General features: G+C 32.6%; 4 protein-coding genes and 1 non-coding gene across 8 annotated transcripts; 1 reads left to right on the forward strand and 4 right to left on the reverse strand.

Annotated features, from left to right (window-relative positions):
- Positions 1-1,452: 1,452 nt before the first annotated feature.
- On the reverse strand, positions 1,453-23,442 carry LOC132733332 (uncharacterized; the record flags this gene model as incomplete). The annotated part of the gene is made up of 10 exons (XM_060719967.1): positions 23,303-23,442; positions 19,915-19,976; positions 17,432-17,487; positions 13,358-14,209; positions 12,745-12,940; positions 5,147-5,313; positions 3,644-3,664; positions 2,826-2,927; positions 2,129-2,300; positions 1,453-1,571 (listed from the first exon to the last, which is right to left on the reverse strand). Coding segments are annotated over exons 2-10 (1,722 nt in total), but the record flags the coding sequence as incomplete, so codon positions are not given.
- Positions 23,443-28,694: 5,252 nt separating this feature from the next.
- On the forward strand, positions 28,695-68,572 carry LOC132733334 (fibrinogen-like protein 1). 3 transcript variants are annotated; one of them, XM_060719971.1, is made up of 5 exons: positions 28,695-28,802; positions 36,348-37,109; positions 61,716-61,835; positions 62,970-63,107; positions 65,761-68,572. In XM_060719971.1, the coding sequence occupies exons 2-5, from the start codon at positions 36,557-36,559 to the stop codon at positions 66,186-66,188; spliced, it is 1,239 nt and encodes a 412-aa protein (XP_060575954.1). In that variant the 5' UTR covers positions 28,695-28,802; positions 36,348-36,556; the 3' UTR covers positions 66,189-68,572. The 3 variants fall into 3 exon arrangements, with proteins under 3 accessions (XP_060575954.1, XP_060575955.1, XP_060575953.1); XM_060719972.1 differs by lacking the exon at positions 28,695-28,802 and adding an exon at positions 31,336-31,356; XM_060719970.1 differs by lacking the exon at positions 28,695-28,802 and adding an exon at positions 31,397-31,797.
- Positions 61,995-62,078, reverse strand: Trnal-cag (transfer RNA leucine (anticodon CAG)). Its single transcript has one exon. It is a non-coding gene; the product is annotated as a tRNA-Leu (tRNA).
- On the reverse strand, positions 63,316-70,967 carry LOC132733335 (uncharacterized). The gene is made up of 3 exons (XM_060719974.1): positions 70,787-70,967; positions 63,822-64,614; positions 63,316-63,596 (listed from the first exon to the last, which is right to left on the reverse strand). The coding sequence occupies exons 2-3, from the start codon at positions 64,474-64,476 to the stop codon at positions 63,493-63,495; spliced, it is 759 nt and encodes a 252-aa protein (XP_060575957.1). The 5' UTR covers positions 64,477-64,614; positions 70,787-70,967; the 3' UTR covers positions 63,316-63,492.
- Positions 70,968-76,167: 5,200 nt separating this feature from the next.
- On the reverse strand, positions 76,168-94,020 carry LOC132733333 (paxillin-like). 2 transcript variants are annotated; one of them, XM_060719969.1, is made up of 10 exons: positions 93,915-94,020; positions 93,753-93,866; positions 91,172-91,313; positions 88,253-88,439; positions 87,144-87,290; positions 85,813-85,968; positions 83,787-83,960; positions 82,940-83,055; positions 81,483-81,597; positions 76,168-78,951 (listed from the first exon to the last, which is right to left on the reverse strand). In XM_060719969.1, the coding sequence occupies exons 2-10, from the start codon at positions 93,856-93,858 to the stop codon at positions 78,685-78,687; spliced, it is 1,410 nt and encodes a 469-aa protein (XP_060575952.1). In that variant the 5' UTR covers positions 93,859-93,866; positions 93,915-94,020; the 3' UTR covers positions 76,168-78,684. The 2 variants fall into 2 exon arrangements, with proteins under 2 accessions (XP_060575952.1, XP_060575951.1); XM_060719968.1 differs by having other exon boundaries at positions 93,753-94,012.
- Between the last annotated feature and the right edge of the window lie 27,903 nt (positions 94,021-121,923).

The following is a 121,923-nucleotide window of genomic DNA, read 5'->3' on the forward strand; positions in this document are numbered from 1 at the left end:
AAAGCGCAACGTTACTCGATACATTTTCATCTATTGACTAGTCGAACAAGGACGGTTGTTCCGTGAACACATTCATATTTCCTTACCTTTTTCATTATGTTATTAAGTAAGATTTAGTCAGACCTGTTAGCTTTTATTCTCATTTGAATCAAAACTGACTTTATCTTCAAAATGTCAATACGTATTTTTTACACATTTTTGGACTGTACATCAATTTTATTATAACAACATAACAGCTGTTTACCAATATAGCACTTGATTCTATTGTACTTTTAACAAAAGATTACAAGTACTCCAAGCAAATAAAATCCAAGTCATTCAATGTTCGCAAACTGTAAATGCGTTTGTCAAAGCCATGACTAGCAAATAACGCCAATAAGCATGTTAATTACTAATAATGATTTTTTTTCTTTTTCAGCGTGCAAACTAGTATCAATAACATACATAAATAAATTTTTACATATTTCTATAACACCTGTGTTTATATGTTGTTTTGTGTAAGTAGATTATAATAAATATTCTGCACTTTTTATGTTATATTTGGTTGAAGCTAGAAATGTTCGCGGATTTGTTATAAGTGACATATTCACGGCTATAAAGATTCGCGGAATCATGCCTACCACGAAAACCGCTAACTTAAAATGCGCGAAATCTTTTCTAGGAATACAGTTTACTTTCATCAGATCAGGGGTGTATTACATGTTTAATGTGCACACAATAGGGCACATATAGCACAATAGAGTATTTATACTTTAGCTCTGTATGAACGTTTATCTGCTATATTATGTATGTATTGTGTTCCAAGTAAAACAATATGAGTCACAGAAAAATTTCACCTCGTCCAAGAATGGAACTAGCTACAATATATTACAAAACCCAATGTAATACCTATCTACCTAAGCCGGAGGTTCTGAAGGCACACCAACACAATAAAGAACATATGGCGCCAAAATAGGAAAGATGATTTTGCGTAACGTCAGGTGTTACTAACTTCAAAGCAAACCAGGGGTCAAAACCACCTCACCTGCGGGAGCTAAGAGATGCATCAGACTCCAGTAATTCAAACTTATTTGAGCCGCGTCACGACAAAACCAACATAGTGGGTTTGCAACCAGCATGGATCCAGACCAGCCTGCGCATCCATGCAGTCTGATCAGCATCCATGCTGTTCGCTATCAGTTTCTCTACTTGTTATAGGGTTTGTAAGCGAACAGCATGGATCCTGATCAGACTGCGTGGATGCGCAGGCTGGTCTGGATCCATGTTTGTCGCAAACCCATTATGTTGGTTTTGTCGTGAAGTGGCTCATTTAGCCATTTCTTACAATCACACAGGGATAAACGGTGCAATGGTGATGCCTTAACCTTTAAAGACAACCCCTCAGACACAATGGGTGCAAGTCAATCAAAGCAAATAAATTCAGCAATAGGGTTAATTAGATGAATTAGTTACATTAAAATAGCATAAATTGTACATACTGGCTTCTTTATGTACAAGAGCAAGTTGTTGCCTGGCAGATTTATTCTCTTCTGCTAATCGTACAGCCTCTTTCCTTCTCAGATCCATGTCACCTAGTGGGTAATAACACAAAATATAAGTTCCACATGGACCAACTATGTTTCAATGCAGATGAAAAGCATATATAAGAAATGAAAGGAATTTTCAGTAGAAATATACATCATTTTAAAGATATACTATGCTCAAATTTGATGTTATATAATATTTATAATTGCTACACAGTCTCTTTGTAAATATAAAATAAACATGTTTTGACTTCACACAAAGTAGATATGTTCTGTTAAAATTCCTACCCACTATAGGTGGTCAACATGTGTCATAAAAAAAATAGTTTTTTTTAAAGAAACACCAACTTTATATGACCTGTAATAGGGAATCCATACATAGTTTGTACACTCTTTTATTCAAATTTTCCAAGCTCTTTGATCTCAGGTAATTGGTTGGTCAGAAACATGAAAAAAATATGCGCCAGCCAATGAAAATTTTGTGATTTGAGAAGACCATGAAGACAGAATTCGGAAGCCAGTTTCATAACCTTGAGGGTGGTGTACACGTCGTGAAATATATTATGATAATACACTGAAAACAATGTACATGACTTATCTGATACCTGCTAAAGCATTGAATTCATCTTTAAGGTTCTCATATCGTTGTTTCCACTCGTGTTTCTCTCTCAGTGCGTCCCTCTCACGATCCTGACACTCCTTACATTTAAGATCAAGCTGCTGTAGTCGTTCACTCAAATCTCTCATGTGACCCGTTGCCGAGGAAATATCCTTCTCCTGTCAAATATATAGAGGCTATTCAATTTTTTGCTACAAATACACAATTTATTTTCATCGAGTGGTATGAAAATAAATATTTCATGAGTGGCGGTAGCCATCTTCATCTGGGTTATTTTTCTATACTTTTTTCAGTAATCACCAACTTAGATATCGTCTAGAAAGCATTGAACAATCAGATGTCATTTGAAGTGACGCTGATTCAGTATACAGCTTCAACAGCCAACTAACTTGACTGAACTCCTAAATATCTTAGACAAGTGATTGTTTGTTGTTGTTGTTGTTCTTCTTGCAATAAAACAGGGATATTTCTACAATTTATGTTTGTGATCAAATACTGTGTAGGCAAGTTATTTCGTAAAAAGTTAAGTTACCAATGCTTTACAAATCCTCCAGAATTTAGTGTTCCTATACCTATTTAAATTACTGATGAAATAATTATAGAAGAACATATTCTATACATCTGATTCTATAATAATCAAGCATGGCTATATATATATCAACAAGATCAGTGAAGATATTTACCTTTAGTCTAAGACTAGCGGTCAGTTCTTCCTCCCTCGTCTCAAGCTTGCCCAATTTTGATGACAAATCATTGACATTTTCATGTAACGTCTCGTTCAATTCCTATAATTACAAATTTATTCATAGAAATATATATCAATATATTGAATATATATGAAATGTATATCAACTATAAATACATTCATGTATAATTACAAATCTGTGATCAATAATTGTTATTTAATGTTTAGAAAAAAATATTTCATTTATAATTTATTATTATATACATGTACTTATATTACAAAGGGAGGCAACAACAGCCTAGTGCTCACATGACTCATCAGTTTTGGTTTTGTTTGGTTTTACGGCACACCAACCAGTTTTGGTCATATGCCACCGAAACAGGTGAGATGATTTTGGCTAACGTGTGTGGATAAAAACCACCTCAACTGCTGGAGCTAAGAGATGCATAGTCTGCACTAGTTGACAACCAATTTAGTCACCTCTTAAGATTACTCAAGGTTGAACGGTGGCTTCAATGCTGATGCCTCAACCCGTAAAGGCAACCCCTCAACCACAAGGGGCGACCCCAGTTTTGCTCAGTATAACAAGAGCACAATTTTAATTATTTTGATATTCTACTTGCTTTATGTAACAATGAACACTTCCAGGTCTAAAGTGAGGCAAAACTTTAAAACAAACTTTTAAAGGGTCGAGAATAAAAAATTTGAAGCAACAAAACTGATTTTTCAAGAAGAACATAACAAATATAATTCAACACAAAAATTTAAAATTTTCAAAAATAGAGAATTAAACGACAATTCAACAGCATTTCTTACCACACTGATGTGACACACATCCTGTTACCAACATGAAATTAGTTATTTATAGATACAATGTATAGTACATATCACAAACATATTCCAAACCTTAAAGGAACTCCACTGAGGTTCAAAAGCCTATAAACATAAATGTTGAATTCCTTATATAGATCAACTGAGATTCTTAAATTTAGAGAGATATGCAAAAGATATTTAAGAAATTATACTCCAAATAAATTGAAAATCATATTTGTGCGCTACCTTAGCCCAATATGAGTGAAAAGCATTGCAATGCTTTACAATTTGGTATCATTTTTCACAATTAGAATAATTATTCTTGAAAAATGGAGTGAGAGAATGGTCTGAAATTTTGCACACAAGTTATTGGTCTGGACCTACATCTAACAGAACATTAATCTCGAAAAATTATTTCAAGTTACGTCACAAAAAAAAAAAAAACCTCAGTGGAGTCCCTTTAAATTAGTACCACAAATCTTTATACTCATAACACAACATTTTGCAACAGAGACAGCTTCTAAGATATTTTTTAAAGATAATCATGATGATTAACATAAACTTTGAGCTTAGTATTTAATACATAATTAAATCGAGATTTTAACTATGATTTTAATGATATTGTTAAATAAAAATGACATCATGCCCATCCGAATGTACATGGTTAGTGCACAGATAAATCTCAAAATAACTAAATTTTGCCATAATTGTGTTCAGTTTTATATTTAACTATCCCATGTGACCCACAGATATTTCTATAAATATTGTTCGGAATGTATTGGTAGCGTTCAATTTTAAAAGAAAAGAGTGGGACAGACTTTTTATAATTTAGGTAGTTTTTATTCTTTACCCTACAATTAATAGCCAATCTTTAAAAAAATATTACTTATTTAGCTGAACTTGACAGCAAAAGAATTAGCATAATGTCACTTTAAAATTACATAATGTACAGGATAGTGGATATGATTTTTTTTTTAAGTAAGTACAATGTATCAAATCAAGGTGTTACAAATTATTTTAGTATTCTAACAAATTAACAGTATTAGATTGAAAACTTCTCAGAATTCTGTCTTTACTTCTACTTAGTGTTTGAAATCATTTTTTTGTCCAATAGGATTGCAGTATTTCAAATGAATCGTAACACATTTACTTTGGTAAATCGGCAAACTGTTAATCAGTCAAGTAAATCGACTGTTAATAAAAATAATTTAAAACACTAAGCCGATTAAAATTTACCAGTACGTATTTACAAAATTAAATTGGTCAGGGGCCGCGCCTGACGAATTTAACTTTGTAAATACGTACTAATAAATTTTAACCTATACCATGGTCTAATCTGTAAATAGTTAGCCAAGACTTATGATTCAGTTTTTAAATCAACCTCTTACCTGTCAGCCAATGTCAATACATGTATTTTATTGTTCAAATCACTAAAACTAATGAAATTCCATGAAATAAATTCAAAATTTAGGGGGTGGGGGTGGACAAGGGTTAATTTAAATATACCTTAAGTTGAGAGATTTCTTCTTTATATTCAGTGTTTTCCAGAGATAACTGGCCGACAGTTGACCTCAATTCATCTAAGTCTCTCTTATTCTCGCCTTCCGTTGTCTTCATCACCTTCAAGTTACCAAGAGCATTTCTTAGTTGAGACGCCTTTACTCGTAGCTCCTCTGAAATAATATACCACATAACATAGTGCACACATTCTGAAATGTTACATTGTATAAACAAGTAAGTTTTCTTAGCAATGTTTTTCTTGCTTTACAAAATATAACGATGAAAACAGCCAGAAGAAAATTAGTTACACGAATAAATGCACCGGCTTGATACTGCTATTACAAGGTTAAAACGAGAGCACTGCATGCTTTAGAATAAAAAAAGTTAAAAAGAGCCACAACTCCAAAAATATAGCATTTCATAATTATGCCCCTTGTCTTAGTATTCCAAGTTTCATTTTCATTGATACGTGTACCTTTAAAATTGTTTGAGTAATGGGCTGCATTTTAAGTTTTTGCACTAGGACGACAACGACAATGACGCTGCATCAATCATAATAGCTTGACTTTTTCTTAAAAAAGATCAGCTTTAAACTTTTTCTTAAAAAAACCAGCTTTAAACTTTTTTCTTATTATTGAACACATAGGTACCCTCAAAGCAGGACATATGCTTTTATTTGCGTTAATCGTTAAATGTGTATGTAATACTTTTTACTTTTATGTAAATATTACATACTTAATGATTAACGCAAATAAAAGCATATGTCGTGCTTTGAGGGTACCTATGTGTGAAAAAATGAGAGGGTACCTGTGATATAAAAATTCAAATGAAGAGAGGTAGCCCGTGCCGCTGCAAAACCGAAAGTAGGGTGTTTTTATGAAATTTACATTTATTTTTGACATTATACTGCCATTTGTCCGAAGATTATATGTATATGAACATATTAAATATGTATGATGCATATATAATCAAGCCACTGGTTCATTTCAGCCAGAAAAAATATGTCGAGCTGATGGGCGAAGCAAGACTAGTCGATTTTTTGTAGCTTATTGTGAAGTTGCAGCACATGAAAATCGGGCACATGACAAATCAGCACATAAATAAAACATCCTAGTGTTCCGTGGTATACATCTTTTCTACGTGACATACCTCCTTTCCTTATTACAATGAAATTTTACTGGATTGGTATCTATCGCTGGTTAGTTTTTAGCAGAGAATGACCTGTGCATGTTCAGAGAGGGTACCGTTTGAGCAGATTTCGCAAAGAAGGTACCGATATGGATATGCACCGTGTTTAAAAAACAAACAATGTGCAACTTCAGTGATCTAACTCCATCGAAATGGGTCAATTCTTTGTTTGTCTGTTGAATTTCAAGTCACACTGACACTTTAAAGGTCATTACGACAACTTTCCAGCTTTACAGCTGGGTGAAGACCTCAGATGCCTTTGTGCATTATTTCAGGACTAAGCAGGCATCGGAGTAGAACAACTGACCTTCTGTAAGCTAGCTGGATAGCTTCATCACAGGAAAGAATCCCATGTTCCTGAAGGGATCAGAACCCACAACGGTAAAGGGCAAGTGATTTGAAGTTGGCCACCTTAACCATTCCGCCAAGGAGGCCAAGCAAGGTGCCCAAGATGAAATATCTGGTGAAATATTTATAAGAAACAGTATGTTACAATACGCTACCCTATCCTATAATTATCGCAGGAGCAAAATGTTAGTAATGTTTTATTGATAACATGATTTAGTACTGTACAACCTAGTTGCATATTTACAAGTTAAACAGGTTTGTCACCTTAGTGCAGTAATGTGATAAGTCTCTCTACATCTAATATTAGTTGACCAGTTATTGCACTAAAGTGACAGAAATTTGTCCTGACTTTTGCAATGTTCAAATCTGAGATAAAAACTTGAAAATAAAGTCTATGTAAAAATCTAAGTTACTGTTTACAAAAAATTAAATTAAATATAATCGCTCAACCATCTTTGTATAATGTAAAAAACGAACCACAGAAGAAAGAACCTGATAAAATCAAAGCTTTTCAATTGACAGACAATATAACTACATTACTTACAAAATATGTAAAACTGTAAAACAAATTGAGAAAAAAAAATGCAAGAAATTTCAAGCATATCTAAAAGTAAATAACATCTATAGCATGAGCAGATATTACAATACCCTGCCTATAGAGAGCTGTCTGAACATTTCTATATATAAGTTGATAAATCTTTAAATATCACTTAATTAATATAGATTCACAATTCACATAAAGATTTGAACATAATCATTGTTGATGTTGCTAGGTGGCGTAGATGGCAATTTGCAATTACCAATACTGTCCATGAACATGCTCAATCAAACCTGTACCATTTTCTGTTTTGCTGTTTTTCTTTAGTTATTAAGGGATACATTTTTCTATTTGATTGCACTAAAGTGTTACACTAAAATCATGCAGTTGTTTTGTTTTTCTATAATCTAAGATATTCAATATGGTAATCTACATTACAGAAACAAGAGAAAATTTGAGAGAAGTTAGCAGTAAAGTAATCCCCAGTGATTTTAAAGATTTTTTTATTACAAACTTTTCGGTGGTTCATAGAAATATAACAGTGAAATATACAACTGATATTTCACTGTTTGAAACAGTGAAATTATCAATTTGATATTTTTCACTGTCCATTTCATTGTTTCAGTGAATACCAGTGTGCATATTACTGGGCACAGTACTGGGAACCAACTTGATGATGTGACGTCGTAACTGACGTCACAATGTATTATTATTTGGCGCGCTTTTTATTTAATATTAGGATAAATGTCTTTTTAAACATTTCTTTGCATATAATATAAAGAAAATTTGTTTAGTTTAGTGTAAGATATAGAGGATATTTGTTTAGTTCAGTGTAAGATCGGAATATATCACAAGTGAAATATGAACATTTGGTGTTCACAAGGTGAAATATATTTCGATCTTACACTAAACTAAACAAATTTTCTTTTAATTACATTGTATATGCAAAGAAACATTTTAAAAAGACATTAAACCTAATACTGAATGAAAAGCGCTCCAAATAATAATACAACGACAAAATACGTGACGTCATTTACGACATCACGTCATTAAGTGCATGCTTGTATTTCACTGAAACAACGTAAGGGGCTTAAATTCAACAGTGAAATTATCGAAGTAGTAATTTCACTGTTTCAAACAGTGAAATCACCAGTTTTATATCACTGATATATTTCTATAAACCACCGAAAAGCATGAAATAAATAGAGGATATTTGTTTGTTTTGCATGTAAGATTGAAATATAATTTCACTGAGTGAACACCAGATGCAATATTTTCACGAGTGGCGTAGCCACGAGTGAAAATATTATAGCTGGTGTTCACGAATGAAATATATTTCAATCTTATATGTAAAACAAATAAATTTTCTTTTTATTTTATACTTTTTAAGTTATTTTAAGTATTTTTTTTTACTGATTTCTGCCTGTTATTCCATTTGGTTATGATTTTCTTTTCATCTGCATTCAGATATAGTCCCGCTACAGTGAAAATTATATTTTATAAATTTCACTAGTGGTTTATCAGAATTTATTACATGCTTTTCGGTGGTTTATAGAAATATATCAGTGATATAAAACTGGTAATTTCACTGTTTGAAACAGTGAAATTACCACTTTGATAATTTCACTGTTTTGAATTTAAGCCCCTTACGTTGTTTCAGTGTAATACCAGCGTGCACAGAACTGGGTACCAACTTAATGACGTGACGTCGTAAATGACGTCACGTTGTATTATTATATGGCGCGCTTTTCATTCATTATTAGGTTTAATGTCTTTTTAAAACGTTTCTTTGCATATAATAAAAAGAAAATTTGTTAAGTTTAGTGTAAGATCGAAATATATTTCACCGAGTGAGCACCAAAAGGTATATTTCACGAGTGGCGCAGCCACGTTTTAAAAAGACATTAAACCTAATACTGAATGAAAAGCGCGCCAAATAATAATACAACGTGACGTCATTTACGACGTCACGTCATTAAGTTGGTACCCAGTACTGTGCACGCTCTTTTTTCACTGAAACAACGTAAGGGGCTTAAATTCAAAACAGTGAAATTATCAAAGTGGTAATTTCACTGTTTCAAACACTAGTGGTTTATCAGAATATAATCATCTGATATATTGTAATAAAACAATAGAAAGCATGAAATAAAGAAATATATTTCACCTTGTGAACACCAAAAGTTATTATTTCATTCGTGGCTGAGCCACTAGTGAAATAAACCTTTTGGCGCTCACTCGATGAAATATATTCCGATCTTACACTGAACTAAACAAATTTTCTCTATTTATTTTATTTTCATCATATTTAGGCAAAAGAAGCTAGCAATCTTAAGTTTACAAGAGGTGATTTTTATGACTTAAAGAGAGCACTTCTAAGTAAACCAAATGATGTTCTATCATTGTTTTTTTGTTGTTGTTTTTTTTAGAATATATATTAATTATACAAAATTCAGACTAATATTTGACAAAGTTTATAAATGGACAGAACCGGTACTCTTAGTGTCTGAAAGGACAGATTGACACTCATTTTAAGCATGAAGAAACTAAAAACATGAAATACATGTTCCAGTAGATAAAGTATAAAGGCAGAAAAGGTTTGAAAAGAAGAAAGTCACATCTACAAGATTAAACATCTAATTGAAAAGAATTAAGATTTGTTTGCTATCTAAAATTTAAAAAAAGAGATAGAAAATTATTAAATCTATAACTACAAATTTACCATATCTGTCTGCAAACACAAATAGTATAAATCTATCATTCACTAATGACAATGAAAACACATCAAATACTATCTTCAAGCACTGAATCATCTTTATTCTAGTTTGTTTAAAGTTACAGAAATGATGAAGCTAAAGGCTTGAAATTAAAACCTTTTTAAAACTATGACATCAATAGTGCATCATTATCTTTTCTTGAACAACTTTAAGTTACATTATAAGGGTCAAATGACAATATGCAAGGTCAAATGACAACATGCAAGGTCAAATGACAACATGCAAGGCCAAATGACATCATTCATGGTCAAATGACAACATTCAAGGTCAAATGACAACATGCAAGGTCAAATGACAAAATGCAAGGTCAAATGACAACATGCAAGGTCAAATGACAACATGCAAGGTCAAATGACAACATGCCAGATTTTACTGATACGGTAATTATTTCAAGGGACTTGGGGGTAAGTGGGCAATTAAGTAGAGACCCTCATCTATCTACCTTAAATGCCAGCTGAATAGCACCCTCAAATTCAAAACCCCCTTCATTGCAAGATTCAAACCTAAAGCAGCTTACGGCAAGTGAAGGGTGACTGCAACGCAGCTCACATTATTTTAGCCATATACCAGACTTTCACCAAAAAACTACAACTATTAACATAATTATTTTTAATATATCTTATGATCCATAATAAAATCTTTATATTCAGCTGTGAAAGATAAGCTAATGTCTACCAAACACCAAAAACGTTTACTGTGAATCCACTTTATTTCAAGGATATGAAATTTTGTGGTTTTGTCACAAAGAACATTTTCATGGGTATTTATATTCATGGACTATTTATTTTTTCCGAAAAAGTAAAATGTAAATAATGTGATGCAACTTAATCTTACAGCAAATAAAATGAAATTTCATTGGATCTTAAATTTGTGGATTGACATATCTAAAAAACAAGAGCCCGGTTTGAGCCGGGTGATGCTCCCCGAATAGGTTTTGGACACAGGAAAGTACACCTCTTGTAGTTTCAGAGTTATGTCCGTGGAAAAAGTTCAAAGTGCAATAATTCCAAAATTAGGCAAGGCTGTTACAGTTTTTTGCACTGCACTTCTAATCAATGTGATCTATCAACTTACAAAGTTTCTTGATGATATCTCTTATGATGTCCTGGACAATTCAAAAAGTAAAAATAAACAAAGGGCAATAACTCCAGAATTAGGCAAGGTAGAGTTATGATTCTTTTGCACTGCACATCTACCCATTGAGATTTATCTACCTACAAAGTTTCATGTTGATATCTCTTATAGTTTTACAGCTATGTCCTGGACAAGATTTTTCTAAAAGGGGAGATTATTCAAAAATAAGGCTTAACAGAGTTATGGTTCTGTTGCACTGCACATCTATCCATTGAGATCTATTCACCTACAAAGTTTCATGTTGATATCTCTTATAGTTTTAGAGTTATGCCCCGGACAAGATTTTTCTACAAGGGGAGGTAATTCAAAAACTGGGTAAAATAGAGTTATGGTTCTTTGACACTGCATTCCCCCTCGATGCCCTCTACCACTGTATGAAGTTTCAACAAATTATCTCCAAGGGTTTTCAAGTTATGTTCCGGACAAAGTTCAAAGTATTAAAATTAACAAAGGGCAATAACTCCAAAATTAGGAAAAAAGAGTAATTGTTCTTATGCACTGCACATCTACCCATTGAGATCTATTCACCTACAAAGTTTCATGTTGATATCTCTTATAGTTTTAGAGTTATGCCCCGGACAAGATTTTTCTATAAGGGGAGATAATTCAAAAACCGGGCAAAATAGAGTTATGGTTCTTTGACACTGCACTCCCCCTCGATGCCCTCTACCACTGTATGAAGTTTCAACAAATTATCTCCAAGGGTTTTCAAGTTATGCTCCGGACAAGACAACGGACGGACAGACGGACGGACGTCCGGCCTAATTGGAATAAGGGGCCATTTCTATTGTTATTTTCTATTGTTTAACAGAGGGCCAATGGCCCCTTACTCTATTGTTACGGAATGAACTCTATTGTTCTCTTTTGTTCTGTTTACAGTTAGATGGCCCTCTAACCCTATTCGGTAGTGCGGACGGACAGATGGACAGACGGACAGACGGACAAGGCGCCGACTATATGCTCCCCCGAAATTTTTCGGGGAGCATAAAAACCATGAATGTTAGTGCCCCATGAACAATAATGATTTTATAGTTATATAATTTCAAAATAAGTGCTAATTTTGAACTTCATAAGCTATCTGTGAAATGCAGGGTGAAAAGTTTCAAACCTAAAAAAAACTACATGTATCAAATCTCAAAATCTACCAGGTTATATATATTATATATTTTATACATTATAAAAGTATGAGGGAAGGTTTTATATTAAAATATATATACAAAATGTATTTGAATATACAATATTTCATGAATAAAATATATGTTGACAGCCCAGAATAATAAAGCAGTACTGATTGATTGCAGTGAAATTCGCCATAACATTGATGCTTATAAAGATATGTTACAAAATGTACATAATTATAACTTTTTCCATAAAATACAGCACCTATCTCTGTGCTTAGTTTGAGGCATAAAAACATTTTTTTTAGATACTCTTCCACACATTACCTTCAAAGCAGGTAAAGAAAATGGCACACTTAACTCAATGCCAGTCTAAAATTGTAAAATATAACAAACAACAGTACTCTGTATTGGCCTTATAATTCTAAACTGTCTTAAATTTACCAAAATATATGTTCACGGTAATATATGTATACATTGGGTCCATCAAATTGAAACACATACCTTCATGCTGTATACATTTTCTCTCCAACATAACCAGTCTGTCCCTGTCTTGTTGCCAAGCAACCAGTTGTTGTTGATGTGATGTCATCATGTCACTAAGTTCACGGTCACGGTCCTTTAGTTCGCCCATCAACAACTTAATCTCTTGACGCTGTTTATTTAACGTCGTGTTCTCTAACTCTGATAAACTTGTGTTCTGTTAAATAAATATGTCGTGCATGGTTTATTTATAATGTCATGCATCGTGACTTTCTGAATGATTGTAAAAGGAAGAGCCTATGAGCCTTCAGTGCATTAAGCTAGGTACAAACAGGACCTTGGTAAAACCATCAATCCTCAGGCTCTGTGCCTCCACCACCTCATTTTAAGCGGGAATATCTCTCCTTCTATTTTGGTTGAACAAAATTGATTTTGTAGTCATAGGGACTAACAAAAGTTAAAACCTGGCTTTTTTCCCCTGCTATTTCCATAAGATGATGGGACGGAAGGGGTGCTGGGGTTGCAACTGAGTTTTACATAAAATATCAAGCATAAAATGTACTTTAAAGAATGGAAACAATCAAAAGTAAAGCTCGTATGAATGCTATGATTTAATAACATATCAATCTCTCACCTGAATACTGTTTAATAAAGAACGGCTGTAAGGTGTGGTGTTGTTCGTGTTCTGTCGTGCACCACTACTGACGGTAAATCTTTTCCTATCACTACTAGGATCTGTCCTTTCTACAAATCTATCACTACCTTCACTTCTCATTTCATCTTGTTTTGATGTTTGACCATTATCTCTTTTATCATTCTCCTTTCTTTCTGTTGTATATTCTTTCTTATGTCTGTACCCACTTTCCGCTGAATCCGTTTTGCTGTCCGGTGCATCCATGGATAAATATTTCGACCTATTTTTACTGCTTGAATACGCATTTGTGTTTCTGTCATCACCAGATGACCGGTCAGATCTAAATCTCGACTGTGAGCTTTTTATGTCACTCTGTTCTAATGTTTTATCATTATTTACCGGACTACTTCTCTTCCGTTCTTCAGCAGAATATCTGTACCTTGTTGGCACGTCTTTTAGCCTTTTGAATACATCTCCGAGTTCTGACGAGGCACTTAATTTATTGTGAGTTGGTGACCTTGACCTTTCAGGCTGAATCGCTCGAATGTCAGCATAATTTCTGGTTTTATGCCTCAAATTATCAATATCTGAAAGGTCCTGTGTGTTTCTGACAGAATTCCTGACTTCATTTCTGTAATCATTACTCTTTCTTACAAAATTTCGATCTTCAGTGAGTGCTCTATTTTGACCTTGACCTTTCTGTGCACTTGCTTGACCATTAGCTTGAAGGTGAATGTCAGAATGTCTGATGGACTGTAAGCTCTCAGCATCAGTGTATTCCTCGTACCTGCCTGGTCTATTTAGAAGCTGCTTCATGACATCTTTTGTGGAGGGAAGAGGAATCTTGGTACCCTATATATCGTATATAAATGAGGATATACAAGTGATATAGAAAATACATGGTTGATGTCAGAATGGAGAAGGTTTATCCGGTCAGCGAGAAAGTGTATCATGGCAAGCTTTAGCGAACCAAGATTTTCTTTCGCAGCAAACCAGATAAACCTTCTCAATCTTGGCAACAACAATTTAATTGATTTTTATCCTGCTACAGTCTATATTATTAGCTGGGTAAAATAGATTAAATCTCATTTAGAAGTAAAATTATTTATAAAGTGTGCTTTAAAAGTAAATTACTGAAATAATGCAGCCAATTATTGTATTAATACATGATTCTCTGTAGTGAAGCTTAATTTAAATACAAAAAAGTTATTTATATAAATCATAGATAAACAGACATCTTGTTGATGTCATTACATTTAATGAAGTTTCAATGTATGTAGTCTCAATATTTCGACTTCAAGACTGACCGATTTTTACAATCTGATATTTCAAAGATGTCTGTCTTTACATGAGGGCGACCATCGTCTATATAATAAAAAGCCCTAAAGCGAACAATTTGTTGGGCTATACTGTATGTAGGAGAGAATATGACATTGAATGACATAAATTTTAATAAAATACTAAGGAAATGGTTGTTAAGTTAAATCCATTACCTGATTAATGCTAACGCCAACACCAAATAAATATATTTCACTTTAATGTATGATCACAATGAACATAGTAACTTGATTATTCCAATACCCACGTTGCTAAGGAAGTTGATGACGTCATGACGTTATGACGTCATAATGACGTTATGACATCATAATGACGTTATATAAAGTTTACCAAATAACAAGAGCTGTCCGTAAGACAGCGCGCTCGACTTTTTTAGTGCTTGCCTATAATACAAAACATTGACAGTTTAGGGCCATAATTCAAATAAAATCTTTGACAGAATTACCTTCTCCTGGACATGTTTGGGAATCATGATTGTAAACAAGTATTCCAACTTTCAAATTAATATCTCAAACAGTTCAGTCAAAAAGTGGACTGGTACTAAAAACTTAACCAAGATTCTAAGTCGATAAAAGGCCTTAATTTTTTAAAACAAATCCTTGACAGAGTTACCTTCTCTTGCGTACAGATGGGGGTAATGATGTGAAAAAGCATTAAAAGTTTCAAAGCAATATCTCAAAGGGTTAAGGCAATAAGTGGATTTTACCCATATTCAATGTATTTTCTAAGTCAAAAAGGGGCATAATTCTGTCAAAAACCTTGACAGAGTTATGTCCTCTTGTCTGTTGATGAAGGTCGTGATGGTAAACAAGTATGGTCAGTTTCAAAGCAATACCTCCAATGGTTTTGAAATAAAGTGAGGTGGTACAAAAACTTAACCAAGATTCTAAGTCGATAAAAGGCCTTAATTTTTAAAACAAATCCTTGACAGAGTTACCTTCTCTTGCGTACAGATGGGGGTAATGATGTGAAATAGCATTAAAAGTTTCAAAGCAATATCTCAAAGGGTTAAGGCAATAAGTGGATTTTACCCATATTCAATGTATTTTCTAAGTCAAAAAGGGGCATAATTCTGTCAAAAACCTTGACAGAGTTATGTCCTCTTGTCTGTTGATGAAGGTCGTGATGGTAAACAAGTATGGTCAGTTTCAAAGCAATACCTCCAATGGTTTTGAAATAAAGTGAGGTGGTACAAAAAACTTAACCAAGATTCTAAGTCGATAAAAGGCCTTAATTTTTAAAACAAATCCTTGACAGAGTTACCTTCTCTTGCGTACAGATGGGGGTAATGATGTGAAATAGCATTAAAAGTTTCAAAAGCAATATCTCAAAGGGTTAAGGCAATAAGTGGATTTTACCCATATTCAATGTATTTTCTAAGTCAAAAAGGGCATAATTCTGTCAAAAACCTTGACAGAGTTATGTCCTCTTGTCTGTTGATGAAGGTCGTGATGGTAAACAAGTATGGTCAGTTTCAAAGCAATACCTCCAATGGTTTGAAATAAAGTGAGGTGGTACAAAAAACTTAACCAAGCTCAATACACTTTCTAAGTCAAAAAAGGGCCATAATTCTGTCAAAAACCTTGACAGAGTTATGTACTCTTGTCTGTAGATGGAGGTTATGATGGTGAACAAGTATGGTAAGTTTCAAAGCCATACTTGTAATACTTCTGAAATAAAGTGGGGTGGTACGAAAAACTTAACCAAGGTGTGACGCCAACGCTAACGCTAACGCTAACGCTAACGCCGACGCCGACGCCGGGGCGAGTAGGATAGCTCCCCTTTTCATAGAAAAGTCGAGCTAAAAATCAGATGGAATTTAACAATGGTCACAAAAACCTAGTTTTTACAAAATTTGGAACAATCCATGAATACTTGTAAAGGAATTTCATTAACAAAATACAAAAAACTTCAAGCATTTTCAACGGTACAGAGACTGGTCACACTGCATGGATATGTAGGCTGACCTGGCTGCATACTGGTGACAAATAGTTTAGAGTTTTGGTTTCAGCATTGAAACAGTTTTAACCAGTATAAATAGAGGATATTGAATGAGTGTTAGTTCAACAATGAATTTATTGAACAAGTTGAATAAAATTATATTATGTGAGTAATTATGGCGAGCATAATATTAATTTATTGAACAAGTTCAATAAATAGAGGATATTGAATGAGTGTAAGTTCAATACTGAATTTATTGCATGAGTTGAATAAAATTATATTATGCGAGCCTCTGGCAAGCATAATATAATTTTATTAAATTCAGTTAATGAACTTACACGAATTTAATATTTTATTGATCACAATTACCCAAAATAAAGACCGTTGAAAGTGAAAAAAGAGTCATTTTTCATTGACGCGCCTATAGAATAACGCAAACATTTAGCGCGTCTTAACACTATGTTTGTATAATGCTAATGACGTCACGTCAAAATATATGCACGGCCGTGCAATACCATATTTACGGAGTCGCAAAATCGGCACGGGTGTGTGATAAATTCAGTTATGAACCAACACAAGTATCTATTTAATACATACCAAAAATAAAGTGTTTAAATTTAAAAAGAATCATTTTTCAATGACACGCCTTTTGTGTAATGCTAACATTCAGAGCATCTTTACACTATATTCAATAACGCAAATGACATTACATCAAAAAATATGCACGGCAGTGCAATATTTTTTTTACAGAGTCGCAAAAGCGGCACAGGTATGTGTTGAAAATAAAATTCCTACCTTTATAGGGGTACTATGCACAGGTATATCATCTGTATTGGATAGAAACGGTATACCTGAAAATATAGGAATATTACATTATACAGTAAAATACATTGTATAAGAATGTAGTATGCTACAGTAAAATATAGCAATGTTATAATATACAAGTACAAGGCGACAAATCAACTAGTAGACAATGTGATAGCTTGGGTTATAAGTCACACCAACATTGTTAAGGTCATATGATGACTTTCCTGATGGATGAATACCACAGGTCTTTGAGCATCATTTCAGGTTTTGTGAACCTTCTACAAACAAATCAATTTATAACTTTATATCATGTGTAAATTTCTGTTTTAGAATGACTATTAAATGTCAAATACATTTCTTCTCTTTTTTTTTATTAAAAATATTTTTTTTCAAATAACTTTGAATTAACCTATACTAGGCCCAACTTGCTAGCCAAATAAGTTAAGGTTTTACATCTCTTGCATCTCATTTCATCCCGTTATATTTGTAAAGTTATTACTGTTAATGAATCTAAAATTAATTAACATTTTTTAAAATAAAAACATTTAAGAGCTATCAGTAGAGTATTGAACTGTTTATCTGACATCGTGACATATTTTGTCTTTACCACTATAAAAATCATCTTACTGTGCGCAATTAAATCAGTGATATTTTTCTCCACTCCTGCATTTTTTCATTACATAAATGACTCACTGAAGACCAATATTGACAATAAAATAATGACGAATATCTAAACAGATCTGGAATATCTGAACTGATCTTGTTTTAATCTATTACATAAAAGTGATTCACCTCATGACACTTGAATAAATTAGGTGACAAATTATATTGCAATCATGTTTCCATCTAAAGGTGAATATGTTATAGAGGTTTACAAGTGTTAATGTGTTTATGATGATATAATAAGTCTGTCACAGTATGACGCAATGAGTCTGTCTGACAAATAATGAGAATAAAAGTGAGGAAAAAATCAATTAGGTGATTAACCCTTTTATTGAATGTTAGCACAGATAACATCCCATCTATCTCAATAGTTTAAAGTCAGCCAGTTTATATGTCCATGTAGTCAGGCCAGCCTATATCTGTGTATTCAGGTAAGCCTATGTCTGCACAGTCAGGGCAGTTTGTATGTCCCTGCAGTCAGCCCAGCCTGTATGTCCATGCAGTCAGCCCAGCCTATATGTCCCTGCAGTCAGCCCAGCCTATATGTCCCTGCAGTCAGCCAAGCCTTTATGCCACTGCAGTCAGCCCAGTCAATATGTCCCTGCAGTCAGGCCAGCCAATATGTCCCTACAGTCAGGGCAGTTTGTATGTCCCTTGCAGTCAGGCCAGCCTGTATGTCCCTGCAGTCAGGTCAGTCTATATGTCTGCACAGTCAGGCCAGCCTGTATGTCCCTGCAGTAAGGCCAGCATGTATGTCCCTGCAGTCAGGCCAGCCTGTATGTCCCTGCAGTCAGGCCAGCATGTATGTCCCTGCAGTCAAGCCAACTTATATGTCACTGCAGTCAGGCAGCCTATATGTCCCTGCAGTCAGGCAAGCCTATATGTCCCTGTAGTCAGGCCAGCCTGTATGACCCTGCAGTCAGACTGGCCTATGTCCCTGCAGTCAGGCCAGCCTATATGTCCCTGCAGTCAGGCCAGCATGTATGTCCCTGCAGTCAGGCCAGCCTGTATGTCCCTGCAGTCAGGCACCCTATATATCCCTGCAGTCAGGCCAGCTTATATGTCCCTGCAGTCAGGCCAGCTTATATGTCACTGCTGTCAGGCCAGCCTTTATATCCCTGTTATCAGACCAGCCTATATGCCACTGTAGTCAGCCCAGCATATATGTCCCTGCTGTCAGGCCAGCCTTTATATCCCTGTTATCAGACCAGCCTATATGCCACTGTAGTCAGCCAGTCTATATGTCCCTGCAGTCAGGCGAGCCAATATGCCCCTGCAGTCAGGCCAGCCTATATGTCACTGCAGTCAGCCCAGCCTATATGTCCCTGCAGTTAGGCCAGTCTATATGTCCCTGCAGTCAGGTCAGCCTGTATGTCCCTGTAGTCAGGTCAGCCTGTATTGTATGTCCATGCAGTCAGGCCAACTTATATGTCCCTGCTGTCAGGCCAGCCTTTATGTCCCTGTTATCAGGCCAGCCTATATGCCACTGCAGTCAGACCAGCATGTATGTCCCTCCATTCAGGCCAGCATGTATGTCCATACATAATTATATCCCCTAAATAACAATGGACAGTACCTTATCAATGCAGGGAAAATCTACTACACAAATGGCAAAAAAAAATATTTCACCCCAACTCATATATCAATGATTTCTTTTCCACCTGTGTCGACTCTTTAATTTAATAAGCCTCAGGGCAATAAAATAAAATTCTACGAGTTGAATAATGGATTACAATAATTACCACCAGTCACAATATAATTTGAAAATACCTCAAACACCCACGGATAAATTATTTGAAATTACTTACCCGATTCATCGGCCAATGTGTCATCCATTACGTTCATCCTTCTTGTCCCAGTTAATCATCATCTAAAATACCAATTAATACAACAATGACACAATAAAAGAGACAGTCATCAACTAGAACATATTTTCAATCTGAGTAATGCTGACTAAACAATTAATGATTAAGTTAAATCCAACACCTGATTAATGCTAATGGCAACACCAAATAAATATATTTCACTTTAATGTGTGATCACAATCAACAAAGTAACTTGATTATAACAATACTGACGTTGCTAAGTAAGTTGATGACGTCATGACGTTATGACATCATAATGACGTTATATAAAGTTTACCAAACAAAAATTAGATGAAATTAACATGGATTGCATGCAGCCAAAGTGTTACCTCATGTTTTTGCAAGTCTCAAATCATAATAACATTTATAAAAAAATTTATTTCTTTTTCAATTACAAACAAATTAAGTAGCCAATAGTTAAGTACCAAATTAATGAAGTGACATCATAATTGTTTCGAAAATGACATCATCAATGTTCACATAATATTATAAACATAACAGACAGGGTAGACGATTTTCTAGAACTTGTAAATTTTAACTATGTTTCGCCAGATTATTATTGACAAGCAATTATCATAGTATTGCAAGCAATCCATAAGTCCCCTACTGGTTAGAACCCTATCAACATTCTGAAGGGCCATTGGCAATTCACTAATGTTTCAATTTTTCACTATTTTAAGTAACATTGTTGGAAAAGTTCTTTAAAAGTGATCAAAGGAAACAGTTTTTATGAACAGACGGACTGAAGGACACTCTAAAGTTAATATTTGAAACAACCCTGTTACCAAAATATAACATTTTTAAAAGCAAAACTCTCAAAGAGGAGATAACTCTTGAATTAAAGATGCAATTTCATAAAAATGTTCAGCTCTTTTTGACTAATCACAAATATTGTTATATTTGCCATGTTTTAAGCCTATTTGTAGCCAAGGCAACCAATATTTTTTCAAAATAGGAAGAAAAGATAAGACATGCATAATATCCAGACTGCCATCTACCCATATGTCAAGTTTCATAAAAATATTTCCAGTACTTTTTGAGTTATCACTGGATAAAAATTTGCCATATTTTCAGTCTATGTGTTGCCATAGCAACCAGAATTTTCAACATAGGAAGAAAAGAAAAAGATGTGCATAATCTCCAGACTGCCATCTACCCATATTACAAGTTTCATAAAAATATTTCTATTACTTTTTGCGTTAACACTGGATCCAGTTTATTTGTAAAATTTGCCATATTTTCAGTCTATTTGTTGCCATAGCAACCAGAATTTTCAACTAAGGAAGAAAAGAAAAAAACGTGCATAATCTCCATACTGCCATCTATCCATATATCAAGTTTCATAAAAATATTTGCAGTACTTTTCAAGTTATCGCGGGATCCAATTCTGCGGACGGACGGACTGACGGAAGGACAGACAGACGGACGGAGGGTAAACCTAAAGTCCCCTCCGGTAAACCGGTAGGGGACTAATAACTGAGAAAATCCTTTTGTGCAGAAAAAAAGACATTGTGCAAATTGTGATTTAATTGCAAATTTGACTAAATGCCAATGTCAAATTCAAGTGAACATGCCATATTGTAATTAGAGTACAAATAAGTGCACTGTGCACCAATTATTATCTTTAAGCGGTATGCCTTCAGATGAGTAAAATTAATCTACAAAAAATCAAGACAATGTTTAAAGCATACTGGTGGGGGACCATCAACTGTACACATTTTGAACATTTTTCCATGCATTTTTTTTACTTTAATAAAGCTAGAGATCTAAAAATTTGACACACTCTAGCTAGGTTATTCTCCCAACTAATGAACTAGTTTGTTTATTTCTGATTATGTTGACACATAATTTGAGTCCTGTCAATGACAGTTTAAGAATTACCTAATTTGTCCACACTACAGTACCATGTGTCTAGACAGATATTTCATGTCCAAATAAAAGCTGGGTTGTTTTAATTTCTTATTTTTAACATGATATACAATATTTCAGCAGCAAATGCTGAATAAGGATAAATTATTGTTTACTCTGCAGATGTTTATAGCTAGTATAAGAGGTCAGGTCATTCACTTTTGACGTCAAAATATTTGACATCAACATTCTTGAAATAGACATTAAAATATTACCATTTACGTCAGTTGAAATAAATTTAATTACTTAAGTATAGAACTTAAGATACATGCATTTATTGTTGATAACAAGGCCAATGACTGATTGACAACCATTGAACAAAGAAAAAAAAAATCAGGCATTTCCGGGGCTGTCCGGGTTTGATGGTTGTCTGGTTTTGGTGGTCCCTGACCAGTAGCTGTCAGCACAGAGCAATTATTTTAATGGAGTGGAATCTAGGCTTAAAATATGTGATCCGGCAAGTTCACATCTTTCGTGAGATTTTCCAAGGCCATGTTCCTCAGTTCTTTTGTATTTTCAAAAGGAGTAACAAAAAAGTTGTTGCAAAAATATAAAAAGCATCAAGCTTAAGATGTTTTAAACAGCTAAAATGACTAAGGTTACTGATAATATGATAAGTTGCGTGTTTTTTTTAAATAAAGTTTCAGAACAATTTGATGACTTTCAATTCTCAAATTTTCCAAAAAATATCAGTCATCAGAAAAAAATAAAGCCTATCTCATAAACAGTTTGAGAGATAACTCCAACACTAAATCATGAATTCGGGTCAGCTCGGCCCTAAAACATACTCGGCCCCCAATCAGCTTGGCCCTATTCCAACTTGGCATGGGTGAACTCGGCCCACTTTTAAAAATGTGTAAAAGACATCAAAGGACTCCTATTGTCACGGGCTATTATTATCAATCAATGTGATACCGATTAATTAGGTGATAATTATGATTGACTCATTCATTCAAATTTGATTAGTGACCACCTGCAATTAATTAGAAGCTTATTCTATTAAGTAAACAGGTTTTTGTTTCATATTTTTTTGAAAATAACTTTACAAACAAAGTGCATCGAAGGAAACACATTTTTATTATATATATTAATTTTATCGAATCTGCAAGACAAATAAATAACCTTTTTTTCTAACTATACTTTATCCTAGACCTGCTAAATGTCTAAAAAAATAAGAGTAAAGTATAAAATACAATCTTACATTGATAATTTTCATTAATACAGTGGAAGGTAATAAGAAATAAATATTATATCCATTAAATAGTAAGTAAAAAGAGTAAGTTTGTGTGCAATTGGTACGAAAATTCTTTGCACAAATCCTGGTACGATATGGCCTATGCTAATTTAACAATGAAAGCTAGATAAATATAAATCATATAAACATTGGTTAGACTAATTACTAGAAAATATTTTGAAACGTTACCAAAATGACAGTATGAGACAACCATGGACGACAAAATTACAATTTTTGTCATTCGCTAACCGTTGTTTATTTACATTTTCATGTCCAAGCACGCCGCGCATGCCCATTGGATATAATATTTTGTTAAAGTCTGCACATTGTGCCGTCATCATTGTTTACGGTATTTTATAATGACAAAGTATTAGTTGGCATTCTTGGGTCATTAACTGTATAATTTAGTCATTTCTATTCTTAAACGAAAGGTTCAGTGTTCTTAGATGTTATGAAATCAATATATAAATTATAAATTTTATTTATTATATTTTCTAAGCTAGAGACATAATTTTATATACGGAAATATAGCTATGTGATTTTCTTTACTTTTCATCTATATGTTGTTTATATAATATCTTTCATTCTGATATTTTTTCTGTACAAAATTGTTATTGTATTCTATCATTTTGTCATTAAAACTGTTATTCTCTTGCCAATGATATTATCATCCTCATTTGGAGAAGAATTCTATAAGACTTGTCTTTCATTCAAGATTATATCCTTTTATCTACTTAATGTTGGCTGATTGCTTAAGTATGTACATGAAAATGTATATTTGTAAAGTATTGAAAATAAATAATTATGTTTAAATTAAACTGATCAATTTTTAATTTATCGACTCATAAAAGTTTCATTAAATAAATGTACCAGGGTGTTGCAAAATCAGACGTCCGTGTAGTAGGCTGAATAATTATATGGTATCATTTAGGCGAATGTAAATTCTACAGCAGACACAACTCATGGCACACACGAAAATGTTTTAAAAAAATAAAGTGACAACATGGACTGGACAAACATATATGACATTCTCAGGGCAAAATAAAAATAAAAATCTTGCACTCACGTGATTACACAGCCCTCGGACTTGTTAATATTTGATGTGGCACATAGAAACAACGTTAACATATGGAAACACACACCAGAAGAAGAAAAAACGACAGAAACTTAATATCTAGAGAGACACAGGTTGACACACACACACACGCACGCACACACACATAGGAATCAACACAGGCGAACAACCCTGATATATACTAGATAACACACCCGGACGAACCATACATTGCATAAAAACAACGTAGACATTCATGGAACAAGTCAGACAGAAAACTTGCATGGAACAACGCATGTATGAACACACCAGACTTGCTCAGAACAGCAATTTATATAGACATGCGTGGGGCAACACATACTCGTATGTATAGGGTCTATTGATATAGAAAACACATACATACACGGGACAACATAAACAAACAAGAATATTGTAAACATTGGACAACAGGTAGAAACACCGCAGATCTACAGTGAAAAACGCATTTAGAAACGACACTGGACTAAATTTTACAAGCACGACATGTATGGGGCATAACATAACAAATTTAGCACATACACTATACATACCGGTACATAAATTAAAAAGAAATTTGTCCAAAAAACGAAGCCTTAGAAAGCAATGAAATTGATAACATAAATGATAATACTTGTGCCGGTGAAAACGGTATGTAAAATACATCATGTAAGCTTAAATACTAGTAAAAAGAATGATATTTTTAATTTAAGGCATTTTAAGAATCAGAAATTAGTACATATTTCAGCTAAGTCTCCAATTAGTAGATTTTGGAAACTAGAACAGGACACCAAAACTACAATGACACTTTGACATGACATAAACAGACAAACCACCACAGACATTTAGTTGTTGTTGGGTTTTTTTATGTTGTTTTTTTTACTTTGACATGACGTCATTTGCGTTATAAACAAACATATAGCGTTAAAGCGCGCTAAACTAAGCGTTACACTATTGGCGCGTCAACGAAAATTGACCCTTTTTAACTGTAAACCGTTCTTATTTTAGATATGTGATAAATAGAATATAAATCTAAAATCGTGTAGATTCAATACTAAAATTATTGAACTCGTTGAATAAATTATATTCAACTCTTTCAATAAATTTAGTACATGTATTAAATCTACAATCATTCAATATTATCCTCTATATACGCATGTAGAAATAATTAATTTTCGCAATGAAAAATATTTGCAACACGACATCTGTTAAATATTTCGGAAGAATTAAACTGTTATGTTGATCAAAATAAGGCTCGGTAATTAAAATATTTTTGGATAAATATTTTCAATTTTAGTTTAACACAAATATTTAAGGTTACTTCCTCTATTGTTCTATTGACATCTGGGATTTTAAAAATTAGCTCATTTCTTTAAAAACTACTTTTTATGAATATCGAATAACGGAATGATTTCACAGGGGTAGCCCAAGTTATTCAACAATAATTGCTTTAATTGGTGCATTACTTATGTACGGATACACCAGTTCAAGTCTGTATAAACAAGACAATGGGCAGCAATTAGAATTGTCAATCAATGGGCGGAAACAAGCATAGAGGTTATCAGTGTTGATCGCGAGGTGAAATATTTATGCTGCCTGGTAGAATGAGGTCCAAGTTTGCGATACTGTACAACATAATATTCGACGTTAACACGCTCCTAGAAAGTGTCATATTCGTTTCAGTGGTAAATTGCTTCATCCTATGCCTTGCTACCCTAACCTATCAAAATCCACGTGAAGTACAGGCAGCTAGTGTGATCCTTCCTTACAAAATTCACATAACGTAAAGACTGTGACTGTGATCCGTCCTTACAAAATTTACGACGCTACGTTCAAGGTGCGAGTGAAATGTTCTAACAAAATTAATGTGGCGTACAGGCTGCGAGTATGAATCGTCCTAGTAAAATTCATGTGACGTACAGGCTGCGAGTGTGATGTCCTAACAAAATCCATACTACGTAGAAGCTACGAGTGTGATCAGTGCTCGCAGAACTCGCAAAGTATAGACTGCCAGTTTGATCCGTTCTAACAAAATTCATGCGACGTACAGGTAGCGTAGCGCAGGTTTGATCAGTCCTAGCAAAATTCATGTGACGTACCTGCTGCCAGTTTGATACATCCTAACAAAATTCTTGCAAGTATGATACGTCCTAACAAAATTCATGCGCCGTACAGGCTGCCAGTTTGATATGCCCTAACAAAATTCGTACGACATACAGGCTGCAAGTATATATGATCCATCCTAACAAAATTCGTGAGAGGCACAGGCTGACAGTATGCTCTGTCCTAACAAAATTCGTGTTCCGCAAAGGTTGCGAGTACGATCCGTCCTAAAAAATTCGTGCGACTAACAGGTTGCCACTTTGATCCGTCCTAACAAAATTCGTGGGAGGTACAGTCTGCCAATTTGAAACGTTCTAACAAAATTCGTGCGACGTACAGCTGCCAGTTTCATCCGTCCTAACAAAATTCGTGCGACGTACAGGCTGCGAGTGTGATCTGTCCTAACAAAAATCGTGTTCCGCACAGGTTGCGAGTACGATCCGTCCTAAAAACATTCGTGCGACTTACAGGTTGCCAGTTTGATCCGTCCTAACAAAATTCGTGCGAGGTACAGGCTGTCAATTTGAAACGTTCAACAAAATTCGTGCGATGTACAGGCTACCAGTTTGATCCGTCCTAACAAAATTCGTGCGACGTACAGGCTGCCAGTTTGATCCGTCCTAACAAAATTCGTGCGACGTACAGGCTGCCAGTTTGATCCGCCCTAACAAAATTCGTGCGACGTACAGGCTGCGAGTTCGATTTGTCCTAACAAAATTCGTGCGACGTACAGGCTACCAGTTTGATCCGTCCTAACAAAATTCGTGCGAGGTACAGGCTGTCAATTTGAAACGTTCAACAAAATTCGTGCGATGTACAGGCTACCAGTTTGATCCGTCCTAACAAAATTCGTGCGACGTACAGGCTGCCAGTTTGATCCGTCCTAACAAAGTTCGTGCGACGTACAGGCTGCCAGTTTGATCCGCCCTAACAAAATTCGTGCGACGTACAGGCTGCGAGTTCGATTTGTCCTAACAAAATTCGTGCGACGTACAGGCTGCAAGTGGAATCCACGAGAGTCGGATACAGGTATCAACTTCTTTACATAAATTTTTTTTAAATACCTCGTTACATTTTAACTAGAATATCGAAAAGTAACGAAAATAACGAAAATAGGTCCACTAATCCGGATATCACTTACATTCACTTACAAAAAAGCGATGATTGTGTTTAAATCGAATAAAAACATATGTATCTGAGGGAGAAGTCAATATCAAAAGTGATGATTTTCTTTCAAGGACTAGTCTGATTGAGAAAATACAATTTTTCTACCTTTGAATTGAAGCAAAATTTACATGCTTGGAAATTATTAAGTTCCTTTAGAAAATTCTTGTTAATTATTGACAATCATATCATTTAGATAACGAGACTGTCTATTTATGTCTGTTACCAAGTCGATGTGAGGCTTACGTTCATCAGGGTGACCCCGTCTTTAAACATTTGGACTTTTGTTCTAAACATGGATACAATTAGATGAAGATAATTCTGATGCTCTAAATATATGACGCACTTATTATTTAAAGACACTGTTTCAGCTATCATTATGGCATTGTCGTTATTTTTAGTCTTAATTAGGAGTTGTACTTACAACGAGCGTTAAGTATCAATAGAAAACACACCGCCAATTACCCGACATCTCCGTGTACGACGTTCTGACATTCCTTCTGTTGACCCTAAAGTTCTTTAACAATACAATTAGATAAGTTTCTAAATAATTGGAATGCCAATCAGGCATTATCAGAAATACCTATATGATATACGAGTCCAAAATAAACTAAAATTTCAATAGTCTATATTTAAACATTGTACCGTATTTACCACAATTAACTGTTAAGAGTTGAAACCCGGTTGAATAAAAAAAGTTAACTAATCTGTTATTTCAAATAGGGAAATAATGGTTTTTATCGTTTATATGCTATTAGGAAACATGAGAATTATGCACGTGCACACGTGCATGAACTCAGAGTTATTGTGTGTGTGTGTATAAATGTGTTTATTTGCAAAGAATGACTGTCATATGAGATTGACTCATATTCCACCAAAATGTAATCCTCCTCTCTCACTAGAATTCGACATTGAAAAAAACTGTTCAACAAAAAAGGCCAGATTAGACGCCCCAAAAACTTCATATGAAGTCTAAATCGAATTCATAATATTGTCGGTATATCGTACGTGAATTTAATTGTAATTTAAGAAATACAAATAGGAATTATTGCTAGAATTATTCATCTGATGATAAGTAAATAGGTAAGTCTGTTACAATATTAGAATTTTGTGAAATTCTGCATGAAACAATGCGGTGGTGCATTAAAATAAATTTACGGTAGTGACAGAATTCCGATATGTATGACGTTATTGGTTTTTGCGAAGTTGTCAATTTTGTATGAATAGATTTTAACATAAATACGCTCATTAATTGGGAATTACTAAATTGTTGGATTTTTCATCATTGCGTATAGTATACCCAGAACGGTGTGCAGATTGTATGGAATAAATTATACAGAATATTGAAAAAAGGTAATGATAAAATAAAGCAAGAAATCTGACATGTTAACTAAGTAATTTATTCTTTAAATATTTTTTTCTTTATGCTAAGTATAGGTTAAAATTTATTAGTACGCATTTACAAAATATTGGTCAGGCACGACAAAAAAATAATTTCAAACACTAATATCTGATAGATAGAACATTAGGCATCACTTGTTAATACTATGTTAAAATTCTCACTATACATTTGGATTATTTCAGAAAAGTTGTAGGGGCATTTCTAGGATTACTGAGGTTCAATGAGTTATTTTTTCTATTTGTGTTTGACTGGTCCGTGAATCACTAAAAATATTATATTTTTTATAAAAAAAAAATTTCTTATCATTATTTTAATTTTTTGAAAGTAACACTAGCCGGGATAATTATGAATCTGTATCAATCCGAATTGTACATGTGCATATAAATGAAATGGCTAAGAAAATGTTATCGCGGGTAATAATTATCATTTTTAAACTATCATATTTCACTTGTTGCAAAAACGATGAAAAAAAAATAGATAATAATAATAATAATAATAATAATAATAATAATAATAATAATAATAATAATAATAATAATAATAATTAATAATAATAATAATAATAATAATAATAAAACAAAAAGCAACATCCGTAACAACATGAAATTCTTAAACTAGAAAAATATAGCTTTTCGAATCAAAACTTAACAATATAGACAATAAACTATTTATGTATTAAGAAATCATATAAAATAAATTAGTTTCTATAACAACCAAATCAAGTGAAGAATTAACGCTCTCTTTTATCTAACTTTGTTCTGTTCGGTTAAGTCTACTGTAAAACGGATATACCTTAGCCCGTTTAGTGGTCTGCTTTCGGACATTGAAGGTTGGCCGGACGCGTCACGCGTTATCTGACGGGGAACAAAAGTTCGTTCTGTGGATTGAATGTTCATTCATGATAAATGAGTTTTAAGTAACTGTAGTAAGTACTTGTGGAATTTTTGTAAGATTTACTACCAAGATTTTGGGATGGCTAGTAAGTTCATTCATGACGGTAAGCGAGAAAAATTTATTATTTAAGTTTTCACTTTCAGAATTGTCTGTCTATAGAATGATGCACTTTTTGTATTAAAAAATGTTTTTATTAAAATATGCTGTATGGATATGTAAATATGCATAAAAAACATGTATCACAGTATGTATGTGGTGAAAATAACGAGGAATTGTGTATTAATTAAGTGGATAATCGAGAAGCTTAAATAGTTTTTTTTTTGTTTAAATATATTAGTAATAAAGGTTAGTGTTTGTAAGGAAGCATTTACAAAATTAAATTGGTCAAGAATGGCGCAGCAATTATGAAATAATTGATTTACCAGGTTTAAATTTAGTTGATGTGTTATTGGTCATTTGAAATACTGCAATTCTATTGGACAAAAAATAATTTCAAACACTAAGGTTTATTCAGTATTGTAATTTGTTGCAGGAATGTTCAACATCTTTTTTATGTAAAATTCTATGGAAAGAAAAAACGCATATTTCACTGGATTAACATCCACGTCTCTATTTGTATTGTGGAACCGTTTGAAATTGCATCTGTTAATATTATCTATTTTCCTTTCATTTTTATTAACACGTAAGTATCAACGGGGAATCTATTTATGTCTCTGGTATGAAATTTATCTTAAAACTCATTTCAAGAAAGCATGTACGATTTGTAACAGTGTTTTGTTTGGCGAGTCTGAGCTACATTATAAAAATGTTATAAACACTATAAGTTCTAGAGTACCAGAGCTATAGGTCATAAAATAATAAAGAAAAACAACAGTCAGATCACGCAGATAGTTTGAAGTGGTACGAACTTGTACCTCGAGGTCAGCTGGATAACAAAACTACCGCTTCATTAAATCCCATCAGCTTCATATTTCTAGTTTAACAAAATAATGTCGACAATATAGAATTTATTGGTGTTTATGCCTGAATTAATTATGTCCAAAACTGTCCTATTTAATTACTAACAGAGTCTTGTCCGTATCGAAATGATAATCACTAACAGATATGCGCTGCTTTTGTACGAAAGCAATTTTAAAGTTAAATTCATCTGAACATGCAATGGTAAGAAAAAAACACAACTCATATAATTATTTAAATTCGGATATTTATGATACAAGTAGAAGAAATATGAAAGAAGCTTAAATTCATTGAATATCACGCTTATTTAATCTTGTTAATTGTATTACATTTTAAACAAATTATTATCGAACCTCTCTTGTCTTCATTGCTAGTTTTCATTAGTAATAATTTAGCGAAGTTTATATTACAGGGATTTTGAAGTGGCATCTTAAGGTTAAGTTGCAATGTGTAATATCGGAAGGAAATAAAGTTAAAACAAGAATACACGATTGTAATTACGACGGTAATTGGATCTAAGATGAACAATTGATTAATGATATGATTTATCCAATCAAATCACGCGTAATGGGATAAAGATTAATTCGTCAACAATGCGGATATGACGTGCTTGAAAAAAAAATCATAAAAAGTAATAGATTATCTCTAAATACGGTATGATTTTTGAATTGTTATTTTTTTTAATTTTCTTATTAAATCGATACTGACCGGGGTATATATTTGATTGGTTTCTGGTTACAAATCAGAATGCATGACTGTGTTATCTACTTACCTGTAGCTGCCGGGAACCATACAGAAAGCATATGTTAGGTTCATCAGCACAGCTTGATAGGTTGGTAAACAAGTGGCACTATATAGCAGGGTCTGATAGATTCTGCTTGATCAGTATAGATAGAAGTGATGCCTCGTGAATCAAGTCGTGTCTGATGCTACAGCAAGACCAGGAATATAATATTATAAAATTGATACACTTTACAATTATTATAGTCAGGCTGTGAGATTTTTTATAGCTATTCACTAATGGAAATTGCTTTATTGGTTTGGATTGTAACGTGTACGTGATTCGTGCCAATTTTTTGTGTGGAATAAATACTCGTGAGTAAATAATTTCAATGTATATAGTTTTATATCATAGAACAAAATAAACAAACTACGAACACATGCAGAAAGCTTGTGATGTAAAAATTAATTATTTATATATTTAAATTAAAATATAATACATATCTTAATTAATTAAGCGACATATTCCGTTAATGGATTTCATAAATTGTTGTTTCCTATATACTACGATCATTTTATCTTGATTGTCAGCAATATGTAGTAAAACTTGATACGGTCGTTTTCTTTAAAGGGACTCCTCTGAGGTTTTTGGAGATGACTGAAAATATTTTTTGGAGATTAATGTTGCATTTGATGTTTGCATAGACTAATAACATGTATGCAAAACTTCAAATAATTCGTTTTTTCCAAATAATTATTCTTATTGTGAAAAAATGACCCAAAATTGAAAAGCGTAGCAACGCTTTTCACACAAATCGGGTTAAGTGTCAATGTATCGTTGTATTTCTGAGTGCATTTCTTGACCATCTTTTGCATATATTTTTTTGTTTAAAATACCCCAGCTGATCTATTATGTTGTTAGCTTATTTACTTTATAGAAAAAAATTGGATGAGGGGTGAAGTGTCTTAAGGGTTGAAGTGTCTTCAAAATTTGAGGGGTGAAGTGTCTGGGGGATGAAGTGTATTGCTACCATCTATATATATTATGTTTTTAGGCTTTTTGATTACAGTGAAGTTCCGTTAACTATTATGTAATCAAGATACTGAAAACGTTTTGGAATTTTTTTACATAGAATATTTTAAAATATAAAGACTTTTCTGCTTTAAATATGCATTCTTTGAAATAGATTTTAATTAAGATGTTTAAGCAATATTCAGTATTCAATTCATTCATAATATACAATTTGCATACTCTACCGAAACTAGAAAAAAATAAGAATAATTACGGTCCGTGAAAACGGACGTATCAAATCGAAATGAACGTATTTTTTCCGGACATTTATTTTTTAAATTGATTTGTCACATCTATGCCGGCAGCTGGAAATAACATGTCAATATGCATGTTGCTCTGGAATGTAATTATGTTCTAATATTCCTGATTTTATAACCAGAGTTTATCGATGACATAATCCCAGCAGGGGATATACATTAATATTACCACTTAACCGATGTCGTATAACACTTATCTGTGATCAAAGAGACCGCTAATTAATTTCATATGATTATTTCAACATCTTACACAGATTATTGCGATATATTGCTCGTATAGATTATAACTGTAGACTAACTAGCAATATTAATGTATTTTACCTATAATATCATATCTCTTACTGTGTAGTTTGAATAATTCTTAAAACAGCGGAATTTTTTTCAAATAGACAGTTTGTTACGCCAAAGTCATAGTGACTGCGTGTGCTTGAATTGTCCACATTTTCTTGTTAATAATAATAATTTGTCAAATAGATTCGGACGATCAAATATGTAAAAAAAAATTCAAATTACAACTCCGGCATATAGTTGTTAACAATGATTCTTTATTAAATAGATTTCAAGCAGGTGGTTTATTCTGTCAGAACATTAATCTGAACATGTATCTTATCTTAAATGTACAGCACGTTAATGTCTGTTTTATCTTCTAAATTTATCACTCTTTTATACTGGTAACTAATATTATCTTTTTGCAATACGCACGTATGATATATTTTATTAATTTTAAATGATTATGGCTATTAATGTTTATTCAATTTCAAAGCAACGTCTTTTTGTGCATCCCGCAAGCTTGCATTTTATGTATTTTGAAACAAAATAAAATAAAATAGCCATTAACGCCACAACTCGATTAGTAAGGTAATTTTGTTTCACAATCTCTACTTAATTCTTTATTTTTTTCTTTCGAAAATTTGCGAATTATATTTTTCATTGGACTTTCGAAGATGGTAAAATCATAAGGCTGAATATTTCAACAGATATCAACCGTTAATTCGGTTAATCAATTTTAATGTCGAGTTTGCAAACTTTCATTATCTAAACAAACCTGTTTCTCCGTGCCAGATTGTTCCTTAATTTATGTGTCAGTGGGCCAAAAACTGTATAATACAGTCATTCTACCATTCCAGTACGAGAATCTGACAAAATGTTAATTAACGGTTATTGACAATGTTCAGAATTCTAAGTCTCGTATATTAAGTTATTACAAACGTGTAGTTTTTAATAGATTTATGTGTATTTGTTTCATTAGTGTAGATAACTATGATAAATTTCGTATTTCTGTAACAGATAGTATGATGGTATCAGTGTAGATCTATATCTACAGACATTCCATGTTCTGTTCGTATACTAATTGCTTTAACTAGATACATACGTACATCTGTTTCACGATCATCATCAACCACTGCATGTTATGTATGTTTGGCATTTCCTTTATGTTCTATGTTGACATCTGCAGCTGACACCATGTAATTTAACATACTCGGACTGCTCTTTTACAGGCCCTTTAACAATGTAAAGTATTTCAATTGATTTAAAAAAAATGAGCGGAAAAGAAAGAACGGATAATCAGAAGTTTATACTGAACTTTATGCATTATCTTTATGTTCATTCCGATATTCGTAATATCTTATTATTTTAAATTACGATTTATTGTCAACTTAGTTGATATAATTACATGTATAGTGTGTAAAAATTACAAAGATATTATAAATCATAGTCCAAAATTTTCGAAAATTACAAAGTGGATCAGATCTAGCTAGAAAAAAAAGACGTGAACACTACCCATTATATTATTTAACTATAAAAGGAAAACAAATAGATGGAATTGAAACTGTCGAGTATGGTACTGAGTAATGTATTGTTTAAACTAGACAATATACCAAATTAATGTAAGTTATTGCGACGTGAATGAATGTTCTAAATTTTGAAGAAAAAAATAAATGAGACGCGTCATGACAAAACCAACGTAATTCGTTTGCGACCAGCATGGATCCAGACCAGCCTGCGCATCCGCACAGTCTGATCAGGATCCATGCTGTTCGCTTACAAACCCTATTACAAGTAGAGAAACTGATAGCGAACAGCATGGATCCTGATCAGACTGCGCGGAGGTGCAGGCTGGTCTGGATCCATGCTGGTCGCAAACCCACAATGTTGGTTTTGTCGTGACACGGTTCAAATGTAAAGTTGACTTGGTATGTGTCGAGGCGTTTTACACAACGTTAAGTACAGCCACTTGAACTTTATACCTGTACTAAGAAACTAACAACAATACAAGTTGGAACTTTGCGAACAAAAGTTATAAACTAGATTGTACTTATAAAAGTCACTTACGTGAAGCGTCATTGATAAAAACTTATGAAGTACTTTAACATATTAGCAAAATAGGCGTATAGCATATAAAAGTTAATTTTCTATTCAGCATCTATTTTGTACGATGTTTGACCAGATTATCTTCTTCTCGGCTGTAAGTAGAATAAAGAAGAACATGTGAGATTTCGCCAAAATAAACATTTGGAGTATCTTTTCCACCCATTATATGAACCTAACGTGACCAGGTAATAAGTTGAGTAGCCATCAAATATAATATATACAATTACCAATGTGGTTTGTACGAAGTGATATACCCTAAAAACAACAACATCCTCTGTTCGGACAAAAACAGTTATACGGTGATGTACACACCTCCTGTCGTAAAAAAAAATATTATTGAAACACTTGTTTTAACTGTCCTTTAAATCAATTCATTTGATATTACCAAATGTTTGATTCAAACGATATATAAAATGCATAAATACTCGTCTGTACCCGTCAGTGTTGCAAATTTAACATTTTATGAAAAAGAATTAAAGTATCTTTGTCCGGAAAATGTTCTGAGGAAGGATTATATAACGTGGCCAATGATTTGATAACTTTTATACTGTGGCTGGATCAATAAAGATAATAGTTGGATATCTTGTAATTTGCATAACCCCGTAACATAACATAAGTTATCATAGAGGAATAAGTTCCTGTGATAAAAATATAAGATATAAAACTTGGCTCTGTTTATATCCAATTCGAGTCTAGCAACGTTTTATCAGAACTTTCTCTCGATATGTCTATATTACTTATATTGCAACCTTCGGTGTATCCTATCATCCATTGATAACTATTTCAGGTGTGTGATTTTCATCGGATCATCTTTGTGTAAAAGGTTAATCATCAATACAGTCTAACTCGAAGCTAGCGGATTTAGAAAAGATATACGTATATTATGATAAGGGAAAGAATTGCGTTACATCAATTCACATACACGGAGATCTTTTTTTGCTATATATCTTGATATTGATAAAACGAGATTTTCAACACCATTACATGATAACTTGTCTAAACAAATTGAAAATATTCCAAATTCATGTCTACGCTTCCTTTTTTTCTACACCCAGAGTTCATGTTTATAAAAACACAAGAAGATATGCTACAATTCGCATAGTAGATCTATTTACAAACCTTAATATTTGAAGAAAAAAATATTTTTTCTACGAAACATGCGACATGTTGCTTCCTTTTATCTATTCCAGCTTTATTAATATGTAAACTTTTCATTTATATAGGTTGAAAAGAACGCTGAGGAACGCTGACAACCCGACAGCAGACACATGGCATAATATACAATAATTCTCCAAGAAATTTCGAAATGTTTATTCATTCATTATGAAATTCATTTTTTGCTTGTATGAGTAAGAAATAAGTGTACTTTAAAAAAACGTTTTCTTGAGATAAATTTGTCCACATCGACACAGCACAAGAAACGCTTAAAACAATGAAGTTGACACGGACTCTACAGGGCGCAGTTGTGTTCGCGCTTTTGTTTTTAGTATATAGTGACGACAGTGATAATAAACAGACAAAAAGACGGAAATGTAGGTGCAAAAAATTCATCGATAAACTGAACAAGGACATAGACAAACGATTTGAAGTGTTTGAGAACATGTTTAATCAAATGTTAGCCCATCAAAATGATATTACCAACACCAATACTACAGCTGCTGTTCAAAATGACCAAGCTGGTCAAAAACTGACTAATCTGTCTGTAGATATGAACACGTATAAAAGCAAATTACAAAGAGAGTGCCAGAGTTTAAGACAATTACAAGAGAATATGTACTCACAAGAGAAAAATGTTGATAATTTAAATGCAAATTTCAAATCATTAGATTCAGTTGTTCGGAATTTAACGGCGATTGTTGAGAAGTTAGAAAAGACAGTCCGGAACAGCATAGAGCTGAGGCCGTTGTCATGGACACAGCATCACAATAAACATCACAAAAAACAGAAAGTTGAAAAACAAGCCAAACCGGAAGTCTACCCGAAAGGTAAGCGACAAATACATTTATATGATCAGGATTTTTTTTCTTGTTTTTTTTTTTCAGTTTCTTTTTTTTTAAATATTTCACATGAAATTTTATATATATATCTTTCTGTGAATAAGTCATATTGAAGCATCTTTGTACTTTGGTAACAAAAGCAAAAAAGCGGAAAATTGCTGTAAACATAGCATTAGTTAAACAACTCAAACATACTAATGCTCTTATTTGTATATCGTAAAAATGATTGTCCATGTTGCAGCCAATGACCTTATTACAAATGAATATGTTGTTGTTGTTGTTGTTGTCAGTACAGAATATTTATATTGTTTGTTGATACCAGCAACAATATTAAAAATATATATTAGAACTTGACGTGAAGATTTTTTTTATATTTTAACATTACGAAATTTTCTCAGCGTTTATAACATCTAATCATCGTACTATATTAGAGCCGTGCTATGTACATTTTGTACTTTTACAATTATTCTCGGTTCAAACAATATTAATTGTCGGCTATACTATACCATACAGTGTACACACAATAATTATTATTCTTACTCTTAGCGTATATTCTATACAATTATACATGTAGATATATTTCCACGGATAAGTCAGATTATGATGAAAAATATATATGCTATAGCAACTAGTTTTCCGTCTGCTATTTTTTCCCAATACATCTCCCCGACTCTGGCGGCACGTCAACTGGTTTCTATGTCAGCCACGTGATTTGTCATAATTATTGTCCATGATGATTCATGTGATTGTTTTAATTGACGACAACGGTATGGTATAGCATTTATTGATGAAATTATTTTAACTGACGGCGACGATATGGTAAAGCATTTTCTTGATGAATTACCCTAATTGGTTGGAACGGTTTAAGTGTAGAAATATTATTTATACCATCAATTCAATGTGAATATTACTTTTATATTCAAATGACTCGATGTTTTGAAGATTGTGTTTAGTATATTTGACACAAACCTCACAGGAATTATGTGAAAACATTTAAAATGAATTTAAGTTTTAAATAAACTATCCTTTGCATTCCTAAAAATTTCCTTAACTTCTAACCACTAATTGTTCTTCTGGAAAGGTGAAGCACTAACTCATGAAACATTGTAAACCGTGACTTATATTTTATACAGTCATATAGATCTACTGCAATGCCGTACTTTTAATTATTAAGTGCATATATACGGAGTCACGTGACCACCATGTTTAAATAAGGTTAAATCAGTCATTTGGGGGTAATTCATACATTTTTTCTATATTACTTGTACAGTCAGATAACTTAATTATGTATTGATAAGGTCATATTTCAAATCGCGTGCATTCCAAATCTCTGAGATGTGGAAAGATTAAATTCTGTCACGCAAATTGTTCTCTTTAGTTGGACACACGCGCGATACATTCTACCGCATGAATGGTACACCACAAATATTACATATTTTGTTAATTGCTTTTAAAAAAAGACAACGGCAAAGCACAGATCACAGACATTTAAATTTTCACCATTATTTAATGACTAATTTATGTGAATCAATATGTACATGTAACTTTATTCATTGGCGGTGGTGGTTAATACAAGCCCGCTCCTCACACCACAACAGCCCCACTCCCAGCTCCGGCACCGGAGTACATGAACCCGAGAAGTTCACACAGGTAATATAAGCAATTTTAATGTGATTCATAAAGTCATTAATTTCATGCTTTTTCTTGTTTAGGAAATATCAATTGTCTAAAATAAAAAATAAATAAATAAATAAATAAAAGATCAAACGACCAATCAAGCAATCAATCAATCAATCAAATCATTAAGAAAGGAAGGAATTAAATTACACTTTTCGCTTATAGTTCCATATAAATAAAAATAAATTATATTCATTTTAAAAGTGATTACTGTAAAAGAGAGAAATGCTGTGGAAAAGTTTTGAACATCTCCGATTGCACCAAACAAATAACGATTACATTGTCGGTCAATTTTTATATATTTTTGATACATAAACTTCATAACAGTTGTTTTATGTCTTTTAGAACATCCTATTTAGAAACACATACTGCTATTTTTCTCTGTTTATGTAATGAAATGCCCCCAGAACTTTGCTTTGAATAAACATTCAAAGATTTGATACATATGGCGCCTTGTTTTACATTTGATTACACGGACTATTTTTATACGACTTCTTTGATATAAGCCGCCTGTTGATTCTTACATTAAACACGTTTAACCGTTTTCCTACCTTTCATTTAAAGGAATTCTTTTTTTATAAAAGCTGATTTGTCTATATCAAATATAATATCTATAAAATGTATGACAAGAATTCGAGTATTCATCTCCCAGAAGTTATCATAAAATAAAACCCGAAAACTATTTAGGTACGATTGGCTTTCACGCTATCTTTCATATTCAGATAGAATTTATTACTTTTTCCAACAATAATACCAATGCAATAGCTATTTTCATTTTTTATTATTAATTTCATTTTAAAAAAAAACGAATTCGACTTATTTGAATGATGGGAGCAGACGAAACAAATGACGATAGAATGTGCCCAAGGCTTTATGAAATACACTGGGGACTAAAATGTAAAAGCATGGCTGCAACCGTGTCTTTGCTTTTGTCCATCAGGGGATATACCATGTCTGTTACGTAATAACGTACTATTTATAATAAGCTGATGATATTTACATTAGATAAGCCAGGTTATTAAAATGTCAAGATTATGATTTACAACATGTACCACGGTGGGACGGGAGACGGCGGCCGGGAGCGGAGGGTGAGGTTGGATAAAAATATACGATCAGTATTGTATAATTTGAGGAGAGTTCATTTAGAACGTTTTATTTGAAGAACCGATCAGTCTTTTAACACTGGAATCTATAAGTGTTTCGAGATAGTTTCAACAGTTTACCGATTGTATTAGAAAATAAAGCGCATCTGTTAGCTAACAACTTACTTTTAACAACAGTAACTTCATCTTTTGGCAGATTACGAAATTCTACAACAACAACAACAACAACAACAATTACAAATAATTTATAAACCACAAAGTGAATCGCCTTTGAGATCGATTATTAATTTCTCAGTATTCGTGGCTGTTTGTTTTGATTCTGTAAAATAAATGAAGATTCAGAATTATATTGGCTATAAACAGAAGCAATAAAATTGTTACATAATCTATCAAAATATATATGAAATACATTTTGACTATTACAGAGGGTGCTCTTTTTCTACCTAATAATTTGGCACATGTATATAACAATAACAGCCATGTAGAATTGTATAAAATATAAAGATTTATTGAATTTGTGACTTGTAACATGTTAAACGTTCACATAGTACGCCACCTGTAGGGTTAACTCTTTAAATAAACTAGCCGCAATAAAAACGTCAATTTTACGGGCTATATACTTTGAAACTGCGCAAAATTGCAGATGTGCACATCTTTGCACAAGTGTTTTACATCAATTTTCCCAGTGTTTGATATCCACGTAGAAACATATGAGAGCAAGTAGAGAGTAGACTTTGAAATTCTTTGTCCATTAACCAGACTCCAAGGTTATAAATGTTTCCTTTAAATGAAAAAACAATATCATCACAATAATGAAAATACAATATCATCACAATAATGAAAATACAATATCATCACAATAATGAAAATACAATATCATCACAATAATGAAAATACAATATCATCACAAAAATGAAAATACAATATCATCACAATAATGAAAATACAATATCATTACAATAATGAAAGTACAATATCATCACAATAATGAAAATACAATATCATTACAATAATGAAAGTACAATATCATCACAATATGAATAATGAAAATACAATATCATTACAATAATGAAAGTACAATATCATTACAATAATGAAAATACAATATCATCACAATAATGAAAATACAATATCATCACAAAAATGAAAATACAATATCATCACAATAATGAAAATACAATATCATTACAATAATGAAAGTACAATATCATCACAATAATGAAAATACAATATCATTACAATAATTAAAGTACAATATCATTACAAAAATTAAAATACAATATCATCACAATAAAGAAAGTACAATATCATCACAATAAAGAAAGTACAATATCATCACAATAATGAAAATACAATATCATTACAATAATGAAAATACAATATCATCACAAAAATTAAAATACAATATCATCACAAAAATTAAAATACAATATCATCACAATAAAGAAAGTACAATATCATCACAATAATGAAAATACAATATCATCACAATAATGAAAATACAATATCATCACAAAAATTAAAATACAATATCATCACAATAAAGAAAGTACAATATCATCACAATAATCATATTTAACTAGTTACTTGAAAATCGGCTGGCTGTTAAACAATAATTATGAAACTATCGCATACTTACACACAAATAGTGGAATATCAAATAATTATACACAAATAAAGAGACATAATTATACATAAATTGTGAAATATCGCATACTTATAATTTGTACACAAAATGTGGAATATTGCATAATTATACATAAATAAAGAAAAATCGCATAATTATACACAAATAGTGGAATATCGCATAATTATACACAAGTAGTGAAATATAGCATATTAATATACAATTAGTGGAATATTGCATAATTATACGCGCATAAAGGAGTATCGTATAATTATACACAAATATAGGAATATTGCATAATTATGCACAAACTGCAATATCGCATATACACAAATAAAGGAATATCGCATAATTACGCACAAATGAAAGCATACACAAAAAATGCAATAATACGGCTCTAAGAGACCAACATTTTTGGAAATATATTTCCCAAGATCAATAACTATTAGGACAAAAGTAATTTTAATAATATTGAAAAGTTATATTTGTATTTATTAATTGTTTGAATTTGATGATTAATTTGTTTCTGAATAACAGATAATGCAAGTGGTTCTCGACAGGCGTTATCGTCTTGTATTCCCACTCCCTCTCACCCCAAAAAGAAATATTTGCACGCCCCGCTGCATGATTAACACCACGATAAAGGTGGCCATTTTATCTGGAACCAGAACATCTTTCAATTAAAGTAAAATAAAAACAGTAATGCTAACTATAGCTTCAACCATTCAACTTAATTACTAACCACTTCACATTTAACCGAACGTGAACTGTCCGAAATGAACCCGGATAAAATGAAAAGACTTTTCCCGCCTTATTGTCTTGAAAACTGCTTTTTCTGAAAATATTATTGTAATACTCGTGTAAAATTATTGTCCTGTTATATTTATATATGAATATTTAAATTAGATAAAACAATGTCATTTTTCACTTCTACGTGATATTTTTGTTGCGTTCTAGTAAATATTCTTTTTTCTTTGATTTACCACAAAAAACACCACAAAAAACTATTTCCATATTTCTTCAAAGGATGTAAACTTCATACATACTAACCATGTCGACCGCAAGAAACAAATATTAATTCAAATTTCGTGCTGCGAAACCCATTGCTTACGTGAATGTTTTTGTTTTTCCACCGCCGTATTTGATAAATATAATGTTTAAACAACGTTGAAACTTATTTCTCCTTTTTTCTTTCCAAATAAAATCAAAGTACCTATATTTCTCTCCAGAAATGCACAATAAACACATGACAGCATGAGGTAAATTTTTCTTGCATATACAATCACAAAGTAACTAGCGTGTTATAATAAACTACCACTGTTGGCTTACCCCAGCAACAGTAGCAAAAACCAGGATCTTACAAAATGTATGTGCAAGCTATAAACAAACATTCGTGATAATTGCAGCATTACTCATATAAATGAATCATATCTTATCGTCATTTAACAAGGTGTCTATATACTATCTATACGACTACATCGTGATGTTTTAATACCAACGAAACTTCAGCGGCTGGAAAGCGGAATTGGCGCGTACAATTCACTCAAAAGTACACTATAGAATACAGATCGTGAGTTGAAACAAGTGCATGTTATAAATGTACAAATATTTCAATTTCTTAGCTTAATAATATTCTTATCTTCGATAAAAAAGAATAGTGTTTGAAATTTTTTGAAATAAAGTTAATGCGATCAGTTAAATTAAGATAGTGCATGCATCAGATGTAATGATTCGCACAATTCAACTTCTGTTACTTAAAAACATTTCACCTCAGTTTCTTCCCGACGATTTTTTTCCACTCTGATACTTATAACAACAGTGGTGGTGGTGATACTGAAATTCTTAGTAGCAAGGAATATATTATTTATTTATTATTTCACACCTTATAAAATATATCCAATGTACTTTTAACGTTTGAGCCACGCGATGTTCCAAAAAGATCAATATCAATTAAGCCTCGTTTCCTTTTCTAAAATCCGAAAAATCCATATCAAATGCATATCGTACCCACAATGTTTCAGAGTCCAAAAACTCACATCAGATATAATTAGATATTGTACTTGAAACAAGAAAGACTGTTGGTGTGAATTAAAGAGGTCATAATACATTGTTCAGAACAATACTTATTATATTGGACTCGTACACAATCTGAAACCTATATCAGACTCGGCTAGCGCTTCGTCCAATATAGGTTTATCAGAAAAATAATTCAATATTGCAAGTATTAATGTACAATAACCTCATAATATACTTTCAATCTTAAACTTAAGCTTCATTCCGTAGAAACGTAAGGCTACATACATGTAGATCTATGTATCTTCAAAGAAAATTGGACATACTTAACTGATTTTATGGAATTTATTATTCTTAAATTAATACGACAAGGTTACATTAGAAAACATTTTGCCTATAAGCATATGGCTTTTAACTTTAACGTTGTATTGGAAATTGCACTAAATTATTAGCGACATCTGAAGGAAATGTTCATTAATTTACATTCCTATGTAAATAACTTTTATATCAGCACTGTCAAAGATATGAAAAACCTGTCTGACATAACATTTCTAAAATAACTATTCCATGAACAGCACTTGGCACATGGCTGATTTGATTATGATTTTATAATTCCAGCAAAAAAAATTGATTCAGTTTGGTCTTTATCAGGATGATTCTGGATATAATTTGCTCAAAGATATATTGGTTAACCTTGTACATTAAGTGCAGTTATTCACGATCATTTGTTTAGGTTGCTTTTAAACAAATTGACAAAAATGGCTCTTGTGTTTTTGTAAACTGTTTATAAAATAAGATGGGAAACGATTTCGGCAGGTAGCTGGAGGAAATTGTCTGAAATGCAACAAAGTGCGGCGGCAACATCTTGCTGCTAGCGATTGTTTATTTACACAGACATTTTGGCAAGTTACGATTTCGTATTTGTTGTGATCAAACTTAACTGCCACGAAAATATATTAACTTTTACTGAATTTAATTGAATTTTTTTTTCGAAAAGTCAGATAATTTGCAAAAAAAGTGTGTTGTTGAAATATCAGTATATTGTATACTGAAATGATCGGTGATTTGCTGGATGTATATAGTTGCCAAGACAATGAAAGTGAAATAACTATCAGACTCTGATCTTTAGTTTGTTTATCATCTTGTTTTAATTATTTTTTAATTTTATTTATGCTACCTTGAACTCTTAATAGTTTTAGATATTATATAAATTTATATGAAACAAGAAAAGTTTAATACAATGCTGAAATCTATGAAAATTTCCCACAAGTCTTTGAACATGAATGAAAAAAATAAGCGTGAAATATAGACGAAAATTTGATAAGAACTTATTACATACATGTGTATATACCAGATTGATTGAAATTCTTCTAAATTACTTTACTGTATACATTGAATATATGTGATATTAAAGTCATGTTAATAAATCATATATACAAATCACGTTGTAACTACGACCTTCCAAGAATCGTGTATATTTGCCACGGTCTATATCATAATTGAGCGGTCCTGATTGTTTCAAATATTGCGTTATCATGGCAGACTTTCTTTAATGTTCGAATGTTTCATTTTGATCAATGAAACATTTCGCTGACCTGAAAATAATAACCAGACTATCAATATAGGTGGGGAATATAGGTAATTGGAGCATGCATGTTGGGTGGTCTGAAAATAAAGAATTAATTGCTTATTTAATAATAACTAATATAATGCATTTTTATTGTTAATTTCGGTTTTAATGGTCTGTTCGTTAAGCTTGTTCGTTAAATTAGTTATATTACTCATTACTGACACCAGGTGGCGTTTAAGAAGGCAATGAAGATTTGCTGTATCTGCTTTTACGATATTCTTATAATACAACAAATGAAGATGTTTTTTTTTTAACTCAAAAGAATAATATGGAGTTTCTCTAAATTAGTAACTCATATAGATTTACCTGATCGAAACGTTGTATTTTTAAAACATTACTATTAGTATTAGAAGTTAAAACTTGAGTTGTCTCCAATACTCCTATTTACACTATTCACTCAGAAAACGCACGAATTTGACATAGATTCATATAAAGTAATATTTTATTATTATAAAACATAATGCATAATCAAATATATAATCATATTCCAATTAAATTTCTTAGTTTGATCCACATTTAAGCCAAGATATTTCTTGACAAAGGTCCAAATATTTTGTTGATTATCGTAAATATTGTTCAATATTTTCGGGGTCTGTCTAATTAAAATTTCAATACGTTATTAGAATATTAGAATATCTTAGAGCGGAACTATTTTCGTCATAATTATACATCTGCAGATTACAGATAAGTTTGTTCCAAAAATAAAATGTTTCAAGTTTGTTCTAAAAAACAGACATTTTTGATATCTTAAACAGGGTACTTTGCCTGCTGTCAAAATCATTAAAATCTGTATTCTAACTAGAAAATGAAAAGATTGAAAAACAGATGAGATGGAAACATTTTGTCTACATCTTATTTCATATGATCTATGGTTAAAGTTAAGAATAGAATTTGGAATGTATAAACAATTATGTATGAATCGTTGAATTCATTCAAGGTGAAATAACGGGTCTGTTTTATGTAGAAGTGATTTTTTTAAAATTCTCTCAACACTGTTGTTTATCGAGATTATCTTATGATGAAAATTTCAAAAAAATAAGCATGTTACAATATTTGAAAGTAAGATAGATAGTTTTATTTCAATCATATTAGGCTTAAAAGCCCACGATGACATGTTAACAGCATAATACTAGACAACGAACAGTGCATATACATATGAAATACATAACATAGCATGATGATAATATCGGAGAAGATCATAACGACAAACTCTTCAAGTATAAATACATTAATGTTGTGTTTAACTTACATATACATGTATATGTATAGTATCATTTTATATAAATGTAATCCAAAACATATCTATTTGATGAATCTTTAAAGTTTTAAACCTATGTGAAATTATATACATTCATCAAATAATAGGTTATATACATACATGTACTGAATATATCCACGATTCTTGCCACACTCTAAGACAAGAAACATAGAATATAATTGATGCATATTTAATTCATTTGTAATGGTTATAACATAAATATATCGGCCTTACCGAAAAGAAACTGCAAGACTGATAATATGTTATAAATTAACAATCATATTCAACATGACTTATTTTCATTTATATGTTCGTTTTACATATATACGTTTATTTAAGATGAGATATTTCAACAAAATGAGCACATCGCATCCAATGAAATAAATATGCATACTACACAATGTATTATTAACATTATTCATGTGTCATAGCTCTTTCGCCATAGAGACAAAAGAGAATTTATAAAGTATCAAAAGTAACCCTAGAATATATTCATCTTTTGAAAGCATATATATCACTTAAATTAATATAGTATGCACAGTTTATAGAAAAAAGACATTGTACTTAACAGTATACTTAGACGCTAAATTATATTAATGACTACATGAGATTGTTTCAACTAACGGTATTAACAAAAAATAATTATAACTTTAACAAATAATTAAATGATAGAATTTCTTAGTTTAAAAGCTTTTTCAACAAATATTCCTAGGTTTCTTATCACTTTTTTATTTTCTGAATTTAATAATTCTATAAATTTATACATATTTGGTCTGTTCCAAAACTTCTTGTGAATATAAGAGTTTTCTTAATTCTATATATAATGAGCATTCAATAACGAAATGGTATTCGTCTTCAAGAGTATTGCATAATGAACATTTTCTATCGTTTAAGGGTATTCTGGTTGGTTTAGCCCACCTACCAGCTTCTACTTGTAGTCTATGAGAGGACACTCTCAGACGTGTTAATGACTGAACAAATTTATTTGCAGTAAAACAATCAAGATATGGTTGGTACCTAAAGAAAGAAATATTTCTATAAAACAAAGCTCTACTAGAATTTGATAATCTTGAGTTCCAGTTCTGAATAAATTGGTCATTTAATCTTTGTTTAACTAAGGACAAAAATATCTTATCATCACCTACACCTTGATATAACCATGCGTCAACAAAACCTAGTGAACATAACAAATCTTTTAACATGGAACACCAATTTCGCCTATTTTCATACTGTTCAAAATCATCTTTTAACAAAGAGTAAATAATGAAGACATACTTGTTTCTTCCTAAATGTAATATTTTTAACCAATATTTAATAATATTTAAAAAATGCACAGTTTTAAAGGATACCCGACCTAATTCCCCATAAATAAAGTCATTTTGTGTAGTCTTTTTAACACCTAAAAGTTTTTTACAAAATTGTAAATGCACCCTTTCAATTGATAAATCATTGACAAAACCACACACTTCGCTGCAATAATTTAAAATCGGAGATACGAGTTTATCAAATAATTCTAATTTATGTTTTGGTTGTAAATAGGTAAATTTGTATAAATATTTATTCAGCTTAAATACTGCTTTTTGCGCTTGACCTGCTATAGTATTGTGGGCGGTACTTAATGAACCTCCACTTGTAAAACAACACCTAAATAACAAAAATTGTTCACAATCTGAATAGACTGTTCATTGTATAAAAATTCTAAATTTCGTGGTAATGTTCCACCTTTCTTAAAAATCATTATTTTTGTTTTAGAGACATTAACCTTCATTTTCCACAGCTCACAATAATTGTATAATAAATCAATACTTTTTTGGAGTTCTTCAGGTGAATTTGCGAATATAACAATATCGTCTGCGTATAGTAATAAAAATATTTTTAAACATGTTTACATCTAAGCCAGTCATATTACCATGTATAAAAACATCTTCAAGGTCATTTATGAACATAGAAAATAAGAAAGGAGATAGACATTCTCATTGTCTTACTCCTAGTAAATATGAGTATTCGTCACTTAACATGTTACAATGCTTAACTCTTGATTTTACAGACTCATAAATGGATTTTACAATATCAAAAATCTTTCCTCGTAAACCTAGTTGTATCAATTTGTACCACAGATTATCTCTAACAATATAGTCAAATGCTTTACTAAAATCAACAAATAAAGTATAAAGTTGCTTTCCTTGATTTAAAAAGTGTGACAATAATCCATTTAATACATATATATTATCTACTGTACTCATCTTTGATCTAAACCCTGCTTGTGCTTCTATATAAACATTGTAATTTTCTGCCCAAAACTTTAATCTGTTATTAATAATACGGGTGAAAAGTTTACCTAAACAGCTTAAAAGTGTAATACCACGATAATTTTCAACATTATTAATGCTCCCTTTTTTATGTAAAGGTATTACATAACCTTCTGACCACCTAACCGGAAAATAACCAATATCATATATTTTATTAAATAACGAATACAAAACAGGTAATAAAATATCTTTACCTTGTACAAAAAATTCGTTTAACAATAAATCAGGCCCGCTTGACCTATTATTCTTGGGCTCCTTTAAAGCTAAACTAATCTCCTCCGTAGTGATGATGGTATTCAATTCATTAAACATTATTTTAAATTCATTATTTTCATAACGCTCTACAAAATGTAAAATATCTTCGTCAGGTGAAAAAAATCTATCATCTGGACTATTTACAGCTTTAAAATATTGGGCAAATGTAGATAACGGTATATTAGAATGATTTACACCAGAAGCTTCTTTTAACATTTTCCAATACAGACGTGCATTATTATATCTTACAGTTAACAGTTTATTTGTTTTTTCTTTATCAAAATTATATCTACATTTACGTAATACAGTTTTATACTCAGACCTGGCTTTTACCATGTTTACTCTATTAAAATCATTCTGGCAATCACGATATTTGTTTAAGCATTTATAAAATATTTGCTGCTTTTCAAAACACTCGCTATTAAACCATGGTTGATTTACATCATTTGTTACACACTTAGAGCCAGTGGCTGAAACCCTTTTGATAAATGGAGAAGCAATATTATTAAACATGTTTTCTAAATTTTGCAAACAATTATCAATGTCGCCTTTTGTAGAGCTTAATAATATATTATTTTCTAAATTATCAAGATTCTCAATATTTTCATCTGTTGATAATAACTCAATATACTGATCTTTCAAATTTTCTTTCCATACATAGGTAAAATCAACACTATCATAATTCTGATTTAAATCATTATAATCATATATATTGTCAACATAATCACTAGATTTATTGAACACAAAAGAAACAGTTATAAGACAGTGATCAGACACAATATTAGGACAATCAATATCAAATGTACCAATTTTCTCACATAAACTATTTTACACAATAAATAGTCAACAACACTACACCCTCTATTATTCACAAATGTGTATTTACCAATATTATAATCTTCATCTTTCCGTCCATTCATTATTCTATAACCCGTTTGTTTACAAAAATCTAAAAGCAACCTGCCATTATTATTAACATGCCCTTTATCTTGTGAAAACCGATCTAAATTTCTATCTGTCTGATAATCGTCTGGTAAAATATCACTATTAAAAGCATTATAAGTATCATGAATAACAAAATCTGGGAGTACCGACGTTCGGGCATTGAAATCGCCAAAAATTGTATAATAGCAATCATCATTTGAACAATTTTCTACATAAGTAACTGAATCAATCAATCTGTCAATCTGTCAGACCAATATATATATCTTTATCTATTAAAAGTTTATTGGCCGAAATTTTTATCCATAATATATCATCTTGGGATGTAAAAAATAATGTATCATCAGAAACAAAATTTGATTTCACATAAATAATAATGCCACCTGAATTCCGTTTTGCTGTATTTTTAACAGATGTTCTATGTAAAACAAAATACTCAAAACCGTCGACCTGTAAATTAGAAAATGAATCTGTCCACGTTTCTGTAAAAAGAACAATGTCATTACTTTCAAACACATTTTTCACAAAATCTGAATTCAGTTTATTCGTCCGTTTACTTTGCAAACCATTTATATTCATATACGCACATCTAATAGCGACCTCCTCCGCGGTGTCCTAGATATTGACTTGCTGCCCACGCGTAGGTAAAGTCCGTGTAAGACAGAGTCTTTGAGTTTCTTTGAAGTTTTTGCAAATTTTCATCGTGTAATTTTTATCCTAATTTAAAGAATGATAAGGCACAATGATCATGTTGCACACGCTGCAGAGATCACAAGAACAAGTTCACGAGGTATAAACTGTTACAGGCAAAACCAAGTTCTTGATAAATATTATGTTGGATTTTTTTGTTGTTGTTTTTGTTGTTTTTGTTTTTTTTTACCAAAGAAGAGAATTGTAAAGAAAATTATAGACAAAATGGTTAACGAAAGTTATGGACAAAATGGTTAACCAATGAAAAAAATGTAAAGAAAATTATAGACAAAATGGTTAACCAAAGAAGTAAATTGTCAAGGAAACTATAGACAAAATGCTTAACCAAATAAAAAAATGAGAAAAAAGAGGTGTAAGCATGAAGTCTGATGATGGAGGATGCTGAATGTACTCATGTTTAGCTGCGGTTGAAAAAGGTCTTAATATCGATGTCACTTCTTTTTTTAAAAGACTCATTATCTCCTAAAAAGCTATCTTTTTTTATTTCTATGAAGCTTTTTACTTTTGATGTTCTGTTACAGTTTTTGAACTATACTCATTGGCCACATAGCTTAACCCATCTTGATTTTTTGTAATTAACATTTTACATATAGTACATTAAAGTTACATTAAATAAATTTGTAAAAATATTTTGCCGTCGGCCTAATAACCAAGCATTCTACTGTTTTATTAACCTTATTAACAGTATTGTTGTAAATCTCATCAAATATTGTTCATAAATTACGATTTTAAACGGAAAACCCCACGGTAACACTAAAGTTCGTATACGAATTTTAACATGCAAATGAAGACTATAATCAGTTCATGTATGTGCTACGTCACAGTGTTATAGTTGCTATACAGAACACAGCAAATACGAGATTTTCATGTGCATACACACTTTAACCGTTTTAGCTTCACGGTGCACTTGGCATAGCGTTCAGGAAAGAGTAATCATCTCGTAAAAATATTATATTTGTATAAAAACAACCGTTACAAAGCGTAAATATACCGTTATATTAGGACTGCTACTTATAACCATGTTTGTTGATTTAATATTGATGTACGGATTACCCGAAGGCGGAGTTTCTCATGCAAATTACGATTTCGCCACAATGAGGTCGCAGATGTTTATGCTTATAAAACTCATTTTAGTTGGCTTGACACCATAATAAGATCTGGAGTCGATATGAAACCAAATTAACTAATGAAATTTCGCTATTTCTGTTTTTAAGAAATTCATTTAATGTAGCTTTAATGTAAACGGAGCAGTGGCCTAGTGGGTCACGACCATGTTTCTTCATATGACACCAGTCCTGGTTGGTTCCAGGAAACGGACTGGAAAGTGATTATTAAAAGTTAAAACTTGTTTCGTAATGGAGCTTAAATAAATATGTTAAAACCAATATGTAACAAGTATTTCTTGTTCAGTTTAATGCACTAGCAATTAGTCAAAACCGTGCCAAAGACCACCCCAACCAATGGCCACTCTACATTATAAATGCAATCCTTAAACAACACTCCAATGCTTAAACAGAATAAAGAATGCTCTTGATAAGGAACACTTGCCTATAACGGACATGCTATGTTTCTTCTTTCCAGGCTGAACCATTTTGCTTTTTAATCTTTAGTAAATTTATAGGGATGAATTATTATGAATGGAAGACTAATATCACATAGTTTACGTTTTGTTACCTTAATGACACATTATTTTATATTAACGCTTCTTTTCTCAGGTGATAAGTATCTAACATGCTTCATCTCCATTATAATAACATCACGAAACACTGGTTTGGCTTAATTAGATGAAAAATCGCATTCTTTATGAGGATAAATGCGACTTTAAGCACTATATTGCTATATTTTTGTATCAATTAGAAATATATCATATTTTTATGTTACATATATTAATTCCTTTATTTCTTTTTATTTATTATTATTTTATTTATTTATATATATATATTTTTTTTTTTTGGGGGGGGGGGGAATTGATTTATTTATGAACAATAACAAAATCAATCATTACATACCGTTTAGATATACATGTATCTATCACATGTTTTACATAATGTAATAGTAGGATTATTTTTATTGCATTCCAAATAATGTGTAGACAAGATGTGTGTGCCTTCACTAGGGGAAGACATAAATATATCATGGTCATGCATTAAAAATTTATATATTTTTTCAAAAGCAAAAAATTCTATTCTTATGCAAATAATGGTGACATTTTTATGGTTTTAAATCATTAATATGATGCTCAAATTAAGATTGATCAATATTGTAGGTTCCAAAAAGCATTATTTATTAAAAAAAATATTACCGAATTTAACATTTCATGTAAATAAAGGGGATAATAAATTTTTTATTTTCTATAAAGTTTAAATCAAATTTTACAATAAGAAATGAATGCATATATTTTAATGATTACATATAATATGCACAAATATTTGCAGTACATATTTTACATATTCTTCGATGTTTGAAAATTGTTTTATTCGCATGATTATGTACATATATATGACATATATATAATTTCACTTAGTGTGGTTAACCACTTTGTTCACATTAAGTGATTGTTTTATTTATGAATTGAAAAATGGTACTTGATTATTGTAATTGATATGATGTTAGATAAGCGACATAAGCTGTAAATATTATCATTTTTGTTTCCTGAGATACCGTAATGATGTTATGTTTTCATTACCCACTTGAACAAAAGTTTATATTTAGACATCTTAATTCGTTCGGAGCCCTCGGATACAATCGAAGCTGTAAAACTGATATGTAAATGTGGCTTCTTCCCTTTGAGATCCCACTGAGCACAGCTTATCCATGCTATATAACTTACATGATAAGATTTAATCAAGTTATATCTTGAGAGTCGGTGATTATAATTTCTTAGAACTTATATAAATTATATGTATAAATATACATTGTATTTGCCTTTACTTTTATAAATAAATTTAATTCGGAATACCTAGTTAATAAATCCAGTCTAGTACAAAAAGTGTACATAGATTTGACCAATTTACACGTGCAGTGATGACCTACATATATCAAGACGTTTTTCACGTGCATACATCATAGAAATGTTAATAATTAATTCAACCATGGTTTCTTTACTAGAGCTTTGAAAATCCTATGACGAACATTTCATACTTTTTGTTAATCAGAAATGCTGTGGTGTGTTTAAATAAGAAATTAAACAAGACGTTTTCAAGATTTAAACTGGAGTCGACCCCTTTATTCATATTTACATTCTCTTTTTTTTTTGTTAAAAATTCTACAAATGTATCAGCTTTTAGTTTTCTTTTACGTATATTATGCTTAGCGTACATTTTTATAGCTTTGGTAACTATAACATTTAATTATTTATTCTTTTCTTGAAGATTCCACTTATCGCATAATTTATTGTTTCCGTTTAAAAATCTACTTAACAATGAAAAAAAGAGAACATACTTAACTTCGCATTAATTGTCAAAAGGTACAATTCATTTTAAATTTAATTTTTAATTAGATATACAGGTGCATGCAGGCGGAGAATATATACTAAGACATAGGGGAGAATCTAGGAACAGGTGCGCTGCAATAAATGATTGTTTTGTGTAGGAATACACACTTTGATAGTAACGAACGTTCATAGAAAAGATAATTATTCACTATTATAACAAGTGAGTTCTATTGGAGAAAAAATTTCTGTTTTCAAACTACATTTGCAACTGTTTTAAGTGAGATGCCGTTTCGGAGATGGCAAACCGCCTGTTTGTTAATTGTTATAAATTGCACGTATATATTAATGTTGATATTTTCTAAAAATTACGAGTTACTACAGTACCACCTTTTTCTATTTACCAAAAAAATAGTTTCCTTGGAATATAGGACTTCTTCAACTTACTTGGTGTCACAATTATTCAATAAAGACCGGTATGTTTATGAAACACAAATATATTACCCGATGACCAAATTACAGCACTTTCGAGCTCACCACATAACGTTATTTCAACAATTCCTTTTCCTTCGACACAAATGATTATTCTCGTACAGCTTGTATACTTTAATGCTCTACAAACAAAGTACAAATTCTAGCAAATATTAAAACGTCATAAAATATGTCTATTGGCGGACATAATGTAATAGGGAGATAATAGTGAATGCTATCAAACAAATTATTCATAAATAAGATATAGAATGATGGTAAACGTAATAAAAACATAAGGAGAACTACGTGGGGGAGAATCTTCATTAACCTTACAACAGATACTGTAAGTATTAGCTCGGACGTTGGCCTCTTTCCACATTATTTTATAGCTTTAATGAAGCCATGTACTTCCACTTGTTTACAAGCCATACATCATTATAGATGGAATTTTAACTGAGACCTTTGAACTATTATTACAATGTTTTCACCTTTTTGAAAAAACAACAACACTGCTTGTCTAAGATACACATATACATGTAGTATCAAAAAACTACAATACATTCTTTTGGAACACTAGCACGCAAAGTACCGTGCATCTGCTAGGCTGCCAACCTCACGAATATTGCATTTTTACCTAGTCCAAGTTGACAGAATGTTATAAAGTCAGGTTTGCTAAACACAATGGACGAAAATACTGCTACTGCATAATTGTACTATGAAAATAGTGTACGATTAAAAACGTAATTTTGTTTGGAAATAAATGTTTGTGTACAAAAATAAACATATTTTCATCCCGTATTATGCATTTAATTCTATAATGCTTTTAATCAAGATGGATATTTCAACTGTTTAAATTATTTATTAATGATATAAACTTGAAATGTCATGCATTGATATTACCATAAAATATAACACCACAAACACAAAAAAAATTTCCAGCAATTAAATGCATTAATAAAACAGAACATATCGCATGATAATAGCTGGGTGCCATAAATTTCTGACACAAAATGATTTACGGACGCCAAATCGTTTCTATGCAATAAATGTCCAGCGTTTATCTTATCGGGGAACGGGTACATTTCGTCTGCTTACAACTCTATCTTGCTATTCTTCAATTATCACCCTTTTAAAAGGTTTTCTCAACATCTAATTGAAAATAAATCAGAACTGTAGATTTTTTATGAGAACTATAACAATATCACCACTTCCTTGTTTTTGGCGGGAATTTGCAGACGGCTTTCGGTACGGTACAGGATTGTGTTTGTTTACAAAATCTGTTGAATTGGTTACTTAAACCAGTCTGTTTCCTGTCATTTCATTTAGAAATGTCAACATAATTTCTTATGCGTAAAATGAGGTTTAATTGTTTATATTATTTAGTAATATTTTGATTTCATATTCTGATATACTCGTATATATCTATATCATATAATCTAAACAAACTCTAGTACAGCTTGACGGAAACCATATTTTTTTTCCGCCCCCGTAAAAAATTTAAGTCCTTAGCATTTAAAGGAAGTAAATTTGTTTCAAAGTAAAAGGCTAATAAGTAGGATTCATAAATGTCAACGTAGCAATGTATATTATAGTAGTTAGCGGTTCTTGTTCGTTGGCAGTAATTTGAAAAATGAAAATCTATACGTTTATATAACCCAAAGTCTGAAAGATGGCAAGACTTTGTAAAGTGTATAACAGTTTAATTATTTTTCTTAACAATGAATGTAACGGTATATCATGATATTATGTATTAACAATTAAAAGCGATGCTATTTTCTTGAACATTAAACAGAGTAAAAAAATTAGCATAATAAAACAACAACAAAAATCTAGTACATTGTATTAATAATTATTAAACTATTAAAAAAAGAAAGTATCATGAAATAAATCTAGTATTATAGAATTTCGTCTTTAAAGTTATAAAACGAATGGAAAAATATAGAAGATGAATTTGAAAACAATGAATACGATATACATATGGACCAATTTTAATAAAGTATTAAAACACGCAACACACCTGAAACAACACTTAAAATTTCGCTCGCTTTGAAAGCGACAGTCAAGTTCGTCTGTTCGAACATAATTATTTGCCGAAAATTGGCGGAAATAGCCGAAAATCGATTTGTTTCTTAAAACCTTTACGACTAACCTCTTTAAGGTCTCCTAGTTTTGTGTTCAAAGTCGAAACTGCTATTAACTTTTTGTAAAGAAGCTGTAGTTTTTATCCCCTACATTAATTTTTTATTTGCCAAGAGAGTAGTCACGCCTATTTGTTAATAGGTTTTGAACGGACAGGTACGTCTGCCAATATCATTATAATTCATAAGAACAAGGGTATATCTTCCTTAATACACAAGCTCCTGTCAGCTAAAAGTTTTCATGATTCGACTCATTTCATGCAAACGTCCCTTACTACAATATTTACTAGCAGGTTCTTAAAAACTTCTTTAACATGAGCCAAAACAAATAGTGCTTGGATATATAGTAAAGTAAGGTTATAAATATTTGATAGTTCATCTTTCACGTTCATAAAACAAAAATTGCTTACTTCACATAAAAAACAACAACATCATTTAAGAGTGATCATCCTCTTCAATTGAGTGGACATCGGTTAGATCATACCCTGGTTTAAAACTCAATAGCAATTTTTTGGTTCTCTCCGCCAAACTCCGATTATAACATTATTGGTAATAAGCGAGGTGTTCCAAATTGTTTATAGAAAGGTATTCATATAAGTATGGCATTTCTCAGAATCTGATACAAGCTACAAGTTACTCAGAATAGAATTTTTTGTTTATTTGTAAACGTGACCAAAGAAGCCGCATTTAGCTCATCACAAGCAGGTGTTTTGTTACCTTTTGCAAACAGAGTTGAACAAATCACCCTGAACCATGTTTTGAAAATACAATCAGATTCTGTCTATTTAACATATCCGGTACGTTATGTACATAGTCATAATAACAGTCGTGATGAAGAATTTCGAAAAGTGAGTGTTTTGTAAAATCCCTTGTCTTACAATAGCTCTTCCCGCTGGAATAACTTCCACAAGATATATAGCATACGGTCAACCCACAACAGTTCAAATTTTCAGTAAAAACATATTTTACTTAGAGTATTTAATGTCAAGTTTTTCCATACTGTGATGGTTTGTTTCTATTTTCTTATAAAATGTTCTCATATTTCCATTTTTAAACAATGTAATATATACTTTTATGTGCCTTGTTTGGACAAGTAATTAAACATCCACAATGGAAAGAATTTTCAGTATTTTTTTAAGGACATTTAACAAAATTTATTATGATATCGGGTTCTTTTTCTTGTCACTAGAGACAAAGCTTTAACTTCATACTTTTTCAATATGTTTAGTTTATGATTATAGTAAGGTGGTATTGTTACTTATAGCGCTCCTTGGAATACCATCACGTGTCTGTACGTGACTGCACATGCATTTTAACTGCAATATATCTATTGACTGCACGGCGTCAACATGCACTTACTCATATGTACCAACATAATAAATTTTATTTCCTATTTTACCGTTTTATACCATGATTAGGAAATATTATATAAATAAAACATAGGTTTGTGAGTAACAGTAAAAAAATATTATCCCGAGGAAAATTCTATAGCCGAAGAAAACAGTGTTATTACGAGGGATGGTATTTTTGCTATTACTCACAAACCTTTGTATTATTTATCTTCTTACCCCCGAACAAATACTTCATTGGGACACTGTTTCTTTAGGCTTTTGGTTTTCCATATTTTACTGTACAAAACTTTTGGTCACATGGTACACTTGTATTAACAGTAAGATTAACAGTAAGAATAACTCCCATTGGCCTATGGGGAAATTAACATTACATAAAAAGTGAGGGGTAATAAATGTAAATGGTATTCCATGCGGTGTTTGATAAAGGGGGAATATTTCAGATTAAAGTTTATATCTCTTGAATATAAAATAAACTGCCAGGCACTAAACTTATTTAATGTTTTGTTTCGAAAGCACAAAAGAACAACAAGAGGTATACGTTGTGATGGGTCAGTGTTTATAGAATATTATGACTAGTTAAGCCGCCTCTGGTAAAGTGCGAACATCTGTTCTGAGTTTTAGATATTACGTTCGTAAATAAGAAGAGAAAGTGAGCACAATGAAAGTCTGGGTTGTAACCAGTTCATAACAACGAACAAAACAATAATGCAATAGTTTCAAAGTAAAATAACTATTTTCTTTGTATTTTTTTCTCTTGAATATATTCCCTTTTGAGTGTAAATTGTTCGTCTTGTGCGGTTTTGGGGCTATAAAGTGTAAAATCGTATTTACAAATTGATCTTAGGTTATAAAATTTTTTTTCTGACTTTTGGCTCCAATCGCAGGGCTTTCATTGGTCAGTGTACATTCTTTGGAAGTTTTTGACCAATCATAAACCTGAGGTCTAAGTCGGGTTTGTTACTTTATAATTTAATTAAAGCACAAAAATGTCATTTTGCATTTGTTATGTACTACTCAATCTGTTTAACAAAAATATTCTTAATGCCTAACCAAGTGTTATCCCTATAAATTATATAGAGGATATTTGTTTGTTTTGCATGTAAGATTGAAATATAATTTCACTGAGTGAACACCAGATGCAATATTTTCACGAGTGGCGTAGCCACGAGTGAAAATATAATAGCTGGTGTTCACGAATGAAATATATTTCAATCCTATATGTAAAACAAATAAATTTTCTTTTTATTTCATGCTTTTAAGTGATTTTAAGTATTTTTTACTGATTTTGCCGCGTAACGTCGCGCATTCTCCTTTGTGACGTCATAACATCATGACGTCACATAATCAATTTTGAAATATAGTTCTGTTAGATTTCTCAAATTTTGTTACATTTTAAACATGATGTATGGTAACATCGGCTTTCTTTTCCTAAAGAAGCATAATTTACGTATGACGGCATTTATTTCTGCCTGTTATTCCATTTAGTTATGATTTTCTTTTCATCCGCATTCAGATATAGTCCGGCTACAGTGAAAATTATATTTTATAAATTTCACTAGTGGTTTATCAGAATATAATCATCTGATATATTACAATAAAACACTGGAAAGCATGAAATAAAAAAAATAAAGGATGGGCATTTCTTTTTCTTTACTGATACCTCTGGTCTAAGTTGTTCCGTAAAAATCAAGTCACTTCATATAATATATGAACGCTACAAAGCAGTAACATGAGTTTTATACGTGCAAGTTACGATGTATTATGAGACTATATCCATTATCTGTCCAGTTGATCGCCAAGATGACCTATGCAGTCTGGCATACATCCCCGTTATTTACTGATTATATGTAATTGGTAGCGGATATTCTGGCTCAATTCTCCGTAATGTAACTGTCTTCTGTCCTAACATTATAATCACACGTCTGATAGACAAAAAATATATTTATGATATTATATATATATTTACATATGTGCTACGAGGCTACTTCTATGTTCTTTTTTATATTATCGGATCATTCTTTTGGTCAGATATGAGAAATAGCGGCGAGCACGTCGTCTCTAGATTGAATGATATGTATAGGAAATGTTGGTATTGTATGTTTAAGTACTTAGTATAAGTATATAATGAAGTTGAATTATTATACCCCAGAGAGTCTGAACTCTGACTATAGACTAGTACATCATTATTCTACCAGGAAATAAAGTAAAATAACGAGCATTACGTGCTGGTTTTGTGTAAAAGTTTGTGGTGAGATATTACCGAGAAATGATGTTTTATATTAATAATACTAATGAGGTGGGTTACCTAAGAAATTATATAATATGTAAATGAGAGATATTTGCACCTTAACATTTAGCCAGCGAACGTTTTTCTTGTTTATAATATTTTTGTCTGAATTCTAAAGTCTTTAATTGCTAAGAAAAGTTCATCTTCGTGTTTTGTTTCCATAGCAATTTTCTTATCATCAGATTTAATATCAAACAAGATTTATCTCTCACGTGACCCTTGTACAGCAAAGATTATCAACAGAGATGAAAACTTTGACTTTCGGTCCTTCATTTTATTTGGTTCATTACCAAAACAGTTAATGACCATAGCAAAAGGGAACATGTTCCTGTCAAATTAATAAATCGAGTATGCCAGTTGACCACGTGTTCTAATCCCTCATTTGTTTTCATAGATAAAAGCAGACGATAACAGCAGACGATAACATAAAGGCAAAAAAAATCACGACGCGTTCGTTCAATCCACAAACACGATTAACGTAAATACTGAAAAATTCAAGGAGAATAAAAAGTAATCCTTATCAAATACAAAAATCAACAATTTATTCTAAAAATAAATAAATTACGTCGGAATTGTGTGAAAACATATGGTAGACGGCTGAAGAAAATCATTATCAATAATCTATCTAAACTAGAATAATATCAACTTTTTTCTCTCTCTGCCTTGTTAAATTTTTGAGTGATTTATCCTATCTCTATAACTTATATTATCATGATATATATAAAATGTCAAGGTAAGAAACAGGCAAATTTGTTTTTAAAAAATCATCTAAAAGTTATGTAACTTTGCCCGCAGAGATAATGTTGGTAATGGGAGATAATCATAATTTTTACGAACATAAATGAAATGATTTTAGTGCTTGTTTGCATTAACTGAAGTATTTTATGACATAATGCACTTGTTTATTTATAATAAAATATAGACATTGCATGCATGAAGTCATAAAATACTATATATAAAGTTAAAGGCTCTTAAAATGTAATAACTCGGTAGATAAGTGACTCTGTTGAAATGCCTGTATTTTTTGTTGTTGTTTTTTTGTTGTCTTTTTTGTAATTCAAGAAATCACTGGCTTCAATACAGTTATCAAAATGAATATTTGCCACGTGATACGGTCACAGGAAATTTCTGCTGAACTAGACAAATAAATAGTAAAAAATGTATTTTGCACGAAATTCACGGTATTTTAATTGTACTGTAAATATTAGTGTTCAAAAGTGGTAAATAATGAATCGTGCAATTTACTAAAGTGCGAAACTTATTCACACCAGGGTCTATTGAAAAACTCTGTTCACACTATTAATAGTAACAAAAATAGTTTAATATTTATTTAACAATAGAAATTGCAAAACATTTAAATGTTATAAATGATATAATGTTTATTATTTCAGATTGTGATGAAGTTTATCAGAGCGGAAGTATGAAGTATTTGGGCGACTATTACATCATGGTCAAACCAGATAAAGCTCCGGAACCATTCAAATGCGTCTGTAAAGTGATAAACGGGTCAGGTAAAAAACTATTTTGTGTCTGATCTTTAAGATAGTGTAAGCCGTTACGTATGTAAATAGTGCAAGCCGTTACGTATGTCAAAATAATAATAAAAATAATAACGTTGCTATGTTACCTCTTAGCTTGCTGAATGGATGTTTTATATGATGTAAAAAAATTGTCAGAAGTGGGATTCGAACCCACGCCTGGAGAACCAGACTGCGACCTGAACGCAGCGCCTTAGACCGCTCGGCCATCCTGACTTTACGAATTACGATCCGAATGTATCAATATAAATTAAATTGAATTAAATTTTTTTTTTATTTAAATATTTACTATATATTGGAGCAATCCGTTAAAAATTAAAGAGATTTCAGTATCAAAACAGACCACAGTTAAGAGCTGGGACAGACGGTACGGATGTGCAGGCCGACCTGGCACTATTACTGGAAGCAAAGGATAACCACTCTTCCATTAGTATAACAGGTTGGCCTGACCTTACTACCGTTGGCGGTTACTTTGATATACCAAGTGGGACTGGAAACCACACATTTAATAAAGAATTTAAATTAATAAATCAAAGATAAATTTGGTCACCTGTAGTTCAAAAGATTTTGAATATAAATATGTAAAAAAAATGTCAGAAGTGGGATTCGAACCCACGCCTGGAGAACCAGACTGCGACCTGAACCGCTCGGCCATCCTGACTTTTATTTTCACAATCGAATATATTATTAATATTAAATTCTACTTAATTATACATCTAGCTATTTGTTACATTGGAAATAGGGTGAAATTCATTAAATATATACACAAACAATATTGCGACATCCAAATGCAGATCGGGTACCTTTACTTTCAAACAAGATTTAATGCGTCATTTAACGTTTCTCACTGATATGAATGATTGAATGATATTAATATTAAAAAACAAATGCTTTATTTTCAACTGTCCATAAACAACCAAGCATTATTCTAAGCAACAACAACAACGACAACAATAACAAAGCGTGAATAAGAAATGCTTTTAAGCGATAAAATTAAAAGTTCTTAGCGTCGTATCAAAACAATACAAACAAGAATTACTCCATACAAAATAAATCATTTTTAATTATAATTATTGATGTGGCATATTTATATTTGTATTTTAACAGGCTGGACAGTGATACAAAGACGTGTTGATGGTCGGGAAAATTTCTCCCGAGACTGGGACGATTATAAAGAGGGATTTGGAAACCTCCAGGATGAGTTCTGGCTCGGAAATCAGAAAATACATCAACTAACGTCACAAGGTGAGATTTATACAAATGAATATCCCTTAAAAAAATAGTATGTCTTCTTTCTTCTAATCACATGGCCTAATTAACTTCCGCATTTGATTAAAAAAAGAACAAAAACTTAAGTCAGTTCAAAAGTTTTTAAAACATTCCCCGCTCAAACTAGAATCAGACATTTAGGATGTGGTGAGGGGGTATGATCTAAAAAAATCCTATATCAGCTTGAATATAACACTCTTTACATCCAGTTTGTGGTAATTGTTTAAGTTACAAATCAAAGGTTATGTCATATATACGATTTCAGTATTATATGTAAGTAATGTATATCAAAACTTGTATTTGATTGTTTCCTTTGTAAACTACTGTAACTGTTGTACTTTTAACTTAAAATTTATTCTCGTCACAAGGCTGTACCGGGTTTTCTGTTGTCTTGAGCCGGGTACCTGCCGGCGTTCGGGTTCGGCGTTCCATTGTAATTCACATTGTAGTTATACATCTTACCCCCTGGAAATAAAACAATCTTTTCACAACATTTTTTTATGTGACATCAGTCATAAATAATTAGCTATCAATTCTTTTTTTATATTGTTCTTGCCTTTAAAACAATTCTTATCAGGATACAAAAATGATGATGATGATGATGATATAAAGCTGAGTTCATGGCTGTGATAATGATGATAATGATGATGTTGAACTTAAAACTTTTTTTGAAAACAAAGTGTTACATACGTGGATCAACATAAGTTCCTGTAAACTGGCGGTTAGATAGACGACTGTTCCGTCGGTGACCAGTAGGGCTGTAATGTTCTCTCGTCGGCGTCATGCCGTCAGTTCTATAAGCTGGATCCCGGATATCCTGCATTGATTCAGCCCGACGACCATTTGTTAGAATTTGAGTGTCATTGACAGGGGCTGTAAAGGGCGGTTTACTTTCCCTGGGGTCACCTTCACGTTTGTACCAGTACGGCGGTGCCGTCTGTATTGAAAGAACGTCAGGCTCGTTACGTTGTAAATGATTTGGTGTAAATCGAAGTTGGTCATCCTCCTCGGAGATTAAAGAAAGTCTTTCACTAAGATCATCATCATCACCACGAGCTTTTTGTCTACTTAATGAGTTAGCCGTCCACGGGTAATTAAACTGAGTTTCCTGGGCTGGTTGAATATGTTGGTAATTTTTATGCGGGCACGCGATTTTGTCATAAAACATTGACGGTATTGTATGTGTACTAGTTCGCGGGAAACAATCGCACACAGCGTTGTTTTCGTAATCCCACTGATCCCCGCTGTACTCGTCATACATCCCGCGTCGGATCTGCATCTCTATACGGGCTGGTCTTTTTGCCGGAGCCCGCCATCCGGCATTATGCCTGTAATGGTCCGTCATTCCGGTTAGATCCTCTCCTTACAAATCACTGTTATCCGCAGAATACAAATTCTTGTTTATAATGGTCTCCAAATGGGACTTTGTGACGGTGAAACACTGATGGTTTATATATCGGCACGAACGTGTTCCTTGTTCAAACTGAAGGGGAAAAGATAAAACATTTCAACAATAATTTATTAACAGTTAAGAGCTGTATGTGTTATCTTAATGTGATTTACTCGACTTAACATGTAGTCTATGATTTTAAACACGGCATTTCAATTTCAATACTATTAGTAAATGAACAGTCGTAGCGTGTTTATCTTTACACTTAACTGTGATTGAATATCTATATGACATTTGTAAATGCAAAGTTCAACGTTTTCTTTAACTTATGTATGAATAAAGTGGCACAAATTATTGACTTTAGTCAATTTTGCAAATATGTATTGAAGAGTATTAAAGAGAAGTATACTGAATGACGTATAGGTAATGGAAAAAAAGAAGAAAAAACACTTCATTTTAAAACATATCGAGATTTTTAAAGAGATTTCAATGTCTCCCCCATGCTTTAATTGAAGATCATTTTATCATTAATCATTTAAAAGTTTTCACTAATTTTCTCATCGTACTTCAATCCATCAATTAATCAAATTAAATTTTTAGCTTTTAGAATTGTTCGGTGTTATATAATATTGAAGGGTAAAGGGGTGGGGTGCAGGGGGTATGGGAGGAGGTAGATATCAAAGGAATTCAACTTAAGATAGCGGTATCTGTTTCCGTTCCCTTTAGAGATAATTGTATCATAAGATACTTTGATATGGTAGAAATGGTAACAGAGTAAGTATTGTGTTTTGGATTAGTGCACGTAGCGTGCACAGGTGGGTGTTAGTTTATCAGGTAGGCAGGTATTTTATAGGATAATGTATCTAATGTGTAACATACATCATCTCAGAGTGGGAATCTAACGAGTTGCTATTGAAATAGTTAGTAGAAAAAAACTTTCTAAAAAAAGACGTATCAGTATAGATGGGGACGTCAAACGACGACAAGATCTTCATTTCATAAAATTGTAACAATTGTTGCGATGAAATACAGATCTAGAAATATCGTTGACTCGGTTAATAAGTAAGCTAAATGGTGTATTTGTATCCTAGTTTACTTGGCATCTAGCTTTCAAGAACAACTCAAAAAAAGATTATGATGTCTCGGTTCGAATAGAAAGACACAAATCATTCTAGATTCTAAAATTTCTTTGCAGAGTTTTTAGACAATGTGTATACGTGCCTTTTAATCTATTTTCAGGAAACTATAAAATAAGGATATCGATGACGGAATGGAGCGGGAAAAAGTATTATGCTGAATACGACCGGTTCCAGGTATCTAGCGAACTCGATAAGTATCGTCTGCACGTGAGCGGGTACGACGGGGACGCCGGGGATTCCCTGACGCCATATTGGAGATCCCATGACGGAATGCCGTTCAGTACATTCGACCGTGACAATGACAACAGGTTCTATGACAACTGCGCAGAGCATTATGGGGGCGGATGGTGGTACAATGATTGTTTCGAAAGCCATTTGAACGGAAGATATTATCAAAATGGTTCTCATAACAATTACTTTGTCCGAAATGGAATACAGTGGAACTCGATCCATTCTTATTCTTCACTTAAATCCGTTGAAATCATGATCAAGCCATCAGACAATGCAAAACGTCCAAATGAAATTTGAAAACAGATCAAAAACAGAAAGATCATCAATGTTCAAGTAATCAGTAACATCTTCCATCATACTGTTTCTTTCAAAATATTCAAGTGCAATAGATTTCAGCAAGTTAGATAATATTGCATTTAATCAAAGTTCATAAATTTAGCCCCACTGGTATAGTTGAGCTGGATTTAGAATCAATTATGTTTAACTTGTGTTGATGGCTCACATTTAGATATATTTGATGTGTTGCCAAGTTCATCTGTTTAACAGATACTTTGAGCAGGAGAAGAAAAGAAAACAAAGTTGTAAACTGGAACGGTAATTAAGAGCCTGAACTTAAAATGGTTTAGGACAAAAACCCTCAGATATTACACCGATAAGATATTTTGTTGAAAAGTTACGTTGAATTCTGCATTTCTTTATTTATTAAACTCATTCGAATACATATGTTAATAATGTATCATTTGTAACACAATCTTATCTGATGATGAATATCATTTCATTTAGCACTTTTATTGTAAAATATTGTAAAATAATAATAATTCTATAGCAACATTTTTTGACTTTATGCACGTGATTTTCGTGCAAGACAAATAGACTCTCACCCTAGAGGGAGGAAAGTGGTTTGAATGTGGTGAAAATAAAACCACAAATAGTTTCATCATACGGATGATGAGAAAGTCAGGCACGTGAAGATGTTCGAGGTTTGTGATAATGTTCTATAAATAGACGGGACTCAAATATGGAGTTAAGGTTACAGTACGGGTAATTCCCTTTCCTCCCTAACATCATTATTTGTTTCATTTACCATTCATTCTGTTACCATCTTAATTTGTGAAATATTTAAACAAATTCATTCATCATTTTTGCTACCAGTTCTTCTTGAAATCCATTTTTTCCTACTTATTGTAGATATATGTATTTATGTACAGATGTGATATCACGAGGTTTCATTTGACTCATTATTATTTTGTCTATTTCAATTATCATTTCATAATGGCTGTTTTATAATCGATGTCTGTCTTATAAAGGACACACGGGACAATATTTACCAGTGATCATTCAAATATAAAATCAATATGATATTATGATAATACTGTTAACTATTTAAAATTCTAATGAATATGATAATGTAAATTTAGACACGTGGTTTAAGAGTTTGGCAATAAATTAAATGAGATACGTATAAAATAGAGACATAAAACTATAAAGAATAAACATACAGGAGATATTGATGATTTACTCAGTAATTTTTACTTTGGAAAATTCAAGAAAAAACACATTATGGTAATCTGTAAATTAATGTAAAATTATCGTCGAATTACTATAAAATTATCAACTTTGTATCCTGCAGAATGCTCCACAAATCAAGTGCAAAGATGTTAAAACTGATTAGAAATCTTGCAGAGCAATTTTATGATAAGATGCATGGAAGTTTAATTGTTCAATTAGCGAATCTGTTTTTATCCGTTATCATACCCACCTGTATAACAACGTCTGTGGGAGACTGATTTTTTTCAGAAATGAGTAGTGAAAAGAAAAAAAACTAAACCTGCATTTACTTGGAACTATAAATTTCTCAATAACAGGGTTCATTTGTAACAGTTTTTTTTCAGCTTGAAATTTTAAGGTGTTTATAACAAGAAATATTTTAAGAGGGACTTCAGGTGTTTCACCATGTTGTAGACACGGTATTTGAATATAATTCAAACGAAACATAATTATTGACATTCTGGAAAGTTGGAAAGAGATACGCCCTAATTTTTTCTCTCTTTTTTTCATCATTGATTTGTTTTTATAGTTTTCTACTACACACAGTTAATGTAAAAAACCGGAATCATGGATTAACAGTAGAATATATATTTTATAATAATAATGTCACTCTACCTTGGTTATACAAGGACGCTTGATTAAAAAAAAAAAATAACTGGTTCTTTACTAAATGCAAAGTGAAGTTGTATAGATAAATATTTGCTTTTTGACCACTCAACATAGCCAACAGGTATGAGATGTAATTCAAATAATATCTTTTAAAAAAATACCTATTTGTAGGCTATATTTAAGGGAACACATTCACAGTTAAAGTTCTTTGATTCACATAGAGGGAGCTATATTTTGGCTTAATATGTTTCCGTCAATCGCAACTACTCGGCCCTTTCCGTCAGTCTTCGGATGATATTAGCCGGGGCAGGTCCGAAACGCCGGTCAGCGTCCGTAGACGCTTACTTTTATACAAAGTGTTCATCTTTCATGCTTCTGATCTATCATTTGAAATATTTATTGTAATGTATATATTTTATGCAATTTCTGTGTAAGGTATCGTGTAATAAAATGTATATGTGATCATTTTTTTCTAGTGCCAATTTTCAATAAAAATGATATAAATAAAGTTTTGTTATTAACAATTTTATGTTGTCTTATTATTTAGTTTATGCAGAATTTATTTCAATTTGATTCTGCAAGAAGCTATAAGCTTATTTATAAGCACTCATGACCAGTTCCTGGAATCAAACAGCACTGAGGAATAATTGTACAGTTTCTTGCTCAAGGAAACAACTACTTGACCCTGATGGGGTTTGAACCCCATAGGCCTACGGCTAGAGATGATAAGAGATCATTAGATTACAAGTCCGACGCGTTAACCACTCGACCATGCCGTCACAATAAATTCTTGTATTTTCTGAACAAAGCGTCAAATGATGGATGTATTACGCACAGTGATACACGTCGTGGACTTCTTATTTAAATTAAAACATCTACATAAAATGAATAAAATATGACATTTCAAAATCACTAATGGATTGTTACTGCCTTTTTTACAGAGAACTTAGCAACTGGCCAGTTATATACAACAAGAAACTGTCCGATGTCTCAACTGCTTGCAGTTATTGTCTGCTGCCAAAAGAATAACGTTGCTCAGACTAAAGGAAGCTTATCACATTGGTGTTGCTCTATAATGCTGTATGCAACTTTAAAACTTTATCACATCGGAATGAATTTAACTGATATCCCGCTAACTTTAAATGATAGAGGTATTTAAATTTTATGGGAGTGGTGGCCTAATGGTTAAATGTCTGTCTCTCAACCCAGGGATCATGGGTTCGAACCCTGCCTGGGTTATGACCATGTTTCTTCATATGACACCATACTGGTTGGTTCCAGGAAATGGGCTCGAAAGTGATTAATAGAAGTTGAAAGAACTTGTTTCGCAATCAAAGTTTAAATAAATAATAAATGAGCCGCGTCACGACAAAACCAACGTAATGCGTTTGCGACCAGCATGGATCCAGACCAGCCTGCGCATCCTCGCAGTCTGATCAGGATCCATGCTGTTCGCTTACAAACCCTATTACAAGTAGAGAAACTGATAGCGAGCAGCATGGATGCTGATCAGACTGCGCGGATGCGCAGGCTGGTCTGGATCCATGCTGGTCGCAAACCCATTATGTTTTTTTTGTCATGGCTCATATGTTTAAATCAACTTTAAATGAACTTATCCTTTTTGTTTGGAACAGTCCACAAATAGAATAGGGATTATAGTATCAGCAGTATAGGGCCTGGAAGGAACCATGTACGGACATGCAGGTTGACCTTGTGCGATTTTGCATGACGGCAAAGAATCGCCATTAGTCAGGAAATCATATGTATGCAGTGTACAATATAAAGAACCCAAGAAAAGATGAAAGATATAGTAGGAATACCGACGTCTTTTAAAGGGACTCCCCTGAGGTTTTTTGACATGACGGGACTGGAAATATTTTTTTGCGTTGCAACTCTTTTCACTCAAACCCTGCTTCAAATCGTGCTAAAATAGCACAATCAATACGTTTTTCAATTTATTCTGAGTGTATTTCTAAAATGTATTTTGCATATATATTTCTGTTTTAAGTGCCCAAGTTGATCTATGTAAGAAATACAATTTTTATGTTTTTAAGCTTTTGGACGCCAGTGAGTTCCTCTATACATGTACATTATATGGGAAAATATAATTAATTTTATGAATACCACTGGGAAAGTTTACTTATTACTCTGTATAAATTTGATCGTAATGTTTAAAATGTGCTATGATTTTCATTGCAAAGACTAGAACAATATTTTGATTTATCTGAAGCAGAATTATATCAAAACATGACTGAGACTTTCACACAGATGATTGCTGGGAAATATTTTGTAACACATTCATAAATACTAGTATATACGTTACAATATGATATTAATGTTAGAACAAAAGTAAAAATACGACATTGACACTTAATTTACAAGAGTATTTTCATGTACACCGCTTATAAATGTGGTTATTTTGGTGAACGCAGCAAGAAGAAAAGGGCGGAATCATCGGAAATGCAGGTTTAAGAAGCTCTTAAGACAAGATAAAAGTGCAAAATATATATCTAATAACTTAGTTAATATACTGTTGAGAGTTCGTGTGTTACTAGAGGTCAGTTCATATTATCATAACATCATTCCCGAGAGAAAAACCCTTACCCTATAACTTAAACAACACTTATACTAATAACACCTAATTGTTTAACCCGGATATTAGTACGCGAACTATTCACTTACACGGTGAAATAAGTGACATTTTTCTACCAATCTTCAATGAATGACTTAAAACATACCTCAGATATAAACTTTCCGAAATCCGCACAAAATGATATATATGTACATTTCGGCAGAATAATTCACTCTAATTCAATCAGAAAATATTTCATATTAAACGTTTCATTTAAAGTAATATATATTTGTATTTACAAATGATTTATCAACTTCACAGTTATATATGTATGAAAAGCTTTTGGTTATTGATTTCTCTTCAAGCAATTAAAAAAAACACCGCTTTTTACTTTTTTTCAATCACCGACTGGGCTATTGACTTTTTGCATAAAAGATTTGAAATCAATCTATTGAATACGAGGTATGTGTACTGATTTTTGAAAAGACGAATCAAAAACTATTCAAAGTTATTTTGAAAAGGATTGATTTGCAAGGGAAGCAACTCAGTAACGCCGATGAAGTACTCGTTAATGAACGTATCAAAAGTTATACATTTCAAGAGTCACAGTGGGTAAACGCAATCACTGTATCATTTATTGTGAGTCTATGTAATTTAATGTGTATCATTTATTGTGGGCACAAGCACCTGCTACTTCTGATCACCGTGTGATTTATTGCAGGCTTATTTAATTCAACTTGTATCATTGTTTGCGAGCACGGGAAGTAAATACGTTAAGTCACAATGTTAACCGTCTTAGGAGCTTCGGTATCTGTTATCCATTCATATTATTTTTTTTAATCGAATACACTTAAGATTTCTTTAATAATTACAAGTTGATATAAATGAAGTTTTGCCAATTTAGCCAGACATCCAATATCTTTTGACGTAAACTTATGTTGTTAAAATATTAAACAATGTTACATATGGGAAACTAAACATGTCTTATTGATACCATAGAAGGATGTTATACATTGTCGAATACAATATTGATTCTTTTGGACAAGTACGCAGTTGTTCAACCTATATTGGACCAAGTGCTAGCTTATTTCACTCAACCATTTTTGACACAACTTTATCACTTAGTACAGTAAGGATTTTATTTGTTTTTGGACTCTTGTAATTGAAACCATGCTAAATTGATAGAATTAGATCCAATACTGAATTCTATTGAGAAATCACGTTGTGCGAACACTGAAACCCTTTTGGTTATGTTTTATAAGGTGTGGAATAAATAGAGGATATTGAATGAGTGTAAGTTCAATACTGAATTTATTACACAAGTTGAATAAAATTATATTATGCTAGCCTCTGCAATACCATTTTTACGGAGTTGCAAAATCGGCACGGGTGTGTGATAAAGCTCTATACGTTCTTTGCATATCCGGGATTGCCTAAATGTAAAGTGTGCCTTAAAAATGCGGAAGAACAAGTCAACGACCGGCAAGCAAAAAGGCAACTTGTTCGAGGTTTGGATGTTTTCATCATCAGGATTCACACAGCTGGGTTTGTTTCCAAAATTGACGCTCTCCGTCATAGTTTGGGTGTGGCTATGGCTGACAAGCACACCATGACTAACTTGCCTCTACAAAGATTTAAATAACTATCTCCGTGGCCCTTGAAAATATTTATTACTTAAGAATTTAGACTTTTTAATAAGAATTGAGACTTTAGAATGTAGACTTGCTATAAAAGCATTCCATGATCGTCGTTTTGCAGGTCCAGTGCCCAAGTACAATATAAGCTGAGAAAGAAACAACTGCTAGAAAGTACGAAAGACTTTCAATTCATTTCAACTTCATGAATTCCCGATGTCATCTTCGTGAATTCACGATTTCAACTTCATAATTTCACGATTTCAACTTAACGAATTCACAATTTCATCTTCATAAATTCACGATTTCAACTTCATAAAATGACGATTTCAACTTCATAAATTCACGATTCCAACTTCATAAAATCAAGATTTTAACTTTACGAATTCACGATTTCAACATCATAAATTCACGATTTCAACTTCACGAATTCACGATTTCAACTTAATAAATTCACGATTTCAACTTCTCGAATTCACGATTTCAACTTCATAAAGTTAAAATGACACCACCGGTCTTTCGTTAAAAGAAGACCCTAGGATCAAATGAAAGAAATTATGTAGTGTTAAAACTTTTTAGGAAGGGGATGTCATATGTAATTTACAATGTGACAGGTACGTACATGAACATCAGTAAATATGACAGACAAAAAATAATATACACCGCATAAATAATTATATAACTTTTATTTCATTAAATAGTTTTATTGCCTTAAATATGAGAAAGCAGAATAAATGTTGATAGTTCTAGCATATAAGTCGTTTATATACTGTAAAAAAACACAGAGAAATATGCAATGTAAATAGTTTACTATATATGTCGTACTTTAAAACCTTAAACAATTTAATAATTCTGATAAATATACCAGTAGAAAGTATGTCAGACAAGAGCAATCTTAACATTCTTTCCTAGCTCAATTCTTATGTTATATACAAATACTGGAGATTTTAATAATCTAATTAAGAAAAGGAGGCTAATGAACAAATTGTCAATAATAAAGAAGCACTTCAAGAAAGTAGTTCTTTCATTTATTTTCTATTTGCACTTCTGGAATGACGTTCTTCTCATTACCAATGTATTCATACACTGTTGTTCTATATGTAAAATATCTATACATTATTATATATATGACTTAAAGTTCAAACATACTCATGGTTTTCTTACAACAGAGTAATAATATGAAGTAAAGTATTCCAGAATTTTTTAACAAAAAAAAGGTACATTAAAACAAACAAAAAAGCGCTGATTCGAATAAACACCATCCCAACTCCAACCCGAGAGTGACCTTGATCTTTGACCCTGTGACCTCTACATTACACCAGGGCTTTTATTGAACAAAAGCCCTGTAATACACACACAGTCAGCAGGGTAGGTATTATTATTGCTTTCACCACAGATATCTATATTTAGCTCCATGCTCTCACATAACAATGAAGATTTATAGATGTCTCTAAGAGGGTTTCATGTATAATACAAGCCCAGTGTATTCTCTAACATACAATACAAGCCCGTTTATTCTCTAACATACGATACAAGCCCGGTGTATTCTCTAACATACGATACAAGCCCGGTGTATTCTCTAACATACGATACAAGCCCGGTGTATTCTCTAACATACGATACAAGCCCGGTGTATTCTCTAACATACGATACAAGCCCAGTGTATTCTCTAACATACAATACAAGCCTGGTGTATTCTCTAACATACGATACAAGCCCGGTGTATTCTCTAACATACGATACAAGCCTGGTGTATTCTCTAACATAGGATACAAGCCCAGTGTATTCTCTAACATACGATACAAGCCCAGTGTATTCTCTAACATACGATACAAGCCTGGTGTATTCTCTAACATACAATACAAGCCCGGTGTATTCTCTAACATACAATACAAGCCCAGTGTATTCTCTAACATACGATACAAGCCCGGTGTATTCTCTAACATACAATACAAGCCCGGTGTATTCTCTAACATACGATACAAGCCCAGTGTATTCTCTAACATACAATACAAGCCCGGTGTATTCTCTAACATACGATACAAGCCCGGTGTATTCTCTAACATACGATACAAGCCTGGTGTATTCTCTAACATACGATACAAGCCCGGTGTATTCTCTAACATACAATACAAGCCTGGTGTATTCTCTAACATACGATACAAGCCCGGTGTATTCTCTAACATACAATACAAGCCCGGTGTATTCTCTAACATAGTGTCTATACAAGATAAATTCTGTAACCTATCACATACAAGCAGAACAAATGTACTCTATGAAATAACAGGATGTCATGTACAAAGGGGAAAAAATTGAGAAAATGTCACACAAAAATCTTTCAGACACTAAACTTTAAGCCATTCAAAAACAAGAAAATACTAGAAACAAACGTGAAAATGAACAATGACACTTTGTTTGTTTGTTTGTTTGCTTCATTTTACGCCTTTTTCAACAGTATTTCAGTCATATAGGCGGGTAGTTTCCTAACCATCGTTCCTGGAGAGTTACACCAGTACTAGACTACCTTCCTCCGCGCTAAACTACCAAAGCATCTCCCGGGGATCGAACCCACGCCAGAGAGGTAACTGGATTAGAAGTCATCGACTCTAACCCCTCGACCACGGAGGCGGTAACAATGACACAGAAAATGATACCTTTATATAGGAAATGAGATAAAATAAAACATGTATTAACAAAAAAAGAAGCACTTTAAGCCTATATAAACAACAGCAACATGTAATATTTGTATGTTTACATACAGACTTTAATTGAAGCTAAAAGAAAGTTTGCCCATGGTTTACAGATACAAGAATATTGAAGCAGAAACTCTCTAAACTGTCGTCTGCTACAACCAGTTAAAGCAAGGGAAGATAACTCTGATTTAAAGCTTGACAATAATTAGCTTGACAAATATCAACAAGCCTGAGCAAACATTGTTTTTTCATTATGCTGATATTAGAACATCAAAGTGTAGCATGAAAATTGCTTAAAATTCTAAATTGCTTAAAATTCTTTATCTTTTCACGAAAGTAATTAACCATATTAATTTTTTAATCACTCTTTATTCAAGACAGTGAAGGAATATGTATCACAGCATCTTTGACAATTTGCCAGTTTTGACATGCCCAATCCAAAGTAAAGGGCAATTATATTATCAGCTAATCATATTTTAACTTTTGAATATACAATTCTTTATTTTTACTTTGATTATTAGAAACTGACAGTGAATTGGCTAAACCTAACTGAAAAACTAGTTTATATTCTAAGACACTACAAACAATTTTGGAAATAGATGACTTTGAAAAATAGGAAATAAATTAAAATAATTCATGATATAATAAAATATATTATCAAAAGATTACAATGTGTTCATAGATGCATTATGGGTAAGATATTTCAGATGTAAATTAGTTTCACTTCTTTTTATTTAAACCACACAATGTACCTGATTTTAGTGACAAGATGTTTCTTATGTGTATGATTCCCTTGTCTCATATAATTCTTATATAGAATGACTTTGTACATGTTTTTATGACACTCAATATATTGTGTGTACATTTAGATGAGACGTAAATAAACAAATAAATTATGTATGCTGAATAGGGAAATAACTGAGTGTAAAATTCCTGTAATTCTATTTATAACAATCGTGAGAGATACAATTTAAACTTACTGTAGTGACTAGCTGAAGCTACATGTATTATATAATTTATATTTTTATGTTATAAGTGTAATAATTTAAAGAAAATTAAGTTTTTGTAAACTTCTATATCAAGTAAAATTAAGTCTTCAAGGTAAAGAAATTAATTATTTTCTCTGTACTGATGAAGTAAATAATTTCTATACCTTAAAGACTCAATTTTACATGATTATAAAAACTATTACCAAACACGTTTAATTTTCTTTATCTTAATACAACAACAATTGCATATAGGATGAATAATAAAAAGGGGCAAGAAAAAAGAAATGAAAATGACAAAGCAAAAGCCACACTCTCTCATTTGAGTAGAAGAGCTTACAAAAAAAACTCATCTGAAGTGTAAGAAATGCATAAATATTCTCAATTTATGTGATATTTTGTGCATAATACAAAACTTTTTAGCACTGTCCTTAAAAAAGAAAACTTAAGCCTAGAATTTAACTGATATTGATTACATTTAAATTGTTAAAATTGAGCCGCGTCATGACAAAACCAACATAGTGCGTTTGCGACCAGCATGGATCCAGACCAGCCTGCGCATCCGCGCAGTCTGATCAGGATCCATGCTGTTCGCTATCAGTTTCACTACTTGTTAAAGAGTTGGTCTGGATCCATATTGGTCGCAAACCCACTATGTTGGTTTTGTTGTGACACGGCTCAAATGTTACAAATCCTAGAAATCAAACATTTTCAACTTTAAAGGGTATTCATCTGTAACCAAACAACAAGACTACTAGCAAACTCTAGGGAAATAATGAAAGGGAAACAACTCTTTTGCAGTAAATAATTGCTTTTAGCATGATTAGTCTCCCTTCCAAAAGGTAGGAAATAAAAAAAAATATTTCCTTTTTTATTTCATGGTGAATCAAATATTTCAATTAACATAGCAAACTTCATTTATAAACCAGCATAAAATGGCTACTTCATAATTGCCTAATAATCTACATACAAAAATATTCTCATAAAAAATTTAATAGGTAAAGTTATATAATTACATACAAAATACATAAAAAATGTGCCAAATATATACAAAGAAAAAACAAACTTTTCTAAATAATTATATATCAGACCTGTAAAATATTAAATTTAACAATTCCTAACTTAATCTACATAAAAAAAATCACATTCACTTTGTTAAACCTATCTAAAACAAACATCACTATTTCATCTTTAACCACAGCAGTCACTTGAACCTTCTTTATTGTGCCACATAGTTACCTCCCTTTAATACTCATGGTAACAATATATAACCTATGTTATCAATATTGCACCAGGTCATTCTGAAAAACTGACCAGACTCTACACTATTGGCTGTTTCATGCTAGTATTTTGAAATCCCTTAAATTGGCAATGAACTATTCCAATTTTAAAATAGGGAAAGTCCATTATGAAAATTTAGCAAGACAAGGGTTTAAGTCAAGAGAGTTGTTACTCTATGAAATCAAGGAACGAATTAGCATCATGTTAACCCATAGCCATGTTAGTGGCAACTGAATAAACTCATGTAACCAGTGCAGACCTTGATACAACTGTGCTGTTGGGTACTAGTCTGCACTATTCATTCAGTAAATATTTTTAAAGTTTGCCTTAAATTGATGTATGGTTATGTCAATTTGATGTGATGTCACTTGCGTTGTATACAAACATAGTGCAATAGTGCACTAATGTTAGTGTTACACTACAGGAGCGTCAATTTAAAAAAACTCTTTGAGACTCTTTTTAACTGTAAATCGTTCTTATCTTAAATATGTGATAAACAGAACATTATATTTGTGTAGATTCAATACTAAATTTATTGAACTCGTTGAATAAACCTTTATAATGCTCGCCAGATGCCTGCATAATGATTTTATTAAAACTTGTTCAATAAATTTAGTATTAACCCTGCACTTATTCAATATCCTCTATATTCAAGTTGGCAATTTCATAGAAAAACATAAACCAATGTTTCTCTATCTCATGAATGTATCCTTTCAACAGAACATGCTTTATCCAATTATCAACTGCTAAATTATCAATGCATTACATAAAAATCTCAATATGAAATGGATCAAAAATAAATTTAATACCTTTCCATTTTTTTACACCATTAAATCATATTTATCTCACATCTTACATCAACATTCTATGTCTGTTTCACAATAAACTGTTTGTGAGGTATATAACATCAAAGTATAACATACAACTTTTTTTTCTTTCTAGAAATTTAAATATTTTGATCATTTTGGCAGAGAGATTTCATCAGAACTTTTAGTTCTGATATGAACTACATATTTTCTCTATTATTCACTTAACAGTAAGAATCAGTCCAGACAAATATTATCCAAGAATTTTCTTTTGTGTGCAAATGATGTTGCCAGTATGTGTGAAATATAATATTTTTGACTATATACAGGCATCAGGTGACTTCATGAAACTGTTGTCAGACATAAAAAAAACCCCGAAACCTTGATGATTATATTCTACAATATTATTACAGTAAACTTCGCTTATAATGAAATCACTTTGAACGAGATACTGCTTATAACTATGACTGGTTGCCAGGGTCCCGACTCTTTGTTTTCAAATTGGTTGCCACTTGGATACAACGATATTCGGATATAACCGGTAACGAAATCAATTTGGCCATCCCCTGAATAATGTTATAAGCGAGATTTACTGTAGATATGTGAACATGATAAAGATGGTTCAAAGATGAAAAAGTGTTGTTTGAACTACAAAATATTTTGTTTACCCGAACAATTTAACAAAACAAGGATGACAATACGGCCGATCATTCTGTTCTTTAAATGTTCCTTTATTCAACTGCTTCAAACAGAACGCGCACACAAAATGCTCCGGATGGAACTTTTTATACATGGCCGTGATACATCGTCCGGCGATCGGTTTCTGGCAGCCGGCGCACAGGGAACCACGCTTCAAATGGTAATGTGTCTCGCAGTAAGGCAAACCTTCGTAGTCGAAGAAACTGCTACCACCAAATGGCTCATGACATTCCTGTAAACAAAGTCATTTTTTTAAAAGCTTCTTTCTTGTGATAATCGATAATCATACTTATATTCTGTACATTTGTGACAAGGAGTTTTGATGATTAGGACCTTTATTATATCATTTATAGAAAAAGCTGTGCAAATTTATTAATAGTTATCTGTTTTAATCAATACATAGGTGCAAAGTTGAAAATTTGGAAAAACCTGAAAACTGTAATTCATAATCATTTACCTACATAATCTAATAGTAAAACATGATGAAATTTGTCTCAAAAAACCTGAGCTTCAAGCAAATGCCTGAAAAGTTGCACCCATGTCAATATAATTTTTGCATTATCAAAAATTTGTAATGAAGACTAATTACAGGTTATATGGCAGTATATAAGAGGTTGTTTGCTACATATAACCCTCTCCTAATGACTTGTGTTACAACAATCTATACTGTGTCACAATTATAACCTGTCAAAAATCTTTATAACTAATAATCTATGTACATCTTAGTCATCAGATTGCACTGGTAATTTTTCCTCAAATTATGTATACATCTTTCTATACAATATATCCAGTATGTATCTAATTATCATGTTGTTCCTCTTGTTTGCAGTACTTTAACCACATTAAAGGTAAACAAGAGGGCCATGATGGCCCTGAGGTCGCTCACCTGTATATAGGCCCCCCACCCCGGGCCAATTTTTACCCAAGGGCTTTTATTTGTTTATTTGAACAGACTTGGTAGACACCCATAAGAAGATGTTTCATGCTAAACATCTAAGTTCTAGCTCATTGGCATTTTTAAAAGAAGATTTTTTACTTTTTAAGTTTTTACTATACACATATAGTTAAAAACAATGTCACCCCTGGGGCAGGGCCAGTTTTGACCCCCGGGCGTTTATTTTAACAAACTTTGTAGATATTTTCTTAAAGATGTTTCATGCTTAATATCTAAACTCTAGCTCTTTGGGTTTTTCCAAAGAAGATTTTTAAGTTTTTGCTATACACATATAAGGAAAATCAATGACCCCCCCCCCCCCGGGCGGGGCCAGTTTTGACCCCAGGGCTTTAATTTGAACAAACTTGGTAGACACTCACTAGAAGATGTTTCATGCTTAATATCTTAGCTCTAGCTCTTTGGGTTCTTTAAAAGAAGATTTTTTAAGTTTTTACTATATGCATATAGGGAAAATCAATGACCCCCTGGATCGGGGCCAATTTTGACCCCAGGGCTTTTATTTGAACAAACTTGGTAGACATTCACTAGAAGATGTTTCATGTCAAATATCTAAGCTCTAGCTCTTACGGTTCTTTAAAAGAAGATTTTTTAAGTTTTTACTATATGCATATAGGGAAAATCAATGACCCCCAGGGGCGGGGCCAATTTTGACCCCAGGGCTTTTATTTGAACAAACTTGGTAGACATTTACTAGAAGATGTTTCATGCCAAATATCTAAGCTCTAGCTCTTACGGTTCTTTAAAAGAAGATTTTTTAAGTTTTTACTATATGCATATAGGGAAAATCAATGACCCCCCGGGGCGGGGCCAATTTTGACCCCAGGGCTTTAATTTGAACAAACTTGGTAGACACTCACTAGAAGATGTTTCATGCCAAATATCTAAGCTCTAGCTCTTATGGTTTTTTAAAAGAAGATATTTAAAGTTTTTTCTTTTGGTTGCCATGGCAACCAGAGTTCTGCATGGAATTAAATTCTTTGAACAATTTTTAAAGGTGACCACCAAAGGAACATTCCTGTGAAGTTTGGATGAAATTGGCTCAGTGGTTTATGAGGAGATGTCATTTAAAGCAAAAGTTTACGGACGGACGGACGCCGGACGGACGCCGGACGAAAAGCGATCACAAAAGCTCACCCTGTCACTTTGTGACAGGTGAGCTAAAAAGTGTATTGAAAAGGTAAGAACTTGAGCAACATCAAAGATTTTATATACAGGAGTATCTTGAGCTAATTACAAACACTTATATAACTTGCTCTTAGACTTCAATAATTCAATACTCCTTCAAGAATTCATACATGTACCTACAATTCCAGGTAAGTGATCTTAAATTTTACATTATTACCAGTAATTTTATAATTAACTTCGCATGTCCAATGATCAGAATTTACTAGTAACATTCAATTTATAAAAAGAGTGGAACAGCTTTTTTATATATTTTAGGCAGGGTTATCTTTTATCCTAAACATTTTCAAATATCCACTATTGGTAAATCACCATTTTAACAGTTAATCTCTGAAATATACATGGATGGTCAATATATGTTATCAGGAACTCGGGAAATATGGGTTTTTCCAAACTAATCCTCCAGTACAAACAAACTTTTACCTTTATAGTTTTACGGTGCACTACCGATCACAATAGATTAGTCAACCTGTAACTGTTAAAGTTTGTTTTTACCCCAAGATAAGCTTGGAAAAACCCAAAATATTCTTGATTCCGGAGTAATTATATTCAACTCAACTTGACAAGGAAAATATGAGCATAATGTAACTTTAAAAAAGTTATCATAACATTATTCAAGCACTCACCCAACAAGCGAAGCATTCTGGATGCCAGTGTCTGTTGAGGGCAGAGATGTAGTTATCTACAATAGCACGGCCACACCCTCCACACTTAGGGGCAAACATCTCAAAGAAATCAGCTCTATAACAAAATAATACAAAAATAGGTGACTGTAATTCACAAAAGTCCCTATCTTAAATCAGTTAATATACATATACATGATATAGTGAAGTTTCCTAATTATAAAATTTGACCTTGAAGTTGAAGGTTATTAAAGGTCAAGGTCACATGTCAATACATCAAAATAAAGCACTTTTCAAGAAGTATGCTGAACCATTTATTAAGACTTGTTGAATGGCCAAAATTGAAAACTTAGCTTGCAGAAAGGATATAAAAATATGCTTAGCCAAAATATTAAACAGATGCATGGCATTAATTTTTTAAAACTTTTAACAAGGTTATATTTTAATACAAGAAAATGAAGCTCTTTTCCAGAAGTATGATTTGTTAATCATAAATGTACTTTTTTGCAGAATGAACATAATTTTGGCCAGAGTTAAAAAGATTTACTTGCTAAGAGGACAAAAAAACAAACAATCCCAATGTTTTACCGGATGCATGGCAGAAATATTATTTTTTTAACTACCTCAAAAGCATGTTTGCGTGGGATAGTGCAGTGTGGGTCTGTTAAATGTTGCAATAATTATTTGATCATTAACAAACATGCACTATAAAACAAGAATTACCTTTATATTGATGCCAAGTTATGAATGATGAAGGAAGTTATTATGGCGGGCACTTGCTTTAATGATAGATTAGACTACAGCCATAAGTGTTATGGTAAACAAAAACATAGCATTTCTTTGTATTATATTCATATTAAAGCAACATTATACCTGTATGCACTTTAAAGTAATGGTTTTATAATTATAAACATCACTTGAAATCATAATATGTACATATAAATATACATAATTCTTTTTTAAAGGAATTTTGAAAATACATGTACATGACTTGATAAGATTTTTTTGTATAATTTGTGCAATTGATTATAAATCATCATATTTTTGCTTTGTTTGGTTTTATGGCACACAAACGCAATTAAGGTCATATGGTGCTGAAACAGGAAAGATGATTTTTGTTTAACCTTGGGTGATACAAACTTAAAGCAAAACCAGAACTGAAAACCCCCTCACCTGCTGGAGCTAACTGATACAGTAGATTCCAGTATATGTACATGTTTTATATTGACGGTTACATAGTAATATATAAGCATAAGCAGAGTTTTCTCCCATAAATACTTTCCTTAAAGTAAGAATATAATAGTAATAATAAATCATCTGTTTTTTCATCATAAAATATTCTTGTTGTATTTCTGTGATTAATTTCAGCATTTTTTTTGTATAAAATAAAAGCACTGATCACCGCAAGCCTATAAGATTAGTAGTTATCATATGGCTTTAATAAATACAAGAAAACTAACCTGCAGTAAGCTTTACCATCTTTTTCATGAAATCCCTCATCTCCAAATGGCCGGCCACATTGGGCACAGAAGAAATGTTCAGGATGCCACGTATTGTTCAATGCTGTCACACATTTCTGTTAATTGAAATAATCACATACATACATGTAGATTTACACCTTTTATTATCTCCATGAAACAGATCATGTGTATCTAAATTAGGTCATACCATAAGCTTATGTACTTTCCACTCAAACAATAACTTATTTTTACTTTTTGGTAGGGTTTAAGGCGCACCAGATGACTTATCAGTTTTACTGGAGGAGGAATACGTCAGTTACTCACTCCTCTCTACATTATTTCAGGCACAATGACAGCCTGAGTAGAACCACCAATGTTTGTAAGCTATCCAGGTATGTAAGCTAGCTGGACAGCTTACTCACATGAAAGTCAAAAGTCCTTGAAAAGGATTTGAGCCTACAGTGGTGAGGAAAAAGTGGTTTGAATTTAAAGTACCTTATCCACTGGAATACAGACAAACCTCAAGCAACAGCACTTAGCATATTAAGTTGTTCAAAATACAAGAATTAAAAAAAAATTTACATGTCTCAAATTTCAATAAACAAAACAATATATGTAAGAAATACAATGCTGAAATGTAATTGTTTTGCAGGTGCAAGACGAAAATAAGGAGCATTATATCAGGCTTAACAACTTGCTGCCAATTAAATGAATAGCTTCCTCACATTAACGATTACGGTATCTTCAGATTCTAACTTACATTGGTGATGAGCTATTGACTTAATATCATCAAGTTAAACTACATGCACTTAGAAACGCCAAAAAAAAATCATCACTGAATACTTACATCTACAATGGGTCCATTACAGTAAGCACATCGTGGGGCAAACAAAGAATGATAATCCCTCTCACAGTATGCCATACCATCCCTCTCATAGAAATTCTTTGTTCCAAGCGTCTCATGACATTGAGCACAGTTAAAATGCTCAATATGCCAGATTTTACCTAATGCTGTGATCACCTGTTGATACAGAAAATAATTACTTAGCTTCTTATATTTTTCTCACCATGAAATAAAAATAAATGGAAAATCAATGATTTCTGTTAATTTTGAATCCCTCTGTGTAAAATTGATGCTCCATTTAAGAAAAAACTTTTAATATCCCATCCCCAACCCCCATCCCAAATTATGAGACCTAAGTATTCATAAACTTTACTTCTTTTTTTTAAAAGTTTTTTTTGCTCATTTGAACTGATATGTAGGAATTTACAGACAAATAAATCTTGAAACACACTTAATTTACTTCCTTAAAACATTATAGGCATCAATTATAATCCTAATTGAAGTGAACAGCTGAAATAAAATATGTAATTGTCTGGAAAATTTGGCTGAGTTTTCAATTATCACTGAATTATCAAATTTATGAAGCACCCTTAGATGTTAACAATAATTTATGAGTCATTCAATTAAAGTTAAATTGGCGGAATAATTCTAATTCCATTCCATTATTTTCAGGTTGAAGAGAACAAAATATCAAGACAAAATACAATAACAGTACTGGGGTACATCTTTACAATGTTAAAAATATACTATGGCCAAATTTCAGAGATCGAAAATTCCATTTGTACGCTCGTTATTACGAGTAGATTTGAAGAGAATTCCATGCAGGACAAGTAGAAAAATGTTGCCTGCACATTGGATTTAGAAGCTACTCATCCTGCAGGATGAGTGACTCATTAAATAAACATGTTTTCACTTCATACAAAGTAGATATATTATGTTAAAAATTCTACATTATAGGTGGTCACAATATGAATATATAGTGTATCTAAAAAAACTGGCAGTACTTTTTTTTAAGAAAAATCAATTTTAATAGTCCTGTAATATGGAATGTTGCTTCTAATTTATAGTTTATTCATTTGTTTATTCAACAAATTAGACATATTTAGCAAGAATTCTATAGATTTAAATAAATTTCTTTGAGTTCAATATTTAACATAGTATATCTTTATTTCTATATTAGCCAGCTGGTGGCAACAGAATCTACCCATCTAACCAGTGAAGACCACAATCAGTCAACATATCTGTGTCATCTGAACATGGGCTGTACTATTCTCTATTCAGTCACTACATATTTCTAAAATTTCCCCTATATATGATAATGGTTTGTCCAGATTAAGAGATGGACAAGTCTATTATGGTTATTCAGGGGGGAAAGGATTGAACAAGTAAAATGTATGTTTGATATTGAAACATTTAGCTAGGTTATGTCACTTTAAAATCAAACACTAATTTAACACGATGAATGTTTGTAGCAAAACCATATCTCTACTCTTTTTTTTCTTTTCTTTTTTAATGCCATAAAATAGTTTTAAAGGCCCATGATGCCCAAGAAATGTATTGTTTTTTTTCCTTCATTTCTCAAAAACTTTTTATTTTTTGTGTCCTGTTATAGTTTTCAAAAAGTTACCCATTGGCCAAATACCTAAACCATCTTTTGCATCTGTTGCATTTTGGCAATAAGTATAGCATATGAGATAAAATATTAAAGGAAGAAAAAAATTATTCATTTTTCAGGCATAATGAGCCTTTAATTAAGACTTGTGTTTTGTCTTCTATTACATATTGGAATTAAAGGCATCATTCATATTACAATGGAGCTATACCCCAGTCGCCAACCAGACAAAAATAAAAGTATTATTTGTTTGTTTGATTGGGTTTTACTTCGCTCCAACACAGTATAGGTCATATGGCGACGTTCCAGCTTTACTGGTGGAGGAAGACCTCCGGTGACCTTCACTGCATTATTACAGGCACGAACAGGCACGGACGTAAACATTCCGTAAGCTAGCTGGATAGATAAAAGTATTACCTGTCCCACAACTGGCTGGTTACAAGCAGCACACAAGCCCTTAGTTTTAGTATTAACACCTTGTTTATTAAGATCTGACTGAAGATCTCCCAGCATAGACTCTAACTGACCACCTTGTGCTGAACTGCCCGATACATTTCCTGTTATACTGCTACTCTGTAATACAAAAATAATAACTGTTAACATTTAAAGGGACTCAACTCTGGTTTTTTGACATGATGGGACTTGAAATAATTTTTGTGGTTAACGTCCCTTCTGATGTAAGTCTAGACCAATATCTTTTGTGCAAAATTTTAAATCATTCACTCACTCTGTTTTCCCCATTATAATTCTTCTTATTGTGAAAAATGACTCAAAAACTGAAAGCATTGCAATGGTTTTTTTACTGAAATCGGGCTAAAAATAGCACAAAATTACAATTTTCAATTTATTTCTGAGTAAATTTTGTAATTATCTTATAGCATATGTTTCTGTTCTTAGTGCCCCAGTTAAATTCAAAACTCATGTTTTTAGGCTGTTGGAGCTGAGTAGAGTTTCTTTAATTTCTCTCTGTTTAGATACGTGTCCTTCCATACAGGTACATTACTTTTCATTCTGGAACATTCCTTTCCCTACACAGTACTGTGACACAGAAAAATTCCAATACATGTATATGTTCATTTAGTTTTTACACCAATTTTAACACATTTTTGTTTATTTCTTGGCAGTTGGTACTCCCAACCTGCCAACCAATCAAACCCTAGACAACAAATCCAATACTCATACTATTAAGCTAAACAGGCAATTTTTACGTGATAAGATATAAGTGATAAGACTACAAACAAATGCCAGTCTTTCACATGTAATACAAAGCTAAATCTACAATCTTTGAACCAATCGCTCATGCCACAAAAATTTTCAAATTTTAAATTTTCAAGATCTATAAACCTGGAGTACTAGGGTACAACACATCACTCATACATTAATGTTTTAAAATAGTTTAATGATTTACTATATTAATTATCATAAACATTTTATTTTTCTCAGTTAATTGCTGGAAACAAGTGTGTTTTAAACGGTAGTTTTGCTATGATTGGCCAAAGTGGAGTAGTTTTTGTTTATCACAATATTCAGATTACGATTATTCGAACCAATCAATTATTCGAAGTAAATTTTCAGACCTGGGCAATTCAAATAATCGGGTTGGACTGTGAAACAAAGTTAAATTTACTATCTTTAAACCAATCTTTGTGCCACAAAATAAATTTTCAAGATCTACAAACTTAGGTACATCACTAAAACATCACTAAAACATTGTTTACAATAGTGTAATGATTGGCTACATAAATTACCTGTAAACTACTATTAGCACTGCTAGACTGGGAGAGATTACGACTTTTCTGCGGTTTAGCGTACGAAGGTTCGCTACCTGGTGACGGAGACCGTCTCATCGGGTTTACTGTGGCCTGCTGCTGTTGTCCCGGTGCATTGTCCTTCATCTTAAAACAATAATATACATGTAAATCACATTTAGCTTAAAGGCACATTATGCCTAAGAAATTCATAATTTTTTCAATTATTTGGAAAGGTCATACATTTGTTTAATTATGTATAAACAATGAATTTAGAACATAATAAAAGTTTAACAACTAAAGACAGTAGCGCTAAATGTGAAAAAAATTGCCGTAAAGGTAGCAAAATGTAAAATACAGTTGTCTTTTTGCAAAATACTTACTCACTATAATTATACTGATTGCCAAAAGAGCAGAAGTTGCAAAAGAGTCAAAGGCTTTTCAGCGTTGGTTACACGTTACCTTATGATCAACCTTGGATCATTTTTAGCCTCTCTCAAGTCCAAAATTTTCTTGGCGATGAGGGAGACTACCGCTCCCCTTCAAACCCCCCTTTTGGATGAGGGGTTGGGGCAGTGCCGAAAAAGTGCTCACTTCTTTTACCAACATTTCTCACAACATGTGTTTGGAGCCCAAACAGGACATTTTTTCGCAATTTGAGGACTAAAAGGGGGGGGGGTTGAAAGTGCGTTGTTTTGCGTATATATGAGGTAAAGGGTTAAAGAAGGATATAGGTCAATTAGGTAAATTTTTGAAAATATGGGTTAATTTTAGGCTCATCTTAAAATACTTTTATTGCAGAAATTTATTGAAATCTTGTAGATTCTTCCTGAATACGTCTAATTTGAATAAGTGAATGTATAAACTATGTTTGGGAAGCTGCATTTCCTATTACTTGTCAAATCAATTTTGTCTATTCTTATAAAAACTGCCATACTGTGTTTACCTGTATTGTGAAGAGTTTAAAATGTAACATATTTTCTCTGTGTGTATTCAAAAAATGTTTATTTTACATTTAAAAAGACAGTGTATAGTAAATTAGTAATCAATGTTTTTTTTCAAATATCAAATCTGAATATAATATATATCTTTAACATATTTATACATACTTTAAAATCTGAGAGTGTAGACATTAAATCATCTAGTTCTTGTGTGGCAGCACTACTTGTCTGTACAGCTTGTTTAGGTTCAGCGTAATTATACGCCTGTATGTGTTCTTGTTCATGAGCATAGTTATATGTCTGTGGTGGGTTCTGTTCCCTCGTCTCATAGTGGTAATTGTTCACTTCAACCTGCCTGTAACATTGTAAAATGTTTGGTTAAAATTTTTTCCTTTCATATTTTCAGCACCAAATTACTGGGTCAGAAATACTGACACTACTACAGTTAATTATATTTTAGACTTTGAGGGCAAAACAGTTGGGCATGCCCAGTCTTCCTTAGGAGCCTCTATCAAATATACAATGTACATAATACAAGAGGGCCATTATGGCCCTGAAATCCCTCACCTGTACAAAGGCCCCAGGGGCGGTGCCAATTTTAACCCAGGGGCTTTTATTTGTTCAAACTTTCAATAAATATCTAAGCTCTAGCTCTAAGAATTTTTTTAAAGTTTTTACTATAGGGAAAAACAATGACCCCCCCCTCTGGGTGGGGCCAAATTGTCCCCAGGGCTTTTATTTGAACAAACTTGGTAGACACTCACTATAAGATAGTTCATGCTTAATATCTGAACTCTAGCTCTTTGGGTTTTTTAAAAGAAGATTTTTTAAGGTTTTTACTATATAAATATTAGGAAAATCAATGATTTCCATGGCGGGGCCAATTTTAACCCCAGGGCCCTTATTTGAAAACTGGTAGACACCCATTAGAAGATGTTTTATGCTAAATATCTTAGCTCTAGCTCTTACGTTTTTTTAAAGGAAGATTTTTAAAGTTTTTACTATATAAAGGGAAAAACAATGACCCCCTGGGGCAGGGCCAATTTTGACCCCAGGGCTTTAATTTGAAAAAACTTGGTAGACACCCAATAGAAGATATTTCATGCTTAATATTTAAGCTCTAGCTATTTGGGTTTTTTAAGTTTTTACTATATACAAATAAGGAAAATCAATGACCTCCTCGCCCCAGGGCTAAGTCAATTTTAACCCCAGGGCATTTATTTGAACAAACTTGGTAGACACTGACTAGATGATGTTTCATGCCAAATATTTAAGCTCTAGCTCTTTCGGTTTTCTAAAAGAAGATATTTTAAGTTTTTTTCTTCGGTTGCCATGGTTGTCAGAGTTTTGCTTGGAATTAAATTCTTTAAACACTTTTTTAAGTTGACTACGAAAGGAACATTCCTGTGAAGTTTGGATGAAATGGGCTTAGCAGTTTAGGAGGAGATGTCGTTTAAAATAAAAGTTTACGGACGGACGGACGGACGCAGGACGAAATGCGATCACAAAAGCTCACCATGTTACTTTGTAACAGGTGAGCTAATAAACATTTACAAACAAAAAGTTTAACAGTTTAATGGTGACTTTTCTCAGACTCACATGTACTATGTGCAATATTTTAGGCACAAGATCACATATAAGTAGACCTAATGACTATTCTTAAGCTACACCTAACATTAAACTATGTAAATTGGCAGGATTCAAACAAACAAATACAATTGAAAATTGACAAACCAAACGTCAAACAAACACTGTTGTTTTACTTCCTTGCAGGAAAATAAATCAAATAAATCAAAACAGATATACAGTTATTTTAAATATACACTGATCAATTCATAAGAACAGAAGTCAATTTTCCCAACATTTGTCCTTTTTATTCAAGGCTTTTCACTTTGAAAAAATACAACGTCAAAGAGCATTGTTCTATACATTGGATCAAATGCTCTTCTTAAAACTCATTACTTATATATTTGTAAAGCATTGTTTTTATAGTATAAACTACATGTATTGTCATATACATGTATACCAACATACTTTTCAACTGTAGTAAAATATTGAAACAAGAGGGCCATGATGGAAGACACCCATTAGAAGATGTTTCATGATGTTAAGTTTTTACTACACACATATAATGAAAAACAATGACCTCTGCCTCCCCCCCTGGCAGGGCCAATTTTAACCCAAGGGCTTTTATTTGAATAAACTTGGTAGACACCTATAAGAACATGTTTCATGCTAAACATCTAAGCTCTAGCTCATTGGGTTATTCAAAAGAAGATTTTTTCAAGTTTTTACTATACACATATAGTTAAAAACAATGACACCCCTGGGACGGGGCCCATTTTGACCCCAGGGCTTTTATTTGAACAAATTTGTAGACACTCACTAGAAGATGTTTCATGCTTAATATCTAAACTCTAGCTCTTTGGGTTTTTTCAAAGAAGATTTTTTAAGTTTTTGCTATACACATATAAGGAAAATCAATGACCTCCGGGGCAGGGCCAATTTTGACCCCAGGGCTTTTATTTGAACAAACTTGGTAGACACCCATTAGAACATGTTTCATGCTAAATATCTTAGCTCTCGCTCTTTGAGTTCTTTAAAAGAAGATTTTTTAAGTTTTTACTATATGCATATAAGGAAAATCAATGATCCCCTGGGGCGGGGCCAATTTTGACCCCTGGGCTTTTATTTGAACAAACTTGGTAGACACTCACTAGAAGATGTTTCATGCCAAATATCTAAGCTCTAGCTCTTTGGGTTTTTTAAAAGAAGATATTTAAAGTTTTTTCTTTCAGTTGCCATGGCAACCAGAGTTCTGCAAGGAATTAAATTCTTTGAATAATTTTTAAAGGTGACCACCAAAGGAATATTCCTGTGAAGTTTGGATGAAATTGGCTTAGTTGTTTATGAGGAGATGTCATTTAAAGTAAAAGTTTACGGACGATCACAAAAGCTCACCCTGTCACTTTGTGACAGGTGAGCTAAAAACATTTCAAAGAATTATTGTAACAAACTAATGTATGGAATATAATGAAGAAAGTGTTTGTATAAATTAACAAGTTGTATTAACTAACTAGTTTATACCTAGGGTATCCTCCTTGTCTAGTGTTAGGTGTCTGTGGTACAGAGCTTTCTAGTTGATCTAACAGGCTGTCGACAGATGTCCCTCCTCCACCACTCTGACCTCCTCTACCAGGCTTAGGAGCTACTGGAGGAGGCATCTTACCTGTAATATCACACGCATGAAATGATACAATATTCAAAATGAGGGGGCAATTTACCTGTAATATCACTCATGAAATAATGCGAGTTTAAAATTGAGGGGGCAATTTACCTGTAATATCACGCTTGAAATGATGCGAGTTTAAAATTGAGGGGGCAATTTACCTGTAATATCATGCATGAAATAATGCGAGTTTAAAATTGAGGGGGCAATTTACCTGTAATATCACGCTTGAAATGATGCGAGTTTAAAATTGAGGGGGCAATTTACCTGTATATCATGCATGAAATGATGCAAGTTTAAAATTGAGGGGCAATTTACCTGTAATATCATGCATGAAATAATGCAAGTTTAAAATTGAGGGGGCAATTTACCTGTAATATCATGCATGAAATAATGCGAGTTTAAAATTGAGGGGGCAATTTACCTGTAATATCACGCTTGAAATGATGCGAGTTTAAAATTGAGGGGCAATTTACCTGTAATATCACGCATGAAATGATGCAAGTTTAAAATTGAGGGGACAATTTACCTGTAATATCATGCATGAAATGATGCAAGTTTAAAATTGAGGGGTCAATATACATGTAATATCATGCATGAAATGATGCAAGTTTAAAATTGAGGGGACAATTTACCTGTAATATCATGCATGAAATGATGCAAGTTTAAAATTGAGGGGTCAATTTACCTGTAATATTACACATAAAATGATGCAAGTTTAAAATTGAGGGGACAATTTACCTGTAATATCATGCATGAAATGATGCAAGTTTAAAATTGAGGGGTCAATATACCTGTAATATTACACATAAAATGATGCAAGTTTAAAATTGAGGGGACAATTTACCTGTAATATCATAAATGAAATGATGCAAGTTTAAAATTGAGGGGTCAATTTACCTGTAATATTACACATAAAATGATGCAAGTTTAAAATTGAGGGGGCATTTCACCTGAAATAATGCTAGTTTAAAACTGAGGGGGAAATTTACATTTAATATTACACATGAAATGATGCAAGTTTAATTTTACTTCTTACAAAACAAGTTTTAAACTATGTTTTCAATGCAAGATAGTTTGTAAATTTAAACAGCTTTGCTTACTGTCAATTTTTTATTGCCATAGGGCTTAAAATTAACTTCTTATATCATTTGTGGTCTTTAAGATCTATACTGTTTTTGACAAAAGTGTATCGAAAAATGCAAATTTTTATTTTATTTATCTACACTGTGCAGACATTAATAAGTATTTACAAAAAAAAAAAATATCCAAATAAATAGTTTCTGACAACAAACTTCAAGTATTTTCTTCCTTCCTATTTTTTTCATAAATTACAAAGTGATTGTGATGACAATAAAGAAAATGTTTGCTGATATTTACTACAGCTATAACAATGACCACTTGTCAAGACTACTTAAATGAAAAAATTTCTTGCCCTGACCTGACAAGCTTGTCCTGGATAATCATATCTAAATTTTAACACATTTAAAGCAAGGCGGGCAGTATGTCCATACAGTTAAACTGGAAATCAAAGAATATGGGATTTAACTCACTATAGTGTTGGAGCAGTACCTGTTGATGCTTAACAGAAATCATAAAAAATATCGCTTTTTTCAGTGATTCTTAAAAATTTATTATTCATAATCTTATATAAATCTGTGTGAGGAGATAAATTTGCTGCCTTAAAAATCATTTGGCGAGATTTAAGCATTTAATCATTTTAGCGCCTTGTCCAGTATAATTCCCGGATTTTAGTGTGGTGTCTAACAAAACTTTTTTCAGTCTCACTCATAGAATAGTTGTCTGCTTGATATTAGATTTCAAATTTAAGTTGAATATAGACATAGACACATTTTCAAGCCAGTGCATCACACAAATATAGCAGTGTAGGGTGTATAACTAGCCTCATAAGTAACGAGTTGTTGAGGCAAGTAATGAGTTGTTGAGGCAAGTAATGAGTTGTTGATGTAAGTAATGAGTTATTGAGGCAAGTAATGAGTTGTTGAGACAAGTAATGAGTTATTGAGGCAAGTAATGAGTTGTTGATGCAAGTAATGAGTTGTTGATGCAAGTAAAGATGTTATTGAGGCAAGTAATGAGTTGTTGATGCAAGTAATGAGTTGTTGAGGCAAGTAATGAGTAGTTGAGGCAAGTAATGAGTTGTTGAGATAAGTAATGAGTTATTGAGGCAAGTAATGAGTTGTTGATGCAAGTAATGAGTTGTTGAGGCAAGTAATGAGTTGTTGAGGCAAGTAATGAGTTGTTGAGGCAAGTAATGAGTTGTTGAGGCAAGTAATGAGTTGTTGAGGCAAGTAATGAGTTGTTGAGGCAAGTAATGAGTTGTTGATGCAAGTAATGAGTTGTTGAGGCAAGTAATGAGTTGTTGATGCAAGTAATGAGTTGTTGATGCAAGTAATGAGTTGTTGATGCAAGTATTACCTGAGCTTGGTGGGTTTTTCTTGTCCACCTCCGCCATAAACTGAGCCGAGTTGAGATCTGACAGGAGCTGATCTAGCTCTGACAGATTGTTGCTGATGGCAGACATCCCTTGTCCTGGCTGATTTTGTTGGTACAACTGCCCTGGAGGTGGTGGGTATGAACCTGGTTGATTTTGTTGGTACGACTGCCCTGGAGGTGGTGGGTATGAATGACCGGGTGGTTGATGATGCTGGCTTGGAGAGGGTGGTTGGTAATGAGGGCTTGCAGGTTGTTGATGGTATGTATTGGGCTGTGCTTGCTGGTACGTATTGGACTGTGCCTGTTGGTAGGTATTAGGCTGTGCTTGTTGGTACAGGTTAACCGAGGGATCTGTGGAACCCTGGGAGGACTGGGACGAGCTGGAAATACGCTTCTGATTATAGTCTCGTGTCCGAATGTTTTGTGTCTCATACAACGGCTGAAAATATAACAATACAATATCATTGATACTTTGTTACAAAAGCTTAATCAATTTTACAACCAAAGAGGCAAATAAATTAATATCAAACCTCTTGAAAAACGACCATCCTAGCACACTTCTGAGTACAGACAAAGATTGCAAAAGATACATCCATAATTGTACATAATATTTATTTGTTCAAAATGTTATTTTAGCCTTTGTGGGGCCAGGGCTCCACTAATATGATATACATTGTATTAAAAAACTACATGTATGTCATAATGTTAAACATCATATTAGAGCCTGTGGTAATGTATAGTTATAAATCTTCAAATTCACTTTAAATGAATGAATGATCTGAAATTTTGCACACAGAACTTCATCAAATGGAACATTAATCTCGAAAAATTATTTCCAGTCTGTCATATAACCTAAGTGGAGTTCCTTTAACAACAGGATAGCTTCAAATTACACAGATACAGCTGCATTAAGTTAAAATCATATTTTAAAATCTGACAATATTGAATAAAATACAGAAATCATTCTGATGACTGATGTAGGAACACAATCTCAGTGTAAACCTAATGACTATCAAATATACTGAAATATTTACTAAAATTAATAATTTTTCAAAATCATCATCAAATACTGTACTAATGACCGATGAGGTAAATAAATATATTGTAATTATTAACACACACACACACACACACACACATATAATCACTCATACATTCCTACATGTTACTCTTATAAATAACTTACCCATCAATTCTACCTTAAGGCTTTATATATAAATACATTATACTAGTATATAAACTCCATTAAAACTTTCTCTTCACTCTACATATAATCAAGTTTCACATGAAAGTGCTCCTTAAAACTTTGCACTGTCTTTGCAATTACATAAACTGCAGTAATATGAAAACCCTTTTTCATAAATTATATTGTTAAATATAAAGACTATGACGGACAAGTAGATATATCCTGATTCATACTTTCATTTCCTACTTCCATTATCTATCTATCTTAACAACACATCCATACATAACCTCAAATATTTGCCTACCAACCATATGCTGGGGTGTATACAGAGCTAGTAGAAAGAATGGGTCATACATAACATGATGTCATGTTAAATGTGTACAAGGGCCCATCCCCTACATTAGACAGGAAGTTTAGAAATTTATATATAGTTTTTAGAATTTTTACCCTGCCTTATTTTTGTGATGAAAATGTAATTTTGGAATTACTGCTCCTTTAATGGAGGTAGGGAGGAAACTACCCTCCTTCCCCCCACTCCAATCTATGCATGATATGTTAAAAGCATGCCCTATTGTAGTAACCAATAACACACCTGAGTTCTTTGTAACCCCAGCCCTCTTCCTCATGGAAAAGGGGAATTTTAAGCGAAAAAATTTCCAACCCAAGGGACAATCAGGTGGTGAAATACCTTTCCAGATGCCTCTTCAAAATGTCAGCTAGCTAAAAGCATGCATAGCAGTGGGGACTTCAAAATTGTAGTGTGACCTTGACCTTTGAGGTAGGGACTTTATTCTTGAACGCGACACATCGTCATGATGTGGTAGACATTTATGCCAAGTTATTCTAAAATCCTTTGATACATGATAAAGTTACAGTCCAGACACAAATCTGTGTACCTATAAACTATAATTATGATAATGTGAAACTTCAAAATGTCAGTGTGCCCTTGACCTTTCAGGGACGTGGTTCTTGGACTCGTAACATCGTCTTGATGTGGTGGACATTTGTGCCAAGCTATTTCAAAATCCCTCAATGTACGACAAAGTTACAGTCTGGACACGAATGAAGTGTGGACAGACAGACAGATGAACAGACAGTTGTTGCGATTTTAATATGCCACCCTATAGCATTATTTATTTGTTTGATTGGGTTTTAGGTCTCATCAACACATAATAGGTCATATGGTGATGTTCCAGCTTTATAAGGAGGAAGATCTCAGGTGCCCTTCAATGCATTATGGGCACTGAGTGGAACCATCAATGTTCCTTAAGCTAGCTTGATCATAGCTTCCTCAAATGAAAAAAGTCCCTGTCGCGATTCGAACCAACAGCAGTCAGAGGACAAGTGGTTTGAAGTCAACGATCTTAACCATTCAGTCATGGACGCCCCAAAATAGCATTATCCAATCATGATAACAAAATAATATCAAATAATCACAAAATACCTATACATATTATTAAAATTTTGATCTCAAACTATAATGATACACTCATTCAATAGGTATAATAAATCTACATGGTTATGATACAGTCACTGTTAGTCATGATTGTATTGATCTACATGTAATATTGATTATGATACATTTCCTTATCATGAAATACTAGAAAACAAATATTGTCTGACATGCTTAACCATCATATAAATGTATCATGTTTATCTATTATCTCTTATTGTAAAATTCTTCCTTACTTTTTCATCAGATTGTCTGCCAAAAATCAGAAATTCAATTTTCTTTTAATGTTAAAAGCAACACATTATAAGACTGTTTTGTGCTTGCGCCATATTTTTTTAAAAAGCCAAAAACATGGCAGATAAATGGTGATCAAAATGATCAACAAATTGTAACAAATTCTGTCAAAATAAATTCTGTCCTGAAATTTAATTTTTTTTTTTCATTTAATGCTTCTGTTTTGAAGGCTGGCCTTGCATAGAAAGTAGAGATTTAAGACAAAAACATAGGGTATCTTTTAATAGAAAGTAACAAGATTTAAGATAAAATTATGGTATCTTTAACATGAGGAGAATCTTACTTTAAAATGTGTATATCCAGCTATCTATAAACTCCATTTAACATTTAAGGTCCATCAAGGCAGATATCTGACTGTCACTGGTTTATAAGGGACTTTCGTTACTTAATCTTACATGTATTGAAAAGTACTCCAGGGATAAAGAATCTGAGGAATGTGGCGTACTGATAAACAGCATTATAATTACGCTACCATAACATCACCGTGGATTTACAATACTTTTATAATCATATCGTAAATAGATTTTGCAACTACATGCTGTTGCATTTAATAAACCGAGTAAGAAACGTACATAAATAACCCATATACAAACCACATTATACCCATTAAATCGTTTTAAACTGATACTTTTACAAACGTTTTCGAATGTGACTCACCTCAAGAAACATTGTTGAAAAATTTCAGAGCATGTATACATATCAAATTTAATGTAACACAAAATTAAAAAAAACAAAACTTTTTTTTCTAAACTGTACAGAAAAACTTAAAATGAAAAATATTCAAATGAGCAACACTTTAATAATCATCATTGTTGAAGAAAAAAAAACAACCTTCAGCATATGAATCTACAGAAATTGATTTGTAAAGACTTAATGCAAATTGTTAAGCTTTATCATCAAATCTTTGCCAAAACTGGTATTGTTATTATAGTGGTACTTATTGATCTGGAATTATAGGAACTTTTTATAATATTTACATGTTTGTGAAAATAACTCTTATCTTAATGCATGTGACAATATCTGTATCTTAATGTATGTGACAATAACTGTATTTTAATGAATGTGACAATATCAGTATCTTAATGTCTGTGACAATATCAGTATCTTAATGTATGTGACATTAATCAGTATCTTAATGAATGTGACAATATCAGTATCTTAATGTATGTGACAATATCAGTATCTTAATGTATGTGACAATATCAGTATCTTAATGTATGTGACAATATCAATATCTTAATGAATTTGACAATATCAGTATCTTAATGTATGTGACAATATCAGTATCTTAATGTATGTGACAATATCAGTATCTTAATGTATGTGACAATATCAGTATCTTAATGTATGTGACAATATCAGTATCTTAATGTATGTGACAATATCAGTATCTTAATGTATGTGACAATATCAGTATCTTAATGTATGTGACAATATCAGTATCTTAATGTATGTGACAATATCAGTATCTTAGTAATGAATGTGACAATATCAGAATCTTAATGTATGTGACAATATCAGAATCTTAATGTATGTGACAATATCAGTATCTTAGTAATGAATGTGACAATATCAGTATCTTAATGTATGTGACAATATCAGTATCTTAATGAATGTGACAATATCAGTATCTTAATGTATGTGACAATATCAGTATCTTAATGTATGTGACAATATCAGTATCTTAATGTATGTGACAATATCAGTATCTTAATGTATGTGACAATATCAGTATCTTAATGTATGTGACAATATCAGTATCTTAATGTATGTGACAATATCAGTATCTTAATGTATGTGACAATATCAGTATCTTAATATATGTGACAATATCAGTATTTTAATGTTTGTGACAATATTAGTATCTTAATGTACGTGACAGTATCAGTACCTTAATGTTTGTGACAATATCAGTATCTTAATGTATGTGACAATATCTTAATGTATGTGACAATATCTTAATGTATGTGACAATATCAGTATCTTAATGTATGTGACAATATCAGTATCTTAATGTATGTGACAATATCAGTATCTTAATGTATGTGACAATATCAGTATCTTAATGTATGTGACAATATCAGTATCTTAATGTATGTGACAATATCAGTATCTTAATGTATGTGACAATATCAGTATCTTAATGTATGTGACAATATCAGTACCTTAATGTATGTGATATTATCAGTATCTTAATGTATGTGACAATATCAGTATCTTAATGTATGTGACAATATGGGTTTCTTAATGTCTGTGACAATATCAGTATTTTAATGAATGTGACAATAATGTAACCTTTTTATTTTTATGATTAATTGCTAATTACTATTAGCTTAAAATAAACATTGAAAAATTGCAATAATGAGAAGTTTTTACCTTTCTTTTGAAGAGTTTATTCAGATTTAAACCATTTCAACAAAATTTCAATTTCAGAAAAAAATGAAATTTTTTGCTTTTACATCCCTGATATTTGTGAATGAAACACCTTTGATCAAATATTTACAGAAAAGCCCTTAAAACATGATGTTTGTGATAGAGATGTGAATAAAAGGAGATAAAAGGCAAATCTCGTGTAATTTATTGCATATTTTATTACAACATGTATTATCTCATCCATCAATGAGGGGTTTATGATGGTAAATTGATATCTGAATGACAACTTATCATATAAATATATGATAAAATATAACAGTTTCACACAGTGGTGTGCTGGTTACACACTGGTAACATGCTGGGAAAAACTTTCAAAATTTATCTCTTACAAGTTTTTACAATATTTACATGGAATGTTAACATTGTAAAGAAAGTGTAAGGAAAGCAGAAAGCACCCCCTGCTCTGACACCTTTTCTCACAATCTCAGGTACTTTTATTGATGGGAAGATATATTGATGTATATTTCACTGTCTAGTGAAATTTAAACATAAATTGTCTGACAATGTGTAAATGTTGATGTATTGAAAATTGCCACTAAAATTACAACCTTGACATGCTTTAGATATAATAACAAGCTCATGAAAATTAATAAGTGAAAAACCACTGTATCCTGGAGGCTTTTTCCAGGTTTTTGCCCTCGTAGAGATAATTAAAACTATCAGTGACTACAGGTGATAATACCCTCCCCCAATTCAGCTTTAGTTTCAAAAACTAGAGTGGCTCCACTTGACTGTCTCTTATAAACAAATACAAAAAACATTGATAGAGTTTTTTTGGGGGGCTAAGGTCTTTAAAAGGTTAAGGTCATTACTCAATCTGAAAGCTTGGTCCTAAATGTTGTTTTATACAAACCAAATTTATCGATAACAAAGTTTTTACAAATGTGATAAAAATAAGGTCAAAATGCCACATTCACTTCTGGTTAGTAAGATTGTAATTGTGTCCAAATTTTAATTAATACGGTGTGCATAGGATGGAAAGTTCTACAGAACCTAAATAAATTTTCATATTTAACCTCCAGGACTAGTTATTTAAAAGTCAAGGTCATTTTTAAAATACTTAGTAAGATGGTTTTGTCTAAAGTGGTGTTTTGTTTGTTACCACATAACAAATTTTAAACAACCTTATCGTGTGTTGGGTATAAAAAACCAGAGACACCCCAACTGAAAGTCTTACAAATGTATAAAGCGAATACAAATAATAAGATTCTAAAATTCATTGCAAAGAAAAGTCAACAAAAAAAATTTCAAAAGGATAATTGTAACTCTATACCCTAAACGATAATGAAAAATTTTCTGCATAGTCTTTTACAAAAAAACATTTAGCAAAGAATTCTAATAGGACTATCTCTGGTGTTATCAATTTAGTGGTAAACTACAGCTACCTGTATTAAAACTGCTGACTCATCCTACTAGAATGTAAATTTGGTACCAGTCTATGAGCTATTTATAGATACACTAAAAACTGCAAAAAGTAGTACTAGTCTATGAGCTATATATAGAGACAGAGATTCCTGACTATCTTTTAAGCTATCTGACAGGTGCCTGTTTTATGTAGGATTTTCAACTTGGCAGGTACTCTGACAGCCACTGTGAAATAATTTATTTTAATTTAAAGCATAAAAACAGTAGGCTCTTAAACATCTGTTTTTTTTCCAAGGAAAACAAGGGAAAATAAAAGGTATTAAAAATTAACACGGCTTTTAAAAGTTCCTTACAGTGACAGGTTTGATGGGGAATTTTTTTATTCCAGCTATTAGCCCTTAATATCAAACTATATACTTAGGTTAATTATTTGGGAGAAAGAATTTCCCTTTGGGAGTAAAAATACAAAAATATTTAAGTATAAATATAAAAATCTAGGTCTAAATCTGACCATCCATGCCTTATACAGAACATGCTGTATAAAACATGTACTTAAACCTATGACAAAAGGCAAACATTATTAGACCTGTGATCAGCATCAAAATTTAAAGATCTGACATGTTTTGAAAAGATTTCTTTTTGGTTGGGTGTTATGTTGCCAGTGATTTTTCTCAATTAATTGGGAAGAGGCCTGGTTTAGCCACTTGATTTTGGGGGAAAATATCGCTAAAATTGCTAATTTGGGAAGTAAAAAAGCAGATTTAAGTTTAGATTTTTGGGAAAACTGCATGATTTTAAAGAGAATTTCAATTGGGAGAAGAGGCCTTTGATCGGAGTTTGTTAGCCGGAACAATGACTGGTCAAGGTCATATGGTGACTCCCCAGTTTTACTGGTGGTGACCTTCCATGCATTATATCAGGCACTAACTGTAAACAAGCACCTGAGCAGAACCAATGACGTTCTGTTTTGAAAGTATCACTGTATTGTTGAAAATTTGTGATGTTCAAAAAGTAAGTAAGTAAAAATCTAATTAATAATCTAATTGTATATCAAATTTGTAATATAATCACCTGTAAGCCTGAATCAAAAATGCCCTAAAAACCCCCTGCCCCCAAAATTAAAACAAATTTCTAGACTAAGAAACTTGAGAATAACGACCTGGTCCCCAAACTTTTGTGGGGTGGTATAGTATTGGTAGTCTGGGGAGGGGAGGAAGGGGGTGGAGTTCAAATTCTTTGGCCGTGGCCCTGGTTCGGTAAAGTAAGTTTGTATCAGATTAGCCTGGGAAAAAACTCACTTTTAAGGTTCCGGATAAGTCATTTTTTATATAAATTAAATAAGTATGATTTTTTTCACCCAATAGATAACTCCATAAATAATATAAGTGAATATATACATGTGATCTAAAACTGAAAGTAAATGTTCCTGTAGTTTCATTTAACTCTAGTGTAGGGTTGTAAAGCTGAACAATGGAAACAAAACAGAAGAGATTTACATATGTGATTAGACTTAAGCCAGGTTATGAGGGAAATACAGGCAGACAATAAAATCATCATATGAGGGACAGACTTACAGATAGAATATGAGGGACGGACTAACGGACAAAATATGAGGGACGGACTTACAGATAGAATATGAGGGACCGACTTACAGATAGGATATGAGGGACGGACTTAAAGATAGAATATGAGGGACGGACTTACAGATAGAATATGAGGGATGCACTTAAAGATAGAATATGAGGAACGGACTTACAGATAGAATATGAGGTACCGACTTACAGATAGAATATGAGGGATGCACTTAAAGATAGAATATATGAGGGACGGACTTACAGATAGAATATGAGGCATGCACTTAAAGAGAGAATATATGAGGGACGGACATAGACAGAATATATGAGGGACGGACATAGAGAGAATATATGAAGGGCAGACATAGAGAGAATATATGAGGGGCGGACATAGAGAGAATATATGAGGGGCGGACATAGAGAGAATATATGAGGGACGGACATAGAGAGAATATATGAGGGGCGGACATAGAGAGAATATATGAGGGACGGACATAGAGAAAATACAAAATGTATATGAGGGACAGCCATAGAGAGAATATATGAGGGGCGGACATAGAGAGAATATATGAGGGACGGACATAGAGAGAATATATGAGGGACGGACATAGAGAGAATATATGAGGGACGGACATAGAGAGAATATATGAGGGGCGGACATAGAGAGAATATATGAGGGACGGACATAGAGAAAATACAAAATGTATATGAGGGACAGCCATAGAGAGAATATATGAGGGACAGACATAGAGAGAATATATGAGGGACAGACAAAGAGAGAATATATGAGGGACGGACATAGAGAGAATATATGAGGGACGCACATAGAGAGAATATATGAGGGACGGACATAGAGAGAATATGTGAGGGACGGACATAGAGAGAATATATGAGGGACGGACATAGAGAATTAGTGATGGAAATCGGATGAAATTTGTCCCAATCGATAATCGGTACAGTCGTATGGGACATAATCGATAACTTTCGAATAAAGTCGCGTTAAAAAGTAATAGGGAAGTAACATTTCTTACCCAGGCACTTGATTATATTTAATAACATGAACTTCATTTAGCACTTTTCAACACAGTTTTAACCTTATATAGTCATAATTTTACGAAATAGATTTTATTTTTCAATGGATATCAAATAATACCATTTTCATCACATTATATTTCTTTTGTTTTACATCACTTATTGATCCTGTTCAACTCCAAATTGTCTCTGAGTGATTTTTTGCGATCTGCGAGGTGTTCCTAAAGGAAAATTACCGTCAGAATTAAATTCCCTTTTGATAATTAAAACATTTTTGACGATGTCGCGGAACCAACTTTTGTGAATCGATTATTGTCGTTTTACATAACAGTAAGTGATAATCGGCGACTTGCGACAATCGGAACATCACTATAGAGAATATATGAGGGGCGGACATAGAGAAAATATATGAGGGATGGACATAGAGAGAATATATGAGGGACGGACATAGAGAGAATGTATATGAGGGGCGAACATAGAGAGAATATATGAGGGGCGGACATAGAGAGAATATATGAGGGACGGACATAGAGAGAATATATGAGGGGCGGACATAGAGAATATATGAGGGGCGGACATAGAGAGAATATATGAGGGGCGGACATAGAGAGAATATATGAGGGGCGGACATAGAGAATATATGAGGGGCGGACTTAGAGAGAATATATGAGGGGCAGACATAGAGAATATATGAGGGACGGACATAGAGAGAATATATGAGGGGCGGACATAGAGAGAATATATGAGGGACGGACATAGAGAGAATATATGAGGGACGGACATAGAGAGAATATATGAGGGACGGACATAGAGAGAATATATGAGGGGCTCTGACACGTTAAAAAACTTTAAATAGACATTATGTATTGTCTAGGTATTTCAGTAATGTAGGACATAGGAAAGTTATACATTGAACAATCAAATTAAAGAAATAACAATAAAGATAATAAGCAACAGCAAATTTCAAATGAATAAAAATTAGAAAATTTTAAAAGAATCAATACCCAAAGACCAAATAGCATTTTAAGATGAAGTAGATAACTTTTTACATACATGTTATTTTCCCAAAACTATCGAAGAAAGAGGAACTGGCCAATACATTGTCTTATATCAAATAGTAACCTAATTAAAACAGATAACAATGAAATGACAATGTTGGAACTAGATTTGAACTAGATTTGTATCAAGTGTCTGAACAAGGGAAAAGCATAACCATGACAACTTAAATTAGCCAAAACATACCGTACATTAAGATAAATTTGCACATTACCAAATGTAGCACTGAAATACCATGTAATGACTTCCAAATTTTGTTGGAACTTGCATATAACATGACGGAACTTTCTATATCAAAACATTGCATCAATACACAACAAACGAAATCATATATTTCTCATCACAAATACGAGACTCTTCTATCAGGAGGATGAAAGTTGCTCCCGCTGCTGCAGTTTGTTTAAAGTGCTGCCAGTGCAAGTAAACGAAGAACCTTGATGTGAGATTACATCTAATCCACATCCTCGAAACCTGCTATGAGTCATTGTGAACCAAACATGTTTTCCAAGTTTGTCAAATGTTGAAACAACATTATATATTATAATTAATGAATAATAGAAGCAATTTAATATGTTGCTGCATTATCTATTTATCGAATCTTGTAGATGGGTAAAAAAATTTGAATCTGTCTAAATGTACCTGCAATGGCCCATGGATTTCTTAAAAAATTGGTACAATTTTACTAAATTTGGACAGATGTACACAAACCATGGGTATTTCAGTAAATGGGTACTTAATTTGAACCTGTGTATCTGTCAAAATTCACCTGTCAGACCGATGGATTTCTGAATAAATTGGTACAATTGTACTAAATTTGGATGGATGTACACAACCCATCAGTAGATGGGTAGTAATTTGTTGAACCTGTATACCAATCAAAATGTACCTGACCCATGGATTTCTTTACAATTGGTGCAAATGTACTAAAATAGATGGATGTACACTATGAACCCATTAGTATTTCAATAGATGGGTACTAAATTTGAACCTATGTACCTGCCAAAATAAACACAACCCATGGGTATCTGGGGAAAAGGGTACTAAATTTGGACCTCTGTACCTGTCAGAATGTACCTCACCAATGAGTAATGGTTCTTAACATCTGACTTTACTAGTTTCTATAATGAATTACATTACAATACCAATCCATAGCCATACTATTAGTAAAACAAGGACTTATTTTTATTATGAAAATGTTTTATTGAACTTGGTAATGGTAATATAACAATATTATTTCTGAACAGTAGTTTGTTTGTTTTTTGTTTGTCTTTATTGGATTTTATGCTGCACCAACACTGTATAGGTCAATTTTCCAGCATCAATGATGGAGGACAGGTAGTGACACATGGTTCAAGGTCATATCTCCAACAATTCTAGTCAATAGATAACCCAAGGACAATTGGTTCAAACTCTTCTTAGATCATGACATGTAATTTCTCCGATATAATATCAATACTGGTTAGTCATCACTGACTTGCTGACATCATAAGGAATCATGATAGCTTCAATAATGATGTAGAAAAACTATTGTAAGAGGTATGTTTAAACCATTGTAAAGTAAACACTAAATTAATAGCATCTTATCCTGTATAACCCATTACTTGTTAGAACTGAAAGTGCTTAGCCTTTATTACAAGTATTGAGTCAGGCCAGACTGTACATCAATGTAGTCTGACCCACAGGTGAACGTCGCATGGCCATGACTTACACTATACCCCCGTTCCCCTTCTACAACCCAAAACCCTTAAACATCATCCAAACATCATAAGAATTGACAAAAATAGATGTTTTAAGGGTTTTGGGTTGTAGAGGAGGAACGGGGGTATAGTGTAAGTCATGGCCATGCAACGTTCAACTGTGGTCTGACCAGGCTCTATACTGTTCAAGTAGCTCAATTTGATGTTAAATCAACACTGAAATCCCTTAAATTTAAAATGGACTGTTCCAAATTCAATTGAAGGACAAACCCATTGCAAAATATTCAGCATGTTAAGAGTTAATATATTAAGTGCACACTGTAATAAAGCCACTGATGATCTCACACAATTAAGAGATGTACTTTTCACACATGTATTCAACTTTCATGTTTTACTATTACACTCACAGCTGCCAAATTTTCAAGTTCAAGAATTTCTGAAAACTTCAATCCAATTATCCTGCCAATTACAGGGAAAGCATAAAAAAATGTGAAATTCCTCCAAAACTAAAAAACAACACACTGCACTAACAACAGTACCATCATATTTCACCTGTAGCAGACTGCATCTATAGTTATCTCTGTGATATAGCCAGAGATGGTAAATAGAATGCCTATTTTACCAGTATAGAACCAGGCAAGTCAAAATCTTCATACAGTCTGACCAGGCTCTATACTGTCAAACAGGCTCCTCAATCTTAATAATTATATTTGTTTAAAGCCCATTATGCCTCAGAAATGCTATCCAATTTAATATCTCAAAACTTCTCTTTATTTTTGGTATCTTGTTACAGTTTTCAAAGTTATACTCATTTGCCATATACATATCTGGACTATCTCTTGCTCCTATAGCTTTGTTGGCAATTGGAATTATTGTAGTGAAGTATTAATTTGTATGGCAGTCAAAATACTACTGCTGTTTACATTTTGCTAACTTTATGACACATTACTACAAACTCAGTGTTACTTTCTTCAGTTGTTTAACATCTAATATGCCCTAAATCCATTATTCAAACACTATTTAACACATGTTTGACATTTCTAAAGAATTTAACAGAGGCATAATATGCCTTTAAGGAAATACCCTTAAACAACTAATGGACTGTTCCAAAATCATAGCAGGACAAGTTTATTATATAAATTCAACAGGATTTTTGAAAATTTGATTAATTCAACAACAACAACAACACGCATGCACAAAGAGCACCTTGTATAACCTTGTATAATCTGCAATTTCAGCTTTTAGTTAACCCATTACTTCATATACACGCCTTTTAACGCCTTTTTCACCCACCCACCCCTTTTTGTTGTCTCCAATGGTGAAAAAATGCATTATTTAGGCCCTTAACACTTGTTTTTGTTTGGGAAATGTTGTTAAAAAAAGTGACCACTTTTTCGGCGCGGCCCCCCAACCAAAAGATACATCAGGGGGTTGCCAGAAGGGGGATGTGCCCCCTTCTGTTTAGGGGGTCAAGAAAATTTTGGACTTGTGAGAGGCTATAAATGACCCCAGATTGATCATAAGGTAACGTGTAACCAACGCTGAAAAGCATTTGACTCTATCTCAATCCATTGAGAAGTTGCAGCACTTTGAAATCAATTATAATAGAAAAAATCAACGCAAAATAGTGATTTTTGGCAATTTTGAGATGTCCCCTCGTTGAAATGGTAACAGAAAATTTAAGCCTGAGCATGTTGTTGCAAGGGCAATGGTCCAGTCAACATTTGTGCCAAGTTTGATTAGTGTTGAAGCAGTTTTTATAGTATTATAGCAATTTGAACTTGTAACGGGAGACTTTTCAATGAAAACAGCCATTTTTCACAAAATGCTCATGAAGTAATGGGTTAACATAAAAAAATTACCTTATCTCAAACTCAGATAACAGGTATTTGATTGGTCAGAAACTGCCATAAATTATACACTGACCAATGAAAATCATTAGATTTGAGACAGAACTCAGTAAAATCTTTTATAACCTCCAGACCAGGAATGTTATTAAATGTCTGAAGAAATTAATCCACAGAAAACTTACAAACCTCTAATCAACATGAAACATTTTTCTATCTTAAAAGATCTGTATCTATAAGTGTGTAAAATTTACATATAATTAAAATTATACATTTTTTTCACAGCATGAAACTTTTCTTTAAAACCAAGAAGAAATTGTAAACCAAAATGTAACTCCTTGACACAAAACAACACTGACAAAAAAACAAGAACAAAAATAAATATTTACATCTCACCTGTATACATTCCAGTGTTTTTACACAATCAAAATTGTTTGTTCCAAAAATAAATATATACACATACATAAAAAGCTGAACAACAACCATGCAGGGGTATAACACACAATCTGTAATTTTACTTCACTAATTGAAATATTTCCAATCCCCTTTGAAAAGATATGTGTACAAATTTATAAAGAATTGCACATATTTATCATTTCCTGTTAATTAACTCCCCAGAAATGAGTTTACTTCATGTGTGAAAACTGATGAGTTCTGACTCACAGAAGAAATTCCTCTAACGATGCCAGGTAAAGTTTGTTTTTGATTAATCAAGGGAAACAACTGTGATTATTTAATTTTTTTATTAATAAATACTCAACAGTTATTTCCCTTGAAATGAAAGGGAAATGACTGTATAGTGAATATATGTCACAGGGTGAGAAAAATTGTGCATGCAGCCTGACTTTGACTTGAACCCAGGAGTCTATATCTAGTTTGAATATATACTTGTAATATGTGGTCAAGTATCAAACAGGAAAAATAGTTTTTACTTCTTGATGTCATACATCTTAAAAAAAACATACTAGTTATAACCTAAGAAACTTCCCCTCAATGTAGGGTCAAAACTACAAGTACGGACGGACATACAAAGTGATCACTAACAATAACCATTACCCTTGCTAGAACTTTGCCACAAGAATACTAACTCAAACCATGCTAAATCACTTAAATGGACTTGTCCATCTTTCTTTCTGGATAAAACCATTTATCATTTATAGGGAAGATTTCAAAATAAAATAAATTCAAACAGACTGAATATAGAATACAATGTAGTTCAGACCATGATCAGGCGTCACTGATATAGTTATTACTGACTGATCTTGGTGTGCAAATCGGTCGCATAGTTATATTCAGTTGAGTTTAGGGTTAACAAAAGTTTCATGTTAATCTTGTGGTAAACAACATGCCTATTGCAATCAGCCAATCACATTAATCACGTAGGAACAGTCTTTCCAAATATCACCATAAACAGAATTATGACTTTGTTATTTCACTGACATCACATGCATAATATCTTCTATCTCATCATTTATTGTTTAGTTGATATTTCATTTTGAAACATGAATCACCAGGCGGAGTTAAAGAACCATCTGTTCATGTTAATCTAGTGAACGTACATGTACAATAACAGACTGCCATCTGTTCTTACAAACCACTACATGTATAACAAACTTACAAAAAATATCAAACCAGACCCTAATTTTGTAATTAATAGAGTGCTAATGTTAGGTGTATAGAGCAATATCCCAGTAATCTGACACAATTCTCCAATGTTAGAAGCTCTATTTTATCATGTAAACCACTGAAACGACTTCAGAGTAAAGGGAGACAAATCTGTCTAACAAAAGCAATAAAGAAAGGGTTAACTTTATAATTAAATATTGATATTAAATATAATTATGTGATATAAACTATTAATAACCCTTACTATACTAAATATCCTCAATGGACTTTTCAACCCTTCAGTCTGGTCAAAACCATTCATTATTTTTAGAAATAAATACAAAATATATACTGAATGAAAAACATATAAAACAGTGCAGATTATGACCAGACTGCAAGGTTGTCCCCACTGGTTTTGGTCTGCACTGGTCACATGGGTAGATTATATTGCCACCTGCAGGCATAGTGTTCAAATATAACTTGTAAACTATCAAAGTTTTGCAGTTAATACAGCCAAATTGCCATTAAAATCATTGTCTGATTGCACCTTAAATGTTAAAACAATTATTTAGGTATGCAGTTGTTCATGTAGATTTTGAGGATTGAACTTCAATACTGAAAATACTTAAACATAGAGTGAAGTATTATTTAAAGCCATCATTACTTACAGCACACAAAAATAAACCTTTCTCATTGTTAAATTATTTTCTCATTGTTAAATTACTTTCTCATTGTTAAATTATTTTCTCATTGTTAAACTATTTCTCATTGTTAAATTATCCAGGAGTTTAGTTTATATATATAATTTTTATGTTTGATTTGTTTGATTTGGTTTTACATCACACCAACATAGTACAGGTCATAGGGTGACATTCCAGCTTTACTGGTGGTAGAAGACCTCAGGTGCCCTTCCATTCATAATTTCAGGCACAAGCGGGCACCTGAGCAGAACCTCCGACATTCCGTAAGCTTAGAGCTAGCTGGACGCCTTCCTCGCATGAAAAAATCTAAATTTTTATGTAGGCTTCTATTATTTCAGCTGTTGGTACATTAGCACTTGAAATACCAATCAATACCATTTCTATATATGTACATCAAACAAAACACACCTGATATCACATGATTCAAAGTAATCTTAGTCCCTGTCTGGAAACTACCTTCCTTGACTATTTTAATTGCCATAAAAAATTGTGTGTTCACTTTAAACTATGCATGCTATTTTGAAACCACATGTACTTGTTTAATTGAGAAATGATAAGATAGAAGATTGTATTTTAACTGTTGAGATTGTTCTCTTGTATCATTTTATAAGAACTAACAGAATTATATAAACCAAATGCTTAAATCATTAATGCTACACTCCTTTCATGCCAATTGTCACCTAGTCACAGTTCCTCTATTAAAATAAACAATGTCCGTCTATCAAATTAGGCTTTATATAGCTAATAATAACCATTAACCTGTCACAGCCTTTGCCACAAGCCTGTACAGGCTCTATACTGTTGGTAGCTTAAACATTGAAAATATCTTAAATTTTGAAAAGATTGTTCCACATTCATAGAAAGGCAAATTCTTTCAACAAAGCCAGCAGATTCAGAGAAATGGTTGACCTTGGTAACTTGGTGCCCAGGTATATCATATTGTTTACATTTTTTTGATGTGAGAAAGCTTCTCTTTTGCTGATATCTAGTAAACTATTTTATAAGTAGACAAAACATTAATTATAGAAGATTTCCTTTACACAAACCTTCAATATCTAACCAATTAACATCATAATATACAGCAATTAATTCAAGAAGTAATGTAATTCAATGCAGTTATCTTTTTATTCAATAAATTAAGCATTAATCAGCCTTCCCCCCATTTTTTTTTATAAATGTCAATGCCTCAGTATTTATTCCTGTAATTATTGTGTAAATATTGAAAGTGAGACATTAACAGAACACCAAGTATGTTATGTATGTAGTAATGATTTAATTATCTACATTATTTGATTATATCATTTGTATATATTATCATATAACACTAGTTATTTCAATAGAGCATGATTTATTGTTTTAAATCATATATAAAAATAAAAATAGCTTGTTGAATTAATGTCATGCACATGTTCAGCTTTAAACTTTAAGGGACTCTATTTAGAATTTTTGACAAGAAGGGACTGGTATTTTTTAAGGTTTTGTTTGTTTGTTTTTTTCTTCTGTTTTTCTCTCTCTCTCTCTTTAGATATTTTAGGATTTATCATTTGATAAAGATCTGGACTACAAACCTGCTTGCAAAATTTCGGAACATTATCTCACTCTGTTATGTCAAAAGTCTGTTATTTCTGTCAACTAGCAGTTAAAATCAGTATAGATTTTATTAATAATTTATATGTTCAAGAACGGCATATAGAACTGTTTCATAAATATTTGAGGAAATGATATTTATCATTTATTACCAAACATTTGCATTGATACAAGTATATGCAAAATTCATACAATGTTTATCTTTTTCTTTTTATTGACAAAATTTTGAAAGGGGAGTAAAAGTCTAAATAAGGAAAGAAAAAGACTACTTTTAAGTGTGGAAAGTGTGAATGTGTAGATATTTGGCTAATAAAAAGGTAAAAGGTAAAGGTCTTGTTTATTATAGTATCACCCCTGCTGAAAGGGCTAGCCATTTCTGACTTATGAGACACCTTTTGCTTGCCCAACTCCTACTACTATGCCAGTCTGATAGAAATTGATAACCATTCATTTTAACTACCTCACGGCCTACACCAACTCATTATGAATATTTAATTTACATTTGAATAAATCTAAATATCATATTAATATCATTCTTATTTTGGATGTTTGCTACAATTTTCATTTACTAGACAGATTAAGAACAATTTTATAGTTTATTGAAACTTAAGAAGAGCTCAATTCAATATCAGCTACCCTCATTTATTTTTTTATTATTTTTTTTTTCACAATACTTCTGTTATCATATTCTAAGATCATGTAAAGTTGACACAGTTTTCAGTATATCATCACCTTAGTGCAATAACCCTCTAAATCTAATACATGTAGAAGTTAACCAGTTACTGCACTAAGGTTACAAATTATGTCTAAATGAAAAGTCTAGTAAAAAATCTTCAAGCCTAAATTTTAGCTGTTGATTAATAATTTACATCTTAAAACTTCATATTTTTTTAGAATTTTCTATTTTTACACAGCCATTTTTAAAATTTTACTCCAGTTTAACTTTTGACATGCATTAGTATTTAGTATACAATATATCTCTGTATCTTACTAATATAAATGTTACATGTATGTTTTATTTAGCTAGTTTTATTGGTTGTTTTTAGTATTTAAAATTAAAACTGGCTGGCATATTTATCTTGAATTCTGTACCAGAATTTACCCGGTACCGGGTTATTCACAAAAGTCATTTGGAACAGCCATGGAGGACAAAATGGTTTTTGATATACAATAAAAATTATTGTAAAAAACTATAAAGGTAATGCGAGAGCTGCACAATGAATATTTAAATGCAGTATAATAATTTCTCTGTAACACAATTATGACTCAAAACTAGATGATAATGTACACAATAAATCAATGGTTTCAGACAAGACAGATATTTACATGCATCCTATATAGAAATGAATATACAATATACCAGTAGTATATAAATACAGGAAGTATAAATACTAAAAGGAAATGAATTATATTAATAAAGACAGTTTCCTTTTATAACTTCCTAGTAGTAGCTTATAAAGTTTAATATCTTTCTACTGTGTATAAAAATATAAATTTATTCAATTTATAACATTTCATGCAGAATCAAGCGTTTTTCTTCTTCTTTCTATATAAGGCCTATAATCCCTTTTACAAAAAAAAGTTTTGTTTCTATAACATAATAATTTCCATACAATTTTGATACAAAATAACTTTCCGTCATTATTAATATTCTTATATATATATTATATAGAACAGTTACAGTAAAATTTTACACACAAAAAAATTAAATAAGTATACTATAAGACTGTTATTATCATGAATATGTCAAGTTGTTTATTTTCATTTCAGCACTTGCAGAAGTTTGTGATTTAGTTATACATTGTATGTAAATGTGATTTAGCTATACAGTACATAAAGATGTATCAAATTGAACTATTTAAATTATGTGAAGAAATTGCAGCATTTGAGCAAGATTTCTAACTTTACAGATATGTACATGTCATTCAGTTGTAACCCTGGTTACATATTCCAAACAATAGCATGGAAGTTAGTCTATGACTTTTAGATAACCAAACTCCTGGTACATGGACAATTCTCTGCCGTGCATTGCAAACTCAAAACATCCTCTTAATTCTGACCAAACCATTGCACTGACAAGGCAGTGCAGGGACAATCTGCAGACAATTCACCCCTCAGACACATCACCCTCTCTTTTAATGAAATTTTATTGAGACACTTCACCTAAGTTGTGTCTTGACTTGAGCAGCAAAGTATTTTCAAAATTTGAAAGGTGAAGTGTATGGGAGTGAAGTGACTTGTTCCCAATGGGACAGATGTTTGTATAGACAACGGGTAAAAACTTGGCTCACAGAGAAGACTGTAGTGCAGTACAAACAGGCTCCTTCATTGATTCTTTGAAAAATGACAAACACCCCAAGTTGGGACATGACCAAAAGTCCCTAGATGGTCAAACAAAAGAGCCTTGTTCAAAAAAGGTAAAATGATCAAAAGTCTTTTGGTTGTTCTTTCTAAAGCAGCATGCAAGCCACGATGATCATCATTCATGCTAAATTTCATGAAAATTATGAAAATTTATTTAGAAGTAAAATATTGTGAACAAGGAAAGTAGAAACATTGAAAACGGCACTTACAATCCACTTAAATTACCAAAAAGAGGTCAAAATATCCAATAATAGGCCTTACTGACTGTATCTTTTACACAGTGGACATATGGTAATAAAAACTGCAAAATCAGTCATGGTAATAAGTACATGTACTGCAAAATCAGTCATTAATCACATATAACATGTAAATTATTACTTGAATCTTCAATCTTTTTACTTTACTTAAAATCTTTGTACAGTTTTCTCAAGTTTGATTTTCTTGAAATGTTTTGGCTCATCTTAAGGCATGCAGCTATTGTAAACCTGTAAGATCCTCAGGTGGTGACAGGGTTTTGAACTCTGGACATCTCGATCACAAGGTGGACACTTAACCACGCTGTTAAAAGGTTAACCAAACAGCAAGGCTGTTGGAAATAGACTATATGGTCATTTGTAATCACTACACAGCTTTTCACTTTGAGCTGTCGGTAAGACATCACACTAGTCAATTGTCAATGCTTGACAGTAAAACTATAGCATAAATAATGTAAAAAAGTTTTAAAAGGGCCATAATTCTGTAAATATCCATGCGAGTCTTAAGACATTGACCTCCTAATCATGGCTAATTTTTTGCTCTTAAATAAGTGGTGTAGTTTCAACCAATTCCCTTCAGTAGTTTTTGTGATACCAAAAACTTTACCAAATTGTGACGCCAACGCCAGGTGAGTTCAATAGCTCTTTCTTTTCTTCAAATAGTCATGTTAAAAATCAAAAAAATTTAGTTGAGTGGCCTCTGTCCAGATAATATTTCTTGCAGGGATTTGGGCCCAGTTACAACTGACTGCATAAGTAAATCTATCTGAGGTTGGTCACTTCTTCAACATACATATTAACGATTCAGAGTCAACTCGTCCCCTAGTCAACTCGACCTCTGGTCAACTCGTCACCTTTTTGGTCAACTCGTCCCTTGGACAACTCGTCCCCTGGTCAACTCGGCCCCAACTCGTCCCCTATATTCTATTAATATTTGTTTTTCATATATTTCATAAATTATTATAGACTGTTAAAATAATATATTATAAAATTACTGAATTGGACATATTTTGACGCTTTTTGTATCCGAATATTTGGAGTTTTTTTTATTTATTAATAAGTATATATATGCATAATTCTGATTAAATTACATACAGAAAAAAAAAACACGAAGACGATCAATAGCAATAACATTTAATGTATAAAAACATGTTTCATATGCAATGATAAAATATACTCGTAATTTATACATTCAATATATTGACTTGTATTATACATACACCGTTCACATGCAGTCTATAATCCAACAATATGGAATTGTTGTGCTTGTGGTATTTTTAGTTTCAACTTTTCGGCATTTTCTATATGGGTGGTTCCAATATTCCTACTTGAATAATGTTGAATCACCCTTAGGATATATGTTAGTATCTGTGATACGCAGGCTTCATAACCTCTGATCCCCTTTCAATATTCCATTTTATTTAGTTCTGCCCATTGTTTTCTCGTTTAGGGCACACGCTTTTTATTACTTGGGGACCATACGCCGCTTTTCATGGAATGGCACGGAAGTGTCACATTGAAGGTTCCATGATAACCGCCGTATGAACACATCTGCTGATGTTTCTAAATTCAAAATTTTACTGTTTCACGTTTAAATGTTGAAGAAAAGGCAAAACGAATATTGAGCTGATGTTGTGATGAATGTGTAGCCAGCTTCAAATCCCAGGTCGACATTCCAAGCAGAGACAAAACGAAGGACGAGTTGGATGTTGTGCTTTATAGTCAGCTTCACAACCAAGCTCGACATTTAAAAAGAAACGAAACACGAATGTTTAATTGACACGGTCCTTCTATAATGAGATCAATACGCACCGACATAAAGTTTTTAGCACTTCTAATTTCTTTTAATCTGTCGTCAGTCTTTAATCCATTAAGTGAGTCGGTAAAAATCAAAGAGTTAAACCTAATTTTAGTTTTAATTATCATTAAAACTCCGATGAATTAAACATTAACTGAATTTTTGCAAACTTATCTGGTTAGTTTGACATCAAAGCTATGCACGTTCGCTTAGATAAAGATCATTAAAATTTAATTTTAACGTAAAAAAGACGTTATTTTATTAATATTTCGATATATCAATCAAATTCATTATTAATTTTACATAAAAGAAATATTTAAAGACATTGATTTACAACATAAAAGTGACGAATAGATCGAAAGTAGGGGACGAGTTGATCATATTAGGGACGAGTTGACTCTTTGAGGACGAGTTGACCAAAAATAGGGGACGAGTTGACCAAAAAGGTGACGAGTTGACCAGAGGACGAGTTGACCAGGGGACGAGTTGACCGGATTGCCATATTAACTTGACAGTATATAATTTAGGCTAGTACAAACTTTAAGTGCAGAAAGATGCTTTCAATTTAGATCTGTAACAGGTTAAACTGTTAAAAGACACAATGATTAAAATCAATTAAAATAAACATTAAGAAGTTCTCTTAAATATTTATTTGAATGCCAAAAATATCAATTTATATTTACCTAAGTCTTCCATCACTTTTTTTGCGTAGTCAGTACTTTTGCTCATTAACCAAACGTCATTGAGAATAGGTGTGTCCAACCTCCGAACTTTGTCAACTTTTTGTCACTAGATCTATTTCTCTAGGTAACACAAAATATATCAAATTTACACATGTACAAATTTAACAATCACGGATAATAAATGGAGATGAAACAGATTTCTATAAAATGAAACATTGACAAATTTGAAGAGAAATGTTACAAGTGTCAACAACAAACTTTTTCAATATTTCTATCGCAAATTCGCAACGTCTCGGACAATGAGCGGAAAGAATAATAAAGTCGCGCAAAGCAACAAATTTATTGTTTTTCAATATAAACGACAAGATTATTTTTTTGTATGTATGCATCGAACTAAGACTAAAACATATATAAAATATCATTGTCAATTAAATATATTATTTTGCGAAATAATATTATTTATGCAAATGCAATTACTGATTAAAATTTTTCTAGATATCAGACTGTAGTCAATAGTCCTTAGTGTTCAACATCATTTGCCGGCCAATGAAATTGCTCCATTAAAAATGCCTTTCTTAATCGTAGATAGGCAAATTTGTTCCCTTATTTATAAAGTTGAACGCTAAATAAAATTCGAAATGAGTACTAGGTCAATGTGTCTTCAAACAATGCGGTTATACAATGGAGGAAGCATTGACAACCCCAATTAAATATTTGGTCATTTTGAACGAACATATATCATTTAAACACAGTTAGGCGCATGAAGGGTAAAAGCTTAACTTCTCTTATAGATGAAATGTGCTCCTTAAACTCCACTCATTGTACTGTAAACACTTTTCTATAGGCTGGAGGTGTTCCAGCTCGGTCAAATGATGTTCAACACAAAGCAAATTAGTTTTTTTAAAGGTCCATTATGCCTGAGCAATCATTTTCATTTCTCTTTTTTTGTTGGTATCTTGTTATAGTTCCAAAATAATACTAATACAAGAACTGTCTTTTCAACCTTTAGCCTTGTTGGCAATATATATAATAATAGTGAATTAATATTATTGTGTATGGAAGTCAAAATAGTTCTTTAAAATTGTTTACATTTTGCTACATTTACAACAAATTCAGGCATATTCAACGCTACTTTCGACATCGAACATGCTCTCAATCTATTATCTAAACATATGTTTGACATTTCTAAAGATTAAAAAAAAAATATGGATTTCTGCGTCATAATGTGCCTTTCATGAACATTTTAACAATGAGGAACCGCCGGTCGCTCCCTACCGGTTGCATCCTTTTAGCGTCTAAAATTTCATTTAATAAACACTAACATATACTTAATGACAGTCGCTCTGTACATAATGATAAAATTTTGATGACTAAATTGACAGAAGGTGGTTGCAGTTTTTATCCGACGGTGTCAGGAATATTGTCTATTCATAGCTCTGATGATGTTGACAAGGATTTAAAAACAAAGAGACAAATAGCATCCCTAAAGAAAGTTAAAAATAGAGAAAATAAGAAACCCTAAAGAAAGTCCAAAACGGTAAAATTAAAAATGTTGCAGACTCGGTTTGATTGATCCTGTTCATGGACGGTACTGTCAAGTGCAAACTACCTTTCAAAACCGCAAAATTGAAAATGTTGCATGCTCAACTTGATTGAAACTGTTCATAAACAATACTTGACAATGCAAGCTACTGTCCATTGTCTACACCCCTATCATCGGCTTAAGCAGAATCCAACATTTAAATGATAATATTTTCTATTCAGAAACATCAGCAGATATGTTCATTCGGCGATTATGATGGAACTTTCCATGATACACGGTAGTGCATAAACGCTTCAAGAATTTTAAAATGATTACCTAACTGTAACCTACCGTAGGCCAAATTAACCAACACAGGCGAGTACTTTGCATTTGATCATACTATAAGCCGTACGTAAAAGATGCCTTATCCCCGGTCATCACTAAGCTAAATCCCCATGAATAGTATTGTATGTCTTCTAGGCGACTTCTAGCGTAACCTTTGTTAATGCCGTTTTACTCTAGTTAAACATGCCAAATATTCACTGAAGAATCCGTGGTGGGCCATTCCAACCGGAAAGGACAATCCTTTAATAAAAGCGAGCATATGGCGTAAAAAAGTGCTCAAACCATACCTACCAAAGTCACAAGGAGCATACGAGACCTTCCCTTAACCACTCCGAGTATATCAAGACTAACACGCCGAAGACAACAAATGTATAACAAAATAAAGAGTAAAAGTAAAACTGAACAAAAGTTATTCTCCCATTTTAAATCCCATAAATCTATTCAAAAACAGGTAAAACTCGTTATTGGTCATATCTGATAAACACAACACACCAAAAAGCTAATTTGAATCATTGAGGATAGCAATGGCTGGTGCATCCTTCAGGAGGCTAGACAACATTTTGAAGGCTACATATATCAGCAGAAAGATTAAAGTCTCTCTTTTCAAAAGCCTAGTCCTTTCCGTATTATTATAAGGATGTGAGACATGGAAACTGACGAAAACGGACGAAAAGAACATTGAGAAGGGAGACAAACCAAGCCTATGTAAGAGACATGGTTACAGAAAACCCTAAGAAGCTCTACACTTTCATTAAACGGAAGCGGTCTGACAGCACGGGAATCTCTCCACTAAAATGCGATGGTGTGACTAACAGCGATCCAAGTAAGAAGGCTACAATATTGAAAAAACAGTTCACTGGGGTGTTCACTACAGAAGATACAACGGACGTGTCAGCCATGGACGGAGAAAGATACCCAGGCATGCCTCACTTCACAGTAGGAGCTGAGGGCGTCAAGAAACTTCTCCCCAGCCTCAACCCCCACAAGGCCTCTGGTCCTGACAATATACCGACACAATTTCTGAAGGACTATGCCGAAGACATTACTCCGGCTCTCACCCTCTTGTTCAACGCCTCTTTGCAACAAGGAACAGTACCTTCAGCCTGGAAGAAGTCATTGTATCACCTATCTTCAAAAAAGGTGACCGTAGCAACCCCACCAACTACAGACCCATTTCCCTCACATCAGTATGCAGCAAACTCCTAGAACACACCCTACATAGCCAAATTATGAAACACCTTGATCACCACAACATCTTTTCAGATCAACAACATGGATTTAGAAAACAAAGCTCAACTGAAAGTCAGCTTCTTCTCACTCTTCAAGACCTGTCATCAGCCTTGGATCAAGGGGAACAAGTAGACGCAATACTACTAGACTTCAGTAAGGCGTTCGACGTTGTGCCTCACCAACGACTCCTTTCCAATGTGGATCACTATGGCATCAGAGGGACAGTCAGAAGCTGGATTGAGAGCTTCCTGTCTGGCCGCAGCCAACAAGTTGTCGTTGAAGGCCATTCATTTGCATCCTCCCCAGTTACATCCGGGGTACCCCAGGGGACAGAACTAGGTCCTTTACTGTTCCTTCTTTACATCAACGACCTAACAAGGTGCGTGACTTCCATCAGCCACCTATTTGCTGATGACAGCCTGATCTAGAAGAAAATTAAATCAGAAGCTGGCGCATTAGCCCTCCAAGAAGACCTTGATAGACTCCAGGAATGGGAACGCAAGTGGATCACCAAGAAAAGAAGCCCCATCATTTATGCCTACAAGGTCCACCAATCAACTCTTTAATCTGTCAAAAGTAGAAAGTAACTTGGTGTCAACATCGCAAATAATCTTTCATGGAACATACACACAGAATATACCATCAAGAAGGCCAACAACTCTCTATCATTCCTTAGAAGAAACATCACAAGCTGCCCACAAGACATCAAGGACCCTTGTTAGACCAATCCTGGAGTATGCATGCACAGTCTGGGACCCACACACAGCCACCAACATCAACCAGCTGGAAGCTGTCCAAAGGCGAGCTGCCCGATATGTAAAGGCGATGACAAAACTACCAGCAGCACCACTGCAATGATGACAGACCTAGGCTGGACAACTCTACAGCATCGCCGCTCCAATGTCAAGCTAGTGATGGTCTACAGGATCACGCACAATCTCATAGCCATCCCAGCTGCACAGTACTTCCACCCCCTGACACTTGGTGGTCATGGCTACGGACACAGATTCCATGTCCCATTCTGCAGAACAGACACCATGAGGTTCTCCTTTGTACCTTCGGCCATCCGCCTGTAGAACCAGCTTCCAGAGCACCTAGCCACAGCAGTCAGCCTTGAGGCCTTCAAGGGAGGACTTGTCATGGGGCCATATTTGATTTTATTTTTAACAAGTTCTTCTTTTAAATCAGCACTTATTCGCCGCACAACACTTTGTACATACACCCTGTACGTCAATGCCCCAGAGTGGGTTATGTACATCAGGCATGGAAGAAGAAGAAGAAAACAGGACTATTAATCCCGTATTCAAGTTTGCCACATTAGATGCTGATACAATAAACCATTTCAAAATGTGCGTCATTTCAATAAATAAATTTATCTGATAAGGAGAGTATGAATATCAATTACTAACACAAATAATAATAGCACAAATACAATTGAAGAACAACAAAACAGTACCCGCATTGGAATGAAAGATGAGATAATAAAATTATGCATAGCATTTTTTTCTTTCCGATACTAAATAAACGTTGGGTTTTAGTAAAATTCAGCATGGCGGACATGGAAGTTAGCGAAATGAGCACAAATCAGCGACCGATAGTGGCGACCCTTAACCCAGCGACCGATAGACGTTATTGAGATTATGCTGAGTTACCCCGCTTGAGTTAACGGTGTAACCGGTGAAGAGGTTAAATAATTCCTATTATTTGAAAATGATGGAAATGATCCTACACGAGAAAGAATGGCCCTCTTTGGCCAAGGCATGTTTGGTAAAGAGTTGAATTACATAATTGAAATCACTTAAATTTTAAATTATCATATTTGCAGTCTCATGTACAGTATTTTTTTTAATAGATCTATGTGAAGAAATGTGTTTCTTTAATATGTGAAGAAATGGATTTCTTTTTACTAGGCTTGAGTTTGTCTAGATCATCTTGTAACATAGTGCAACCTGTAAATATTTTGCATGCTAGGATTTAATTGAATATAGGTAGGAAGTGTCTCCTTGTCTGGTACTTGTCTGGTCCCTGGAATTTTATTGAGTGAACCAGACTTGGAGACTGTGAGTGTACTTGTCAGATTCAACTGGACAGAGACAAATGGGGGATTTGTTGCCAAGTCCGGCTCTG

This window comes from Ruditapes philippinarum, unplaced genomic scaffold (assembly GCF_026571515.1).
Source record: "Ruditapes philippinarum isolate M1 unplaced genomic scaffold, ASM2657151v2 ctg3809_1_1_1_1, whole genome shotgun sequence".
NCBI classification, from domain to species: Eukaryota; Metazoa; Mollusca; class Bivalvia; order Venerida; family Veneridae; genus Ruditapes; species Ruditapes philippinarum.

Coding starts and splice junctions, on each gene's coding strand:
- LOC132733334 (XM_060719971.1), top strand. CDS start 36,557: ATGAAGTTGACACGGACTCTACAGGGCGCAGTTGTGTTCGCGCTTTTG. Junction 61,836..62,969: donor TAAAGTGATAAACGGGTCAG/GTAAAAAACTAT, acceptor GTATTTTAACAG/GCTGGACAGTGATACAAAGA. Junction 63,108..65,760: donor ACATCAACTAACGTCACAAG/GTGAGATTTATA, acceptor ATCTATTTTCAG/GAAACTATAAAATAAGGATA.
- LOC132733335 (XM_060719974.1), bottom strand. CDS start 64,476: ATGACGGACCATTACAGGCATAATGCCGGATGGCGGGCTCCGGCAAAA. Junction 63,597..63,821: donor AGGAACTTATGTTGATCCAC/GTATGTAACACT, acceptor TTTTATTTCCAG/GGGGTAAGATGTATAACTAC.
- LOC132733333 (XM_060719969.1), bottom strand. CDS start 93,858: ATGTCTGCCATCAGCAACAATCTGTCAGAGCTAGATCAGCTCCTGTCA. Junction 83,961..85,812: donor ACCAGCCAGTTGTGGGACAG/GTAATACTTTTA, acceptor CTGTATCAACAG/GTGATCACAGCATTAGGTAA. Junction 83,056..83,786: donor GTAATGGACCCATTGTAGAT/GTAAGTATTCAG, acceptor TTCAATTAACAG/AAATGTGTGACAGCATTGAA.